The sequence below is a fragment of the Mus musculus genome, chromosome 6 (assembly GCF_000001635.26).
Source record: "Mus musculus strain C57BL/6J chromosome 6, GRCm38.p6 C57BL/6J".
Taxonomy (NCBI): Eukaryota; Metazoa; Chordata; class Mammalia; order Rodentia; family Muridae; genus Mus; species Mus musculus.
This window is the reverse complement of record NC_000072.6, coordinates 6929603-7073781: the sequence shown is the minus strand read 5'-3', so window position 1 is coordinate 7073781 and position 144179 is coordinate 6929603. Positions and strand designations below refer to the sequence as shown.

General features: G+C 40.0%; 1 protein-coding gene across 2 annotated transcripts; it reads right to left on the bottom strand.

Annotated features, from left to right (window-relative positions):
• Positions 1 to 34120: 34120 nt before the first annotated feature.
• Sdhaf3 (succinate dehydrogenase complex assembly factor 3) lies at positions 34121 to 117811 on the bottom strand. 2 transcript variants are annotated; one of them, XM_030255595.1, is made up of 3 exons: positions 117582 to 117811; positions 116702 to 116778; positions 34121 to 34928 (listed from the first exon to the last, which is right to left on the bottom strand). In XM_030255595.1, the coding sequence occupies exons 1-3, from the start codon at positions 117753 to 117755 to the stop codon at positions 34790 to 34792; spliced, it is 390 nt and encodes a 129-aa protein (XP_030111455.1). In that variant the 5' UTR covers positions 117756 to 117811; the 3' UTR covers positions 34121 to 34789. The 2 variants fall into 2 exon arrangements, with proteins under 2 accessions (XP_030111455.1, NP_001071181.1); NM_001077713.1 differs by lacking the exon at positions 116702 to 116778 and having other exon boundaries at positions 34562 to 34928; positions 117582 to 117764.
• Between the last annotated feature and the right edge of the window lie 26368 nt (positions 117812 to 144179).

The following is a 144179-nucleotide window of genomic DNA, read 5'->3' as shown; positions in this document are numbered from 1 at the left end:
ACTCAGGGAAAGGCCAGGTAGTGATGCCAAATAAATCTTTCTTCAAATTGATTTTTGTCAGGCATTTGATTACGATGAAGAAAGTAACTAGTCACAGCATAATGACTTTCTCTAGTTTGTAATCCTCTATCAGAATGGACTGAAGAGCTGATAGACTGTCTCAGTGAATAGAGCCACTTGCCACCAAGCTAGATAGCTAGATTATCTGAGTTTGATCCTAAAGACAGAGATGGTAGGAGGAAAACAACTTCTTCAAACAGTCTTTACCTCCATATATATACATGTATACACACACACACACACACACACACACACACACAAATGCAATTAAGATTTTTAAAATTACTCTTTGAGAAATCAGCACAGGCACCACCAGGCTTTGTAGAATGGGTGAGGTAGAGAGCTTCTTTCAAAATATGAGAGGCAACGGAAACAAGAATAGCTCCAGAGTCAGTGATGAGAAAAAATGCTATTGGCCAAAGCACTACCCCGTTATGCTTTGTGGACTGTAAATAACCCTCACTTGAGACTAGGACCACAGCTGAGCACGAAGCTCACAGCACATTCTGGACCCATGGTGCAGTTGCTCAGCCAGCACCCTAGGCTCTGTCGCTCCCACAAGTGCCTGCCTCTAGCCTATGAACACTCATCTCACTGTGCCCACAATCCATCTGTCACATCCTTTTAGCCTATCCTAGCGTCCCATCATATATCCAGCTACCCAGACCCCCGGCACCTCCCACAGCCCCCAACCAGCTTAGAGCTGTGATTTTCACTCCACTCCCCCTCATCTACAAGGTTTATCTGCCTCTTTCCCATTTTCTCTCTCTAACGTGCTCCTTAGACAGAGGCCATGCCACATCTTCCCAAGCTCACTCTTCTCAAGACATATTGAGTATTGTTCAGACCATCTTTGATGGGTACCAGGCAATCCTGATCTCTGTCATTATCCCCACTCCATCACTGTACTTTCTAGTTCTGTCTTGATGTTGTTTCTTTATTTTTTTTTTTTTTACTCTTTCCAATTTCTGGTTTACCTTCATAACTTGCTTTCTTTCTAGAAACATGGACTTAAAGCCAATTAAGTAAAATTTAAAAAAAATGTGGGTCATTTCTTTTTACATAAAATTAATGTATTGAATGGAAATATTTTGTTCTTAGAAAATAATATCACCATTTAATTTAATTTCCGCTATTATGTTTCCACATTTACAAAGGGAAAATTTTTATTTTTAATAAAATTAAGTCCATCATGTGGGATGGCATACTTTGTGTTTACAAGCTTTACCTCATAGACATTGTCAGTTGTCATAGCATGATGTTTTACAGTGATCCTGGCTTGCTGAATCCAATAAACCAGTTCTGATGTAGAAACATATTTACAACAAAATATTAGAATAACTTACAACATTAAAATAAAGCCCTGGGTGCATTCTTCAATATTAAGCAAATTCATGATGAAGTATCCCATTTAAGGGGGAAAAAATTCTCACCTTGAAATCACCTATTTTCTGGTTGCTAGTGCTGTATTCTGTGTTTGGACAAATACACAACTATACTCCCCTGGAGTTCAAATGTGCCTGGCCTGGTAGATGGGATTAGAAGAGATGGCTCAGTGGTTACTCTTGCAGCAGGTCTGTGTTTGGTTCCCAGCACTCACATGGCAGCTCACAACTGTCTGTAACTCCAGTTCCAGATGATCCAGCACCCACTTCTGGCTACCAAGGGAACAGAGCACACACTGAGCAAGATGCATATACCATAGGCAAACCCCTAAACACTGAGATACAGAAAATAATAATAAATAATTCTTTAGAAGAACAAGGGCTCACCTATACAGAATTTAGTTCACTTTTCAAAGAAATTCCTAAAGAGGATCCCACATGAACAGAGGGCCTTAGATAAAAAATTTTTGATGCAAGAAGCATAAAGACTCCTTTTCCAGTCCTCTGCGCAGAGCACATTTCTTCACAGCCAACAGTAAGGGCCCATCCTAGAATGTTGTCTTGTTTGTACAGGTCTAGAAAACTTGAGATGCCATGTGAGGTAAGTTGTAAAATCCTCAGACTTCATTCATCTCTGCATTTACTCTCTAAACAGAATTACATCCAAAAAATATTTCTCTTTCTCCCTTCAAATGAAAAATTAATAGTCATTCACCCAATATTTCATTTTTAAAACCATTCACCACTTCGTAACAGTCTGCCTCAGCCATACAGTATTCTGCAAAAGTCTACAATGTCTGTGTCATCTAATTCCTCCTGCAAGCTCTAAAACCTACAGAAAATACTGGGCCTGGGATGGGAATTCGCCTTTGCCCATCATTGGTACCTACCATTGTTTCATCTGCTACTACTATTGCTGTGGCCACAGGTGTTTTCCCAAGGTCTAAAGGACCCTTAGGGGCTTCTTCTCAGAGCCCAACTGCCAATGGCAAATGTCGAAAAGGCCTAGGCCCTGTCTTGTGCATTAAAGTCAACACATACCCTCCTCCTCACATCTTAGACCTTCAATATCCCATTATGCCTTTCCTCATATATACCCAAGAATTAATTAGCCTGCTTTCCCCTTGTAATTGACTAAAACTAATAAGGTTAGGGTCTGAAAATCTAAAACAACCCAAGCAGGCACAAAAGTCCAACAAAGCAAAATCTTTATTTGAATTAGGCAGCAAGGACAACAGCACAGCCTCGGGAGCTGGCTGTATCTTCAAACATCCGTCTTAGTAAGTATTTAAGCAGATGACAAAATTTATTGCACTCAAGGGACACCTGATTGATCAGGGCCACAGAACAGTCTAGGATTCTCAACAATGACCCCAAGCCAGAATGTTACAGAGCTTTTAAACCCAAAATCTACAAACATCTGTGCCAAGTTACAGTTACATTTTCCCACCAATTATGATTTAGGGACAGGGGATCTCTTTAGAAACATGTCTTTGGAGTATACTTATCTTGTTCCCATTGGTTGGGTTTTTCAACTATGATGGGACAACTTGCCTAGCATTCATGTCTTAAATTGGCAACTAGGACATTACGCACCTGTATGTATCCCTACCTCTCTGCCAAGCAGGATGTAAGTTACTCAGGGAGATCTTGGGAAACTTTATTTAGCCACTATTCAAAATGGAAGTTTTATTCAAAATGGCTTCAGTTTGGTTCTTTCTTTTATTAGATGGTGAGCTGCCAGCCCTTTTGTAATATTTTTTTTTTAGAAAACTGTAATGAATATTTCTAAATCAAACATCTGAATCAGACATGGATAAAGACTACATAGTAGTTCATTCTACTGACAGGTATACAGCCTTCTTCTGTTCAACGAGTTATCATTCACTTAAGTAATACAAAGAGCATTCTACATGAGAGGTATCTTTATGTCTCTTGACAGATGGGTGTATTTCCTGATTTATTTGCACCCCTTTTCCCTAATAGTTCAATTTTGGATGCTATTAATTAATGTTGCCTGTGATGTTTACTTGCAAATCAGAATTCATCTATACAATAGAGACTGTGCCCACTGTGGAGTTCCACCTACAGTCAATGTGTTGTAGTCCTCACTACTGTGTGTTACAACATGAGCTTATTGAGTCACTGCAGATGAGATGGATAACAATAAAGTCAGAGTGTGTTGGGACTGAATCAAAATCGAACAGAATCTATGTGAAGGAGAAGATTTGCACAAGGCTGCTGTGTGAAGAGGGCCATGTGAAGACTGAAGAGGGCCATGTGAAGACTGAAGCAGATTTGGAATTTTACTTCAACAAGACACAGAGCACTTGGTTCTTCTTGAAGCTGGAATAAACATAGATGCTTCTTCCCCTGGAGTTTTTGGAGGGTTTTGTGCCCTGCTGACACTTTTATTCAGATATCTTACCTTGAAACTTTAAAAGGGGAAAGGTTTGTTTTTTGAGCCATGCTCTCTTGTGTTACTTAGTTACAGCTGCCTTGGGGAATAACACACCAACCAAGTCTTAACTTTGCCAACAATTCAATAGCCATTTTACCCAACAATCCCCTATAGGTGTCCATTGCTGACTCAAAATTTATGTACTAGGAACACAGATCAATGGCATAGTCCCATCGTTCCCCAGCAACCTCAGTCCCAGTGAAGCGGGGAGAGCTGGACAACAGCCAGCACTAACAAGAGATAAAGCATAGGATCCAACACATGCACAGTGCCTAAGCAACCAGGGAAAGCACCATGCAGGTGACACTTAACCTGGGTGCAGGAACAAGGTGGAATTAACCTGGAAGTTAACCTGGGTGTAGGAACAAGTTGAAATTTGGTAGAAATGGGAGGGATAAAAAGTTTTGAGATAGAAAGACCAGCACTCAGAAAAGAAATCACACTGACATTTTGCTGGCATAGCCAGAGATCACTGACCACTTTCAAATCCATGACAGTGACTTCCTACAGTAGCACTGTGAAAACAGACCATGTAGCCTCTGCCTTCTGATATTACAGACACTTAAAGTATCCTCTTGCTTATTTGCTCAGAAGAGATATTGTAAGGTGAAATGACAGAGTCCTTCAAAGACTCATCATCAAGTCTGGTTCAAAGAAGGTTCAATTCCACTCCCTCAACTTCTCACCTTAAAGCACTATTTTAGCACTCGATGTCTTCTATAAATAATAGGACCCAGAAGAGACACCCTGTGTCAGGAGTCGGGTTCTGGTGCTGAGATGCAATGGCAGTGCTGCAGCTAATGGGACTAGAAGAGGACCCTTCTATTTCTCTGTCAGATGAAGTAGCTGACTAGCAACAGCCATTGGGACTAAATGAGAGTTAAAGGAGTTCATTCATGTGGTGTCAATCTGTACAAGATTGATTCGTTTGCTTTTTATGCAGAGCTCAGAGAGAACAATGCCAATTACTTCCACAAATAGCAAGGAGCAATCCTGTTGAGGAGGCCTTAAGCACAGCTATTCCTTTTAGAATAAAGCCCTTTCTTTGCCTTAATCCCCCTCTGTCTCTCTGTCTCTCTGTCTCTCTGTCTCTGTCTGTCTGTCTGTCTGTCTGTCTCTCTCTCTCTCTCTCTCTCTCTGTGTGTGTGTGTGTGTGTGTGTGCATCTCTTTCTTTTTCTGTTTCTTTGTGTCTCTCTCTGTCTGTCTTTGTCTCTGTCTCTCTCCTCTGTCTATACTTCTCTCCCTCCATCTATCCTTTCCTCCCTCTTTTCATATGCTTCCTCCTTCCCTCCCTCTAAGAAAAAAATTCAGAAATTAAAGAGCTAGAATTATAATAGGAAGGTCACATTCTTTCCAAGCCTTTGCCACCACCAACACAGTTAGAAATAACAATTCTTAAACACTTACCCATGGCTTTTTATTTGCCAGGTGCCGTGCCAAAAACCTAATCATAATTCATACACTTTGACACAGGTATTCTCACTGCTACCGTGTAGTAAATGGGGAAACTGAGACCTGATGCTAAGTGACTTACAGTGGCACAATTAGGGGAATGACAGGACTCAAGCCAAGCCCATCTCACCTCATCACCAGAGGTCCAGATAATGCTTCTTGGCTTGCCTGGTTAATATGCAACTGCAGAGGTCTGCATCTCACAAGCACTGGACGGTGCCATTAGCAGCCCTCTCCTGAGTTGAAAGGCTATGCTGTTGCCTGGCAGACTATGTCAGGTGATGAGTCCTCTCTTTCAAAGGAACAGAAACCCATATCCCCAAAGGAACATCCAAATGCATGGTGGGCTCACATGCTCAATTTAATCAGCTATGAACATAATCTAGAAAAACTGGTTTTCCACCAGAACCTTAGCCTGCTGTTTTTAGTATACAAGACATTTAGGGAGTGAGCATAGCTCTTCTCCATGAAGAGTATTTGGTATGGCTAGGCTTTATTGATATTATAAGTGAGAGGGTTCTTTTTGTTATGATCCTATGATTTACAGGAAAACCTTGAGACATATGTTTAGTATCTTTATATTTACTCAAAAGCACCATGTATGCTTCTTCATTTAAAATTCAAATTTAAACAAGGGCCTTTTCTTTTCTCCTTTATTGTGTTTTGCTGTTGTACTAACTCTGGCTCTGCTCCCTCAATGCTATCTTTCCACTTGTCCAAATATCACCCCAGAGGCTACGTATTCCCCTTTTCACACCAACCACACAACCTATCACTTCTTCTGGCATGGCAGTAATAGCAGACCTCTGTTAGTTTTTATTCCCTTCTGCCCTCCCCTGTTAAACCAACGGACATCAGGATGCTCTTCCCACAGAAAGGAAGTAGCCAAAAAAAAAAAAAAAGTTCTTTTCAAATCTCAGGATTTTAGTCTGAACTTTAAAGTCTTTTCCCATTGATGTGTATTTTGCTATTTTAATTACTAGGTATTCAGTGTACTTTCTTCATCTTCTCTTATCCAGGAGCCCTCTTTCAGCTTGCTTGCCTTATGTATGTATGTATGTATGTATGTATGTATGTATGTATGTGTGTGTGTATGTATGTATGTGTGTATGTGTGTATGTATGTATGTGTGTATGTATGTGTGTGTGTATGTATGTATGTATGTATGTATGTGTGTATGTATGTGTGTATGTATTATTTTATTTTTGCTTTATTAGCAGCAGATCACTTTGTGATTAAAAAATTTTTGAAGCCAAACCATCAAGTACAAAATAGTTGCGCAGCTCCTAAGTTCATGGAGTCATCACAGATGGGTCTTAAGATTATTTTTTAAGGTATAAAATGAACAAACCTATAATCCTAAGGAAGACTTGGGGTCCTGTCTTCATGTCACTGTGGTCAACAAATGAAGGGACTTCGTTGTAATTATTTCCCCAGTAGTTGGTAATGGCCTCTCTGAGGCCCAGTTTCTCTAGCCTCATTTCCCTCATCCCCAAGTCAGCAAAGGTTCTCAGATGTTTTCAGCTAAAAATTCTTACTAATTTCTTGTACTATAGCCTTGCCACAGAACTATGTGAGAGAGCAAAAGTCCTGCGGAGACCATTTGGAGAAATAAGCCACTCAAGGTCTAGGCTAAGTCACTAAGTTCAAAACTGGGAGTCAGAGGGACACACGGAGGATGGAGATAAAAACCTCAACACAAACAGCACTCACACTTGAACACAACCTCAGCAGAAGCAGTTTTCAGCTACACAAGAAGTCAGGTCACTCACCGTTAACACTTCATATAATACGCTATGCTCTCCACCACATTAATCATCTACTGTATTTGGCAGACTTAATTGTTTTCCTAAATTAAACTGACCCCCACCCTCAAGAAGATGGCTCCAAGGTGCAGACTAAACTGCATCTGATAAGTACTCAAGGGAATTAGCAGAGTGTCTTCGTTCCTAACCTCCTCTGAATTATCACTGTTCTCTGGACTATATGCCTTGACACAATTAGGTTTTAATCCATGGAAGTTGCTAAACTGTGGGTGGATGGGTTTGTAGTAACAATTACGGTGAAGTAAGTTTTATTTGCCAGAGAGAGGCAAAAAACTTGCCCTGATTTAACCAATACATCTTTTTCTTTCACTTCAATAACCATTACGTCCCATTTTATGGTTTACTGAAGTTTGTCACCCTGAAGACATAATTAAAGGCACAGCTTGTCTTTCCTACAGCAAAGCCTAAGGACTCTGTGAGGAAGGTGAAGCAAGGTAGACAGAGTAAACAGGAGGAAATAAAAGGCCATCTGTGTATACGTTAATCTGTTGCATTTTGTGTGTGACAGAATGCATGCATGGGTTTTCAAGTCCAAGTGATAGCGAGTCCTTCTCATCAGCGTGTCTGTAGAACACACTGGCTTAGAATGTGAAGCCACTCCTCACATCTGTATATCCACGCTCAGTATGGCTGCCTTTTGGAAGTTTTTGTTTGTTTTGGTTTGCTTTGCTTTGCTTTGCTTTGCAGAGAAAATTAAAGTTAAAATTAAAGATTAGGGCTGCTGGCAATTTGATCTTAGACTTTTCAGCTCCAGAACCCAGACACTAAATTCCCAGTGTTTTGGAGAACAAGCCTGCCCTCTGTCCACAGGTAATCTCATGGCAGACTCTCACAGGCAGTGTCACTTGGTCTCAAAAGTGGATGATATGTCAAGCAATGACATTTGTTTTAATGTAGTACTATTTGCTTGATGCAACTACTTTCATATAAAATAAGATATCCAAAATAGTTTTAAAATATTTAGATACTGTACATCTTTAGAATTGAGTACTATGTATATGAATTAAAATCACTTCTATGTGTGATCAGCAAGCTAGCACTGTGGAGGTTTCCCCCCATTACAGCCAGCTCACACACAGCAAGAAGCAACACATCACACAGTTGAAGTGTTTGCTTTTGGTGTGGATGCTAGAGGCCAACCATTCTAAAAGTTACAAACTTGCTGACTTTGGAGAGAGGCTCTTTTTCCTGCTGTTAAGGATCTTAATCCACAGAGTTAGGACTTTCTACCTTTCGCATTAAAGCGATTGTTGCAAATATGTTTTATGAATGTTTTTTGGCTTTAATATCTATATAAAGCTCTAGTGAGAACCCACCTACAGACTACAAGGTACACAATTTGTTTTTGCAGGCTATTGCCTGAAAACCGAAAGTCCCAAAGTGCTACATAAAATTTGTTTATGATTCCCACATGTGCGTACAAGTGATGAGGCAGGAAGACCGGTGCCGAAGAGTGCTTCTTATCCCTTGCCAAGGTGAAAAAGGTTCACTCCAACTTAATGGCCAGTATATGTCTCATCAGCAGGGTATAAATTCTAGTACTCAGTGGAGCAATTAACAAACGTGTTTGTGGACCAATATGTGATCTTAAGCTTTGAAACATTGCGAAAGTTAAAGAGAAAAGAACCATCCGGGAGAAGACAGGGAAGTAAGAGGCTGTTTAAGCCAGGGAGAAACGGGAGAAACAAACACGCCTGAAATGTAAAGAAACCAACTGACAGGACTTCCGTTCATGAATATTGGTGATGACATGGATGAAGCACAGATATATACACCCTGAGACATAAAGCATCTTAAACAGACTCCTAAGCTTTCATTCTGAAAGCTGTTGTTCTGCCTGTCCTGAACCAGAAAAAATCAGTAAAGCAATAACTAGGATGTCTGTTTATTATGCAGATGTCTACATATGTCTTCAAATATAAACACTCAAATTAGGTGGCTACAGATGTATTACCATAGCCCGTGAAGTTTCAACTCAAAAGTGTGACAACTGGCTCCATCTAACACTGTCCATGAAAATTTGCCCACCTATTCGTTTACTTACATGCTCAATCATACATAGTTTTTAGTTACAATTTAGCTCTAATTTACAGCTAAATGAATACATTGTGGTGGTTTGAATATGCTTGGTCCATAGAAAGTAGTATTGGTAGGTGTGGCCTTGTTGGAATAGGTGTGAAGGAAGTGTGTTAGAGGAAGTGTATGTGAGCTTTGGAGTCTTATATTGCCCAAGTTCTGCCCAATACAGCAGAGAAGAGCCTCTTAGCTGCCTGCAGAACAAAGTCTCGCCCTGGCTGCCTTCAGACCAAGATGTAGAACTCTCAGCAACTCCAGCCCCATGTCTGCCTGCACACTGCCATGCTTCCCGTCATGATGATAACTGACTGAACCTCTGAACCTGTAAGCCAGCCCCAATTAAATGTTGTCCTTATAAGAGTTGCCTTGGTCATGGTGTCTCTTCACAGCACTGAAACCCTAACTAAAACATTCATTTAATGTGAATAGGACAAATAACTGTTCCCTTCTTAGAGCCAAGGTTAATAGAAGTCCATTGTTTTTATGGCTCCAGGAATGTATCCCAGAGCCTTTTGCATGTTAGGGAAGTACTCTACCACTGAAGTACATCCCTAGTCCATAACATTGCTTTCTATCCCATAAATACATACATACAATCCTAATTTGCAAATTTTCTATTTAAAATGTAATATAGAAGCTATGCATAGGTTCTTTTATATACTGCCTCTCACTGTGGCCAATGTAGATACCATTATTGTTGAGTGCCTAATCTGTCAGTATTGTAGAGTGCTTCTTATGGACCAATCATATTCAGAGCACCACAATGTATTCACTGCTGAGTCACTGGTATGCCAAAATTTCTTAGGGGAGCAGAGAGTACATGATTGGCAAAAGGCAGACTGAGTACACGAGTGTTATCTCTAATTGAATGATGTAGCACTCTGATCTCATTGGAATAGACATATATTTGGGATGTGAACTGGCTTTCCCCTGCTTGTAATGTCTATGTAAAGCTTTTCGAGAAGCATGAGTATTGCTTGTTGGGTCAGTGGTTGGATCCAACTCTCTGCTAAGTCAATGGCTATGTATTCTTTCATTCACCACTATGCTATCAGTCAACTGCTTTTATTAATCAGAGACTTCGTTTCAGAAAACAAATACACATTGAGTTCATTAGACTTCTAATTCGAATCACCTAGAAGCCATTAACCTAGCAGAGTGGTGGATTGTGCCACTAATCAAACAAGTAAAAAGATGCTAATCAACTGACCTAGGCAATTGATTCTATTCCCAAGAGGAAAAGGTGTGTGTGTGTGTGTGTGTGTGTGTGTGTGTTGGGTGTGCTCTCTTAATCGGATGCAGCGAGAACTATACTTGGAATCTAATGAATACTCGGCACCCAGGGATTTGTGCAGGAATAAAGCTTTAGAATGTCTCACTGAATATAAACAGCTATTTATCTGCAGAAATGTAGCTGACAACAAAGAAAACATGGGATCAATAGGAGAGGTAGGAGATTAAAAACTGTTGCCTTGTGAGCACTATAGCAGTAGTTACAGACATAAAGATGGATACGCACATATTTTATGTTCTGCCTTTTATGTAAATGAGTGTGCATCCCTCTGTATGTGTGTGTGTTTGGTTTGCTCACATCATTCTCATTTTATGCAAGTTTTGTTGTCAGTGGCATTTGTAATTCAGCCTTTAGATGACTAAATATTGAAATGGAACTATGACTAATTTTGATGAATGATTATTATTGCCCAGGAACACAGTGGTTACTTGTAAATGTTGGTGCCTGTGTGGCTGGGACTTTGGGCTTTTCATTTTGGGAGACAAATGAACACACATTATTGTTCACTCAGAGCTGTGCTTCTGGGTGAGGACATGAAGTTGTTTAAAGGCCATGTGTGTACAAACACAGGCCAATGTGGAAATTGATCAAAGGAGTGGGTCTTACCAATGACTCCACTTCCCTTTCCCACCCTGCTTTTTCATTCTGAGGGGTTTTTTTTTTGTTTTATTTTTTGGTTTTGGGTTTTTTTTTTTTTTTTTTTTGGTGGTGGTGGTTTTGTTTTGTTCTGTTTGGGTGATGTATTGTTCAATCAAGGGAGTGAACCTAGAGCCTCACAATACTTGGCAAGTACTCTAGTCCTGGATATATCCCCCTATCACCTCCCAACCCCAGCCCTAAAAAATGGTTTTGCTAGGCTATGTCAACACAGAGTGCTGTCTTAGTTAGGGTTTTACTGCTGTGAACAGACACCATGAACAAGCTTACCTTTGTAAGGCCAACATTTACAGGTTCAGAGGGTTAATCCACTGTTCTCAAGGCAGGAACATGACAGCATCCAGGCAAGCATGGTAAAGGAGGAGCTGAGAGTTCTACGTCTTCATTGGAAGGCTGCTAGCAGAATACTGGCTTCCAGTCATCTAGAATAATGGTTTTAAAGCCCCCATTCACAGTGACACACCTACTCCAACAAGGCCACACCTCCCAATAATGTCACTCCCAGACCCCAAGCATATACAAACCATCAAGAGTGCTGAAGGGTTTTTGGACGTGGAGTCTGCGGACACTCCCAAGGTCCCCACAGGACTCTCCAGAGGATCTTAGAACCTCTGGTGAGTGGAACACAACTGCTGCTCCAATCCAATCACACAGGACCTGAGACAGCATTAATTAGGGAAGCAGAAAACCCGGCCTGACCAGAGTCACAAATCCCTTCCAGTTGGCACAAGCACCAGCACCTGGGCACCTTGGGCAAGGAGTCTGAGGACACTCCCAATGTCCCCAGAGGACTCTCCACAGGATCTTAGGACCTCCGGTGAGTGAAACACAACTTCTGCCAGGAGGCAGGTTCGAAAACCAGATATCTGGGCACCTTCCATGCAAGAGGAGAGCTTGCCTGAAGAGACTATTCTGACCACTGAAACTAAGGAGAGAGATAGTCTCCCAGGTTTGCAGATAGAGGCTAACATAATCGCCTGAGGAACAAGCTCTAACCAGAGACAACTAACTCAAGAGATTACCAGATAGCAAAAGGCAAACGTAAGAATCCTACTAACAAAAACCAAGACCACTCACCATCATCAGATCGAAGCACTCCCACCCCACCCAGTCCTGGGCACCCTAACACACCCGAAAAGATAGACCCGGATATAAAAGCATATCTCATGATGACGGTAGAGGACATCAACAAGGATTTTAATAACTCAATTAAAGAAATACAGAAGAACACTGCTAAACAGGTAAAAGACCTTAAAGAAGAAGCACAAAAATCACTTAAAGAATTTCAAGAAAACACGACTAAACAGGTGATGGAATTGAATAAAACCATCCAAGACCTAAAAAGGGAAGTAGACACAATAAAGAAAACCTAAAGCGAGGCAATGGTGGAGATAGAAACCCTAGGAAAGAAATCTGGAACCATGGATTCGAGCATCAGCAACAGAATACAAGAGATGGAAGAGAAAATCTCAGGTGCAGAAGATTCCATAGAGAAAACCAGCACAACAATCAAAGAAAATACAAAATGCAAAAAGATCCTAACTAAAAACATCCAGGAAATCCAGAACACAATGAGAAGACCAAACCTATGGATAATAGGAGTAGATGAGAATGAAGATTTTCAACGTAAAGGACCAGCAAATATCTTCAAAAAATTATAGAAGAAAACTTCCCAAACCTAAAGAAAGACATGCCCATGAACATACAAGAAGCCTACAGAACTCCAAATAGACTGGACCAGAAAAGAAATTCCTCCTGACACATAATAATCAGAACAACAAATGCACTAAATAAAGATAGAATATTAAAAGCAGTAAGGGAAAAAGGTCAAGTAACATATAAAGGCAAGCCTATCAGAATTACACCAGACTTTTCACCAGAGACTATGAAAGCCAGAAGATCCTGGACAGATGTTATACAGACACTAAGAGAACATAAATGCCAGCCCAGGCTCTATACCCAGCCAAAGTCTCAATTGCCATAGATGGAAAAACCAAAGTATTTCATGACAAAACCAAAATCACACATTATCTTTCCACAAAACCAGCCCTTCAAAGGATAATAACAGGAAAAAAAACAATACAATGACGGAAACCATGCCCTAGAAAATGCAAGAAAGTAATCCCTCAACAAACCTAAAAGAAGAAAGCCACAAGAACAGAATGCCAACTCTAACAACAAAAATAATAGGAAGCAACAATTACTTTTCCTTAATATCTCTTAATATCAATGGACTCAATTTCCCAATAAAAAGACATAGACTAACAGACTGGCTAAACAAACAGGACCCAACATTTTGCTGCTTACAGGAAACCCATCTCAGGGAAAAAGACAGACACTACCTCAGAGTGAAAGGCTGGAAAACAATTTTCCAAGCAAATGGTCTGAAGAAACAAGCTGGAGTAGCCATTTTAATATCAAATAAAATCAACTTCCAACCCAAAGTTATCAAAAAAGATAAGGAGGGTCACTACATATTCATCAAAGGTAAAATCCTTCAAGAGGAACTCTCAATTCTTAATATCTATGCTCCAAATGCAAGGGCAGCCACATTCATTAAATAAACTTTAGAAAAGCTCAAAGCACACATTGCACCTCACACAATAGTAGTGGGAAACTTCAACACACCACTTTAATCAATGGACACATCATGGAAACAGAAACTAAACAGGGACACAGTGAAACTAACAGAAGAGATGAAACAAATGGACTTAACAGATATCTACAGAACATTTTATCCTAAAACAAAAGGATTTACCTTCTTCTCAGAACCTCATGGTACCTTCTCCAAAATTGACCATATAAGTGGTCACAAAACAGGCCTCAACAGATATAAAAATATTGAAATTGTCCCATGCATCCTATCAGACCACCATGGACTAAGGCTGATCTTCAATAACAACATAAATAATGGAAAGCCAACATTCACATGGAACCGGAACAACACTCTTCTCAAAGATGCATTGGTCAAGGAAGGAATAAAGAAATTAAAGACTTTAGAGTTTAATGAAAATGAAGCCACAACATACCCCAACTTATGGGACACAATGAAAGCATTTCTAAGAGGGGAACTAATAGATCTGAGTGCCTCCAAGAAGAAACTGGAGAGAGCACACACTAGCAGCTTGACAACATACTTAAAACCCCTAGAAAAAAAGGAAGCAAATTCACCCAAGAGAGTAGACAGCAGGAAATAATCAAACTCAGGGAGATACCAACCAAGTGGAAACAAGAAGAACTATTTAAAGAATCAACCAAACGAGGAGCTGGTTCTTTGAGAAAATCAACAGGATAGATAAACCCTTGGCCAGTCTCACTAGAGGGCACAGGGACAGCATCTAATTAACAAAATCAGAAATGAAAAGGGAGACATAACAACAGATCCTGAAGAAATTCAAAACACCATCAGATCCTTCTACAAAAGGCTATACTCAACAAAACTGGAAAACCTGGACAAAATGGACGAATATCTAGACAGATACCAGGTACCAAAGTTAAATCAGATCAATTTAACGATCTAAACAGTCCCATGTCCCCTAAAGAAATAGAAGCAGTCATTAATAGTCTCCCAATCAAAAAAAAAAACAAAAAACAAAAAAAAACAAAACAAAAAACAAAAAACCGCCCAGGACCAGATGGGTTTAGTGCAGAGTTCTATCAGACCTTTAAAGATGATCTAATCCCAGTTCTTCACACACTATTCCACAAAATAGAAGTAGAAGGTACCCTACCCAACTCATTCTATGAAGCCACAATTACTCTGATACCTAAACCACAGAAAGATCCAACAAAGATAGAGAACTTCAGACCAATTTCCCTTATGAATATCGATGCAAAAATACTCAATATAATTCTCGCTAACTGAATCCAAGAACACATTAAAACTATCATCCATCCTGACCAAGTAGGTTTTATTCCAGGAATGCAGGGATGGTTTAATATACAAAAATCCATCAACGTAATCCATTATGTAAACAAACTCAAAGACAAAAACCACATGACCATCTCCTTAGAAGCAGAGAAGCATTTGACAAAATCCAACACCCATTCATAATAAAAGTCTTGGAAAAATCAGGAATTCAAGGCCCATATCTAACCATGATAAAAGCAATCTACAGCAAACCAGTAGCCAACATCGAAGTAAATGGTGAGAAGCTGGAAGCAATCCCACTAAAATCAGGGACTAGACAAGGCTGCCCACTTTCTCCCTACCTATTCAACATTGTAATTGAAGTCCTAGCCAGAGTAATTTTTAAACAAAAGGAGATCAAGGGGATACAAATTGAAAAGGAAGAAGTCAAAATATCACTTTTGGCAGATGATATGATAGTATATATAAGTGACCCTAAAAATTCCACCAGAGAACTCCTAAACCTGATAAACAGCTTTGGTGAAGTAGCTGGATATAAAATTGACTCAAACAAGTCTATAGCCATTCTCTACACAAAAAAATAAACAGGCTGAGAAAGAAATTAGGGAAATAACACCCTTCTCAATGGTCACAAATAATATAAAATACCTTGGTGTGACTCTAAGGAAGTGAAATATCTGTATGATAAGAACCCCAAGTCTCTGAAGAAAGAAATTAAAGAAGATCTCAGAAGATGGAAAGATCTCCCACGCTCATGGATTGGCAGGATCAATATAGTAAAAAGGGCTATCTTGCCAAAAGATATCTACAGATTCAATGCAATCCTCATTGTCTTAGTCAGGGTTTCTATTCCTGCACAAACATCATGACCAAGAAGCAAGTTAGGGAGGAAAGGGTTTATTCGGCTTACACTTCCATACTGCTGTTCATCACCAAGGAAGTCAGGACTGGAACTCAAGCAGGTCAGGAAGCAGGAGCTGATGCAGAGGCCATGGAGGGATGTTCTTTACTGGCTTGCCTCACCTGACTTGCTCAACCTGCTTTCTTATAGAACCAAGACTACCAGCCCTGAGATGGTCCCACCCACAAGGGGCCTTTCCCCCTTGATCACTAATTGAGAAAATGCCTTACAGTTGGATCTCATGGAGGCATTTCCTCAACTGAAGCTCCTTTCTCTGTGATAACTCCAGCTGTGTCAAGTTGACACAAAACTAGCCAGTACACTCATCAAAATTCCAACTCACTTCTTCAATGAATTAGAAAAGGCAATCTGCAAATTCATCTGGAATAACAAAAAACCTAGGATAGCAAAAACTCTTCTCAAGGATAAAAGAACCTCTGGTGGAATTACTATACCTGACCTAAAGCTGTACTACAGAGCAATTGTGATAAAAACTGCATGGTACTGGTATAGCAACAGACAAGTAGACCAATAGAATAGAATTGAAGACCCATAAATGAAACCACACACCTATGGTCACTTGATCTTCGACAAGGGAGCTAAAACCATCCAGTGGAAGAAAGACAGCATTTTCAACAAATGGTGCTGGCACAACTGGCGGTTATCATGTAGAAGAATGTGAATCTATCAATTCCTATCTCCTTGTACTAGGGTCAAATCTAAGTTGATCAAAGAACTTCACATAAAACCAGAGACACTGAAACTTATAGAGGAGAAAGTGGAGAAAAGCCTTGAAGATATGGGCACAGGGAAAATATTCTTGAATAGAACAGCAATGGCTTGTGCTGTAAGATCGAGAATTGAAAAATGGAACCTCATGAAACTGCAAAGCTTCTGCAAGGCAAAAGACACCGTGTCAATAAGACAAAAAGACCACCAACAGATTGGGGAAGGATCTTTACCTATCCTAAATCAGATAGGGGACTAATATCCAATATATATAAAGAACTCAAGAAGGTGGACTCCAGAAAATCAAATAACCCCATTAAAAAATGCGGCTCAGAGCTGAACAAAGAATTCTCACCTGAGGAATACCAAATGGCTGAGAAGCACCTGAAAAAATGTTCAGCGTGCTTAATCATCAGGGAAATGCAAATCAAAACAACCCTGAGATTACATCTCACACCAGTAAGAATGACTAAGATCAAAAATTCAGGTGACAGCAGATTCTGGCAAGGATGTGGAGAAAGAAGAACACTCCTCCATTTTTGGTGGGATTGAAAGTTTGTACAACCACTCTGGAAATCAGTCTGGCGGTTCCTCAGAAAATTGGACATAGTACTACCGGAGGATCCTGCAATACCTCTTCTGGGCATATATCCAGAAGATGTTCCAACTGCTAAGAAGGACACATGCTCCACTATGTTCATAGCAGCCTTGTTTATAATAGCCAGAAGCTGGAAAGAACCCAGATGCCCCTCAACAGAGGAATGGATACAGAAAATGTGGTACATCTACACAATGGAGTACTACTCAGTTATTAAATAGAATGAATTTATGAAATTCCTAGGCAAATGGTTGGACCTGTAGGGCATCATCCTGAATGAGGTAACCCAATCACAAAAGAACTCAAATGATATGTACTCACTGACAAGTAGATATTAGCTCAGAAACTTAGAATACCAAAGATTTAAGATACAATTTGTGAAACACATGAAACTCAAGAAGAACGAAGACCAAAGTGTGGACACTTTGCCCCTTCTTAGAATTGGGAACAAAACACCCACGGAAGGAGTTACAGAGACACAGTTTGGAGATTAGACGAAAGGATGGACCATCTAGAGACTGCCATATCCAGGGATCCATTCCATAATCAGCTTCCAAACGCTGACACCATTGCATACACTAGCAAGATTTTGCTGAAAGGACCCAAATATAGCTGTCTCTTGTGAAACTATGCTGGGGCCTAGCAAACACAGAAGTGGATGCTCACAATCAGCTTTTGGATGGATCACAGTGGAGGAGCTAGAGAAAGTAGCCAAGGAGCTAAAGGGATCTGCAACCCTATAGGTGGAACAACATTATGAACTAACCAGTACCCCGGAGCTCTTGACTCTAGCTGCATATGTATCCAAAGATGGCCTAGTCGGCCATCACTGGAAAGAGAGTCCCATTGGACACGCAAACTTTATATGCCCCAGTACAGGGGAATGCCTGGTCCAAAAAGTGGGAGTGGGTGGGCAGGGGAGTTGGTGGGGAGGTATGGGGGACTTTTGAGATAGCATTGGAAATGTAAATGAGGAAAATACTTAATAAAAAATATTTAAACGAAAAAAAAAAAAAACCAGAGTGCTGAAGGAAAACTACTGACTGGATGAGGAAGAGGCTTGCATTTCCTGATCTTTCTATTCCTTATTCTCAATCAGCACCACCCAGGCTCATTTCTTTGTTCTAGAAGTAGCAGCCCATTCTAGAAGAAAATTTGAAGCAAACTTTCTATTTCTAGCACTTACAGATGCTATTTTATCCTTGTCTATGCCTGGTGAGCGGTGCCCTGTTCTTCTCAGAAGCACATATTTCTGCTGTGCCAGGCATGGCCACTAACGCTTTGAAAATGTTGTCATTTTAACCTCTTCAGTTTAGTTTTTCTGCCCCTGAACCGGTGGTTGCTTCCTATACAGTCTGCCCCTGTACTATCTCAAGGCACTATTCTTGCTCTATGAGATCTTCAATAGTGAACAATTTTTCATGCTAAACTCTTAGTTGTTATCCCCTGACTCGAATCTACATAATGATAAGCACAGGCTTGATCAAGGAGCATTTAAGGGTTTGCATTTATCCGAAAGAAGATAGGGATTTTTAGAGGAGGAAATTGACTGTGCATGAATTTAAATTTGAAAAAAATTAACCCCATTGCCCTTTAGAGAATAGACTAGAGAGGTCAATAGCAGAGCAATCAGGAGAGTACTGCAGAAATAGGAGTCACTTGCAGATGGGCTGATTGCTGCTTTTCTTGCAGAGGACCTGGGTTCTGCTTCCAACACAAAGTGGCAGCTCACAATTGTCTTTAACTTCAGTTCTTGAGTGTCCAATTTCCTCTTCTGGGCATCCCAGGCACCACATGCACATGGTGCTTATGCATCCATGCAGGCAAAACACTCATACACAGACATAAAATATTTTAAACTCTTGTAAAAAAAGAAATACAAATGAGGTCGTGACCTGAACTAAGCAGGTGAAATTGTAGATAGAAACCATGTGAATAATAGTTATTAGAACCCCCAGCACTTGGGGGAGGACTGCATAAAGGTAGATTGGAAAAAAGAACTTGTTTAATGTGGAAGTGAGAAAACGGTGCTTATCTAAGATGACACATAGCCTCTGGCAATGGCAAAGACTAAGTCATCCAATGCAGAAGGAAAAGCAAAGGAAGATCAGGGTTAGAGCCCTCAAATAAACTGATTATCACGCTGTGGTCTTTGGAGCTTGGGATAGCTTAATTTCGATGTCCAGTGGACAGAAGGACTCACAGATGTGGAACTTATGGGAAAGAATTTGGACCTAGAGCAGAGATTTGAGGATAGTGAAGATATATAGTTCATCATTCAAAGGAGCTTGAGGAGTACCCAAAGGGATGGAGTGAGAAGAAATCTCACAAAATAGGAGCAAATGGGCAGAATTCTTTAGAACATGGGTATACTTCTCTTGTTTTGGTCCAGATTTCAGGTCTATTTCTATGTTCTCAGGTCTTTAAGACCTCAGATTTTCTAATATTCTCCTTATTTTGAAAGTATCATCTATCATTTGCTTCCTAGCCTGCCATGCCACAATGTACGACAGACTCTGGTACAGTTTTTTCTATCTATGGACATGACTATTCAGATAAAAAGAAATGGGTACTTCACATAGAACTGAGGCAGAAGTTCCTAAGGGAATACCAAGACATCAGTGAACTACATGAAAACCTCTGTATGTTATGTGTCCAGGAAGCAAATGTCTCAAGAGCCACTTGGTAGGCCACAAGCAATAGGCGCCAACGAACTAGTCATCTTTACCAATCCAGTGGCATTTTCTTTTGGGAAAAAGTATAATTGTGTAACAAATTGGAAGAAATGGAATCCTAGCTTTGGCTTATATCAAGTATTTCACTACTCAAAGCTGCAAATTATTCGTTCACAAGATAGAAAAATCAATCCCAAACAAATCATAAGGATTTGATATTAAGTAATCTATGTAAAATAATCTACATATAACAATTACCTAGAAACTGTATAATAAATAAATCCCAGTGCCTGGGATACAAGCAGTTGATGTTAGTTGTATATGCTGCATATTGGGGGATGGCTTCTGTTCTCCAAAGTCATCTTACATTAGCATTTCTATGATAATGGAGACCTCACTATTTCTGTTTTAGAATCAGCACAACATTAGACAATCAGTGGTAAGTACTGGAAGGTCATTACAAAGCAGAGTTATTGCTCTGATTCCAACACACTGCCATTTTGTTTCTTCTTTGTTCCTAGTGCATTCTGATAAAGAACTGGAATACACTCTTCCTTAGCTGTCCACCCAGAATGTACAGTTATTGTCCGACATGGAGGAGTGACCATCTCACACAGCCCTGTTGACATGGACAGTGAATATCTCAGGCTTTGTTTCATCTGGCCCATGTCCTGATTCCCTAACCTACCAGCCTTTATCCATCTGTACGTCATAATAGACTCTGTTTAACTTATTTATCTATGTAGGGGTGGTATTGATGAATGCTACATTTGTGGAGAAGTCAGAGGACAACTTGAGAGAGTCAGTTCTCTCCTCCTCTGTGGATTCCAGCTATTACACTAAGGTTGTCAGACTTGGCAGTAGGTACCATCTCACCAGCCCCAGCCCTAAAGACATTCATACTACATACTACAGTCTAAGGACTGTCTTACCAGAAAGCATATCTTCAAAGCTCAACTTCCTCTGTAACTGCCCTGTCATACTTTTTTTCCCCCAGCCCTTTACTAGGAGATAGTGTGTATGTTTGTTGCTGAGGTGTATTTCTTGTATGCAGCAGAATGATGGATCTTGTTTGCATATCCAGTCTGTTAACTTGTGTCTTTTTATTGGTAAATTGAGTCCATTAATGCTGAGGGATATTGAAGGCCAATGATTGTTAGTTCCTATTATATTGATGGATGAGGGGTTTGTTTGACATATGTGTTCCAATAACAGTTGATTACTGAGGGAAGTCAAACAAAATTAGAGACAGGAACCATGGAGGAAACCTACCCACTTGGCTTGCTCTCTTATATAATTCAGAGTTCCCTGCCCATAAATGACCCTACTCGTGGTGAGTTGAGATCTCCCACATCAATTATGAACCAAGAAAATGCCCCACAGACATATCTTCAGACAATCTGATGGAGGCGATACCTCAACTGATATTCTTTCTTCCCAGATATGTTGTGGTTTATGACAGGTTGACAAAATTACCAAGAACAGGACCATTAGCCTTAGGATGGTATTCTGTATAATTCCTTGGACATCTATAGAAACCCCTCTATTAAGGATTCTATATTATTAAGCTTATTTTAAATCCTTGCCAATATATTATTTTTAGACATTATTCTATTAAACATGTGTTTATTGAGAACCTACAATGTGGTCAGGGAGCAAAGCAAAATTTACAGCCTTAAGGAGCATGCTGTGCTCTCTATAGAAAAGATGAGATTGGATGATACATTAAATTACATGGAGTATATCTTTGGCTCTACAAGACCCAGTGCTAAGATTGGAGATCAAATTCTCAGTTTGTATGCTTTAAAGAAGTTGGTTTTTTGTTTGCTTTAATTTGTTGTGTTGTTGTTGTTTTGTGTGTTTGTGTATGTGTGCTGAGAAAGAGAGAGAGAGAGAGAGAGAGAGAGAGAGAGAGAGAGAGAGAGAGAGAGAGAAAGCTTGGGTGGGTAGGGAGGTAGTAAGAATCTGAGAGGAATAGGAGGGAAAACACGATCACAATAAATTATATGAAAATTTAAATAAAAATAAATGGATAAGGAATTGACATAAAATATCAACTAATCTAAATCCAATTCTTTTACATGATTTTTTAGTCTGTGGGTTAGATCAGATGGCTTTTGAGTTTGAGTTTTTTTGAGTTTGTCTTACATGTTCGTTACGACATACATTTTTACATGTAAGACTGTAGTGCTCTTACAGCTCTGTCTTCAGTTTTCCAACGTGAGTGGCAGCCTTCACTGGCTATGAGTTACTATGCACTTCATTATTTTTTTTCAAGTTGCTTGGAAATCATTATTCAATATTCACCTCCTTTCAGCATTTGTACTAGGATAATTTGAAACCCTCAAAGGGTGTGCAATTTGAGAGATCTGACATTGAACCCTATTTTATTCTTACTAAACTAATACAAGTTAATCTTATAATTTGCCCAACAATAACCCCCTTTTTATAGGCCATAATTATTCCTAGCAGATCTCAGAGATTTTCAAATAAGAAATGAAGCAAGGCAGGTAATTTTTTTTTAATTCACTGATGCTGAGAGTCAGGATACATTATTTGAACAGATGCATTCTGAAAATGAAGGAATGGGAGGTGTGGTGAGAGACTCTCTGCTCAGCTCCTTCATACAGACAACTCTTAACAGTATATGAAGCTAATTCTACTGTAAAGGTCTTCTAGTCTTTTTTTCTACCAAGTGTCTTACCAAGAGAACAAATAGAGACTAGAAAGAAAGTTCAAAGAAACAACCATCCAATGTTCACTGAAAACCCAACTTTTTTCCTTTTATTGAAATTCGATTTTTCTTCTAAAACAATTTCCTGATATCCCATCCCTCTACTACTCTCAATTCCTCTCTACCTACCTGCCCAACTCGATCTACCCACTTTCTATCTCTTGTTAGAAAATAAACAGGCTTCTAAGGGATAATAATAAATATAATATATATAATATAATAAGGTAAAACAAAAACTAATACATCAGAATTGGACAAAACAAATAGAAAGAAAAGAGTCCAAGAGAAGGCACAAGAAAGAGAAAACCACAGGTTCACATAGTCAGGAGTCACATAAAAACACTAAACGGGAAGACATAGTGTATGTGCAAAGGAACTGATGCAGACAAACCTGTGCATATGTCATAGTCTCTGCAAGTTCATATGGGTTTGGTTATAGTGATTTAGAGGGCCTTGTTTTCTTGGTGCCCTGCATCTCCTGTGGCTCTGACATCCTTCATGCCTCCTCTTCTGGAAGGTTCCCTGAGGCCTGAGGGGCAGGATTTGATGGAGACATCCCTTTAAGGCTGAGATTTTTAAGGTCTCTCACTTACTGCATTCATGTCTGTCTATGGGTCTCTCTATTTGTTCCCATCTGCTGAAGGAGGAAGCTTCTCTGATGATGGATGAGTAAGGTATGGATCTATGAGTATAACAGAATGTCATTAAAAGTAATTTTACTGCTATGTTTGTTTGTTGTGGGGTTGTTTGCTTAGAACAGAGTTAATTTGGTTTTACCCTAAGTCTCTGAGCTATCTAGCTTAGGTTCTTGGTCACCCAAGCAGTGTCAAGTATGGCTTGTATTACCTAGAGTAGGCCTGAAGTCAAATTAGATATGGGTTGGTTACTCCCACAAGTTTATGTTACCATTGCCCTAGCATATCTCATGGGCAGAACCCCACTGTAGATCAAAGACTTTGTGACAGGGTTGGTGTTTACATTTCTCCTTTGGTAGCATGCAGAGTACCTTTCTATACCAAAGAGACTAGCATGTAGGAGTGAAATCTCTATGTAGGTACCAGCTTGACTTCTCCATGTTCAATGAGTGGTGTAGGTGCTGTCTTCAGCAATGGGGCCTTGCCTTTAGTTTGTGAAGAAGCAACTATACTATACTCTAGGCAACAGGATGGGTGGTATGGGTATTCCCAGGGACTCCTTTGGCCAATACAAGAAAACTGATATAATACCCTTCATCCTATGTGAATAGCATGGAGTAAAGCTAGATATCAACAGCAACAAATATCTTACAAATTCATGAAAACTGAACAACTCACTACTGAACAAAAGAATGGGTCAAGAGAGAAATTAAAAAAAACTAAAAATTTATTTTAGAATTGGATGAAAATGAAAACAGAACACAACCAAACTTATGAGGTACAATGAAGGCAGTACTAAGGGGTCAGATGATAGCACTAAGTGGCTCCATTTAAAAAAAAGAAAGAAAGAAAGAAAGAAAGAAAGAAAGAAAGAAAGAAAGAAAGAAAGAAAGAAAAGGAGAGATATTATACTAATAAAAGCACACCTGAAAGCTCTGGAAGAAAAGAAAGAAATCAGACCCAAAAAGGAGTAAATGGAAAGAAGTAATCAAACTCGGGGCTAATGTAAATAAAATAAAATAAAAACAAAGTGCAACAACAACAAAAACCAATATGAAGAATAAATGAAACAAAAAAGTTGTTCTTTAGGAAAATCAGAAACCTTAATAAACTCTTACTGAAATTACAAAAATAATAAACTAATATGAAGAGATAGCAACAAATACCCAAGAAATTCATAGAATCAGAAGGACATACTTAAAAAACCTGTGTTCTACCAAATTAGAAAATGTTTTTTAAAGTGTATAATTTTCTCAATAGATACTACTTACCAAAGTTAAAACAAGAACATTTATGCAATTTTGATAGGTCCATAAGCTTTAGTTAAATAGAAATCATTAAAAGTCTCCTCCAAAATAAAAAAGCCTCAAGCCAGATGGTTTCAGCACAAACTGTATCAGACTTCCAAAGAAGAGTTAATGCCAATATTCTTCACATTACCCCACCAAAGAAAAAGAAAGAAGAAGCAACCAATACTCATTTTATGAGGTCATAATTGCTCTGATACCCAAACCACGTAATAACAAAGAAAAATAATTACAGGCCAATTTCCTTATGAATATAGATGCAAAACTTCCCTGTAAATTACTTGCAAACCAAATCCAAGAACACATCAAAAAGATCATCCATGATGAGGAATTTGATTTCATCCTAGGGATGCAGGGATGGCTAAACATATATAGATCAAGAGGTATAATCTACCATCTAGGCTGACTGGAAGACAAAAGCACATGATCATCTCATTAGATGCAGAAAAGTACTTTGACAAAAATACAACATCCTTCCTTGATAAAAGTCCTGGAGAGATTAGGGATATAAGGCAAATACCTAAACATAATAAAAGCAATTTATCTCAAGCCTATAGTCAACATCATCAAATTAAGGACAGAGGAACACAAAGCAATTCCACTAAAATCAGGAACAAGACAATTTGTCCACTTTCTCAATACATATTCCATATAGTACTTGAAGTCTTAGATAAGGCAATAAGAAAACTGAGAGATAAAGGGGATACAAACAGGAAGGGAAGAAACAAAATATATTTATTTGCAGATGATGTGATAACATATATAAGTGGCCCTAAAGATTCCACTAGGAAATCCCTACTGCTGATAAATACTTTGAACAAAATGGCAGGATACAGAATTAACCTACAAATATATACAAATGTATATAAATGACAAATGGATTTAGAAAAAAAGTCAGGAAAATGACACCTTTCAAAATAACCTAGAAAAAATTAAAATTATCTTGAAGTACCTCTAACCAATGAGGTGAAAGACAAAAACTTCAAGAAAGTAATTGAAGATATCAGAAAATGGAAAGATCATCCATACTTGTAGATCAGTAGGATATAGCAATAATAGCCAGCCTACTAAAGGCAATGTATAGACTCAATACAATCTCCATCAAAATTGCAACACAATTCTTCATAGAACTTAATAGGAGAATTTTCAGTTTCATATAGAAACACACACACACACACACACACAATACCAAAAGCAGTCCTGAAAAATAGCTGTTGGAAGTATCACCATCCACAATTTTAAGTTCTAAAACAAAGTATATAAGAGAGAAAGAGAGAGGGAGGGAGGGAGAGGGAGAGGGAGAGGGAGAGGGAGAGGGAGAGGGAGAGGGAGAGGGAGAGGGAGAGAGAAAGGATGGAAGAAAGAAAGAGCATAGTATTGGCAAAGAAATAGACATGTTGTTCAAGAGAATGGAAATGAAGCCCCAAAAATAAGTCTGCACACCTATAGACAAAATGATTTTATGTAGAAGCCAGAAATAAACACTGGGTAAACAATAAAATCTTAAACAAGGGACTGGTCAAACTGGATGTCTGCATGTGGAAGAATGCAAATAGATCTGTATCTATCAACCTGCATAACACTCAACTCCAAATGTATCAAAGATCTCAACATAAATAAGATATACTCAACCTGATAGCAGAGAAAGTGGAGAATAGCCTTGAACTCATTGGCACGGGAAAAGACTTTGTGAGCAGAATATTGCACCAATAGCACAGGCACTAAAGTCAACCATTATTCAGTGGGACCCATGAAACTGCAAAGCTTCTGTGAGGCAAAGGACGCCCTCATTCAGACAAAGTGGCAGCATAAAGAATGGAAAAGATCTTTACCAACTGAACATCTGGTATCCAGGAAATATCAAAGAAACAACTAAATTTTAAAATGAGGTAGAGATCTAAACAGAAAATTCTCAAATGACTAAGAAGCACTTAGAAATTTTCAACATCCTTAGTCATCAGGAAAATGCAATTTAAAACTACTTTGAGATTTCATCTTACACCAGTCAAAATGGATGACAGCTCATGCTGGTGAGGAGATGGAGTAAGAGGAACACTCGTTTGTTGCTGGTAGAAATGGAATCTTGTACAGCTACTCCGGAAATCAGTGTGGCTGTTCCTCAGGAAGACAGGAACCAATCTATCTCAAGACCCACCTATACCACTCTTGGGCATATACTCAAAGAATGCTTCATCCTATCATATAGACACTGTTCATAAAAGAAACTAGAAATACCTAGATGTCTGTCAAAGGATGAGTAGATAAATATGTGTTATATTTACACAATGGAACATTTCAACTGGTAAAAGTAAAATTTTCAGGTAAATGGATAGAGCTAGAGAAAAGATAACCCAGACCCCAAAAGGCAAGTGCAGTATGCATTCATTTATTCGTAGATATTAGGTGTTAACTTGTTGACAAGCAAGCTAAAGATCATATAACCACAGAGTTTCAATGAGTAAGGTACTTGGGGAGGTACATATATGCCTAGAAAGGAGACATAGAATAGATAATTATGGATGCATGCAATGGGCCAGCTGGGACAGAGGATTAAACTGGGTAGGGAGGGAAGAGGTGGTGTAGGGAGAAACAGTAAAAATTAAGGGCCATTTGAAGGGTCATATAGATATCTAATAAGTAGGGGTGTGTGTGTGTGTGTGTGTGTGTGTGTGTGTGTGTGTGTGTGTGTGTAGTTAATCTAAATGAAATTAGCAAGTAATAGGGGAGACAGAACCCCAACTGGATATCTCTCATTATCAAACTTAGTTTACCAATACCAGGATTTATATCTAATTGATCTGTTAGCCAAAGTGATCCTCTAAGAACCCCCAAACAATCCAAACTATTGTCAAAGCTATCGGTTGATCCCCCCACAAACTGACAGTAAAGCCATATTGCTGTGTAGCCACACCTTACAACTGGTGCCTACTTAGAGCCTTGACCGCTACGGATAGTATTCATCACGGTACTGGAAGGTACTACGTAGGCTACCAAATGAGAAAGATAAATACAAATCCAGCTACAAACCTTTGATCTACAATGGTGACCTGCCTGCATGATATGATGGTGCAATAATGGCACACAGCTTATGAGAGTAACCAACCAATATCAAATTTGACTTAAGGCCCCACTCCAGGAGATAGAACCCATAACTGACACTGCTCCAGTGGCCAGGAACCTGAAATTAAATAGGCCAGGAATCTATATGAAAACCAAATACTGAGAAGGCTAACCTAATTCCATGATAGACTCCCAATTGGCAATTAAGAAGGCTAGGCCTCAGAACTAGGCAATTCAGTAAAGTCAATTACTAATAGAAAAAAAAAATCTAGGCTCCAGCCTTCACACCCAGGTAATGGAATGTCCCCTACCTGTCCTGAAGCAAGGACAATGGGTCAGCAGCAGTTTCTAGACTCCCTCAGCTACTTCCTCAGTAACATTAACCTCCCCAGCAAGTTTCCAGCCCCCCAAGCCCCAAAGACAGAATGTCTGTAAACATGGACCCCAACAGATTTACATAGAGATCCCCTATCTGGAATCCCCTGATGCGCTTTGAATCAGGCCTGAAAGCTTACTTGGGTGTCTTTCTGTCTTGGTAATGGGAGATCCCAGCATGCTGGACTTCTGCAGAATAAACACTCTTTGCATTTGCATACTGTTTGAGTCTCAGGTATCATTCTTCAGTGAATCATGGACCCTTACAATACTACTGTTCTGCTAAAGGGATATAGGTATAAAATGATTTCTACAGACATTTTGCTATATTCATAGGTCAGTGCCTTTCTCATCCACCATCAGAGAAGCTGCCTCCTGCAGCAGATGGGAAGAAATACAGAGATCCATAGCCAGACAATGTGCAGTGAGAAACCTTGGAACACTCAGCTCTAAATGGGATGTCTCCATCAACTCTCTCCAGGGCTCAGGGAACCACGCTAAAGAGGATGCACAAAGAGTGTGACAGTCGAAGGAGATGGATAGACTATTCTTGTCTTTATCTGAACATTAAAGAGATGGCTGCCAATGATTCATGTTTGCTGCAGATATCTGTAGAAATCCTCTAATTTAATTGAAGTGCCCTTCATACCTAATTTAAGAGAATTTTCATCATGAATAAAAGCTGAATGTTTATCAAATGCTTCTGTACCTCTCCACTTACCATGATTTAGTCCTTTATTTTGGTTATGTGGAATATGGTCGCAATTGATTGTCTTGTGTAGGAATGGATTCTTGGCACAAACCTGACCAGGTCATGAGCTGGCATTTGCTACATTTGTCTTGATAATGCTTTTACGTCCATGTTCAGAGGTGAAATTGGCCATTTAGTTTTCCCTTCTCACACTTCACTTGCTGTGTGATAAAGCTAATGAGGGAGTCCTCCTCTCTTTCTGCTCAGCGAAAAAGCTTCAGTTTAGAATCATTTTTTGATATTGGGCAGTGCTGATTCAAATATGATTCTTTCTGGAATCACTGTAAACTTTTGGCTGTATGTCTTTCATTGCTGTAGCAACATTTTTGTGTGTATTTTGGTAAGCTTATATTCTTCTGGATGTTACAAATGTTATTTTTAAGTTGTTTATAATATCCTATCTACTGAATGTTACAACAGAAATAACTGCATCCTCCTTTGTTCCTATATGAATTACTTTTTCATTCTGTTAATCAACACTCCTAAAGATTTGCCATTGATATGATCAATAGTAGATTATGTTTAAAGAATCACTTTTTAAAATTTATCTTTTTGGTCTAATCATTATTTCCTTCTGAGGCTTTGTTTCTTGAAATTACTAAGGTAGGTATATTTTTTAAATATTTTTTATTACATATTTTCCTCAATTACATTTCCAATGCTATCCCAAAAGTCCCCCATACCCCCCCCCACTCCCCTACCCACCCATTCCCACTTTTTGGCCCTGGCGTTCCCCTGTACTGGGGCACTTTTAGGTTTTGAGACAGGATCTCTCATGTAGCCAAGGCTGACTTCAAACTTACCACATAGCCGAAGGTTACCTTGAACTGATCTTGCCTCTGACTCTTCCCAGGTGCTAGAATTTTGGGTGTCTGCCACCCTGCCTGGCTAAGATATATACTCTCATATACAACCTCTCTTTGTAGACACATTGAAGTGGATCAATTTACTCCAAGTGTTGTGTTTTTTTGGCCGCCCATACATCTTATTGGGCATTTTCACAGCTGGTAAGTTCGTTACATTCCTGGTTTCTTTACTGACATGTGAATTATTGGGAATTGTGTTAGCTTTCTAAAGTATGAGGCTGCTTGATCCCTTTCTTACCATGTAAACAAAATTTTAAATCACCCTAGTTAAATTCTAGCAATGCTTTTGCCATAACTTTTATCATACACATGTGTATATTACACATAAAATTTCATTTGGTTTGTATGAAATCCAATATATTATGCTTCAGATGCAAATTTTCATAACAGCATAATTTGTTTCCTTCTTTAACCACTTAAAATTGCCTTTAACTGGATAACTTTGTCCTTTATCTTTAATAAACACAATTAATGACATTTCGAGTTATATCCATCATTATAGCCCTTTTTGTTGTTGTGGCTCAACACCACAATATCAATGTGGTTATCTTTAGAAATGTACTTTGGCTCAAAGTCCTGGTAGGAGGTGAAGGGGCTGGATCTGCTGATGGTTGTTGGTCTTCTTACTAACTGAATCCCAAGGCAGTGAGGTATCACATGGGGATGGAGGGTGCCTTGTGTTTTGTCTCTTTGTCTCCTCTTATAAAGTCACTAGTATTCAGTCATGAGGGCTCTACCTTACTGACTCTGTAGAATCCCAAAGCCCTTCCAAATGCACACTCCAGATTCTGTCTACCCTTCTAGCATCTCACAATAACAATCAACCCTGAACATGAGTTTCAGAAGAGACAGACATTGTCAAACCAAAGCATCTATTTACTCTTATCTTTTTCAATTGATCTTGCTCCTTCCTTATTTCATAGTGTTTTTACTATTTCATTTATTCCTTTACTAGCTTCAAATCTGTATACTAGTTTATGTATGACCATTTAAAATGGTGATGCTTCTAGTCACTCATACTTAAAATTGACCAACACCAGTACTCTCCTTTCAAAGTATCCAAATTTACATCAGCTGTGATCGTTACCCAATGTATTACTCTCCATGTTTATTTAAAATACTCATTTTAATTACATGAAACATCAATATTCTTCATACATATATATGCCTTAGACTCACCCATATTGACATAAATTGAGGGTAGGGGAGGTATCTTATTTTACTAAGAATCCCTAGGTGACACTCTTAATTAATGTCTGAAACTATACATAGTCTATCATCACACTTGAAATATATTTGTTACAAAATTTTAAGTTGAAGGCATTTTTCTTTCCATAAATAAGAATAGTCATTCAGACAGTTTCTGGTGTCTGTTACTCTTGTTGAGAAGTCAGGTAAAAGTGTGACTGGAAACTTTACTGCACATTGGTCATTATATCTGCTCACTGGATCTTTAATCACAATTTGTACTAGCAAGAGTCTAGTGAGACATATTTATAAGATCTCATATTGAACTCCATTTACTACTAGTAGTATCAAGTATTATGGTCTTAAGATTCAAAACCAGCAAGTCCAAAGCTCAGAAGACCTGACCAGTGTGGACTCTCTCATCTACCCATACCTGGCTTACACTGTATCTAAGGGTCCTCCAGAGAAAGTTCACTGTGGAATTCAGATCCTAAGGGTGACCTGATCTGTGTTGAGCCACCATGGTGAAAGACATCCTGTTCCAGGAGGGATAGAAAGAGGAGCCAGGCTGCTCTAAATGTATCCTTTTGTTTCAAGATTTGCATCACCAATAGATTCCAAACACTTTCTGAGAACTATAAAGGAGAAAGAAAGGAGGCAATGAGTTGGGCCACCAGGACTGTTCCAGGACTTGGCCTGTACTCACTGATAACTCTTTTGAAGGTTATCTAGACTTTCGTCTGGTCTGTGGTCCATGCTGTCACTAAAAACCATGTGGAAGTCCATGATCTGTGCTCCTGTTGACTGTAAAGGGCAAAGAAGTGACATTTGCAGTGGTATCAATGACTGCAGATGCATAGTTGAGAAGAGACATAGGTTTTTGTGACAACCCTTCTCTGCATACCCCTGAAACAATAAGAGCCTGAACAGGAAACTATCAAAGATAACTGTTGTAAATGTGGTAAGGATGCTGAAGCCTAACTCTCTAGAACTGATGCCTTCTGGCAGCGTGCAGGTGGGGAAGGACTGTTTTCTTTAAGGGACTGGCCACTGGGAGTTTGATCATGTACCAGTATGTGGGCAAAATAAATTGGTATTCTTTCTTTTCTGGGGGGCATCACAAGGGTAGGGGTGGACCTAGGAGGATTAGGAAGTGAGTGTGATTGGGATGTATGATATGAAATTCAAAAATAATAAAAATATTATGTTGGGGAAGTTATTTTTTGGGTATTTCCTATGGTCTGACTCAGTATTTCACAGTCTAGATATATGTTAGACTGTTGTTGATGAACAATCATGCTTTCATGTGCCATAGCCTCTGCATCTTTTGTCCTGAATTTTAATAATTTAAGGCCCTCCCAAACTATAAAGCCTGTCCACTGAGGATTTTTTTTAATCCCTTCCTATTTCTCTGAGTTCTATTTTGGTCTTTCAAACGTGTGATGCTTTATTTCCGACAGACAGTTTAACTACCTCTTATTTGCAAATGTTTTGTTCTGTATTGCACATGTGTTAGTCCCAACACCTGAACTTCCTTGTGGTCTGTCTCAGTTATTTATGGGTTTAATTTACCTTGTGAGTTTATGTAAACTTATGACATTCCCTAGGACAATTATTTGTGGATCTGGTGTCTTCCCAAATGGTTTACATTTCTCAAGTACTTATTGGAGACCACTTTACACAAACTTTATAGCATAAACGTTTTGTTTTAGCCATTGAATTTGCAATGGCCTGCATCACTGCCCAAGTATTCAGAAGGTTTTCTTCTTCCTTACTCTAACCATTAGTGTACGGTTATAATGGTACTGGCTTCAAGGAAAAACGATTTCCTTGAGATCTTCCACTTCAGGTGGGCTCTGAGCTTTGTGTTTGGCATACACTGTGTTCAGGGACAATCAAAATCAAACCTGCAACACACTTGTGCAGAAGCTTCAGCTTTCTACTTGTAGAAGTTGACTTTCAAGTCCCTTCATCCCTTAGGATACCGGCAACTCGAGTGTTTCTTTCTATTCCACCTAAAAGTTTGAGTTTCTAGTAGGAAAGGTGATTACCTGTATAGAGTCCACCATGTTACTGAAAAGACAACCTAATGCTTTATGAAAATTCTATTTCAAAGCATCTTTTCTTGGTTACTAGTAACACCAGAGATTTTTCCATGTCTCAAAATGTCTTTGTAAAGCGAAATTTCAGTAGTCTTATTTATGGATCTGCTGCTGGCTGAGCTGGGTGGTCCAGTCTCCCTCACGGGCATGGGTCCTCTGGTGGGTAGCCCATGTGGCAGCCAGGAAAGCAAGTTTCTAATGCAAGGGTGGAAATGTGCCAGGCTTTAAAGTCTGGACCATACATTGGGGTTTTTGGTTTGTTTGTTTGTTTGTTTTTTGTTTTGTTTTGTTTGAGCAAATCAAGTTCCAAGGCCAGCGAGATGGATGAGGGAGAGAGAAGTTACACACTTACTTACAACAGAAATGGCTATCAAGAGAGGCTGGGATCTAGGACTACTGTGCAATCTACCAGACGGTGTTATCAGAATTCATAATGAGGAGGACTCTAGGGAAATGTAACATCTAAGCTGAACTGCAGATTAATTGATGAACTGGGTATATGTTAATATCATCCAGTATATTGAGAAAAAGTTTACTTTTTAATATGATTAGAAAGATCACATATATTTTGAAACACAGGTTAGAATGTTGGAAATAAGGTTTTAGTTCAATCTAGGAGGTATGAAGACCCTTGTGCTCACAGATAAGCACTAGGCAAATGTGGAACGTTAAACACACAGGGTTGCTCCTTCACAGGAAGGGATGCACAAGCTGTTCTCTGCCCAGCAGGTTAATAGCCTGCTGACCTAGACCACACTGGATCCTCCACAAGACACTTCTCTGTTGTTCTCAATCTAGAGAACCTATCTTTATACAAGTGTCACAGGCAGTCAATCTATAGAGCCTATCTTTCCTCTCTGATCTACTCCTTTCAAGACCAGATCTCCTACTGAACCTGACATTCACTGCTTCAGCTACACTGGCTGGTGAGCCACGGGGATGTGCCTGTCTCTGCTTTCTCATTAAAGCCTGCATCTCCATGTCTGCTTTTTATGTGGGTACTAGAAATCTGAACTCCGGTCCTCATGCTCTCACAGCAAACACTTTACCAGTTGAGCGAGCTGCCTGGCAAAAATTGTGTCACATCAGTATCCAGTAGGTCACCCAACATACATGCAGGTTTTGATAGATAATTTATTTTTAAATGTATGAGCCAACTTAGTATTTTTCATCTCCCCAACCTTTAGACAATAACTGAAATTCTTAACAATTGAATCTTAAGGCTTTTCTTAAAACTTTCAACGTGACTCATAGATGAAATTCTGAGTGATAGCCAGGTGTGTACTACTAAAGGAGAAATGGTGGGACTTTCAGAATCACAATATGTCTAATAGCAAACTTATTGGAATTCTACATCTTCCATTATTATGATATGTTTATTTAACTGATGAAGCTAGAGACAAATCAGGAGGCTAACACTTGATGGGGATAGAATTTAAAACAAATTCATATACAAAAAAATTTCAGCATAATCCCAAAGTATATCTTTTTTAACACCTTTCTTTAGTCCAGAAATTAAATTCCATAAAACTACATTCCACACAGCAAATAAATATGTCATTGCAATGATGACAAGTGCGTCATTTATGATTTTGATCATGCATTGTTCATACTGTCCAAAAATAAGAGACTATTCTGTAGCTGAAAGAATATATTTTAGAGAGTCAATGGTAGATGAGGTAACAGGTTATAAATGTAGCCACTTTGTTAAGATCATGTATCACAACTGTGGTTTTGTAGACTCAGTGATACTAAACTGCCTATTGGGTTTAGTAGCCTCTTGCATCAGCTCTTGCAACTGTCCAATTTGCTCATCACGAAAGTCATTGAGTTTTTCTTCTGGGAGAGAGGTGCCAAAACACGCTTTTCCAGTTGAGCTTTGTCTGCTGTCCTCAGCTTGTTGCCACAGCACTGCTGCGTACGTCTAGTAAAGACACACAGAGAAAGGGATGGTTAGATTTAAAAGCATTCATGCACACGTCCTGAGTCACAGGGACTGCAGTTTCTCATTCCCAAGTCACTAACTGAGCTCCATCACTAAATTTTCTGCAGTTGATTAAAAAGCTACAAACAATCATGGTTTTCATCTTCAGACATGATTTCAAGTAGATATTATTTTAGGATTCTAAAGTGTTTTTGCAGACATTAGGAAAGTTCTTAATCTGCAAACAAGTAGTAGAGGTCTGCTTTAGAAGTATGCATTGCCACCAGCCAGACCATGTACACACGGTTCTGGGGCTATTAACTTTTCATCAGATTTTCAAAAGAAAACCATAGGTCTTAAAAGCTGAGAAGTGGGCTTCAGAATCCAGGAAGAAGGCTATTCCTCTCTCTGTCTTTACCTAAACATTTTAATCACCACACAAACCAACTCTTTCAACCTCCTAACATTTAGTGTTCGTCATTGTAAAGAGCTCTATGTTCAATAGTGTAATTCAGCGTTTAGTGGTTGGCCTAGTACTCTATCACTCTCTGCACTCCTCTAACGGGAGGAAGATAAGATGCACCAACCGTTTCCAGTCCACAAAGATAACGATTTGGTGCTCATAGTGAGTAAGAGACTGAACTAGCTAATTCTGGGGCTACTCAACCTGGACTGGACATTTGAGTTTGTTCACAGCTACTAAACTTGCGAACTGTTGGGGTCTGGGATTAGCTTTGCACTGACCACTTAAGACACCAGTTTCAGAGATGATGAAAATTTATTGAATGCTTAATTCAGACTGATCAATCAGGACCACAAAAAGGACTCAGGAGTCTAAGTACGGTACCAATCTTATAGAAATGTTATAGGAAAAAACAGGTTTGCAGGTTTAAAAGGCAGGCATGGAAGTGGCACAACATGTTTGGCTAACTAGACAAGTATTATCAGCTAACCTTTAAGCTGATTAGTCCTAGGTGAAGTAAGAGGGGTGGTATATGAGCAACATGGAGGGTACATACAAAATAGCTGCAGTTATGTCAGACCATATCACCAACATCACTGAAGGAACTTCGGCTTTAATCCCATGCATCTCTTACGTTAGAAATATTTGCTCTATGCTTTATGAAAATTCATCTCATGAAATGTCACATACCATAAGCTTCATCAACTCTACTTCTAAGTTAGGCCACTAAACGGGGTTTCTCAATTTGGGCACAACTGAGGTTCTGGAAAATTTGGCTAACTCTCTTTCTATGGGTAAGAGCTCTTTTATTTTGTTTGGGGTTTAGAACATCTCTGACCTCTAACTACTAAATGTTAGTGGCACCCATCCCCCAATCAAAAATGTCTTTAAATACTGTCTGTGTCTTCTGGCAGGCAAAGCAAATTCATGGTTAAAAACTACTCCTGAGGATGCTTTTGAACATGTAACTAAATAGCGCACATATAAGTTTCCACAGAGATATCATTGGCTAAAGAAACACACTAGAAACAGCCTATTTCTACATCAAGAGAAGAAAGTGTATTCAAACTATGGATTATAAAGAAGTAACAGCAATAAGGTAAGCAAAGAAGTGCAGCTATTACAAATAAGGCCTGTGTACCAACATGGACTAATCTCTTTATAAAAGAGGGGGGGTACTCTAAACAATATAGTATGGTATTGGCTCTATGAAACACTAGGAACAAAAGGGTGCAAGTTAGGCTTATTCAGTACTGCTGAGTGGAATCCTAGAATGAATGAATACATTTTAGGGAGAGACATTTTTCTTTAGATCCAATACTTTTCTTTCTGATTTAGAGTAAAAAAAGTACAAATTACTTTTCAAAACTATTAAGAAATTGCTGGTATTTTAGTTTTTTAGTAAACTGTGAGAGTGAAAGTACAATCTATACTATGCTTTTTGTCTTTTAAGGAAATCAGTAATGTGAGTACAGAACTCAAAAAAAAAAAAAAAAAAAAAAAAAAAAACAAAAAAAGCACAGACTAACAACCAAAAACAAACAAAAACTGTAGAGCTGGGTGTGGTGGCACACACCTTTAATCCCAGCACTTGGACGGTGGAGGCAGGTGGATCTTTGAGTTCCAGGCCAGCCTGGTTTACAGAGTAAGTTCAGGACAACCAAGGCTACTCAGAGAAACCCCCAGAGAAATGATTTCAAACACCTCTCCCTACAAGAACCTGGAAGCTAGCAGAATATTCAGACATCTGAGATGTCAAGCTCCTCAGCCAAGTCATTGGGACAGACTCGTTCAGAAGCACACAAAGTGGTCATTGGTACTATGACGATAAATTTGAGTTTTGGTTCCTTCTGACCAGATTTTCAAATCACTGTCAGAATATCCTTTCTTTTTACAGTGTGTGCTAGCATCAGAGGATAACATATGCTATTTCTTTACTCCTAAATTGCATTGATTAACAGAAAACAAGGCCAAGAAACAATTCCCTTATCACCGACAGGTATATTTTGTGGGACACTCACACTGACAGCATTGCTCTGACAGTATACAATGTAATAGATGTAAACTATGCTATGTAATATATATAATCATAAGAATTATTTTTAGAACTCATTTTCCTGGTTATCTGAAAAAGCCACTGTGCTAAGTGTATTATTTGTATACTTGTTTTTATATATCTACTTTTTCTTTTAGAAAAATATATTGTTATGAGACATCATGGCACTTATACTTATTATTTTATGTACATGGTTTCTTTGCTGCATATGTGAAGCACAGTGTGCCTGGTTCATAAGGAGCCCAGAGGAAGGCAACAGATCCCTCAAAACTATGGTTACAGACAGTTGTTGACAGCAGTCATCTCCCCAGCCCCACAGCCTTTTTTCTAATGGTACAATGTCATCAATGAATTTCGTAATACATTATTATGTTATAGACATTAAGTCTCCTCCCTGGGTTGCTATTTCAGAATGTTACTGAAAAGCAAAACAAACAAAACACCAACCTGTTATTCAGCACTAATTATCAAATTATTAGGACATCTTTAATTAGAATTCTCAAACATATCTATGCATGTCTATACATGATGGCATCTGACCACATACCTCATGTGACTGTGGCGAGAATCAAAATGGTAAACAGTTAATGCTTTTTTTCTTTTATTGGATATTTTCTTTATTTACATTTCAAATACTTTTAGCAGACGTTTATATCCAGGCTGTAAAATACTCTGGACTCTAAATTCTGTCTTTGCAAGTATTCTGTTTCCACCTTCAAGGTTTCTCTTGTGGCTGGTGGCTGCTTATTATCTCTGGGTAAAGCATAAACATTTTCCCCCTTTTAAAAGATTTATTTATGTATGTATTTTATGCATGTGAGTGTTTTGTCCACATGTATATTTGCACATTTGAAGAGGGCATCAAATGCTATGAGAGATGGTTGTGAGCTACCATGTAAATGCTGGGCGCTGAACTTAGAACCTCTGCAAAGCATCCATCTTTCCAACTCCTATAAACATCTTCCTTGAGGCCTTCCTAAGTTAGTCCTGTTACTCTCCGTCATACTCTGTCCAGCCTGCTCAGCACACACCCAGATCTAAAACCTTCTGTGTCTCCAAAGGTACATGAAATACAGTAGTTGCAACAAAGACAGGGCTCAGAGTGATCTTTTAATAGTAAGGAAACACATATCAAGTGACTAAACTGTTTAAGATTTTAACAAGAGTCATCAAGCTAAAGGTGCAGGTCCAGGTACATTTATAGTGGAACTCTACCACTGTATCAGAGGTCTACAATTAACACTTCTTAAATTGCTTTAGCATAGAAGAAACACTCCCAAACCCCTTCAAGAAGCCAGTACTACTTTAATATCAAAGCCAGATAAACATACATACACACAATACAAAACAGAAAACTATACATGCCTGATAAACACAGATCTCTATAAATACTTGCAAGCCAAATATAAGCACATGCCTGCAACACCTGCACTTGAGAGATGACGGCAAGACGGGCACGAGTCCCACCTACACTACATACACTCAGTCTCAAAACACAAAACCAAACCAAAACAACAGCAGCAATGAACAAGGGGTTACAACTATCTGTAACGCCAGTTCTGGCTTCTACAGGAACCAGGCACACACGGGGTTCATAGACAAACCTGCAGGCAACACTCATACTCCAAAAACAATAATTTTGAAAGTTATAAAAAATCATTTGAGTATATTAAAATGGAAATTCAATGTATGTGGTATCTCAGAATGAAGAAATAAACTATTATCAGCTTAAGAAAATATTCTGGGGGCTGGCAAGATGACTCAATGGGTAAGAGTACCAACTGCTCTTCTGAAGGTCCTGAGTTCAAATCCCAGCAACCACATGGTGGCTCACAACCACCTGTAATGAGATCTGACACCCTCTTCTGGTACGTCTGAAGACAGCTACAGTGTACTTATTTATAATAATAAATCTTTGGGCTGGAGGAAGCAGGGACCAAGCGAGCGGGTCCTACGGGAGCGAGTACGGGAGCGAGTAGGGTTGACCAGAGTGAACAGAGGCCCTAAATTCAATTCCCAACAACCACATGAAGGCCCACAACCATCTGTACAGCTATAGTGTACTCATACACATAAAATAAATAGATAAATAAATAAATAGGAGTCCTTCCATCATTTGAAAAAAAAGAAAATATTCTATATGCAATTATGCATTTGTTTATATTTATATATAACTATATACTTAGCATAAAAAGTTTCTAGGAAATTCATGTGGAGTTATGTATTAGGTTGTTGTGAATAATTTCATTATAAACAAAAAGTCTAAACTTTATACACATTAAAAAAAACCTAGGTATATTTCCATGATGGTCAGTTTCTGACCATTGATAATGCATATGTCACACAGAGTAAATACATCAAGCCCACCTATATAGCACCGACATGGTGTCTCTTATGAATGTGGTACCATGTACCAATACAATCAGCTACAGAATACTACACCGGTTACAAACTTCCATTTTCACACTGAGCTCTTACTCATTCTTTTAAAATATAACAACTTCATAGAATTAGGAATATATTAAATGCTCTTTAGTACAAGCTAAAACTCCCGAATAGGATGGGAACATTATTAATTTCTACTACTGCCCAGTTATCATCATAACGAGCACACATACAGAGTTTATAACAGACTGGACTGTTGGATCTAGGTGCAAATGTGCTCTTCCCTGCTAGACTACAGGATTTGGGTGGGTTTTTGGTTTTTTATTTTTTTTCTATTGTTTGCATATGTGTGCAGCACATGAGACATAGGTACTTCTTTAACTGTGTTGGATAGTTTTAACTATGGACACAAGGAGCTGCAGCTCTCCAGCGGGTACCCATGTTGTATAAGTCTTATATCTCTAGTTCTTCTTACCCCATCCAGACGACCACCACTCCACACTCCAGTATTATTAGTTCAACCATTTTAGATATCTGATTTCAGCAGGCTCAGGCAGTGTGTCACTCGACTGGTCTTTTTCAGTTAGCACCCTTCCTGCAGAGTCATCTATGCTGCTGTTCATAGCAGGTCCTTCTTTGGAACGCTCAACACTGTGAGTTCTAAGATTTTCTTTACCTGTTCTGATGGTTGTTACTACATCTAAGCTAGTCTGCATACTACTGAGGTGGAGGAAACAGGAGTGTTATTTCGTTAAGAGTTTGCTATCAATCATTCTGAATAAATGTCCTGTCCAGGTTGCTTGTTATCAAAGCTTTGTTTGTTTGTTTTCCACAGTGGCTATCCTTTCTTGCAGATGTTCTAATTGCTTCACATCCTCACCACTATTTGATATGTCTGCTAGTGATGCCTGTCCTGTGAGGTATGCAGTGAGACCTCACTGAGGCTCAGCTCACATTTCCTTAATGACCCTGCCGCTGAACTGCTTCTGACTGTTTGTCACTTGTGTATTTTAGTTAGAGAAATGTCTATTCAAGTCTTTGCCCCCTTTTCAGTTTTTTTTTTTTTTAATTGGGTTATTTGGCTGTTTGTGAGTTGTAGGTGTTCCTGACATACTTTGAATATAAATCCTTTATGAGAAGTGCAGTTTCCATGTATTCTTCAATTCCTTGGGTAGTCTTAGCATTTTATGACTATCTTCTTTGCTGTTCACAAAGAATATTCCCACTTGCTCAACTTCAGATTCATTGTCTGTGCTTTTGATGTTCCAGGCAAACACCCTCACTATCTCTGCTTCTAGTTCGATGGCAGTGCCCAGGTTATGGCAGTGCCCAGGTTATGGCAGTGCCTTGTCTATTACAGTGCCTTGTCTACTGCAGTGACCAATCTAACTTAAGTCTTTAATCCATTTTGAGCTGATAATTTTAGATGGTGTAAGATACCCAGTTTCATTGTTTCCTGTGTAGATATCCAGTTTTTCCCAACACCTCTTTTCACTGTGTATTCCTAGTGCCTCTACAAGGTAAACTAACTATATGATGGACTTATTTCTGGATTCCGTTGTTTCACTAGTCTGTCTTTATGCAGTACCACACTACTTTAATTACTGTGCCTTTTATTTTAAAATTTGAAACGTGTGATATGCTTTGTTCTTTCTCAAATGTTTTTGGCTATTCAGACCATTTGTAGTTCATTATTGTTCTATATCTGTAAAAAAATCATCGTTTAATGTTTTAGACTTATTTATGTATATGAATTTTTACACACACACACATACACATACACACACTTCATGTATGCCTAGTACCCTCAGAGGTCAGAAGTCATCAGACTCCTTGGAACTAGACTTACAAATGGTTGTGAACTGTCAATTCAGTGCTTGGAACTGAACTTGGGTCCTCTACATAAGCAAAAAGTGTTCCTAACCACTAAGCCGTGTCTCCAGTCCCATAATTGCTATTTTGATAGTGATCAGTATGTAGCTTTGGGTGATAAAAAAAATTTTTGACTATATTAATTATTCTAGTTTGTGAGCATAGAATCTTTGTTTATTTTTGTTTTTTATTTCTTTCATCATGCTTATGTTTTCAACACATACTGCCTTATCTTCTTAGTTTATCTTCTAGTATTTTATTTCTTAGCTGATACATAATTGGTTCAATTTCAAATAGTTATTATGCACAGAAACATGTCTGATTTTTGTATGTTCATTTGTATTCTATGACTTTGCTGAATTTGTTGATTGGCTCTAATGGCTTTTTGGTAGGGTGTTAAAGTTTTTTATAGGCACAGAACTTCAGTTAGGACCACACAATACATACTCTCTTTTGTATGGCTTATTTTACTCAGCAAATTAATTTTGTGAGGACACAGTGTCCTCCTTTTATAACCTTATATACATATATATGTTACTTGTAAAATACTCTTAGGGAGCAATTAAACTACTTTGATCATATCCTTTTTCAAATTCAATTATGGAAAGATATTTAAAAGGATAATAATTTGCAGATCACTAGATAAAATATTTTCAAATTGCAAAGAGGTTTACATTTTAAAACATGATTTTGAAATTGTATTTTAAAATATAGTGGGATTTTTTTCAGCGTTCCAAATAATGAGAGCCTTTAAGATGGAAATTAGCAACTCACGTGGAAGTTTAGCCACATTTCACGTCACTGCTGTCCTTAGAATGTCTGCAAACCTGAACACAGTGTTACATATGAGAGGTGTGAAGGCCAATGGGGAAGGGTAATATGAAGAGAAAGAGTGACAGAGGGGATAAGATCAGCTTATTTTAAGGACAGGTCAGCAGGAATTTAATATGTAGTAAAGGGCTGTTCAAGCTGACTCTGCAAAAATGAAAAAAGCCCTGGTCCTGCCGTAACTGAGTGGGGAGTTAAGAGTTAGCAAATGTGTTTATTTTATATACAGCTACTTCACCGAAGCTGTTTATCATGGAAGGAGTTACAGAGACAAAGTTTGGAGCTGAGATGAAAGGATGGACCATGTAGAGACTGCCATATCCAGGGATCCACCCCATAATCAGCATCCAAACGCTGACACCATTGCATACCCTAGCAAGATTTTATCGAAAGGACCCAGATGTAGCTATCTCTTGTGAGACTATGCCGGGGCCTAGCAAACACAGAAGTGGATGCTCACAGTCAGCTAATGGATGGATCACAGGGCTCCCAATGGAGGAGCTAGAGAAAGAACCCAAGGAGCTAAAGAGATCTGCAACCCTATAGGTGGAACAACATTATGAACTAACCAGTACCCCGGAGCTCCTGACTCTAGCTGCATATGTATCAAAAGATGGCCTAGTCGGCCATCACTGGAAAGAGAGGCCCATTGGAAATGCAAACTTTGTATGCCCCAGTACAGGGGAACGCCAGGGCCAAAAAGGGGGAGTGGGTGGGTAGGGGAGTGGGGGTGGGAGGGTATGGGGGACTTTTGGTATAGCATTGGAAATGTAAATGAGCTAAATACCAAATAAAAAATGAAAAAAAAAGAGTTAGCAAATAGGTAAAGACAACATCATGGCATGCTGAATACAGCCCCTAGCTCTAGCTGGTCTTTGCTGCTTTGTGAGCTCTTCTTTTCCCACCTTTCATCCCTCCCCCATCCCACCCCCACCCATCCCTGGTTTCACCAGCTATCACTAGATAGGACAAAAAGGAACATGGAGGGAGGGAGGGGAGAAGAGAGAGAGAGAGAGAGAGAGAGAGAGAGAGAGAGAGAGAGAGAGAGAGAGAGAGAGAGAGAGAGAGATCCCTGAATTTAACATATTTCCCCTTGTTACTTTGACCATGGCTACTAACAAACTGCATCCAACCTCCATATGTACCCTCTGAAAAGTTCCCAGAATTCCAAACATGACACAATTGCAGAAACTATCTGCAGCTGGCCAAACCATGCTTGCCTCAGCTACAGCACCAGCAAATCTTAGTCAGCTGCTGTGGACAGTCTGAAGCAGCCCCAAATCCCCATACTTGGGATTAAAATGAGAACACATTCTTATAATGTTTCTGTGCTTTTTAAAGAGACCAAAATTCCAGAATTCTTAAAACTTGTTACTATATCTACCATTAGTGACAGGAACACTTAGGTGATTTCAGTGTTGTGCAAAGACCACAAATTCATTCACACCAACTAAGAGACCTAGTTCTCAACTACAATGTCAGTGTGTAATACGTAATGACACTCAGTTCTTTCTTGTTTATTACATACACATCCATTGGCATCCTATACTTATTAATATGAAAATATTTGTTCAGATTCTTTTTAAGACAGTCTCACTATGTACCCTTGACTGATCTGGAACTTACTATATAGACAAGGCTGACCTCGAACACAGAACTCTGCCAGTCTCTGCCTCCTGCATGCTGGGATCAAAGGCCTGTGCCACAACATCTACCATTTATTTAGCACAAATTAATAGTTCTCTAATAACATTTAAGTTAGTGTTTTATTTATATCTTCCTCTAAGCCAGACCAAATATAAAGTTGAGTCTCACAGACTAAACACCTGGGCTCCCCCCGCCCCTGAAGAAATTACAATAAGATGGGGGTATAGAAGATTCTATAGAATGTACCAGGCCCTGGGAGAAAGAAAGAAAGGGAGAGCAGGAAGTCGGGATAAAATGAAGGAATGGAGGAAGAGAGAGGGAAAGGGAAGGAGGGAGGGAGGGAGAGAGGGAGGGAGGGAGAGAGGAAAAGGGGGGAGGGAGGGAGGGAGGGAGAGAGGAAAAGGGGGGAGGGAGGGAGGGAGGGAGGGAGGGAGGGAGGGAGGGAGGGAGGGAAAGAGGAGAAAAATTCCAGGGAGCAGCCGCAGTCACTGAACAGTGGGAAGGGTGGAACATGGTAGATCCAATGTCATTCTCTCCAGCTATCTTAGCTCTACTTAACAACCAATGACTGACTCTGGTGTCTGAACTAACATCCTAACAACTAGGGTACAGTAACTTAACAGACTCCTAGCTCCCACCAACTCAAAAGTTAAAATTATGTCCATAGCAGAAATTCCCCTGCTTTGCTGAAACTCATTTTGTCAATCAATGTATATGAAGTGTCTTGATTTCTGACTTTCTTTGTTCTGTATTCTAGGTTGCTTTTCCGTGGTGATGATAAAACCCTGACCAGAATGCAGAATGTCCAGACTGAATGGAACACAAATAACATACCCACTTTTCTAAAGCAGCGGTTCTCAACCTTCCTAATGCTGTGGCCCTTTAATACAGTTCTTCATGTTGTGGTAACCCCCAACCATACAATTATTTTTGCTGCTACTTCATAACTGTCATTTCACTACTATGAATCATAATGTAAACATCTGTGTTTTTCAATGTCTTAGGTGATCCCTATGAAAGAGTCATTCAACACTCCCTTCCTGTTACTATTTCACAAGTGACTTAACGAGCCTTGACTATAATTGTTCTCTTAAGCTCAGTTCCCCCGGCCTCCACCCTTTCACTGTCTGCTCCAGGCCACCTACAAATTCAATAGTCCAATTTCAGAGCAGAAGCCTCCCCTTTCACTGACATATCTACAGTTGACTATAATGACTCTCTGCTGGATGGTTTCCTATTAGCCAACGTTTAGCACATCAAAACAGAACAATGCCCATACAAAACTCTCACTAGATACCAGCAAAAATGGCAGAGTGGAGTATTTCAGTGGGCTCTCTCCATAGAGGAATATACCAAAACAGCCATAAACTGTCAAAAGACACTTTCTCTGAATTTTAGAAATTAATAGAAAGTTTACCAAGTCACATATTTAGTCAAGAGGAAATATCAGAATCTTGATTCCAGCTTTGTGATGCTCTAAGTTTGACTTCTCATGATCTGCAGAGATGCAGAGCACTTCAAAGACACAAGCCTACACTCCAGACAGTTTCCCACTACCAGGGGAAATACAACAGACCTTATTCTCAAACAACTGAAGTTGTCTGCTCTGGCCAGTTTGTTGGCTGCATGGGGGCAGCATAAAAGGACTGCCCTTCTCTTCCTTTCTTGGAACTTTCCCAATGCTGAGGGGAACCACAGGGAAATTCTATGATAACCATGTCAGGCATATAAATGTCACTGGTGCCTGGGGCAAGGCATAACTGCTGGAAGCCTGACCAGAAATAATGGCACAAGAGCCTGCAGACCAGGAGGCTTACAGAGCATGGGCTCTGAAGCGCATCTACATGTTTCTGAGTATCTAATGTCATGCCTGCACATCTAAGAGGCTTTAAGGAGTTAAGTCCAGTGCCACTGCTTAGAAAAGACTCATAAGAAGACCACTTAAACAAGAACATCTACAATGCAGTTTTTAAGAGGACATTAATTATTTTATCATTGTATGTAGTCTCCCCTCCCCTAGCCTGAAACCTGCTTGCTCGGGGTGGAGCTTCCTGCTCATTCGTTCTGCCACGCCCACTGCTGGAACCTGAGGAGCCACACACGTGCACCTTTCTACTGGACCAGAGATTATTCGGCGGGAATCGGGTCCCCTCCCCCTTCCTTCATAACTGGTGTCGCAACAATAAAATTTGAGCCTTGATCAGAGTAACTGTCTTGGCTACATTTTTTCTTCCGCCCCGTCTAGATTCCTCTCTTACAGCTCGAGCGGCCTTCTCAGTCAAACCGTTCACGTTGCGAGCTGCTGGCGGCCGCAACATTTTGGCGCCCAACGTGGGGCCTAAAGAATGGCAGAGAGATGCTAAGAGAAACGCTGCATTGGAGCTCCACAGGAAAGGATCTTCGTATTGGACATCGGAGCAACGGACAGGTACACATGCTAGCGCTAGCTTAAAATTTCAGTTTTGTAAAGTGTTGCTGAGGATGCGGTAGGATACGAATTAAGCTTGAATCAGTGCTAACCCAACGCTGGTTCTGCTTGGGTCAGCAGCGTGTTAATCGGAACTAGAAACGGAAACAGGCAGGTTAGCCGCAGCTTTTTAGGAAGCTGCTTAGGTGGAAGAAGAAAGGGTTTAAAGTCATGGATCAGGCGGTAGGCCGTAGCTCTCCGAAGCTACATGAGGTGTGAGAAAAGAAAGGGTTTATTAAAAGGAATAGGCGTATTGCCCCAGTTAATAAAAAATGCATCATAAGGGAGGAAAATGTCCCAAAAAGCAGAGAGAAATATCTCTCTGGGCCTTATAGCAGGAGTACTCTGTTACCTTTTGTGTCTTGTCTAATGTCCGGTGCACCAATCTGTTCTCGTGTTCGATTCATGTATGTTCGTGTCCAGTCTGTATGAATGAATGTTCTATGTTTTGTGTTGGATAATAAAGATGGTATAAAAAACTTTATCTGCAAAGCCGAGAGCTGCCACATGTTTCAGCCAGGAATCAGACACGTGGCAAGAGGGCCCCTGCTGGAAAAACTGTTCGTTTTAGGAAATAAGGGCGAGTGCACAGCCTCTAAGTTTCAGAGTAAAAAAGCTAATAAATGGTTCATGATTAATGTGTTTGACAATGGTAAAGTGTTTTTTATTTTATGATTGTAGCTACAAAAATTATTATTCTCTGATTGGTCTAAATGTAACTGCTTCATTTGGTTCTTTTTTATTAGTAATGTGCTCTAAGTGTTTTCACAATCAGCTCATAAGTTGTTGGTTAAGATTAATAATTGTTACATTGCTACAGATGGTTAGTGTTAAATTTGATAACTCAAGTTTAGAGTCCTTCCGACACATGGCATAAGGCAGCCCAAGAGGCTGGGTCTCTAAAGATATTTCTAGTTTAGGTAATAATTAATGTGGTTCGTATCCTAAATAGTAAAATTTAAAATAAGATTTAAAACAATGTCCTAAATGTATTACTTTATCTCCAGTGCCACATCTAAGAGTTAATCCTAAAGGCCTTATGCCTAATCATATTTGGCAAATGGATATAACCCATTATGCAGAATTTGGAAAACTAAAATATATACATGTTTACATTGATACTTGTTCAAGATTTCTTTTTGCTTCTCTGCATACAAGAGAAGCTTCAAAAAACGTAATTGATCATTGCCTACAAGCATTTAATGCCATGAGATTGCCTAAACTTATTAAGACAGACAATGGGCCATCTTATTCCAGTAAAAACTTTATTTCATTCTGTAAAGAATTCGGTATTAAACATAAAACTAAAATTCCTTACAACCCCATGGGACAAGAAATAGTTGAACGTGCTCATCGCACCTTAAAGAATTGGCTTTTTAAGACAAAAGAGGGTCAGCTATATCCCCCAAGGTCACCAAAGGCCCACCTTGCCTTCACTTTATTTGTCCTAAATTTCTTGCACACCGATATCAAGGGCCAGTCTGCAGCGGATCGCCACTGACATCCAGTTACTTCTAATTCTTATACTTTGGTAAAATGGAAGGACCCCCTAACTAATAAATGGATGGGTCCAGATCCAGTTCTAATTTGGGGTAGGGACTCAGTTTGTGTTTTTTCACGAGATGAAGATAGAGCGCAGTGGCTGCCAGATAAATTAATTTGTTAGATGAACACAGATTCTAAATCTTCTAAAGTATCACCTTGAGGACTAAAATTCCTCTTTTGCTTAAAAGTCGGCTTGAGGACTCAGGCTCCGAAAAAAGCTACTCTCTGAGCCAGCTCCCGACAGGAGGCCGGAGACTAGCCTCAGCTTTACAGTTTACATTTAAATAAAGTACCTAGAGTTCCCCAAAAGAAGTTCTGCTTTCCTACTTTCTCACTGTCTTTCAAGATTTTGTCTTTCAAGCAGGTAAATCAACATTCTCGAGGCGGACCAGCGGATGTGCATCCCCGCCCCCCTAGAGCACACAGGTGGCTGCTGTTATCTCCTTTCCAAGGACATTTCCAGCACTTGGCCTTCAGTCTGATTTAAAAATTAAGTTTACCAAGAGGGCTAGAAAAGTAGATATTTCTATATTAATAAAAATTGGTTTTTATTTTGATAGACAGGCTTAGCCCCTTAGCTGACCTCTGGCTTTTCACCCTTGCTGTTACTGCAAGGTGTCCTTAGCTCAATAGGCTGTGAAAAAAACAGGGATGAGGAAGAACGACTTCCAGCTCCTATTTTAGCCACAAATCGTGGTGTTACTAACGACATAATTCTTGCTTAGGCTTTGCTAATTCTGAGGTTGATAATTCTCCTTTAGGAGCTGCACAGCACTCAGAACTGTGCATACTGGTTTGTGATTGTACAAATTCAGTATGGGCACCGCTTGGTGCAGAGATACTTACTGCAAGGAAAGGTCCGGCTTGACCATTTCTGAGTTTCCTGTGAGATAAACCCGGTTTGAAAGAGGTTGGTACCAAATTTTGGTTAAAAATAAAAAATATTCTCCGGCTCTACCTCGCCTCCCCAAAAGGTACCAAGAGCCACATGTGTGGGTTTTACCCACGGGAGGAATCGGGTCCATGTCCACCCAAGCCAAGGTTAAAAGCCCACTCATCTACGGATGAGAAAATCATTTGATCACCTCAGTTAAGCGTTGCCTTATTTAACTTAATTAATAGGGGGGAGAGAGATTGGAGACGTACTATTGAAAGGGCAAGCCCTTCACTGCCTCCCACCCAAATAAAAAAGCCAATTGGCCTTGTACTACAAGAGCCAGTCACTCCTTCTCCCTGTTTCCCACCTATCTTCCAAAAATGCTAAGGAATTCAACATAGTGTATTTCACATTTGTTCAGTCAAACTTAGCCAGAGTTCCAACGCCCTACTTAAAATTCAACTAGAAAGTTACCTACCAAGTACTAATTAACATTATAAAGTCAGAGCCTACAGCTCCAGGCCTTTCAGTTAGTTGTTTACTAAAAAGGACAGTCTTAAGCCAAATACAGTTTACCATAAAAAAAGTTAAAAAATCCCAGTGAAACAAGTTTTTTCTTTAGCCCTAGATTCCAGGCAGAACTATTAAACATAGATAATTTTCCCCCCTCAGGCCAGCTTTTTCTTTTTTTTTATTTTGTTAATAATAGAGAGGAGATGTAGTCTCCCCTCCCCTAGCCTGAAACCTGCTTGCTCGGGGTGGAGCTTCCTGCTCATTCGTTCTGCCACGCCCACTGCTGGAACCTGAGGAGCCACACACGTGCACCTTTCTACTGGACCAGAGATTATTCGGCGGGAATCGGGTCCCCTCCCCCTTCCTTCATAACTGGTGTCGCAACAATAAAATTTGAGCCTTGATCAGAGTAACTGTCTTGGCTACATTTTTTCTTCCGCCCCGTCTAGATTCCTCTCTTACAGCTCGAGCGGCCTTCTCAGTCAAACCGTTCACGTTGCGAGCTGCTGGCGGCCGCAACAATTGTAATCCACCCAGACATTGGAATTGTTAAAGAAGCTGAACTAGCTACATCCAAGCAAACAATCCCAAGAAACAAGCTGGAGTCGCCATTCTAATATCCAATAAAATGGACTTTGAAGCAAAATTAATCAAAAGAGATGGGGAAAGACACTTCATTCTCATCAAAGGAAAACTCCACACCAAGATGAAGTCTCAATTCTGAACATCTATGCACAAAATGCAAGAGCACCCACATTCATAAAAGAAACTTTACTAAAACTAAAAGCACACATTGCACCTCACACAATAATTGTGGGGGACTTCAACTCCCCACTCTCATCAATAGACAGATCAGGGAAACACAAACTAAACAGAGACCCAGTGAAACTAACAGAAGTTATAAACCAAATGGATTTAACAGATATATACAGGATATTTAACCCCAAAACAAAAGAATATGCCTTCTTCTCAGCATCTCATGGAACTTTCTCTAAAATTGACCATATAATAAGACACAAAAGAAACCTCAACAGATACAAGAAGATTGAGATAATTACATACATTCTATCAGACCAGCACAGACTAAGACAGGACTTCAATAACAACAAAAACAACAGAAAGCCCACATACTGATGAAAACTGAACAACTCTGTATTCAATGATAACTTGGTCAAGTAAGAAATAAAGAAATTAAAGACTTCCTAGAATTCAATGGAAAAAAAGGGGGGGGCTGGGGGTGGGGGGAAGCACAGCATTCCCAAACTTAGCACTAAGTGCCTTCATAAATTGGAGAGATACTATACTAGCAACCTAACAGCACACCTGAAAGCTCTAGAACAAAAAGAAGCAAAACAACATAGAGGGGTTGAGGGCAAGAAACAGCCAAACTCAGGGCTGAAATTAACCAGTTAGAAACAAAGATGTAACTTATTATACAATAAGTCAACAAGATAAATAAACCCTCAAGGAGACATTTTCCAAGTAAACAAAATCAGAAATGAAAGGAGAGACATAACAATAGAAAATGATGAAATTCAAAAAATCGTATCTTACTACAAAAGCATATACTTGAAAAAATTGGAAAATCTAGATGAAATCGATGATTTTTCTAGACAGATACTACATACCAAAGTTAAATCAAGATCAGGTAAACTATCTAAACAGTTCTATAACCCCTAAGCAAATAGAAGCAGTCATTAAAAAACCTCCCAAGCAAAAAAAGCCCAGGGCCAGATGGCTTTAGTACAGAATTCTAACAGACCTTAAAAGAAGAGCTAATAGCAATACTCCACAAATCATTCCACAAAACAGAAACAGAATAAACACTACCTAATTGATTCTATGAAACCACAGTTAATCTAATACCTAAACCACACAAAGACTCAACAAAGAAAGAGAACTTCAGACCAATCTCGTTTATGAATATGGATGCAAAAATACTCAATTACAGCTCTTGAAAACCGAATCCAGGAACACATCAAAACAATCATTCACCAGGATCAAGCAGGCTTCATTCTAGCGATGCAGGGTGGTCCAATATATGAAAATCCATCAACATAATCCACTATATAAACAAACACACACAAAAAAGTCACATGATCATCTCATTAGATGCTGAAAAAGCCTTTGACAAAATCCAACAGTCCTTCATGTTAAAAAGTCTTGGAAAGATCAGGAATTCATACCATATACCTAAACACAATAAAAGCAATACACAGTTAAACAATAACCAACATCAAATTAAATGGAGAGAAACTTGAAGCAATCCTACGAAAATCGGGAACAAAATAAGGCTACCCACTTTCTCCCCCATCTATTTAATATAGTTCTTGAAGTTCTAGCTGGAGAAATTAGATGACAAAAGGAGATTAAGGGGATACAAATTGAAAAGAATGAACTCAAGGTATCGCTATTTGTGTGTGACATAATAGCATAAGAGTCACCCAAAATTCCACCAGAGAACTCCTACAGCTGATAAACAACTTCAGCAAAGTGGCCAGATATAAAATTAACTCAAACAAATCAGTAGCCTTCTTTTATACAAATGTTAAAAGGGCTGAGAAAGAAATTAAGAAAACAACATCCTTCACATAGCCACAAATAATATAAAATATCCTGTTGTATCTCTAGCCAAGCAAGTGAAAGATCTGTATGATAATAACTTCAAGTCCCTGAAGAAAAAAATTTGAAGACTTCAGAAGATGGAAAGATCTCTCATGTTTATAGATTGGTAGGATTAACATATTGAAAATGGCCATCTCAACAAAAGCAATCAATGCATTCAATGCAATCCCCATCAAAACTCCAACACAATTCTTCACAGACATGGAAAGTGCAATTCTCAACTTCATATGGAAAAACAAAAATCCCAGAATAGCCAAAAAAATTCTCAACAGTAAAAGCACTTCTAGGAAAATCACCATCCTTGACCTCAAGTTGTAGTACAGAGCAATAGTGACTAAAACCACATGGTATTGATACAGAGACAAACAGGTCAATAAATGGAATAGAATCAAAGAACCCATATACCTACAGACACTTAATCTTTGGTAAAAAAAAAAAAAAAAAAAAAAAAAAAAAAAAAAAAAAAAGCATCTTCAAAAAATGGTGCTGGTCTACCTGTATGTTTGGATGTAGAAGAATGAAAATTTTTCCATATTTATTACACTGCACAAAGCTCAAGTAGATCAAAGATCTCAACACAAAACCAGATACACTGAATCAAAGAAAAAGTGGGAAATAGCCTGGAATGCATTGGGCATTGGCAAGGGGGACAGAGGGAAGTGCGGAGGAGGGCAGGGATTTCCTGAGCATACTCTATGGCTCTAAGATCAACAATTGACAAATGGGAGCTCATGAAACTGCAAAGCTTTTGTAAGGCAAGGAAGATTGTCAATAGGACAAAAAGAAAAGATCTTCACTAACCCTACATCTGATAGAAGGCTAATATCCAGAATATATAAAGAACTCAAGAAGTTAGGCTCAAAAAAAAAAAATATCCCAATTTAATAATGGGATGGAGCAGCCAGGCCTGGTGGCACACGCCTTTATCCCAGCACTTGGGAGGCAGAGGCAGGAGGATTTCTGAGTTCAAGGCCAGGCTGGTCTACAGAGTGAGTTCCAGGACAGCCAGGAGGACTACACAGAGAAACCCTGTCTCGTTAAAAAAAAAAAAAAAAAAACAAAAACAAACAAACAAAAAAAGGGATGGAGTGAAACTGAGAATTCTCAACAAAGAAATCTCAAATGGCCGAGAAGCATTTAAAGAAATGTTCAACATCCTTAGTTATCAGGGAAATACAAATCAAATGGACCCTGAGATTCCACCTTACACCAATCAGAATAGCTAACATCAAAAACTCAAGTGACAGTATATTCTGGTGAGCATGTGGAGAAAGAAGAACACCCCTCCATTACTGGTGGGATTGTAAACTGATACAGCCACTCTGGAAATCAATCTGGAGATTCCTCAAAAACTTGTGACTAGTTCTACCTGAGGACCCAGCTTTCCATTCCTGGGCATATACCCAAAAGATGCTCTACCATACCCCAAGGAAATGTGCTCCACTATGTTCATAGCAGCCTTATTTGTAATAGCCAGAAGCTAGAAACAACCCAGATGTCCCTCAACTGAAGAATGGATACAGAAAATATTGTTCATTTCTGCAATGAAATACTATTCAGTTATTAAAAATGAGGACAACATGAATTTTGCAAGCAAATGGATGTAACTAAAAAAATATAGTTGTAATCCAGGCAACCCAGACCCAAAAGAACAAACATGATATATATTCACTGATAAGTGAATATTAGCCAAAAAGTACAAAATACCCATGGTACAGACCATATTAAGTTTAATAAGAAAGAAGGCCCAAGTGAGGATGCTTTAATCCCACTTAGAAGGAGGAACAAAATAATCATGGGAGGCAGAGGGAAAGCAATGTAGGTGAGAGAGGGAGGGGAAATGGGGGACAGGATCAAGTATGGGGTTAGACAGGAGAGAGGCCCAGGGGGCCAGAAGAAATATGCAGCTCTGAGGGGTGGGGTCAGGGTCAGGAGAACCTCTAGAAAATACCAGAGACGAAGGATGTAGGAGGCTTCTAAGACTCAATGGGGATGACCTTAGCCCAAATGCCCAACAGTAGGGAGATGGAACCTGAAGAGACCACCCCCAGTAGATACACAGGGGCTCCAATGGAGGGATGGGGCCACCCACCTATCTTCAGAAAATTTGACCCAGAATTGTTCCTGTCTGAAAGATATGCAGGGACAAAAATGGAGCAAAGCCTGAAGGAAAGCCCATCCAGTGACAGGTCCAACTTGAGATCCATCCCATGGATAGGGACCAAGCCCTGACACTATTACTGATGTCATGTTGGGTCTGCAGACAGAACTCTAGCATGCCTGTCCTCTGAAAGGCTCTACCAGCAGCTGACTGAGACAGATGTACGTACTTAGAAGCAACCACTGGACTGGGGTTGGGGACCCCTATGGAGGAGTTGGCGAAGGGCTGAAGGAGCTGAAGGGGATTGCAACCCCATAGGAAGAACAACAGTGTCAACTAACTCGGACCTCTCAGAACTCCCAGAGACTAAGAACATACATGGATTAGTCCATGGCCTCCAGCACTTATGTAGCAGAGGACTGTCTTGTTTGGCCTCAGTGGGAGAAGATAAGCCTAATCCTATAGAGCTTGATGCCCCAGGGTAAGATGGGGGTGAGTGGGTTGGGGAGCACCTTCTCAGAGCCAAAGGAGAGGGAGGATGTGGTGAAGAACTCTAGGAGGGAGGACCCAGAATGTAAATAATTTTTTAAAAAAGAGGAAAAAAACATCAGCCCATTCTGAAATATTTGGAAGATTGTCAATAGGACAAAAAGGCAACCTACAGATTAAGAAAATATCTTTACTAACCCTACATCTGATAGAAGGCTAATATCCAAAATATATAAAGAACTCAAGAAGTTAGGCTCCAAAAAAACCCAAATATCCCAATTTACTTTCACTATTGTTAATAACTTACCTTGAGAGGATATTGATCTTTGATATTTCAGAATTTATAAAACAATAAATGTTCACACAAATGATATATGCTTTAAAAGTATGGAGATCATAACTCTTTAAATAATAATAGTCACCATAAAAAAAAAAAAAACAAAGAGAAGGGTGCTATTGCCCATACATCAACAATTCTTTATTGTGTGTACTCTCAATGTCAGAATGAGGGACAGAAAATTATCTCACAACTTATTGTTCAAAGCAGCTTATAATTTAGTGGTGCAGCAGATAAGGGGGGAAAGTAATTACCACCAAGGAATAATGAAAAGGAATGAGTATATAATAATTTCCATAAATAGAAATGAACACAAAGTTCAACGGGAACACTTTGACTGAGAGATGAGACACAGAGCAGAAAAGGTCACCAGAACAAAGTGCCATCTAACCTAAGTCTAATGGAAATCAGGAGAGGAAATAAAGGGAATGGGAGAAAGGTGGGTGGAGGGCCTGGACTGGGGTGTGTAGCCTGGGAGGGAACAAATGATAACAAAGCTAAATGACACATGTGAAGTATCATAGTGAAATACTTTGCTGTATGTATGCTAGCCTAAAAAAGATTAATTTAAAATTAAAAGATATGGAGTTGGCCTGAAAACAGAGATCAGTTCATAGAGGTATTACAAGCTCCCTTGTCCAATGCAGTGCCCGTAACCCACGAGACTACTGAGCACTAACACATGATTACTGAGACAAACTGGGGACTATGACTAATTTTGTTTTGCCTTCATTTGACTTATCTCCCTACTAAGTTACAAAAGTAGCTCAGTGCAAGAGAAATCGCCTTCTCAACAGGACTGACATAACTAGACACCCGGAGGAGTAAAGCAAACCCTTAAACTTAAACCCTAAACTACACACAAATGAATTGAAAATGAACCACGTAAAATGTAAGCCATAGAACTATCCAGGGAAGAACAAGCAAATCTTCAAGGCAAATGAAATGTGGACAACTTGACACCAACAGCCTGACCCATGAGAGAAAGGCCTGATAATCCAGATCATCAGAACGAAACACCTGCTCTGAAAAGACTCCTCTTAAGAGGATGAATAAAAAACTGCAAAGACAACACACGCCCCATATACAACAGGACTGAAATTCAAAATGTAGAAACTGAACAGCGGAAAAACAATCCAGAAAAAGGGATGAAACACAGGAGCACACACTTCACCAAAGAAAACATGCAGATAGCCAATGTGTATAAAAACACACTCATCATCTTTAATATTGCACAGCAAACATCCCTGTGTGATTAATCTTGATTTCCAACTTGATGCAATGTTGAATTATTAAGACAAATCTATATATAATAAGGGTACAGCCAACATTATAATAATCAAAACAAACAACAAACAAAAAAACATATGAAACTCAAAGCAACCCCATGGAAACCAGAAACAAGAGGAGGGTAAGCATGTGAGATGCCTTGGGTCCAATACCCAGCACCCATACCAAAAAAAAAAAAAAAATGTAGTTTATGCATAAACTCATAAACTTATAGCACATATCTCTAAGAATATTGTTGTTATCGAGTGTGGAATTATATAACAATCATATTGGTTTCTAGAGAAGTCACATCACACAACATATTTGAGTTTACTATTGAGCGATATAATGAAAAGTTCTCTACACTAACCCTGTTTTAAAGTCCACTACCATCTCAAGATATGCTCCCCTCAACCCCACCGGCATATTTCCACTACTGGGATTTCACACACCTTAAGGTCCTTCCAGGGCCATGGTAATTCTAGAACCACGCCCTTGAGACTCTAGAATGTTGGTTCTCAACCTTCCTAATGCTATAACCCTTTAATACAGTTCCTCATGTGTGGGGACCCCAGAACCATAAAATTATTTCATTGCTACTTCATAACTATAATTTTGCTACTGTTATGAGTCACAATATAAACACCCATGTATTCAAATGGTCTTAGGTGTCCCCTGTGAAAGGGCCATCCCACCCCCCAGGGGTCAGGACCCACAAGCTGAAAACCACTGTTCTAGGCATTTATGCTGTAATATCGTTTGGCCTATAAAACACACAAAGCAGCTAGTAAGTGCACTGCATGGAAACATGGGAAAGTACAGGCTAGGCACATGTGAACCATGTACAGCAAACTGGGTATGCAGAAAGTAAGTACAACAAACACTGCTCCTGGAACAGCAATTTTGTCGTTTATTATATGATACAGATCTGTTAACTATTTGCTTATTGTTTGTTAATACTTTTAATTTTGTAATTCATTTGGCACTCATAATGAGCTAACATAAAAGGTTTCTCTTGAATGAAAAATATAAAATCTCTGCTAATAAACAATTTCATGGCAAATACACAACATACTGCAAAATCGCTGGTCACATGCAAATGAATATACACATATCTACTAATCGTCAGTATTTACTTTAAAAGTAATTTGGAATTATAGCTACAAGTATTGCTACTGTTTGGTGGCAAAGCATTCCCTGGGGTGATGCAATATTCACAGCTACTCATACCAGATACACAGCCTAAGATAGACCCAAAGTACAGATGCCAGGAAAGTATAGCTTGGTAAGCCATTCAGTTTTATTGGGGTTACTTACAAGAATATGGGTAAGGGATTACTTATGGGAGCAGAAATGACAAAAAGGTAGCTGCATTGCCAAAGTTCACTTAAACATGGGTGTGGCAGCTTTAGAAAGCTGGGAACCTGGCGCACACCGCACAGTCAGCCTGCAGGTAGATCACCATGTTTAAGAGTGTTCTCTTTACCTGCCTCAGTTAGTATCATTTTTTTTTTCAAGCAGCTCAGCTGATTTCTGCTCCTTCCAGGCAGCTTTGCTTATCTTCGTAACTTTTCTACTCTGAGAGTCTTTTATGCAGCTCAACTTTACTCTTCCTGAGGCAGGGACTCTGCTTTTAAGGCAGCAAGGAGCCTAGTGAATCTGGTCAGTTTCTGGGACTTCCTGAAGCTATTTTGAGTTGTTTACCTTTCTGCTTGAGGAGCTTCCCTGCAGGATGGAAGGTTTCCATCTCAGTTATTACTTAGCAGCTACACATAGTACAGTTCAGCATATAACATATTATATTATATACATATAGCATATTACCAGGAAACATACCTTTTAAGAAGCAGATCAACTTACAACTTGTCATCTAAGTTAATTTCACTCATTTTTATCCTAAATTTTTTGTGCACATATGAAAAATAAATTAATAATTGTTAAATTGACAGCAAAAAAGAGCCACTTGGCAAACATTTAAATGATATATTGTATCAGTGCTATAAAATGCTTTAAATAAAAAGCCAATTAATTAGCTCTAATAACATATCCAATATACATTTAAAGCAGAATGTCAAAGGAAGTAACAATGTTCCTACTAAAGTGAGAGCCTTTACAGAGGAATGTATTTCATCTGAGTTGCAGCATATGTATAATTCATACTGTGCTCAAACAATCTGTTGTCAAACTGAGACTTTCCTAAAAATCTGTCCTCTATTACAGCACAAGGAATCTGACAACATCTTGCAGTAACAAATTAGACACTCTCTCCCTACCTATTCAACATTGTACTTGAAGTCCTAGCCAGAGCAATTCGACAACAAAAGGAGATCAAGGGGATACAAATTGGACAGGAGAAGTCAAAATATCACTTTTTGCAGATGATATGATAGTATATATAAGTGACCCTAAAAATTCCACCAGAGAACTCCTAAGCCTGATAAACAGCTTCAATGAAGTAGCTAGATATAAAATTAACTCAAACAAGTCAATGGCCTTTCTGTACACAAAGGATAAACAGGCTGAGAAAGAAATTAGGGAAACAACACCCTTCTCAATAGTCACAAATAATATAAAATTCCTTGGCGTGACTCTAACTAAGGAACTGGAAAATCTGTATGATAAGAACTTCAAGTCTCTGAAGAAAGAAATTAAAGAAGATCTCAGAAGATGGAAAGATCTCCCATACTCATGAATTGAAAGGATCAATATAGTAAAAATGGCTATCTTGCCAAAAGCAATCAACAGATTCAATGCAATCCCCATCAAAATTCCAACTCAATTCTTCAACGAATTAGAAAGGACAATAAGCAGATTCATCTGGAATAACAAAAAACCTAGGATAGCAAAAACTATTCTCAAGGATAAAATCACCATGCCTGATCTAAAGTTGTACTACAGAGCAATTGTGATCAAAACTGCATGGTACTGGTATAGTGACAGACAAGTAGACCAATGGAACAGAATTGAAGACCCAGAGATGAACCCACACACCTATGTTCACTTGATCTTTGACAAGGGAGCTAAAACCATCCAGTGGAAAAAAAGACAGCATTTTCAATATATGGTGCTGGCAAAACTGGCAGTTATCATGTAGAAGAATGGGAATTGATCCATTCCTATCTCCTTGTACTAAGGTCAAATCTAAGTGGATCAAGGAACTCCACATAAAGCCAGAGACACTGAAACTTATAGAGGAGGAAGTAGGGGAAAGCCTCGAATATATGGGTACAGGGGAAAAATTCCTGAACAGAACAGCAATGGCTTGTGCTGTAAGATCGAGAATTGATAAACGGGACTTCATAAAGTTGAAAAGCTTCTGCAAGGCAAAAGACACCGTCAATAAGACAAAAAGGCCACCAACAGATTGGGAAAAGATCTTTACCTATCCTAAATCAGATAGGGGACTAATATCCAACATATATAAAGAAATCAAAAAGGTGGACTTCAGAAAATCAAATAACCCCATTAAAAAATGGGGCTCAGAACTGAACAAAGAATTCTCACCTGAGGAATACCGAATGGCAGAGAAGCACCTGAAAAAATGTTCAACATCCTTAATCATCAGGGAAATGCAAATCAAAACAACCCTGAGATTCCACCTCATACCAGTCAGAATGGCTAAGATCAAAAAATTCAGGTGACAGCAGATACTGGCGAGGATGTGGAGAAAGAGGAACACTCCTTCATTGTTGGTGGGATTGCAAGTTTGTACAACCACTCTGGAAATCAGTTTGGCGGTTCCTCAGAAAATTGGACATAATACTACCAGAGGATCCAGCAATACCTCTTCTGGGCATATATCCAGATGTTACAACCGGTAAGAAGGACACATGCTCCACTATGTTCATAGCAGCCTTATTTATAATAGCCAGAAGCTGGAAAGAACCCAGATGCCCCTCAACAGAGGAATGGATACAGAAAATGTGGTACATCTAGACAATGGAGTACTACTCAGCTATTAAAAGGAATGAATTTATGAAATTCCCAAGGCAAATGGATGGACCTGGAGGGCATCATGCTGAGTGAGGTAACCCAATCACAAAGGAACTCACACAATATGTACTCACTGATAAGTGGATATTAGCCCAGAAACTTAGGATAACCAAGATATAAGATACAATTTGCTAAACGCATGAAACTGCAAGAAGAACGAAGACCAAAGTGTGGACACTTTGCCCCTTCTTAGAATTGGGAACAAAACACCCATGGAAGGAGTTACAGAGATAAAGTTTGGAGCTTTGATGAAAGGATGGACCATCTAGATACTGCCATATCTGGGGATCCATCCCATAATCAGCTTCCAAACGCTGACACCATTGCATACACTAGCTGAAAGGACCCAGATATAGCTGTCTCTTGTGAGACTATGCCGGGGCCTAGCAAACACAGAAGTGGATGCTCACAGTCAGCTAATGGATGGATCACAGGGCTCCCAATGGAGGAGCTAGAGAAAGTACCCAAGGAGCTAAAGGGATCTGCAACCCTATAGGTGGAACAACATTATGAACTAACCAGTACCCCGGAGCTCTTGACTCTAGCTGCATATGTATCAAAAGATGGCCTAGATGGCCATCACTGGAAAGAGAGGCCCATTGGACTTGTAAATTTTATATGCCCCAGTACAGGGGAACACCAGGGCCAGAAGGTGGGAGTGGGTGGGTAGGGGAGTGGGGGGGGGGGAGGGTGGGAGGGACTTTTGGGATAGCATTGGAAATGTGAATGAGGAAGGTACCTAATAAAAAATATTAAAAAAAAAAAAGAATGCAGTGGGGTGTTAGCTCTTCATCATGGTGGTGGATCCACAGCATCTGCACAATTCATGTGTGAATCCACCCAAATGACCTACAATGAGACTGGGCTTCTTTTGTAATCTAGCACCCTAAATTTTAGTTGCACTTTGTTCATATCAGTCACCATTAATCAAAGTATTGATCAAAGAAAGAAACGAAAGCTGGTGATTTCAATAGTGTTTAAGAGGTAGCTTATAAACTGGTCACCAGGAAGTCATGAAAGCACAGTTTATGAGGCTTCATCTTGACTGTGGGAAGCCACATGTGCCGTTGCTGAGTGGCACTGACTACTGATGGCCACCACGCATAAGATTGGACAAACAACCAATGTGTACATATGCAGTAAAGTTTTTTGCAAAGACACTGCCTGGCCCAGGCATGATAATGAGGTTCTGTAAGGTACTGAGAGTATAACCAATCAGATGTGAGACATGCAAATGAGGTATGATAATGAGGTTCTGTAAGGTACTGAGAGTATAACCAATCAGATGTGAGACATGCAAATGAGGTATGATAATGAGGTTCTGTAAGGTACTGAGAGAGAGTAGCCAATCAGATGAGGAACACGCAAATGAGGCTTAGTGCATAACCAATCCGGATGTGAGACACACCCCTCCTAGGCCTATAAAAGCAGCACCAGTTCTGGGCTCGAAGTTTTTTCGCCTCTACAATCAAGCTCTCCCAATAAACGTGTGCAGAAGGATCCTGTTGCTCTTCCTGGCCAGTCGAGCGCGCGCAAGAAGTGGTGCCGAAAACCCGGGACAAGAAACATCTTCAGGCATGAGCGAAGACCCCCTGCTACAGGGAGGATTCAGAACTGCATCACGGGGAAGGAGCAGTTAATAAAGGTTCCCGCAAAACAGACTGCTGAGAAGGATCTGGCGTGGATTCAGAACTCTTCAGCTGGGGAACGGTGGTAATGAAGTGTTCCTGCAAAACAGACTGCTGAGAAGGATCCGGAGTGGATTAAGAACTCTTCAGCTGAGGAACGGCGGTACCGGTAAGTAGAAAGAAATTAATGTGAGAGGCATGCTCTCCTACGAAATAGATCTGATAATTGTTGCTGGGGTTGCTATCTTTCTTGCCTTGATCTTATATCATGGCTTTAATTGTCAACTCCCAAAATGTAAAGATACAAAAAATAGTATAAAAAATAGTAAAAAGCAGAAAATTAAGTCAATTTACCCTCCTCTCGAGGACTCTGAGTCGTTAGAATTGTCTAGCTCAGAGAATTCCGAATTATCAACAGGAGAGGAGGAAGATTTGAAGGAGGCTGCTGCGGAGTATGAGGCAGAAAGATCTGGTCCAATAGGGAGGAGTTTCAGTGCTCCCCCACCTACTCCGCCTTATGCAGATAAGAAAGCAATTGGCAATGGTCACTCTTTTTGCACTCCTAAAGGGTTGCAAAAAATATGTCAGGCTTTTCCTGTTTTTCAGGATCATGCTCAACAGCGATATTATGAGCCAATATCGCATAAACAAGTAAAAGAGCTAGCAGAGTCAGTAAGGACCTATGGAGTTAATGCCTCATTTACTCAGTCCCAAATTGATAGATTGGCTCACAATGTCATGACTCCTTTTGACTGGATGAGTGTGGTAAAGGCATGTCTTACGATGGGACAGTATCTAGATTGGAAGTCTATATGGCATGATCTGTGTTTGAGTCAGGCCTGTGCTAATGCTACTGCAGGGCAACAAGCATGGAGCTTTGAAATGCTTACAGGTCAGAGTATATGGACAAACAATCAATTAGGATACCCAGTGCAGGTCTATGATCAAATTAATCAGGCAGCGGTGAAAGCTTGGAAAGCATTGCCTAATCGAGGAGAGGTATCTGGTAACTTGACAAAAATTATTCAGGGAACTAATGAGCCGTTCTCTGAATTTGTGGCTCACATGATGGAAGCGGCAGGACGTATATTTGGTGATGCTGAGGCCGCAATGCCATTAATTGAACAATTAGTTTATGAGCAATGTACCAAAGAATGCAGAAATGCTATCACACCATGGAAAGGGAAAGGGCTACAAGCATGGATGAAAGCCTGTAGAGAAATAGGAGGACCTCTTTCAAATGTAGGGCTGGCTGCCGCAGTTTTGATGGCACAAGCAAAAGAAATAACCTGCTATAATTGTGGACAAACAGGTCATATGCAAAAGCAGTGTACAAAGGGTAGAAAGAGTAGGTTTGAAAAGACAGAACCAGGTATTTGCCCAAAATTGGGAAAGGAAGACATTGGGCAAATGAATGTAGATCAGTCAGAGATATAAAAGGAAGGCCAATACCTCAGTTTAAAGTGCAACAGCCAAAAAACAGGGTGAAGGGCCCCCGTCCCCAGGGCCCCCAAATGTATGGGGCATTTCAGACCACAGTGTCCATGAGGCCACCCAGAGACCGAGGAGAGCCACTCCGGGTTCAGCAGGATTGGACATCTGTGCCACCTCCAGAGTAATTCTTACACCTCAAATGGGGTGCCAACCTATTTCATCAGATTTTAGAGGTCCCTTACCAAAGGATACAGTGGGCCTACTGTTGGGTAGGTCCTCTTCTGCTTTGAAAGGATTGATGATACATCCCGGAGTTATAGACTCAGATTATGAGGGACAAGTTAAGATTATGTGTTCTGCACCCCGAGGTATTGTAGCCATTTCTCCTGGAGATCGCATTGCTCAATTACTGATTCTTCCTAGTTTGCATAACATGTTCCCTAGTAGCCAGGATTCCCGAGGAGATAAGGGACTCGGTTCTACAGGAACTAATGTGGCCTACATATCTTTAGATTTGGATAATCGTCCCACTTTACAATTACAAATAGAAGGAAAAACCTTTCAAGGTATAATGGATACAGGAGCAGATAAAAGCATTATATCCAGTAATTGGTGGCCCACTTCTTGGCCTGTTAATCAATCGTCACATAGCTTACAAGGATTAGGATATGAGGCTACCCCAACTATAAGTGCAAAATCCTTACAATGGAAAGATAAAGAAGGAAGAACAGGGCTTTTTCAACCTTATGTACTCCCTTTACCTGTAAACTTATGGGGAAGAGATGTGTTGTCAGCCATGAACTTTATATTGACTAATGATTACTCTCAGAAAAGCAAGGAAATGATGAAAGGAATGGGATATATACCTGGACTAGGTCTTGGAAAAAACTTACAAGGTAGAATTTCACCAGTTAAAGCCACAGAAAAAGTAGATAAGAAAGGGCTGAGTTTTTTCTAGGGGCCACTGAGGAGCCTTTGCCCATTCCATGGCGTACGGAGGACACGGTGTGGGTGCCTCAGTGGCCTTTACCCTCTGAGAAGTTAAAAGCAGCTAAAGAATTAGTACAGAAACAATTAGACCTGGGACATGTGGAAACCACTCAATCACCCTGGAACACCCCTATTTTCGTTGTAAAGAAGAAGTCAGGTAAATGGAGATTGTTACATGACCAAAGAGCCATTAATGCACAAATGCAAGTTATGGGTCCTGTACAAAGAGGACTCCCCCTACTCTCAGCTCTACCTAAGGATTGGAGAATTATAGTAGTAGATATTAAGGATTGTTTCTTTTCCATTCCATTAAATAAGAAAGATAAACCTAGATTTGCATTTACCTTGCCTTCTATTAATCATATGGAGCCTGATAAAAGGTACCAATGGCGGGTATTACCCCAAGGAATGGCAAATAGCCCTACAATATGTCAGTTATATGTAGGAAAAGCCTTGCAACTGGTTAGGGATGGTTTCCCCTCCTTAAAAATGTGTCATTATATGGACGATATAGTGATTTGTGGACCTGAAGAAGAAAGTATACAGCAAGCTTATGGCTTGCTTAATGAAACTTTAAAAAATAATGGCTTGATTATTGCACCAGAAAAAGTACAGCAGTCTAATGTTAGTCATTTTTTAGGAGCCACTATTACTTTACGATGTGTCACCCCACAAAAGATTAGTATAAGAAAAGATCATCTAAAGACACTAAATGATTTTCAAAAATTATTAGGAAATATTGTCCTACAGTGTGGTAAATGTGTAGAATTTATTAATGCACCTTCCGTGGGTATTAATCCTCGCAGATTGCGACCCCTATATGTTTGGCAAATAGATGTCACACATATCCCATCTTTTGGGAAATTACAATATGTACATGTATCCATCGATACCAGTTCTGGTGTCCTACATGCCTCTCCCTTGACAGGGGAAAAAGCAGTTCATGTCATATCTCACTGCTTAGAGGCTTGGGCTGCATGGGGCAAGCCCCTAGTGTTAAAGACAGATAATGGTCCTGCATATACTTCTTCTAAATTTAGCCAATTTTGCAAACAAATGCAAGTGAAACATATTACTGGATTGCCCTATAATCCACAGGACCAAGGAAGGCATCATTGAGAGAGCCCACCGCACTCTGAAACAATATTTGCAAAAACAGAAAGGGGGAATAGAGGCTATGACGCCAAAGATGGCTCTATCCCTTGCAATATTTACTCTTAATTTTTTAAAATTGGATGATGCTGGAAGATCACCAGCTGAAAGGCATGGACAATGGCCTCAATCGCCCAATGAAATGGTCAAATGGAAAAATGTCCTTGATCATAAATGGTATGGCCCGGATCCTATCTTAATCAGATCCCGGGGAGCTATTTGTGTTTTTCCACAGGGTGAAGAAAATCCACTTTGGGTCCCGACACGACTGACAAGGACCGTGAAAGAGCAAGATGAACCCCAAGATGATTCTCCTGCTCCTGATGATTGAAACCAGGATAAGTATACTTTATGGGCCATAGTAAGATCATGGCCAGTACCTTTACCGGTACATTCCAATTCTTCTACCTAGCCTTTGTTTTTTGCAAAGGAATGTTTTTTGGATGTGCCTTATGCACGACAAACTCCTCAAGAGCCACGGGTGTATAAGAGTACTAGTTTTCATTTAAATTATACATTATGCTTTGTGCATAATGTGGATAAACCTTTTACACCCTGTATATTTTTAAGAAAAAGATTATCTCTAATTGGGCAGATCAAATTAATACTGCTGACACTATAAGTCAGATAGCAGAAAAAACGTCTGAGGCATTGCTTACCTTGCAAAGGGTGGATTCTCATATCAACTCAGGGTTAATGTTAGTGAATCAGAGAGTGGATATTTTACAACATGACATGGAACAGATGATGGATGTCATACAAATGAGTTGTGTGGCATCCACTTTGCATGTGTGCATTACTCCCAATAGGTACATTAATAATTCTTTTATTAAAAGTACAGACCTATCGAATTACCTGAAGGGGAACTGGTCGCAGGAGCTGGAAAGGTTGCAGACGAGGCTGCAGATACAGATCCTGAACCTTAATGGGACCAGAGTGGAACCAGTGACCCTCGGAGACTTTACTTCTTGGCTTACCTCTGCTTTTTCTTACTTTAAGGAATGGGTGGGAGTGATTTTGTTTGGTGCTGCCATATGCTGTGGACTGGTGTTCATGCTGATTGGTATGCAAATTCAGAACTCAACAAAAACGTGACAAGGTGATTATAACTCAGGCACTTTTAGCTATTGAAAACGGCTCCTCCCCTGAAATTTGGTTATCTATGCTCAAGAATTAGTCAGCATGAGATTAGATGAGAGAGACTCAACAATCATTGATCAGCCCTTGCTCATCAATAGGGTGATCATGATTTCCCCACTAATTCATTTTTTGGCTGGCCTCTTTTGCAGAGTTCGCCCTAGGTCATTTAGCTAGCAGTTATTGTCACACAGCACTGCAGTATCCAGAGACGGGCAACTTTCCTCGTGCACAGTCCAACCTAAGACATGGGGCCCGGTGGCGATAGGGTTACCCTATGACGGGTAAGGCTGTGACATTAGAGGAACGACCTAAAACAGGAGCCACGGCGGATGGGCATAATTGCACAGGCCTAGTCCAGCCTCATTTTATTAAAACAAACAGGGGGAGATGTGGGAAGCCACATGTGCCGTTGCTGAGTGGCACTGACTACTGCTGGCCACCACGCATAAGATTGGACAAACAACCAATGTGTACATATGCAGTAAAGTTTTTTGCAAAGACACTGCCTGGCCCAGGCATGATAATGAGGTTCTGTAAGGTACTGAGAGTATAACCAATCAGATGTGAGACATGCAAATGAGGTATGATAATGAGGTTCTGTAAGGTACTGAGAGTATAACCAATCAGATGTGAGACATGCAAATGAGGTATGATAATGAGGTTCTGTAAGGTACTGCGAGAGAGTAGCCAATCAGATGAGGAACATGCAAATGAGGCTTAGTGCATAACAGATCCGGGTGTGAGACACGCCCCTCCTAGGCCTATAAAAGCAGCACCAGTTCTGGGCTCGGGGTCTTTTCGCCTCTACAATCAAGCTCTCCCAATAAACGTGTGCAGAAGGATCCTGTTGCAACGTCGTTCTTCCTGGCCAGTCGAGCGCGCGCAAGACTTGACAAAACTCTGTAAGTGAGCACCCAGCCTCTGGAGTGGTATTAGGGGCACAGGGGTCTCCTGTTTAATGGGACCTGCTCACACTTATGCCAAAATGGAAAAGAAGGTACATGATTTGGAGCATCTGACTCTGTCAAAGCACTCATAATAATCTGAAACAAGGACAACTGATGGGACAAATGGTTTCACAAAACTTCCAAAGTAAGCTCATCCAACTGGAGACAAAAAGACAGTGCCTATAAAACATTTAGGTTTAAATGTTTAATGCACGGAAACACATCGAACACACCAAAGATGCTGATCTAAGAGCATCTTCTATTGAGCAGAATTCACCCTGAGATTCTCTGCCTGTCTCCGCACTCACATGGAGGTCAATTTTCCCAAAAACGTACCTTCAAAAAGGACTGCAGGCAATTCTAAGAAATTTTTAAAAACAAAACCATAAGTATATTCTTTAGGGAAACAAAGAAAAAGCTTTAGAGATACGAACAGCTAAAAGGCAGAGGTGTGGCCTATCACTAGTTATTTTATGTTCTTTTTTACAATGGTCATGTAAATGGAATTGTTTTTGCCATAAAGTACCCAGATATGTTTTCATAACTTGAAAACTTATCTTCACAGCAACATCCATTCTAAATAATTATATTACAGTTCTAACAATGAAGCCCAGTTTTCTAAGTCAATTAATTGGTATTTCAAACATATACGGAGACGGTGCCTTTGTACTTCTTTCATTCCCTACATGCACCACAGCCTGATATCAAATTATGCAAAAACATGACAGAAAGGGTAGAAGAGATGGCCGGAGGGTAGAGGGGACAGTTAGGAAAGCAGTTAGGGGCTGTGGTGATTTTAGTGAGAATGGCTCCCATAGGCTTGGTCACCAGATTAGGAGGTGTGACCTTGTTGGAGGAGGTAGATCACTGGGGCTGGGCTTTGAGGTTTCAAAAGCCCAGAGTCTCTCTATCTCCAGATCAGCATGGATCTTTCAGCTACTTCTCCAGAAGTATCCGCCTACATGCTGCCATGCTCCCACCATGATTAAACCTCTAGAACTTCAAGCAAGCCCCAATGACATGCTTTCTTGTATAAGTGTTGCAGTAGTTATGATGTTTCTTAAGAGCAATAACACTGGGTCAGACAGTGGGTGAATATGTTCAAAATACATAATATAAAATTTTCAAAAACTAAAAAATACAAATACTGCTTTAAAAAAGAAAAACATTTAAGCTCACTGAAAAATGTCAAAATGTTACAGACAGAAAGTAACCAGTGTCCTTTTAGTCATTACCATCTACTCTTCAAAAACAGAGGGAAAAGAAGAGTTTGACTTTTTTCAGCAGTTTTCTAAATGTCTAACTTGACATTTTAGGTCATCACATCACTCTTAGCCCCACACTCCAACCGTCTGTTCTGCCCATGGAAAAGCTGCATGCTCTTAAGAAGGTCACAGACAGTGTATTCTGTTCTAGAAACATGACGAACACTAACTCAAATACATTTTATACTTGGTGCATATGAACACTATGACTGGAAAGGCTGAAAGGTGTGCCAGGGACTGAGGGCTCTAAATGCTCTCCAGTCTCCAGCACGCATGCCAGACAGCTTACAACTTCCTGCACCTCAAGTTGCAAGAGATCTGACATCCTCTTCTGATACTCCAAAGGCACCTGTACATTCATACACAGAGACACATACACAAATAAATCTAAAACAAACAAAAACCCCTATCATGTCACAGTTTGCTTGTCTTGTATTTTGTTTAGTTAATTTCTTATTAAGAGTGTGTGTGTGTGTGTGTGTGTGTGTGTGTGTGTGTGTGTCTATGTATGTGTGTGTCTATGTGTGTGTGTGTCTGTGTGTTGGGCATGTGTAGGTCAAAGAACAGCTCTCAGAAACTGGTTCTCTCCTGCCCTCTTGTGGATCCAATATTAAATACAGTCTGACCACAGGCACCTTGGCCCACCGAGAAATTCTGCCAGCCTCCTTGGATTTTTTTGTTTGCTACTACCTATGGTCATCAGTACGTAGAATGGTACCTAACACATAATGGACATTTACATAAAATATACTGCATGAATTAATTTCCTCAGTTAAGAATAGGAAAATATAGAGAAGACTTTGAAAACAGTGAAAAAAAGGCAAAAAAAATAACTTAATACAAAAAATCTTAGTGAATCAATTATTAATTTTTTCATGTCACACATTAGTTTTTTAAATTTTTTATGAGATATTTTCTTCATTTACATTTCAAATGCTATTCCAAAACTCCCCTATGCCCTCCCCGACCCTGCTCCCCTACCCACTCACTCCCACTTCTTGGCCCTGGCATTCCCTTGTACTGGGGCATATAAATTTTGCTAGACCAAGGGGCCTCTCTTCCCAGTGATGGCTGACTAGACCATCTTCTGCTACATATGGAGCTAGAGACACGAGCTCTGGAGGTACTGGTTAGTTCATATTGTTTTTCCACCTATAGGGCTGCAGACCCCTTCAGCTCCTTGGGTGCTTTCTCTAGCTCACACATTAGTTTTTACACTGGAGCTAACATAACTCTTCTCAATTTCTCCTAAGAAAACACAATTACATAAATGCTATTCAGAAACATTCAATGACCCCTTCAAAATGGATTAAAACTTCATAGAAAGATGGGTAGGGGAGTGGGGGGTGGGGGGAGAGAGCATAGGGGACTTTCCGGATAGCATACCCAAAAATACCTAATAAAAAATTGGAAAAAAAGAAAAAAAAAGAAAAAAAACTTCATAGAAAACATAGGAAGAACAACTTTATTTTAAACTCAGTATGCACGTAAGATATGTAGGATGGCAACAACATACCTAACTTAAATAATTTATGAATGTTGATGCTTGGACTAAAAGTTTTCTGGCTGTAAAGTCTTTCTATACATAAGGATTTTCTGCCACCAAGTGGAAGGTTGTGAAATTACACAAAATTTTTAAAATTTTTTTTATTATTACGTATTTTCCTCAATTACATTTAGAATGCTATCCCAAAAGTCCCCCATACCCTCCCCGCCACTTCCCTACCCACCCATTCCCATTTTTTGGCCCTGGCATTCCCCTGTACTGGGGCATATAAAGTTTGCGTGTCCAATGGGCCTCTCTTTCCAGTGATGGCCGACTAGGCCATCTTTTGATACATATGCAGCTAGAGTCAAGAGCTCCCGGGTACTGATTAGTTCATAATGTTGTTGCACCTACAGGGTTGCAGATCTCTTTAGCTCCTTGGATACTTTCTCTAGCTCCTCCATTGGGGGCGCTGTGCTCCATCCAATAGCTGACTGTGAGCATCTACTTATGTGTTTGCTAGGCCCCTGCCTAGTCTCACAAGAGACAGCTATATCAGGGTCCTTTCAGCAAAATCTTTCTAGTGTATGCAATGGTGTCATCGCTTGGAGGCTAATTATGGGATGGATCCCTGGATATGGCAGTCTCTAGATGGTCCATCCTTTGGTCTCAGCTCCGAACTTTGCCTCTGTAACTCCTTCCATGGGTGATTGTTTCCAATTCTAAGAAGGGGCAAAGTGTCCACACTTTGGTCTTCGTTCTTCTTCAGTTTCATGTGTTTTGCAAATTGTATCTTATATCTCGGGTATACTAAGTTTCTGGGCTAATATCCACTTATCAGTGAGTACATATCATTTGAGTTCTTTTGTGATTGTGTTACCTCACTCATATGCCTAGGGCAATTAGGTTAGCCTCAGGTTCAAATACAAATAACGAAATCCACTTGTAAACCACTTCAAAGCAAATGTTAAATTCTGTGTAACATGTGGGCATGCTCCTTCTCTCTTCTTCCTGAAGAAAATGGCACTCACTGCAGCCTAAGGAAACCACATGGCTAGCACTCAGTTTCAGGTTTCTTCCACATTACTCTTAAAACATTCTTAGCCAGGCGTGGTGGCACACGCCTTTAATCCCAGCACTCGGGAGGTAGAGGCAGGTGGATTTCTGAGTTCAAGGCCAGCCTCGTCTACAGAGTGAGTTCCAGGATAGCCCTGAGGGGGGAAAAAAATTCTTTGCTTTGTTTTTGTTTTGTTTTGTTTTTTGAGACAGGGTTTCTCTGTAGCTCTGGCTGTCCTGGAACTCACTTTGTAGACCAGGCTGGCCTCTAACTCAGAAATCCACCTGCCTCTGCCTCGTGAGTGCTGGGATTAAAGGCGTATGCCATATCTCTCCCTGCATCAGGCACTTAAAATACTACATGAAACAAATGAAAAGGATATTATACTATTCAAACTTGTTCTGAATACTTGGAAACCTCAGATCTCTGGTAGCAGGTCTTTTTTTAATTAGGTTTATTTTATTTTAGGTGTATGAGTGTGTGTGTGTGAGTGTGTGTGTGTGTGTGTGTGTGTGTGTGTGTGTGTGTGTGTGCACTGTCTGTATTTCTGGTTTCCTCAAAGAATCAGAAGCAACATTATATTCCTTAGAACTTAGTTACCTGGGTGCTGAGAATCAAACCTGGATCCTCTGGAAGAGCTACCAATGTTCTTAACCACTAAGCCATCTCTCCAGTCCCTGGGGTACCAGTTTCTATAAAGACCAAACATGTATCGGTTGCCACATAGCAAGACAACAACACTGACCAAACCAGGAATTGAAGTGTCCTGCATTCTCATATCATGAAGTACCATTTAAGAAGATAAGCCTTATCTTGCTGAAGCAATCTACAGATTCAGTGCAATCTCCACCAAAATTCCAATTCAATTTTTCACAGAGTTAGAAAGGGCAATTTGAAAATTCATCTGGAATAACAAAAAACCTAGGATAGCAAAAACTCTTCTCAAGGATAAAAGAACCTCTGGTGGATTCACCATGCCTGACCTCAAGCTGTACTACAGAGCAATTGTGATTAAAAACTGTATGGTACTGGTACAGTGACAGACAGGTAGATCGATGGAATAGAATTGAAGACCCAGAAATGAACCCACACACCTATGGTCATTTGATCTTTGACAAAGAAGCTAAAACCATCCCGTGGAAAAAAGACAGCATTTTTAACAAATGGTGCTGCCTCAACAGTTGATTAGCATGTTGAAGAATGCAAATTGATCCATTCTTATCTCCTTGTACAAAGTTCAAGTCTAAGTGGATCAAGGAACTCCACAAAAGACCAGAGACACTGAATCTTATAGAGGAGTAAGTGGGGAAAAGCCTCAAAGATATGGGCACAGGGGGAAAAATTCCTAAACAGAACACCAATGGCTTGTGCTGTAAGATCAAGAATTAACAAATGGGACCTCATAAAATTGCAAAGCTTCTGTAAGGCAAAGGACACTGTCAATAACACAAAAAGGCCACCAACAGATTGGGAAAATATCTTTACCAATCCTAAATCCAATAGAGGGTTAAAATTCAATATATACAAAGAACTCAAGAAGTTTGACTCCAGAAAACCAAATAACCCTATAAAAAAAGTGGGGTACAGAGCTAAACAAAGAATTCTCAACTGAGGAATAGCACATGGCTGAGAAGCACCTAAAAAAATGTTCAACATTATTAATCATCAAGGAAATGCAAATCAAAACAACCCTGAGATTCCACCTCACACTAGTCAGAATGGCTAAGATCAAATATTCAGGTGACAGCAGATGCTGGTGAGGATGTGGAGAAAGAGGAACTCTCCTCCATTGTTGGTGGGATTGCAAGCTTGTACAACCACTCTGGAAATCAGTTTGGCAGTTCCTCAGAAAGTAGGACATAGTACTACTTGAGGACTCAGCTATACCACTCCTGGGCCTATACCCAGAAGATGCTCCAATATGTAATAAGGACACATGCTCTACTATATTCACAGCAGCCTTATTTATAATGGCCAGAAGCTGTAAAGAACCCTGATATCCTTCAACAGAGGAATGGATACAGAAAATGTTGTACATTTACTCAATGGAGTACTACTCAGCTATTAAAAATGATGACGATATTAACAATGAATTCATAAAATTCTTAGGCAAATGGAGAGATCTGGAAGGATATCATTCTAAGTGAGATAACCCAATCACAAAAGAACACACATGGTATGCACTCACTGATAAGTGGATATTAGCCCAGAAGCTCGGAGTACCCAAGACACAATTTGCAAAACACATGAAACTCAAGAAGAAGTGTGGATACTTCAATCCTTCTTAGAGGGGGAACAAAATACCCATGGAAGGAGATACATAGACAAAGTTGGAGCAGAGACTGAAGGAATGACTGAAGAGACAGTCCCACCTTGGGATCCATCCCATAAACAACCACCAAACCCAGACACTATTGTGGAGGCCAACATGAGCTTCCTGACAGGAGCCTGATATAGCTGTCTCCTGAGAGGCTCTGCCAGTGCCTGACAAATACAGAAGTGGATGCTCACAGCCATCCATTGGACAGAGCACAGAGTTCCCAATGAAGGAGCTAGAGAAAGTATCCAAGGAGCTGAAGGGTTTTGCAGCCCCATAGGAGGAACAACAATATGAAGTAACCAGTACCCCCAGAGCTCCCTGGGACTAAACCACCAATCAAAAAAACATACTGTGGGACTCGTGGCTCTAGCTGTATATGTAGCAGAGGATGGGCTAGTTGGTGATCAACGGGAGGAGAGGCCCTTGGTCCTGTGAAGGTTCTATGCCTCAGTATAGGGAAATGCCAGGGCCAGGAAGCAGGAGTGGGTGGGTTGGTGAGCAGTAGGAAGGGAGAAGGGATAGGGGATTTTTGGAGGGGGAAACTAGGAAAGGGGATAACATTTGAAATGTAAATAAAGAAAATATCAAAAAAAGAAAAAGAAAAGAAAGAAGGGAAAAGAAAAATGCTGGGGTTAAAAACATGCACTCATTTTAAAGGACTAGGTGTTGGTTCCCAGTATTCACAGAGCAACTTACAACCACTTAGGTGACTTAGCACCAGTACCAGGGTGTCTTCTGCCCTCTAGCGGCCACTATAGGAACAATATGCATATGGTGCATATGCAGACAGACACACACACACATAAACATAAAAACAAATTTATAAAAATAAATCTGAAATTTTGTCATATAAAGTAAATTGTGATTAACTTTCTAGGCCGCCAGTTTTTATTCAGCATAGTCACCGTCCAAGTTGTTGCTTGGGTGTATTTTCATTATTTAATAGCATCCCATGGAATGAACTAGTTTGTTTAAACATCTACCTTTGAAGGTCATGTCAGTTAATGTCTAATTTCTAAATATAACAAATAAATATATAAACATTTGTGTACAATTTTCTGTGTTAACACAAGTGTTCAAGGTAAACACAAAATAAAGATTACAATTGCTAAAATGTAGTTATTTCATGCTTAGTTTTGTATTAATAATCTGTATACTGCTTTGCATTTGATATTATCGTACATTATACTCTGTCAGTTCTGTTAAATGTGTTCTGATAATTTCATTGTGGTTTTAATTTGTGTCTCTTTCGTACAAATTCCATCCACCTCTTTATACTCTATTTGTTTCAAAGTTTGTTTAAACTAGTCTGAAACCTGTACTTTTCCATATAATTTGTCAGAATAAGTTTATCTTGTAGGAATTTTATTAAACTTAAGATCCAATTGTGGAGAATTGTCCTCTTCCAATCCCTAAACATGAAATTCTTTTGTGTTTATTAAAAAAAATAAGTTAAGCCTTGATGGGGCTCTCAATTTTTATAAACACTACAGTAAGTCCACTTGTTTAGTTAGCTTTTGTGCAACTTGGACATCAGTATAGTCACTGACTTTTCTCCTAAGGCAGTGATTAACTTGTGGCCAAGACCCCTTGAGGGTTAAACAACCCTTTCACTGGGATTGCACATGTCCTGCATATCAGATATTTATATTAAGATCCATAACTGTGCCATAATTTACAGTTATAAAAATAATTTTATGGTTGGGGTCACCACAACATGAGGAACTGCATTAAAGTGTCGCAGCATCAGGAAGGATGAGGCCCTAGGGAAGAATGGTTTGCTGAGTGTGTGCTATAGATGACTTCAAAGCACAAACACAAGCAAAACACTGCTCTTGTCCTCACAGAACCACCAGATCCTGATAACAAAGCATACACAAAACTACAACACAACATTGGAAGCAGTAAAGACCAAAGAAAAGTATTCCTTCAGAAATTAGATGACAGAGGTATTTGATGGTCACTGGAAGATGTAATAAAGGCAGCATAGGATCATAGGATTGGGGCTGTTTTGAAACCACTTTAGACTCCAATCATGTAGAAGAGTCATATTATCCAATTGAACAAATGAGAAACAAAACTACCAGGTCAATTTCAGAGCACAGTTCTCAAATGAATGACTACAGCACAGAATTTATGACAGCAATTACTCAATTGAGATAAGACTTTGCATACTTTTGTATTCCAGGGTCCAGAGAGGTCAACGGGAAAACAGAAGCAGTTTTCAAAAAGGCAGGAATATGATCAAAGTCACACTGGTAAAACAGAGTATTACAGGTTCCTTATCAACTTATCACCAACCCTAGCAGATGACAGCAGCTGGGACAAGAGTGACAGGTCAGATGTCTGACAACATAAAAGGAAAGGGAGTCAATGGGATTTTAGCTGGATATGGAAGAGAAGAAAACATGGGTAATAAAATTATAACTTGCTTTCCTTTCAGGACCCTCAAATCTCTTATTTGTAAACCCTATCTTCTTATTAACCTTCCCACTCCTTATGAGAGCCAAAATCAATAATGCTCACGACACACTGTGCTCAGGGCATGCAAATAATAACCTACTTAATCTTTAACCTTAGATACTACGTTGAGAGGAACACTGTGGGTTGGAATGGTCTAATTATCCAAAAACATACACTAAGTGGCTGTTAACCAATGTCTCCCATCCAAGTACTAACCAGGCCAGAAACTGCTTAATTTCCAAGATCAGACTCAATCTGCTGTGTTCGGTGTAGTCTGCCCATAGACTGTTAAACAATGTCAATCAATGTTTAATGTCAATCAACGTTAATCACTGACCTTGAGATTCTCCTCCTCTGCCTTGCAAGTGGCTAAGATAACAGGCTAACAACATATACATATAAATTTAAGGCACATGTTAATGGACATTTATGATATTTTAAGACTTCCAGTTAATAGTAAACCATTAGTAATTTGGTGTGCGAAAATCTAGTTGTATGAAGAGTTTTGGCCATAGGAAGGTAGTGTACTGGCTGGTTTTGTGTGTCAACTTGACACAGGCTGGACACAGAGAAAGGAGCTTCAGTTGGGGAAATGCCTCCATGAGATCCAGCTGTAAGGCATTTTCTCAATGAGTGATCAAGGGGGAAAGGCCCCTTGTGGGTGGTGCCATCTCTGGGCTGGTAGTCTTGGGTTTATAAGAGAGCAGGCTGAGCAAGCCAGGGGAAGCAAGCCAGTAAAGAACATCCCTCCATGGCCTCTGCATCAGCTCCTGCTTGAGTTCCAGTCCTGACTTCCTTGGTGATGAACAACATTATGGAAGCATAAGCTGAATAAACCCTTTCCTCCCCAACTGCTTCTTGGTTATGATGTTTGTGCAAGAATAGAAACCCTGACTAAGACAGGTAGTGCCCCTATAGTGCCTTGTTCAAGGATTAACAATCTATACTTTAAAGGGGAAGTAGAAGATAATAGAGTCCAATAAGTAAGAAATGGTAGGCTCCTTGATGAGCCTACAAAAATAAATAAATAAATAAATAAATAAATAAGACTACAACCAAAAACCAAAATTCTATTTTAATGCACAGTAGTTCAAAATTTACCATGAGAGTTATATTTTAATCCTTTTTAATTATATATCTATCATATTTATGCTACATAACCAAACAGTTGTAGCTCTCATGGTGGTGGATGCCTTTAATCCCAGCACTTGGGAGCCAAGGGCAGGCTGATCTCTCCAAGTTCAAGGCCAGCCAGGTTAACACATCAAGTTCCTTTTATTTATTTATTTATTTATTTATTTATTTATTTATTTATTTATTTATTTAATGTATTGAAGATAGGGTCTCACTATGTATGCTCTGTACCTATAGACTTATTATATAGACCACGTTGGTCTCAGACTCAAAGAGAGATCCTTGCTTCTGGCTTCTGAGTGCTGGGGTTAAAGATGTGCACTACCAACCAACACACCCAGTACAACTCTTTCTTTCTTCCCCCTTCCCTCTTTCTTTCTTTTCTTTTTCTTCCTTCCTTCCCTCCTTCCTTCCCTCCTTCCCTCCCTCCCTCCCTCCCTCCTTTCTTCTTCTTCTTCTTCTTCTTCTTCTTCTTCTTCTTCTTCTTCTTCTTCTTCTTCTTCTTCTTCTTCTTCTTCTTCTTCTCCTCCTCCTCCTCCTCCTCCTCCTCCTCCTCCTCCTCCTCTCCTCCTTCTCCTTCTCCTCCTCCTCCTCCTCCTCCTTCTCCTCTCCTCCTTCTCCTCCTCCTCCTCCTCCTCCTCCTCCTCCTCCTCCTCCTCCTCCTCCTCCTCCTCCTCCTCCTCCTTCTCCTCCTTCTCCTTCTCCTCCTCCTCCTCCTCCTCCTTCTCCTTCACCACCACCACCACCACCACCACTTCTTCTTCTTCTTCTTCTTCTTCTTCTTCTTCTTCTTCTTCTTCTTCTTCTTCTTCTTCTTCTTCTTCTTCTTCTTCATGCTTAGTTTTGTATTAATAATCTGTACACTGCTTTGCATTTGATATTATTGTACATTTTACTCTGTCATTTCTGTTAAATGTGTTCTGATAATTTCATTGTGGCTTTAATTTGTGTCTCTTTCATACAAATTCCATCCACCTCTTTATACTCTATTTGTTTCAAAGTTTGTTTAAACTAGTCTGAAACCTGTACTTTTCCATATAATTTATCAGAATAAGTTTTTCTTGTAGGAATTTTATTAAACTTAAGATCCAATTGTGGAGAATTGTCCTCTTCCAATCCCTAAACATGAAATTGAAATAAGCTTTTTTTTTTTTAATTTATTTATTTATTATATGTAAGTATACACTGTATATGTCTTCAGACACTCCAGAAGAGGGAGTCAGATTTCGTTACGGATGGTTGTAAACCGCCATGTGGTTGCTGGGATTTGAACTCCGGACCTTCAGAAGAGCAGTCAGGTGCTCTTACCCACTGAGCCATCTCACCAGCCCGAAATAAGCTTTTAAAGGGAACATGAATAAGCTTTTAAAGGGAACATGAATAAATTTCTCTAAAAAAATACAGGAAAGTACAATCAAACATAAAGGAAATGAATAAAAACATTCACGACCTGAAACAGAAGCAATAACAAAACAAAACAAAACAAAACAAAACAAAACAAAACAGCACAAACTGAGTAAATCCTGGAGATGGAAAACCTAAGTAAGCAAACAGGAAGTATAGATACAAGTATCACCAACAGAATACAAGTGATTAAAGAGAAATCTCAGTTTAAATATGATAGAAGAAATTGAAAGTTCCTGACATAAAACATCCAGGGAATCTGAGACACTATGAAAAAAACAAACCTAAAAATAATAGGAATAAAAGAAGAAGATTCCCAACTCAAAGGACCAAAAAATATTTTCAACTAAATCATAGAAGAAAATTTCCCTAACCTAAAGAAAGAGATGCCTATAAGCATACAAGAAGTTTAGAAGCACATACTAGCAGCTTGACAACACATCTAAAAGCTCTAGAAAAAAAGGAGGTAAATTCACCCAAGAGGAGTAGACAGCAGGAAATAATCAAACTCAGGGGTGAAATCAACCAAGTGGTAACAAGAAGAACTATTCAAAGAATTAACCAAACGAGGAGTTGGTTCTTTGAAAAAATCAACAAGATAGATAAACCCTTAGCTAGACTCACTAGAGGGCACAGGGACAAAATCCTAATTAACAAAATCAGAACTGAAAAGGGAGACATAACAACAGATCCTGAAGAAATCCAAAACACCATCAGATCCTTCTACAAAAGGCTATACTCAACAAAACTGGAAAACCTGGACGAAATGGACAAATTTCTGGACAGATACCAGGTACCAAAGTTAAATCAGGATCAGGTTAATCGTATAAACAATCCTATATCCCCTAAAGAAATAGAAGCAGTTATTAATAGTCTCCCAACCAAAATAAGCCCAGGACCAGACGGGTTTAGTGCAGAGTTCTATCAGACCTTCAAAGAAGATCTAATCCCAGTTCTGCACAAACTTTTTCACAAGATAGAAGTAGAAGGTACTCTACCCAACTCATTTTATGAAGCCACTATTACTCTGATACCTAAACCACAGGAAGATCCAACAAAGATAGAGAACTTCAGACCAATTTCTCTTATGAATATCGATGCAAAAATCCTCAATAAAATTCTCGCTAACCGAATCCAAGAACACATTAAAGCAATCATCCATCCTGACCAAGTAGGTTTTATTCCAGGGATGCAGGGATGGTTTAATATACGAAAATCCATCAATGTAATCCATTATATAAACAATCTCAAAGACAAAAACCACATGATCATCTCGTTAGATGCAGAAAAAGCATTTGACAAGATCCAACACCCATTCATGATAAAAGTTCTGGAAAGATCAGGAATTCAAGGCCCATACCTAAACATGATAAAAGCAATCTACAGCAAACCAGTAGCCAACATCAAAGTAAATGGAGAGAAGCTGGAAGCAATCCCACTAAAATCAGGGACTAGACAAGGCTGCCCACTTTCTCCCTACCTTTTCAACATTGTACTTGAAGTATTAGCCAGAGCAATTCGACAACAAAAGGAGATCAAGGGGATACAAATTGGAAAGGAGGAAGTCAAAATATCACTTTTTGCAGATGATATGATAGTATATATAAGTGACCCTAAAAATTCCACCAGAGAACTCCTAAACCTGATAAACAGCTTCGGTGAAGTAGCTGGATATAAAATTAACTCAAACAAGTCAATGGCCTTTCTCTACACAAAGAATAAACAGGCTGAGAAAGAAATTGGGGAAACAACACCCTTCTCAATAGTCACAAATAATATAAAATATCTCGGCGTGACTCTAACTAAGGAAGTGAAAGATCTGTATGATAAAAACTTCAAAGAAAGAAATTAAAGAAGATCTCAGAAGATGGAAAGATCTCCCATGCTCATGGATTGGCAGGATCAACATTGTAATAATGGCTATCTTGCCAAAAGCAATCTACAGATTCAATGCAATCCCCATCAAAATTCCAACTCAATTCTTCAACGAATTAGAAGGAGCAATTTGCAAATTCATCTAAAATAACAAAAAACCTAGGATAGCAAAAACTCTTCTCAAGGATAAAATAACCTCTGGTGGAATCACCATGCCTGACCTAAAGCTTTACTACAGAGCAATTGTGATAAAAACTGCATGGTACTGGTATAGAGACAGACAAGTAGACCAATGGAATAGAATTGAAGACCCAGAAATGAACCCACACACCTATGGTCACTTGATCTTCCACAAGGGAGCTAAAACCATCCAGTGGAAGAAAGACTGCATTTTCAACAATTGGTGCTGGCACAACTGGTTGTTATCATGTAGAAGAATGCGAATCGATCCATACTTATCTCCTTGTACTAAGGTCAAATCTAAGTGGATCAAAGAACTTCACATAAAACCAGAGACACTGAAACTTATAGAGGAGAAAGTGGGGAAAAGCCTGGAAGATATGGGCACAGGGGAAAAATTCCTGAACAGAACAGCAATGGCTTGTGCTGTAAGATCGAGAATTGCCAAATGGGACCTAATGAAACTCCAAAGTTTCTGCAAGGCAAAAGACACCGTCAATAAGACAAAAAGACCACCAACAGATTGGGAAAGGATCTTTACCTATCCTAAATCAGATAGGGGACTAATATCCAACATATATAAAGAACTCAAGAAGGTGGACTTCAGAAAATCAAATAACCCCATTAAAAAATGGGGCTCAGAACTGAACAAAGAATTCTCACCTGAGGAATACCAAATGGCAGAGAAGCACCTGAAAAAATGTTCAACATCCTTAATCATCAGGGAAATGCAAATCAAAACAACCCTGAGATTCCACCTCACACCAGTCAGAATGGCTAAGATCAAAAATTCAGGTGACAGTAGATGCTGGCGTGGATGTGGAGAAAGAGGAACACTCCTCCATTGTTGGTGGGATTGCAGGCTTGTACAACCACTCTGGAAATCAGTCTGGTGGTTCCTCAGAAAATTGGACATAGTACTACCGGAGGATCCAGCAATACCTCTCCTGGGCATATATCCAGAAGATTCCCCAACTGGTAAGAAGGACACATGCTCCACTATGTTCATAGCAGCCTTATTTAAAATAGCCAGAAGCTGGAAAGAACCCAGATGCCCCTCAACAGAGGAATGGATACAGAAAATGTGGTACATCTACACAATGGAGTACTACTCAGCTATTAAAAAGAATGAATTTATGAAATTCCTAGCCAAATGGATGGACCTGGAGGGCATCATCCTGAGTGAGGTAACACATTCACAAAGGAACTCTCACAATATGTACTCACTGATAAGTGGATATTAGCCCAAAACCTAGGATACCCAAGATATAAGATACAATTTCCTAAACACATGAAACTCAAGAAAAATGAAGACTGAAGTGTGGACACTATGCCCCTCCTTAGAAGTGGGAACAAAACACCCATGGAAGGAGTTACAGAGACAAAGTTTGGAGCTGAGATGAAAGGATGGTCCATGTAGAGACTGCCATATCCAGGGATCCACCCCATAATCAGCATCCAAACGCTGACACCATTGTATACCCTAGCAAGATTTTATCGAAAGGACCCAGATGTAGCTGTCTCTTGTGAGACTATGCCGGGGACTAGCAAACACAAAAGTGGATGCTCACAGTCAGCTAATGGATGGATCACAGGGCTCCCAATGGAGGAGCTAGAGAAAGTACCCAAGGAGCTAAAGGGATCTGCAACCCTATAGGTGGATCAACATTATGAACTAACCAGTACCCCGGAGCTCTTGACTCTAGCTGCATATGTATCAAAAGATGGCCTAGTCGGCCATCACTGGAAAGAGAGGCCCATTGGACACGCAAACTTTATATGCCCCAGTACAGGGGAACGCCAGGGCCAAAAAGGGGGAGTGGGTGGGTAGGGGAAGGGGGGTGGGTGGGTATGGGGGACTTTTGGTATAGCATTGGAAATGTAAATGAGCTAAATACCTAATAAAAATGGAAAAGGAAAAAAAATACAACTATCCCAATATATTACACAAAAATAAAAAAAAAATTAAAAAAATAAAAAAGAAGTTTAGAGAACATCAAAGAGATTGGACCAGAAACGAAAGTCCTCCTGCCAGAAGGGCCTGGGCAGATGTCCTGGAGACTCTTAAGAGACTATGAATGCCAGCCAAGACTACTATTTCCATCAAAACTTTCAATCATCATAAATGAAGAAAACAAGATACGCCATGCAATGATCAGGTCTACCCATAAAGCCAGCCCTACAGAAAATAGTAGAAGGAAAAACTCCAACCCAAAGAAGTTAACTATATCCCCCCAAAACATAGGAAATATTTTCATACCAGAAAATCCAAAAGAAGGGAAACACTGACACACACACAAAACCACCAATACTGAAAAAAACAGGAATTAACAATTATTGGTCATTAATATCTCTCAACTTCAGTGGACTCAATTCCCAAATACAAAGACACAGGCTAACAGAGTGGATGTATAAACAGGATCCATCATTCCGCTGCATAAAAGTAACACAACTCAACTTAAAACTTAGACATTACCTCAGAGTAAATGGCTGGAAAAAGATTTTCCAGGCAAAGAGACCCAAGAATCAAACTGGTGTAGCCATTCTAATACCTAACAAAATAGATGTTAAAGTAAAATTAATCAAAAGAAATGGGGAAGAACACTTCATACTCTCCAAAGGGAAAATCCAAGATTGCATCTCAATTCTGAGTATTTATGCCCCAGATAGAAGAGCACCGTCATGTGTAAAAGAAAGATCACTAAGGTTTAAACCACTTATCAAACCTCACACATTAATAGTGGGAGACTACAACACCACACTCTTACCAATGGACAGTTCATCCAGACAGAAACTAAACAGAAAAATAATGGAACTAACAGACATTATGATTCAAAAGGACCTAACTAGGACAGCTTCTGGAACAGGCGGAAGCACAGAGGCGCTGAGGCAGCACCCTTTGTGGGCCGGGGACAGCCAGCCACCGTCCGGACCGGAGGACAGGTGCCCGCCCGGCTGGGGAGGCGGCCTAGGCCACAGCAGCAGCGGTCGCCATCTTGGTCCGAGACCCGCCGAACTTAGGAAATTAGTCTGAACAGGTGAGAGGGTGCGCCAGAGAACCTGACAGCTTCTGGAACAGGCAGAAGCACAGAGGCGCTGAGGCAGCACCCTGTGTGGGCCGGGGACAGCCAGCCACCGTCCGGACCGGAGGACAGGTGCCCGCCCGGCTGGGGAGGCGACCTAAGCCACAGCAGCAGCGGTCGCCATCTTGGTCTGGGACTCGCCGAACTTAGGAAATTAGTCTGAACAGGTGAGAGGGTGCGCCAAAGAACCTGACAGCCTCTGGAACAGGCAGAAGCACAGAGGGGCTGAGGCAGCACCCTGTGTGGGCCGGGGACAGCCGGCCACCTTCCGGACCGGAGGACAGGTGCCCGCCCGGCTGGGGAGGCGACCTAAGCCACAGCAGCAGCGGTCGCCATCTTGGTCCGGGACCCGCCGAACTTAGGAAATTAGTCTGAACAGGTGAGAGGGTGCGCCAGAGAACCTGACAGCTTCTGGAACAGGCAGAAGCACAGAGGCGCTGAGGCAGCACCCTGTGTGGGCCGGGGACAGCCGGCCACCTTCCGGACCGGAGGACGGGTGCCCGCCCGGCTGGGGAGGCGGCCTAAGCCACAGCAGCATCTTGGTCCCGGGACTCCAAGGAACTTAGGAATTTAGTCTGCTTAGGTGAGAGTCTGTACCACCTGGGAACTGCCAAAGCAACACAGTGTCTGAGAAAGGTCCTGTTTTGGGCCTTCTTCTTCGGCCAGGAGGAGGTCCAAATACAAGATATCTGCGCACCTTCCCTGTAAGAGAGCTTGCCAGCAGAGAGTGCTCTGAGCACTGAAACTCAGAGGAGAGAATCTGTCTCCCAGGTCTGCTGATAGACGGTAACAGAATCACCAGAAGAACAATCTCTAAACAGAGTCAACTATAACTACTAACTCCAGAGATTACCAGATGGCGAAAGGTAAACGGAGGAATCTTACTAACAGGAACCAAGACCACTCACCATCACCAGAACCCAGCACACCCACTTCGCCCAGTCCAGGGAAACCCAACACACCTGAGAACCTAGACCTAGATTTAAAAGCATATCTCATGATGATGGTAGAGGACATCAAGAAGGACTTTAATAAATCACTTAAAGAAATACAGGAGAACACTGCTAAAGAGTTACAAGTCCTTAAAGAAAAACAGGAAAACACAATCAAACAGGTAGAAGTCCTTACAGAAAAAGAGGAAAAAACATACAAACAGGTGATGGAAATGAACAAAACCATACTAGACCTAAAAGGGGAAGTAGACACAATAAAGAAAACTCAAAGCGAGGCAACACTAGAGATAGAAACCCTAGGAAAGAAATCTGGAACCATAGATTTGAGCATCAGCAACAGAATACAAGAGATGGAAGAGAGAATCTCAGGTGCAGAAGATTCCATAGAGAACATCGGCACAACAATCAAAGAAAATGGAAAATGCAAAAAGATCCTAACTCAAAATATCCAGGAAATCCAGGACACAATAAGAAGACCAAACGTACGGATAATAGGAGTGGATGAGAATGAAGATTTTCAACTCAAAGGTCCAGCAAACATCTTCAACAAAATTATTGAAGAAAACTTCCCAAATCTAAAGAATGAGATGCATATGAACATACAAGAGGCCTACAGAACTCCAAATAGACTGGACCAGAAAAGAAATTCCTCCCGACACATAATAATCAGAACATCAAATGGGCTAAATAAAGATAGAATACTAAAAGCAGTAAGGGAAAAAGGTCAAGTAACATATAAAGGCAAGCCTATCAGAATTACACCAGATTTTTCACCAGAGACTATGAAAGCCAGAAGAGCCTGGACAGATGTTATACAGACACTAAGAGAACACAAACTGCAGCCCAGGCTACTATACCCAGCCAAACTCTCAATTATCATAGAGGGAGAAACCAAAGTATTCCACGACAAAACCAAATTCACGCATTATCTCTCCACGAATCCAGCCCTTCAAAGGATAATAAGAGAAAAAAACCAATACAAGAACGGGAACATCGCCCTAGAAAAAACAAGAAGGCAATCCCTCAACAAACCTAAAAGAAGACAGCCACAAGAACAGAATGCCACCTTTAACAACTAAAATAACAGGAAGCAACAATTACTTTTCCTTAATATCTCTTAACATCAATGGTCTCAACTCGCCAATAAAAAGACATAGACTAACAAACTGGCTACACAAACAAGACCCAACATTTTGCTGCTTACAGGAAACTCATCTCAGAGAAAAAGATAGACACTACCTCAGAATGAAAGGCTGGAAAACAATTTTCCAAGCAAATGGTATGAAGAAACAAGCAGGAGTAGCCATCCTAATATCTGATAAGATTGACTTCCAACCCAAAGTCATCAAAAAAGACAAGGAGGGACACTTCATTCTCATCAAAGGTAAAATCCTCCAAGAGGAACTCTCAATTCTGAATATCTATGCTCCAAATACAAGAGCAGCCACATTCACTAAAGAAACTTTAGTAAAGCTCAAAGCACACATTGCGCCTCACACAATAATAGTGGGAGACTTCAACACACCACTTTCACCAATGGACAGATCATGGAAACAGAAACTAAACAGGGACACACTGAAACTAACAGAAGTGATGAAACAAATGGATCTAACAGATATCTACAGAACATTTTATCCTAAAACAAAAGGATATACCTTCTTCTCAGCACCTCATGGTACCTTCTCCAAAATTGACCACATAATAGGTCACAAATCAGGCCTCAACAGATTCAAAAATATTGAAATTGTCCCATGTATCCTATCAGATCACCATGCACTAAGGCTGATCTTCAATAACAAAATAAATAACAGAAAGCCAACATTCACATGGAAACTGAACAACACTCTTCTCAATGATACCTTGGTCAAGGAAGGAATAAAGAAAGAAATTAAAGACTTTTTAGAGTTTAATGAAAATGAAGCCACAACGTACCCAAACCTTTGGGACACAATGAAAGCATTTCTAAGAGGGAAACTCATAGCTATGAGTGCCTTCAAGAAAAAACGGGAGAGAGCACATACTAGCAGCTTGACAACACATCTAAAAGCTCTAGAAAAAAAGGAAGCAAATTCACCCAAGAGGAGTAGACGGCAGGAAATAATCAAACTCAGGGGTGAAATCAACCAAGTGGAAACAAGAAGAACTATTCAAAGAATTAACCAAACGAGGAGTTGGTTCTTTGAGAAAATCAACAAGATAGATAAACCCTTAGCTAGACTCACTAAAGGGCACAGGGACGAAATCCTAATTAACAAAATCAGAAATGAAAAGGGAGACATAACAACAGATCCTGAAGAAATCCAAAACACCATCAGATCCTTCTACAAAAGGCTATACTCAACAAAACTGGAAAACCTGGACGAAATGGACAAATTTCTGGACAGATACCAGGTACCAAAGTTGAATCAGGATCAAGTTGACCTTCTAAACAGTCCCATATCCCCTAAAGAAATAGAAGCAGTTATTAATAGTCTCCCAGCCAAAAAAAGCCCAGGACCAGACGGGTTTAGTGCAGAGTTCTATCAGACCTTCAAAGAAGATCTAACTCCAGTTCTGCACAAACTTTTTCACAAGATAGAAGTAGAAGGTATTCTACCCAACTCATTTTATGAAGCCACTATTACTCTGATACCTAAACCACAGAAAGATCCAACAAAGATAGAGAACTTCAGACCAATTTCTCTTATGAACATCGATGCAAAAATCCTTAATAAAATTCTCGCTAACCGAATCCAAGAACACATTAAAGCAATCATCCATCCTGACCAAGTAGGTTTTATTCCAGGGATGCAGGGATGGTTTAATATACGAAAATCCATCAATGTAATCCATTATATAAACAAACTCAAAGACAAAAACCACATGATCATCTCGTTAGATGCAGAAAAAGCATTTGACAAGATCCAACACCCATTCATGATAAAAGTTCTGGAAAGATCAGGAATTCAAGGCCAATACCTAAACATGATAAAAGCAATCTACAGCAAACCAGTAGCCAACATCAAAGTAAATGGAGAGAAGCTGGAAGCAATCCCACTAAAATCAGGGACTAGACAAGGCTGCCCACTTTCTCCCTACCTTTTCAACATAGTACTTGAAGTATTAGCCAGAGCAATTCGACAACAAAAGGAGATCAAGGGGATACAAATTGGAAAAGAGGAAGTCAAAATATCACTTTTTGCAGATGATATGATAGTATATATAAGTGACCCTAAAAATTCCAACAGAGAACTCCTAAACCTGATAAACAGCTTCAGTGAAGTAGCTGGATATAAAATTAACTCAAACAAGTCAATGGCCTTTCTCTACACAAAGAATAAACAGGCTGAGAAAGAAATTAGGGAAACAACACCCTTCTCAATAGCCACAAATAATATAAAATATCTCGGCGTGACTCTAACGAAGGAAGTGAAAGATCTGTATGATAAAAACTTCAAGTCCCTGAAGAAAGAAATTAAAGAAGATCTCAGAAGATGGAAAGATCTCCCATGCTCATGGATTGGCAGGACCAACATTGTAAAAATGGCTATCTTGCCAAAAGCAATCTACAGATTCAATGCAATCCCCATTAAAATTCCAACTCAATTCTTCAATGAATTAGAAGGAGCAATTTGCAAATTCATCTGGAATAACAAAAAACCGAGGATAGCAAAAACTCTTCTCAAGGATAAAAGAACCTCTGGTGGAATCACCATGCCTGACCTAAAGCTTTACTACAGAGCAATTGTGATAAAAACTGCATGGTACTGGTATAGAGACAGACAAGTAGACCAATGGAATAGAATTGAAGACCCAGAAATGAACCCACACACCTATGGTCACTTGATCTTCGACAAGGGAGCTAAAACCATCCAGTGGAAGAAAGACAGCATTTTCAACAATTGGTGCTGGCACAACTGGTTGTTATCGTGTAGAAGAATGCGAATCGATCCATACTTATCTCCTTGTACTAAGGTCAAATCTAAGTGGATCAAGGATCTTCACATAAAACCAGAGACACTGAAACTTATAGAGGAGAAAGTGGGGAAAAGCCTTGAAGATATGGGCACAGGGGAAAAATTCCTGAACAGAACAGCAATGGCTTGTGCTGTAAGATCGAGAATTGACAAATGGGACCTAATGAAACTCCAAAGTTTCTGCAAGGCAAAAGACACTGTCTATAAGACAAAAAGACCACCAACAGACTGGGAAAGGATCTTTACCTATCCTAAATCAGATAGGGGACTAATATCCAACATATATAAAGAACTCAAGAAGGTGGACCTCAGAAAATCAAATAACCCCCTTAAAAAATGGGGCTCAGAACTGAACAAAGAATTCTCACCTGAGGAATACCGAATGGCAGAGAAGCACCTGAAAAAATGTTCAACATCCTTAATCATCAGGGAAATGCAAATCAAAACAACCCTGAGATTCCACCTCACACCAGTGAGAATGGCTAAGATCAAAAATTCAGGTGACAGCAGATGCTGGCGAGGATGTGGAGAAAGAGGAACACTCCTCCATTGTTGGTGGGATTGCAGGCTTGTACAACCACTCTGGAAATCAGTCTGGCGGTTCCTCAGAAAATTGGACATAGTACTACCGGAGGATCCAGCAATACCTCTCCTGGGCATATATCCAGAAGAAGCCCCAACTGGTAAGAAGGACACATGCTCCACTATGTTCATAGCAGCCTTATTTATAATAGCCAGAAACTGGAAAGAACCCAGATGCCCCTCAACAGAGGAATGGATACAGAAAATGTGGTACATCTACACAATGGAGTACTACTCAGCTATTAAAAAGAATGAATTTATGAAATTCCTAGCCAAATGGATGGACCTGGAGAGCATCATCCTGAGTGAGGTAACACAATCACAAAGGAACTCACACAATATGTACTCACTGATAAGTGGATACTAGCCCAAAACCTAGGATACCCACGATATAAGATACAATTTCCTAAACACATGAAACTCAAGAAAAATGAAGACTGAAGTGTGGACACTATGCCCCTCCTTAGAAGTGGGAACAAAACACCCATGGAAGGAGTTACAGAAACAAAGTATGGAGCTGAGATGAAAGGATGGACCATGTAGAGACTGCCATATCCAGGGATCCACTCCATAATCAGCTTCCAAATGCTGACACCATTGCATACACTAGCAAGATTTTACTGAAAGGACCCAGATGTAGCTGTCTCTTGTGAGACTATGCCGGGGCCTAGCAAACACAGAAGTGGATGCTCACAGTCAGCTAATGGATGGATCACAGGGCTCCCAATGGAGGAGCTAGAGAAAGTACCCAAGGAGCTAAAGGGATCTTCAACCCTATAGGTGGAACAACATTATGAACTAACCAGTACCCCTGAGCTCTTGACTCTAGCTGCATATGTATCAAAAGATGGCCTAGTCGGCCATCACTGGAAAGAGAGGCCCATTGGACACGCAGACTTTGTGTGCCCCGGTACAGGGGAACGCCAGGGCCAAAGGGGGGGAGTGGGTGGGTAGGGGAGTGGGGGTGGGGGGTAAGGGGGACTTTTGGTATAGCATTGGAAATGTAAATGAGCTAAATACCTAATAAAAAATGGAAAAAAAAAAAAAAAAAAAAAAAAAAAAAAAAAAAAAGGACCTAACTATCTACAGATCATCTCACCCAAACACAAAAGAATATACCTTCTTCTCAGCACCTCACAGAACCTTCTCCAAAATTAATCACATATATTAAAGCACAAAGCAAGTCTCAACAGATACAAGAAAACTTAAATAACTCCCTGTACTGTATCAAACCACCATGGATTAAAGCTGGACTTCAAGAACAACACAAAAGCCTACAACTCATGGAAACTGAACAACTCTATTCAATGACCAACCACTGGATCAAAAAAAAAAAATTAAGAAATTAAATATTTTCTAGAATTCAATGAAAATGAATGCACGACATACACAGATTTATGGGAAACAATGAAAGCAGTGCTAAGAGGAAAGATCATAACACTGAGTGCCTTTATTAAAGAAATCAGTGTGGTCTTATATTAAGGACTTAACAGCATACTTGAAAGCTCTAGAACAAAAACAACCAAACACACTCAAGAGGTAGAGAGAGCAGGAAATAGTCAAACTAAGGGTTGAAATCAATAAAACGAACAAAGAGAACAATACAAAGAATCAAAGAAACCAAGAGTTGGTTCTTAGAGAAAATCAACATGATAGATGAAACCTTTAACCAAAATAAATAAAAGACAAGAGAGAAAATACCCAAATTAATAAAACCAGAAATGAGAAGGGAAATATAATGACAGGAACTGATGAAACCCAAAGAATTAGAGTATAATTCAAAAACCTAACATGAAAACTAAGAATTGAAAAATCTGGAAAAAAAAAAAAAGACAACTTTCTTAATAGATACCACTTAACCAAAGTTAAATGAAGATCAGATAAACAATTTAAATATACCTAATAACCCCTAAGGACAGTCATTAATTAACAGTCATTAAACGACTCCCAACCAACAAAAAGCCCAGTGCCAGATGGATTTAGCACAAAATTCTACCAGACTTTCAAAGAAAACCTAATACCAATAATCTGCAAATTATTCCACAAGACAGAAACAGAAGAAACATTGTCAAATACATTTTTATGACACCACAGTCATGCAGTTACCTAAACCACACAAAGACTCAACAAAGAAAAATATTTCAGACCAGTTTCACTTATTGAACACTGATGCAAAAATATACAATAAAACACTGGCAAACAGAATCCAAGAACACATCAAAAAGATCATCCACCATGATCAAGTAGGCTTCATTCCAAAGATGCAGAGATGGTTCAATATACAGAAATCCATCAATACAATCCACCATTTAAACAAACTGAAAGAAAAAAAAAAACACATGGTAATCTCATTAGATTCTGAAAAGGCCTTTAGAAGACTCTAATACCCCATCATGATAAAAGTCTTAGCAAGATCAGGGATATAAGCCACATACCTAGACATATTAAAGGCAATATACAGCAAGCCTATAGCCAACATCAAATTAATGGAGAGACACTTAGAAGCAATTCCACTAAAATGAGGAACAAGACAAGGTTGTCCATTTCCTCTACAATCTATTCAATATAGTTTTTGAAGTTTTACCTAGAAAAATAAGACAACTAAGGAAGACTAAGGGGATACAATTAGACTGGAAGAAGTCAAAATATCACTCTTTACAGATATGATAGTATAACTAAGTGAACCTAAAAATTCTACCAGGGGAATTCTTATAGCTGATAAACACTATGGTAGTTTGAATATGTGTGGCCCAGGGAATGGCATTATTTGGAAGTGTTGCCTTGTTGGAGGCTGTGTTTTACTGTGTGCTTGGGCTTTAAGACCCTCATCCTAGCTGCCTGGAAGCCAGTCTATTCCTCACAGCCTTCATAGAAGATATAGAACTCTCAGCTCTGACCAGGGTCACAAGTCCCTTCCAGTCGGCACCAGCACCCAGGCACCTTGGGTGCAGAGTCTGTGGACACCCACAAGGTCCCCACAGGACTCTCCACGGGATCTTAGGACCTCTGGTGAGTGGAACACAACTTCTGCCAGGAGGCAGGTTAGAACGCCAGATATCTGGGCACCTTCCCTACAAGGGGAGAGCTTCCTGCAGAAAGTACTCTGACCACTGAAACTAAGGAGAGATCTAGTCCCCAAGATCTGCTGATAGAGGCTAACAGAATCACCTGAGGAACAAGTTCTAACCACAGACAACTATAAAAACTAACTCCAGAAATTACCAGATGGCAAAAGGCAAACGTAAGAATCTTACTAACAGAAACCAAGACCACTCACCATCATTAGAATGCAGCACTCCCACCCTATCCAGTCCTGGACACCCCAATACATCCGAAGAGCTAGACCCGGATTTAAAAGGATATCTCATGATGATGGTAGAATACATCAACAAGGACTTTAATAACTCACTTAAAGAAATACAGGAGAACACTGCTAAACACGTAGAAGACCTTAAAGAGGAAGCACAAAAATCCCTTAAAAAGTTGCAGGAAAATACGACCAAACAGGTGATGGAATTAAAAAAACTATCTAAGACATAAAAAGGGAAGTAGACACAATAAAGAAAACCCAAAGTGAGGCAACACTGAAGATAGAAACCCTAGGAAAGAGATCTAGAACCATAGATGCAAGCATCAGCAACAGAATACAACAGATGGAAGACAGAATCTCGGGTGCAGAAGATTCCATAGAGAACATGGGCACAAAAATCAGAGAAAATGAAAAATGCAAAAAGATCCTAACTCAAAACGTCCAGGAAATCCAGGACACAATGAGAAGACAAAACATATGGTTAATAGGAGTAGATGAGAATTATGATTTTCAACTTAAAGGGCGAACAAATATAGTCAACAAAATTATAGAAGAAAACTTCTCAAACCTAAAGAAAGACATGCCCATGAACATACAAGAAGCCTACAGAACTCCAAATAGACTGGACCAGAAAAGAAATTCCCCCGACACATAATAATCAGAACAACAAATGCACTAAATAAAGATAGAATATTAAAAGCAGTAAGGGAAAATGATCAAGTAACATACAAAGGCAGGCCTATCAGAATTATACCAGACTTTTTACCAGAGACTATGAAAGCCAGAATCCTGGACAGATGTTATACAGACACTAAGAGAACACAAATGCCAGTCCAGGCTATTATACCCAACCAAACTTTCAATTACCATAGATGGACAAACAAAATTATTCCATGACAAAACCAAATTCACACATTATCTTTCCACCAATCCAGCCCTTCAAAGGATAATAACAGAAAAAAAAAAAATACAAGGACAGAAATCATGCCCTAGAAAAAACAAGAAGATAATCCCTCAACAAAACTAAAAGAAGACAGCCACAAGAAAAGAATGCCAACTCTAACAACAAAATTAAAGGAAGCAACAATTACTTTTTCTTAATATCTCTTAATATCAATGGACTCAATTCCCCAATAAAAAGACATAGACTAACAGACTGGCTACACAAACAGGACCCAACAATTTGCAGCTTACAGGAAACCCATCTCAGGGAAAAAGACAGACACTACCTCAGAGTGAAAGGCTGGAAAACAATTTTCCAAGCAAACGGTCTGAAGAAACAAGCTGGAATAGCCATTTTAATATTGAATAAAATCGACTTCCAACCCAAAGTTATCAAAAAAGACAAAAAGGGACACTTCATACTCATCAAAGATAATATCCTTGAAGAGGAACTCTCAATTCTGAATATCTATGCTCCAAATGCAAGGGCAGCCAAATTCATTAAAGAAACTTTAGTAAAGCTCAAAGCACACATTGCACCTCACACAATAATAGTGGGAGACTTCAACACACCACTTTCATCAATGGACAGATCGTGGAAACAGAAACTAAACAGGGACACAGAGAAACTAACAGAAGTGATGAAACAAATGGACTTAACAGATGTCTACAGAACATTTTATCCTAAAACAAAAGGATATACCTTCTTCTCAGCACTCATGGTACCTTCTCCAAAATTGACCATATAATTGGTCACAAAACAAGCCACAACAGATACAAAAATATTGAAATTGTCCCACGCATGCTATCAGACCACCATGGACTAAGGCTGATCTTCAATAACAACATAAATAATGTAAAGTCAACATTCACGTGGAAACTGAACAAGACTCTTCTCAATGATAACTTGGTCAAGGAAGGAATAAAGAAAGGAATTAAAGACTTTTTAGAGTTTAATGAAAATGGAGCCACAACATACCCAAAATTAGGGACACAATGAAAGCATTTCTAAGAGGGAAACTCATAGCTCTGAGTACCACGAAAAAGAAACTAGAGAGAGCACACACTAGCAGCTTGACAACACACCTAAAAGCTCTAGAAAAAAAGGAAGCAAATTCACTAAAGAGGAGTAGACTGGAGGAAATAATCAAACTCAGGGGAGAAATCAAACAAGTGGAAACAAGAAGAACTATTCAAAGAATCAACCAAACGAAGAGCTGGTTCTTTGAGAAAATCAACAAGATAGACAAACCCTTAGCCAGACTCATTAGAGGGCACAGGGACAGCATCCTAATTAACAAAATCAGAAATGAAAAGGGAGACATAACAACAGATCCTGAAGAAATCCAAAACACCATTAGATCCTTTTACAAAAGGCTATACTCAGCAAAACTGGAGGACCTGGATGAAATGGACAAGTTTCTAGATAGATACCAAGTACCAAAGTTAAATCAAGATCAGGATAATGATCTAAACAGTCCCATATCCGCTAAAGGAATAGAAGCAGTCATTAATAGTCTCCCAACCAAAAAAAAGCCAAGTACCAGATGGGTTTAGTGCAGAGTTCTATCAGACCTTCAAAGAAGATATGATTCCAGTTCTGCACAAACTATTCCACAAAATAGAAGTAGAAGGTACTCTAACCAACTCATTCTATGAAGCCACAATTACTCTGATACCTAAACCACAGAAAGACCCAACAAAGATAGAGAACTTCAGACCAATTTCCCCTATGAATATCGATGCAAAAATCCTCAATAAAGTCCTTGCTAACCGAATACAAGAACACATCAAAACAATCATCCGTCCTGACCAAGTAGGTTTCATCCCAGGAATGCAGGGATGGTTCAATATATGGAAACCCATCAACGTAATCCAGTATATAAACAAACTCAAAGACAAAAACCACATGATCATCTCGTTAGATGATGAGAAAGCATTTGACAAAATCCAACACCCATTCATGATAAAAGTCTTGGAAAGATCAGGAATTCAAGGCCCATACCTATACATGATAAAAGCAATCTACAGTAAACCAGTAGCCAGCATCAAAGTAAATGGTGAGAAGCTTGAAGCAATCCCACTAAAATCAGGGACTAGACAAAGCTGTCCACTCTCTCCCTACCTATTCAACATTGTACTTGAAGTCCTAGCCAGAGCAATTCGACAACAAAAGATCAAGGGGATACAAATTGGAAAGGAGGAAGTCAAAATATCACTTTTTGCAGATGATATGATAGTATATATACATGACCCTAAAAATTCCACCAGAGAACTCCTAAGCCTGATAAACAGCTTCAGTGAAGTAGCTGGATATAAAATTAACTCAAACAAGTCAATGGCCTTTCTCTACACAAAGGACAAACAGGCTGAGAAAGAAATTAGGGAAACAACATCCTTCTCAATAGCCACAAATAATATAAAATAGCTAGGCGTAACTCTAACTAAGGAAGTGAAAGATCTGTATGACAAGAACTTCATGTCTCTAAAGAAAGAAATTAAAGAAGATCTCAGAAGATGGAAAGATCTCCAATGCTCATGGATTGGCAGGATCAATATAGTAAAAATGGCTATCTTGCCAAAAGCAATCTATAGATTCAATGCAATCCCCATCAAAATTCCAATTCAATTCTTCAACGAATTACAAAGAGCAATCTGCAAATTCATCTGGAATAACAAAAAACCTAGGATAGCAAAAACTCTTCCCAAGGATAAATGAAGCTCTGGTGAAATCACCATGCCCTACCTAAAGCTGTACTACAGAGCAATTGTGATAAAAACTGCATGGTACTGGTATAGCAACAGACAAGTAGACCAATGGAACAGAATTGAAGACCCAGAGATGAACTGACACACCTATGGTCACTTGATCTTTGACAAGGGAGCTAAAACCATCCAGTGGAAAAAAGACAGCATTTTCAACATATGGTGCTGGCACAACTGGCTGTTATTATGGAGAAGATTGGGAATTGACCCATTACTATCTCCTTGTACTAAGGTCAAATCTAAGTGGATTAAAGAACTCCACATAAAACCAGAGACACTGAAACTTATAGAGGAGAAAGTAGGGAAAAGCCTCGAAGATATGGGCACAGGGGAAAAATTCCTGAATAGAAGAGGAATGGCTTGTGCTGTAAGATCAAGAATCGATAAATGGGACCTCATAAAATTGCAAAGCTTCTGCAAGGCAAAAGGACCATCAATAAGACAAAAAGACCACCAACAGATTGGGAAAGGATCTTTACCTATCCCAAATCAGATAGGGGACTAATATCCAATATATATAAAGAACTCAAGAAGGTAGACTCCATTAAATCAAAAATAAAATCAAATAACCCCATTAAAAAATGGGGCTCAGAACTGAACAAAGATTTCTCACCCGAGGAATACCGAATGGCAGAGAAGCACCTGAAAAAATGTTCAACATCCTTAATCATCAGGGAAATGCAAATCAAAACAATCCTGAGATTCCACCTCACACCAGTCACAATGGCTAAGATCAAAAATTCAGGTGACAGTAGATGCTGGCGTGGATGTGGAGAAAGAGAAACACTCCTCCATTGTTGGTGGGATTGCAGGCTTGTACAACCACTCTGGAAATCAGCCTGGCGGTTCCTCAGAAAATTGGACATAGTACTACCAGAGGATCCCGCAATACCTCTCCAGGGCATATATCCAGAAGATGCCCCAACCGGTAAGAAGGACACATGCTCCACTATGTTCATAGCAGCCTTATTTATAATAGCCAGAAGCTGGAAAGAACCCAGATGCCCCTCAACAGAGGAATGGATACAGAAAATGTGGTACATTTACACAATGGAGTACTACTCAGCTATTAAAAAGAATGAATTTATGAAATTCCTAGGCAAATGGATGGACCTGGAGGGCATCATCCTGAGTGAGGTAACCCAATCACAAAGGAACTCTCACAATATGTACTCACTGATAAGTGGATATTAGCCCAGAAACTTAGGATACCCAAGATATAAGAAACAATTTGCTAAACACATTAAACTCAAGAGAACGAAGACCACAGTGTGGACACTTTGTCCCTTCTTAGAATAGGAAACAAAACACCCATTGAAGGAGTTACAGAGACAAACTTTGGAAGTGTGACGAAAGGATGGACCATCTAGTGATTGCCATATCCAGAGATCCATCCCATGATCAGCTTCCAAACGCTGACACCATTGCATACACTAGCAAGATTTTGCTGAAAGGACCCAGATATAGCTGTCTCTTGTGAGACTATGCCAGAGCCTAGCAAACACAGAAGTGGTTGCTCACAGTCAGCTATTGAATGGACCACAGGGATGCCAATGGAGGAACTAGAGAAAGCACCCAAGGAACTAAAGGGAACTGCAACCCTATAGGTGGAACAACAATATGAACTAACCAGTACCCCGGAGCTCTTGTCTCTAGCTGCATATGTATCAAATGATCGCCTAATAGGCCATCACTTGAAAGAGAGGCCCATTGGACTTGTAAACTTTATATGCCCCAGTACAGGGGAACGCCAGGGCCAAAATAGGGGGAATGGGTGGGTAGTGGAGTGGGGGGGTGGGTATGGGGGACTTTTGGTATAGCACTGGAAATGTAAACGAGCTAAATACCTAATAAAAAATGGAAAAAAATTTAAAAATTAAAAACAAAACAAAACAAAACAATCCTCAATAAAATTCTCGGTAACCGAATCCAAGAACACATTCCAACAATCCTCCATCCTGAAGAAGTAGGTTTTATTCCAGGGATGCAGGGATGGTTTAATATACCAAAATCCATAGACATAATCCATTATATAAACAAACTCAAAGACAAAAACCACATGATCATCTCCTTAGATGCAGAGAAAGCATTTGACAAAATCCAACGCCCATTCATGATAAAAATCTTGGAAAGATCAGGAATTCAAGGCCCATACGGAAACATGATGGAAGCAATCTACAGCAAACCAGTAGCCAACATCAAAGTAAATGATGGGAAGCTGGAAGCAATCCCACTAAAATCAGGGACTAGACAAGGCTGCCCACTTTCTCCCTACCTATTCAACATTGTACTTGAAGTCCTAGCCAGAGCAATTCGACAACAAAAGGAGATCAAAGGGATACAAATTGGAAAGGAAGAAGTCAAAATATCACTCATTGCAGATGATATGATAGTATATATAAGTGACCCTAAAAATTCCACCTGGGAACTCCTAAACCTGGATAAACAGCTTTTCTGAAGTAGCTGGATATAAAATTAACTCAAACAAGTCAATGGCCTTTCTCTACACAAAGAATAAACAGGCTGAGAAATAAATTAGGAAAACAACACCCTTCTCAATAGTCACAAATAATATAAAATACCTTGCCATGGCTCTAACTGTGGAAGTGAAAGATCTGTATGATAAGAACTTCAAGTCTCTGAAGAAAAATTAAAGAAGATCTCAGAAGATGGAAAGATCTCCAATGCTCATGGATTGGCAGGATCAACACTGTAAAAATGGCTATCTTGCCAAAAGCAATCTACAGATTCAATGCAATCCCTATCAAAATTCCAATTCAATTCTTCAACGAATTAGAAAGAGCAATCTGCAAATTCATCTGGAATAACAAAAAACCTAGGATAGCAAAAACTCTTCTCAAGGATAAAAGAACCTCTGGAGGAATCACCATGCCTGACCTAAAGCTGTACTACAGAGCAATTGTGATAAAAACTGCATGGTACTGGTATATCGACAGACAAGTAGACCAATGGAATAGAATTGAAGACCCAGAGATGAACTGACACACCTATGGTCACTTGATCTTTGACAAGGGAGCTAAAACCATCCAGTGGAAAAAAGACAGCATTTTCAACAAATGGTGCTGGCACAACTGGTGGTTATCATGTAGAAGAATGCGAATTGATCCATTCCTATCTCCCTGAACTAAGGTCAAATCTAAGTGGATTAAGAAACTCCACATAAAACCAGAGACACTGAAACTTATAGAGGCGAAAGTGGGGAAAAGCCTCAAAGATATGGGCACAGGGGAAAAATTCCTGAATAGAACAGCAATGGCTTGTGCTGTAAGATCGAGAATAGACAAATGGGACCTCATAAAACTGCAAAGCTTATACAAGGCAAAAGACACCGTCAATAAGACAAAAAGGCCAACAGATTGGGAAAGGATCTTTACCTATCCTAAATCAGATAGGGGACTAATATCCAATATATATAAAGAACTCAAGAAGGTGGACTCCAGAAAATCAAATAACCCCATTTAAAAATGGGGCTTGGAGCTAAACAAAGAATGCTCACCTGAGGAATACCGAATGGCAGAGAAGCACCTGAAAAAATGTTCAACATCCTTAATCATCAGGAAAATGCAAATCAAAACAACCCTGAGATTTCACCTCACACCAGTCAGAATGGCTACAATCAAAAATTCAGGTGACAGCAGATGCTGGCAAGGATGTGGAGAAAGAGGAACACTCCTCCATTGTTGGTAGGATTGCAAGCTTGTACAACCACTATGGAAATCAGTCTGTCAGTTTCTCAGGAAATTGGACATAGCACTACTGGAGGATCCAGCAATACCTCTCCTAGGCATATATCCAGAAGATGTTCTAACCGGTAAGGACACATGCTCCACTATGTTCATAGCACCCTTATTTATAATAGCCAGAAGCTGGAAAGAACCCAGATGCCCCTCAACAGAGGAACGGATACAAAAAATGTGGTACATTTACACTATAGAGTACTACTCAGCTATTAAAAAGAATGAATTTATTAAATTCCTAGGCAAATGTTTGGACCTGAAGGGCATCATCCTGAGTGAGGTAACCCAATCACAAAAGAACTCAAATGATATGTACTCACTGATAAGTGGATATTAGCCCAGAAATTTAGAATACCCAAGATATAAAATACAATTTACCAAACACATGAAACTCAAGAAGAATGAAAACCAAAGTGTGGACACTTTGCCCTTTCTTAGAATTGGGAACAAAACAACCATGGAAGGAGTTACAGAGACAAAGTTTGGAGCAGAGACAAAAGGATGGACCATCTAGAGGCTGCCATACCTGGAGATCCATCCCATAATCAGCCTCCAAACGCTGACACCATTGCATACACTAGCAAGATTTTGTTGAAAAGACCCTGATATAGTCTTGTGTGCGCTGGACTGGCCAGCAGTAACGATGCTGCAACAGGATCCTTCTGACCACGTTTATTGGGAGAGCTTGATTGCAGAGGCGAAGAGACCCCAAGCCCAGAACTGGTGCTGCTTATATAAGCCTAGGAGAGGCGTGTCTCACACCCGGATTGGTTATGCACTAAGCCTCATTTGCATGTTCCTCATCTGATTGGCTGCTCGCTCTCTCTGTACCTCACAGAGCCTCATTATCATACCTCATTTGCATGTCTCACATCTGATTGGTTATACTCTCAGAGCCTCATTATCATGCCCGGGCCAGGCAGTGTCTTTGCAAAAAACTTTACTGCATATGTACACATTGGTTGTTTGTCCAAACTTATGTATGGTGGCCAGCTGTAGTCAGCGCCACTCTGCAACGGCACATGTGGCTTCCCACAATATAGCTGTCTCTTGTGAGACTATGCTGGGGCCTAGCAAACACAGAAGTGGATGCTCACAGTCAGCTATTGGATGGATCACAGGGCCCCCAATGGAGGAAATACCCAAGGAGCTAAAGGGATCTGCAACCCTATAGGTGGAACAACAATATGAACTAACCAGTACCCCGGAGCTCTTATCTCTAGCTGCATATGTATCAAAAGATGGCCTAGTAGGCCATCAGTGGAAAGAGAGGCCCATTGGTCATGCAAACTTCATATGCCCCAGTACACGGGAACGCCAGGACCAAAAATTGGGAATGGGTGGGTAGGGGAGTGGGGGGAAGGATATGGGGGACTTTTGGGATAGCATTGGAAATGTAAATGAGGAAAATACCTAATAAAAATATTAAAAAAGAAAAAAAAAAAAAGAACTCTTAGCTCCTCCTGCACCATGCCTGCCTGGATCCTGCCATGCTCATGTTTGATGATAATGGACTGAACTTCTGAACCTGTAAGCCAGCCCCAATTAAATGTTGTCCTTATAAGAGTTGCCTGGCTCATGATGACTGTTCACAGCAGTAAAACCCCAAAATAAACACCATCATTGAAGTGGCTGGACACAAAATTAACTCAAAAGAAATAATCAGTAGCTTTCCTATATACAAATGATAAAAGGCTTGAGAAAGAAACTAGGGAAACCACACCCCCTTCACAATAGCCACAAATAATATAAAATATCTTGGTTTAACTCTAACCAAGCAAGTGAAAGCCTATATGAAAAAAACTTCAAATCACTTAAGAAAGAAATTAAGGAAGATATTAGAAGATGGAAAGATTTCCCCATGCTCATGGATTGGTAGGATTAACATAGTAAAAATGGCCATCTTCCAAAAGCAATCTACACATTCAATGCAATTCCCATCAAAATTCCAACACAATTCTTTACACACCTTGAAAGAACAATTCTTAATTTCATATGGAAAAAGAAAAAAAATCCAGGATAACTGAAACAATCCTGTACAATAAAAGAGAACTTCCATCCCTGTTCTCAAGCTGGACTGCAGAGCAATAACAACAAAAATCAAAACCAAACAAAGCAAGCAAACAAACACAACAACAACAACAAACATGCATGGTATTCCACTAAAAAGAGACAGGTTAACAAATGCAATTGAATTGAAGACCCAGAAGTAAATCCACACACCTATGGACACTTGATTTTTGACAAAGAAGCTAAAACTATACAATGGAAAAATGAAAACATCGTCAACAAATGTTGCTGGTCTAACTGGATATTTGCATGTAGAAGAATATAAATCTATCATCCTGCACAAAACTCAAGTTCAAGTGGACTAAAGACCTCAACATAAAACTAGATACACTAAACCTTATAGAAGAAACAGTGGAGAATAGCCTTGAATGCATTGACACAGGAGGCATCTTCCTGAACTGAACAACAGCTCGGGCACTAAGATCAACAGTTAATCAAATGGGACCTCACAAATCTGAAACGCTTCTGTAACACAAAGAGTACTGTCAAGATAAAATCACAACCTACACCTACATCTGACAGAGATCTAATATCCAAGATTTATAAAGAACTCAGACATCAACAACACAAGTAATCCAATTTTTAAAAATGGGGTACAGATCTAAACAGAGTACTGTCAACAAAGGAGTCTCTATTGGCTAAGAAGCACTTAAAGGAATGTTCAACAGCCTTAGCCATCAAGGAAATGCAAATCAAAACAACTCCGAGATTCCATCTTACACGAATCAGAATAGCTAAGATCAAAAACTCAAGCTACAGATCATGCTGGCAAGGATATGGAGCAAGGGGGATACTCCTGGGAATGCAAACTTGTACAGCCACTTTGGAAATCAATTTGACAGTTTCTCAGAAAACTGGGAATAGATCTACCTCGAGATCCAGCTATACCACTCCTGGGCATATACCCAAAAGATGTTCCATCCTACCACAAGGACACTTGTTCAACTATGTTTATAGCAGCCTTATTCATAATAGCCAGAAACTGAAAACAACCCATATGTCCCTCAACTGAAGAATGGATACAGAAAATATGATTCATTTACACAATGGAATGCTTGCAACTATTAAAAACAAAACCATCATGAATTTTGCAGGCAAATGGAACTAGAAAGGACTATCCTGAATAAGGTAACCCAAACCCAGAAAGGCAAACATAGCATTACTCATTTATAAGTGGTATTTATCTGTAAAGGATAACCATGCTACAATCCACAAATCCAAAGATGCTAAGTAATAAGGAGGGCTCAAGGGGAAATGTGTGACTCTCACTGAGAAGGAGAAATAAAATAGACATCATGTGTGGTTTTGGGGGGGTGGGGACTGAACGTGTGAGGTGGGATTAGGAACAGGAGGGAGCAGATGTGGGGAGGATGGAGAGAGAGGGGAAGAGAGAGAGAGAGAGAGAGAGAGAGAGAGAGAGAGAGAGAGAGAGAGAGAGAGAGAGAGAAAGAGAGAGAGAACACGAACTAGTAGAGACAACAGAAATGGGTTGGGGCAAGGGGGGAGAACTCTCTGGGACAAGCTAGAAATCTAGAGCAAAGGAAACTCCCAGCAATCTATGGGGATGACCCTAGCTAAAACTCCTAACAATGGGGAATATGGAACCTAAAGGGACCAGCTCCTGTTACCAAGCAAGACTCCCAATGGAGAGACTGGGACTCAAAACTAGTCACAGAACCTTCAAACTACATTTTGTCCTGCCTACAAGATGTGCAGGAGTAAAAATAGAACAGAAATTAAGGGAATGGCCAACCAAGGACTTGTCCAACTTGAGACCCATGACATGAGAGGGAGCCCACCCCTGACATTATTAATAATATTCTGCTACACTTGCAGATAGCAACTAGCATAACTGTCATCAGAGAGGCTTGAACCAATGTCTTAGTTACAGTTTTATTTCTGTGAAGCTACACACCGGGACCAAGACAACTCTTATAAAGGACAACATTTAATTGGGGCTAGATTACAGGTTCAGAGGTTCATTGCAGGTACATTATCATCATGGTGGGAAGCATGGCAGTGTCTAGACAGGCATGGCACTGGAGGAGTTGACAGTTTTATATCTTGATCTGAAGGCTGCTAGAAAACTGACTTCCAGTCAACTAGGAGGAAGGTCTCAAAACCTACCCCCACAGTGACACACTTCCTACAACAAGGTCACACCTTCTCCAACAAGGTCACACCTCCTAATAGCGCCACTCTTGGGGCCAAGCATATTCAAACCACCACACCCAGCAACTGATGAAAGCAGATGCAGAGACTCATAGGCAACATTAGTCAGAGCTTGTGGAATCCCACGAAATAGGGGTGGAAGAAGGATCATAGGAACCAGAGGGGTCAAGGACACTACAAGAAAACCTATGGAATCAACTAACCTGGGCCCATAGGGGTTCACTGAGACTGAACCACAAACCAAGGAGCCAGCATGAGACAGACCTAGGCCCTCTGCACATATGTAAGAGTTGTACAGCTTGGTCTTCATGTGGGACTCCTAACAACAGGAACAAAGGCTGTTTCTGCCTCTGTTGCCAGTCTTTGGATCCCTTTCTCCTGAGCTGCCTCTTCCAGGCTCAACAGGAGAAGATGAGCCTAGTCTTACTGCAACTTACTGCAGCTAGGGCTGGTTGATATCCATGGGAAGCCTCCCATTTTCTGAAGAGAAGGGGAGAAGAAGTGGATGGGGACAAGGGGAAGTGGAAAAGAAGGACTGGGAGGAGGGGAAGGAGGGAAACTGTGGCCTAGATCTAAAGTAAATTAATTAACTAATTAAAACTCAGGGAAAGGAGGATGGAGTTAAAATAATGTGGTGTGTCTTGTCAGCTGCCAAATCTTAACTTGTTCATTGCATCAAACAGAAATTAAATTTTCTTCTTTCTAGACACATGCATCAACATTTGGAGGCATACCTTCTTTAAGACAATTCTGATATATGTAAATGACCTTTACACAAAGAAAGAAAGAATAGGTTGATTATTCATTTTAAAAAGAATTCACCATCAGGGAAATGGAAATCAAAACAACCTTGAGATTCCACCTCACACCAGTCAGAATGGCTACAATCAAAAATTCAGGTGACAGCAGATGCTGGCGAGGATGTGGAGAAAGAGGAACACTCCTCCATTGTTGGTGGGATTGCAAGCTTGTACAACCACTATGGAAATCAGTCTGGCGGTTCCTCAGAAAATTGGACATAGTACTACCGGAGGATCCCGCAATACCTCTCCTGGGCATATATCCAGAAGATGTCCCAACGGGTAAGAAGGACACATGCTCCACTATGTTCATAGCAGCCTTATTTATAATAGCCAGAAGCTGGAAAGAACACAGATGCCCCTCAACAGAGGAATGGATACAGAAAATGTGGTACATCTACACAATGGAGTACTACTCAGCTATTAAAAGGAATGAATTTATGAAATTCCTAGGCAAATGGATGGACCTGGAGGGCATCATCCTGAGTGAGGTAACTCAATCACAAAAGATCTCACATGATATGTACTCACTGATAAGTGGATATTAGCCCAGAAATTTAGAATACCCAAGATATAAGATACAATTTGTGAAACACATGAAGCTCGGGAAGAATGAAGACCAAGGTGTGGATACTTTGCCCCTTCTTGGAATTGGGAGCAAGGCACCCATGGAAGGAGCTACAGAGACAGAGTTTGGAGCTGAGACGAAAGGATGGACCATCTAGAGGCTGCCATACCTGGAGATCCATCCCATAATCAGCCTCCAAACGCTGACACCATTGCATACACTAGCCAGATGTTGTTGAAATGACCCTGATATAGCTGTCTCATGTGAGACTATGCCGGGGCCTAGCAAACACAGAAGTGGATGCTCACAGTCAGCTATTGGATGGATCACAGGGCCCCCAATGGAGGAGCTGGAGGAAGTACCCAGGGAGCTGGGGGGATCTGCAACCCTATAGGTGGAACAACAATATGAACTAACCAGTAACCCCTCCCCTCCCCAGAGCTCATGTCTCTAGCTGCATATGTATCAGAAGATGGCCTGGTCGGCTATCAGTGGAAAGAGAGGCCCATTTGTCGTGCAGACTTTATATGCCTCAGTACAGGGGAAAGCCAGGGCCAAGAGGTGGGAGTGGGTGGGTGGGGGAGTGGGTGTGGGAGGGTCTGGGGGACTTTTGGGATAGCATTGGAAATGTAAATGAAATAAATACCCAATAATAAAAATAAATAAATAAATAAATAAATAAATAAATAAAATAAAAAGGATTCGCAAACAACTTGCTTAAACAGTAATTATTCTAGTATACCTAAAATCTCTATTCCCCTCCAGAGAATAGTTTATCATCCTTGAATAAATACACTCCAGCTTAAGTTACTTACATGCATATCAAGCTTCAAACACTCCTACTTGATAGTCTTAGTCCCAATATGGTGAGAAAGGTAGCAGCAGAAACTAATGGATTAAATACAATGGCTGAAATGGCATAAAAATCGACATTTAGGATGGCTTAGTCCACACTCAGGTGACTATCCTATAGTCATCTTTAGCAACCTATAAAATTCATCTTTAAAATACAGGAATTTCAAAGAGTGGAGTCAATGTGGAAATTTGACCCCACAAAAGCAGGAAATACAGAAAAGAGAAACTTAGACATCTCCCCATTTACTGTTTTTAAGAAAAACTCTTAAGAGGTAGAAGGCTATGCCTAGAAAAATAATCCATATTTGATGACTTAGAAATGAAGTATTGTGAACCGACCAGGTAAAGAGAGACAAGAAGGAGGATCCTGAGGACCCAGATCACTACTCCGGACTCCTTCCTGTTCTTTTCAGAGTTCCAACCGCAGAACAGATGCACAATCCCTGCCATCTCCAACACACACCAAAGAGTTAGCAACATGAATGAATGACAGTAAAACATGGCCGTACAATAAGGAGGTGACATTGGAAAACAAGTATGTCAAGAACAAAACCACTGCAAGCATAGATGCTGCGAGGACAACAGTGATGACAAGGACCAGCAAACACCACGGCTGCTGTAGCCTGAAAACCAGGATGACAAAGATGAAGAAAAGACAAGGAAGGTCTGGAGAATAGTTGTAAAGAAATAAAATAAATACCTGTTTCCGTGTAAGTCCACGGAGTGGACACTTTGAAAAGGTGTTTTTGCTCACCTTAACTTCATAATGTAAGTATGAGATCACACTGCAGTTTCTAGACGTGTTCTAGAAATCAGCAATTTGTATAAAATGTGCCAGGTGTTATGAGCACCTGAACTACCCTCAAAGGTGCACATCTATCCAACCATTTTACAGTAAGAAGTTCTTCTGGCGTGTGGACCTTTCTCTTAGCCTTCTAAAAGCACTGGAAAACCATTACAGAGCTCCTTTAAAAGTGTTAGCCACTGTTACTACCCACAAGTTCTGAAGTTACCAATGCAATGTATGATTTTCAGCTAAGAGTGTTAGTTGTTGTTACTGCCTAATTGTTCTAAAGTTACCAATTGCATGTGTGTTGCATGTGTGTATCTGCAGTTAAAATGCTGTTAAGCATTGTTAAGGCCTGCAAGTTCTGAAATTACCAATGGTGTGTGTGTGTGTGTGTGTGCGCGCGCGCTTGTGTATCTGTAGGGTATCGAATGTCTAAGTAGCACAGACAAACTCCACAGGCTGTGCTTAAATGATCCGCTAAATGTCTTTTAGAGAGTTCACAGTTCAAACTGTACTGTATGAAGCTGGACAAGGATTCATGACATTCCTGTGACCACTGTGGCTGTTTTTAGAAATATGTGTTTGCTATGCCATCTACCACCATTCTGAGTTTTGTATACAAAACTATATACAGGATACAAAGTATATGATTTGTTCTTTATTATGCGGGATAGTTTTTAAGCAATCTATAGACCTGTTCACTGGCAGCAATGTGAACAGGCCTGAAGTGACCAAAGTCCTGAAACTTCTGCTATTTTTAAAACCAATGCAAATAAAGCATAAACACTTCAGTATTTCAGAACTTAAAAAACAAAGCACGCCTTTTCTTTAGACACGCCTCAATTACAGGGATTTAGGAGTACAGAAGAGCGCAAACTTGTAAACAAGGCAAATACGATCCTCCCTTAGGAATTAAGCTAATTAAATGTGCACACCAAGAGAAAAAGCTGATACCTCTCAGACCCAGAAGGCTGAGTTAACTGGCTTAATCTATTAACAGATATAGCAATAATGGCAAGCAAAAGTGGCTGAGATTAACACACAGGATTGAGAGAAAACATCAGTATTCGTCCAGAACTGCATAGGGAAAAGAGGGCACTGAAGCCTCAGGACCTTTGGCTACGGCAGACGCAGTGAGGCCTGACAGGAACGTCCTCCTGCCCACTCCGCTTCTCTTACTTCAATTTCTTGCTCATTAGGCAACTGTGTGGATACTAATCCAGTCTCCCAGGAAGCTTAACAGAGGTCCACAACCCCTCTTTAACAAACTTCAAGTCAAAGAAATCCTGAAAAACAAAGATGCTTTTAGATACAGCAGTAAATTCTGACATAACTGAACATGAGGTCTTTATTCACTACACTTAATGTGAATAGTCAATTTTTTACCAGCAAACATATTAATGTATTTGGTTACAGGTAACAGGTACAGGCCCAGATCCCAAAGGGCTGTTTTGTAACATTCACTGTATACTCCTTATTAGTCTTTAGAAATCTAAAATAATACTTTGTTTTGAGACCCCTCTGAGAAAGGGTCCCCTGGAAGTGAAGGCAAACATTCTGATTCTAGATAAGGATACACTCTTCACAAGTCCCCCAGCAGAAAGAGACAATTAGCAAGTCAGTGTACTTCTCATTATTGTATATGCCTGACTAGAATGAGGCTAAGACCAACAATCCGACATGATTGAGTATCTTGGCAAAGTCCAATCTAGAATATAAGATCATTACTGGGCCTTGTAACCAGATCTTCTAGGTGACATATGCCCACCTCAAGTCTCTCCCTAAGCCTACTACCAGTTTTCATGCCACACAGGGAGCATGTTAACACATCTTCACAAGACAAAACAAGTATTAATGGACACCCCCGCCCACTCTACCTTACTGCTATCCTACAAAACTTTTTAAAAAGTAAATCAACTAAATGCACTTATTACTAAACTAAGTTATTGGAAGATCATGGAATACTTAATATTACCAATATACTTTAAATATTTATTCTAATGATTAGGTAAACATAAAACAGTTTAATTTGAAGATTCACATATTTAGAATTCTGCTTCATTTCTAAAACCCAGCAAGAAATCATAAAACTATATAGCTGTCACCAATGTGTATACAAAATGAAAACTCCAAGATTAGCATATAAAATAAGAGGACAAAAGCAAGAAATATCTTGTTGAATGTTGGTATTTGGTATTTAAAAAATCAAAACTGGTTACAAAATTGAGTATGTTTGACTGCATTTTAAATCTCTCTGTATACTCTTGACTGTCTTGGAACTAGCTCTGTAGACCAGACTGGCCTTGAACTCAGAGATCCTGCTCCACTTCCTGAGGGCTGGGACTAAAGGAACGCACCACCAGCACCATCTGGGTCAAGTAACACTTTCTCATGATTACCAAAGAATTATACTATTTGGAAACTCTAAAATTCAAAGAAAAAAATTACAAGCCTCCTTCCTCTTATCAACCAGAGATAAACATTGTTCACACCCAGTTATACAGTGAGGAGTTCCACATTATCCATTCTTCAAAACCTTTTCTTAATAGCTGTCTTCTAACACACGCAGCTTATAGCTATGTTAGAGTTCTTTTCTCCTGTTGGACATCTGTGTGCTTTCAATGTCTTACTTGTACTACATCCATGCAATACAATTTACATATTTGTATAGAAATAAAAATGATCTTTTAGACTCCCCTTTGCTCAATTTTTTACATTGAAACTGTGTTTTTTCTAATAAGTTAAATAAGCCTTTTTTTAATATTAATGCCATCAACTACATATATTAACTTCAACTATGTTCCACTTCCCTTATTTTTAAATTCAAGAGTTACAAAATTATATTATATCTGATTGTGTTTTAAAATATATTTTATTGTCAATCTATTGATATAAAACATGACCTCAAAATTAATATAAACATGAAAGAAAATTAAAACAACAAATCTGCCTATGAAGAATGTACAATAGATTGTCATTTGACTAAGCAGGATAGTCCTAACACCTCATGGTACTTAGAGGGTAGTCCTAACACTTCATGGTACTTAGAGGATAGTCCTAACACCTCATGGTACTTAGAGGATAGTCTTAACACCTCATGGTACTTAGAGGGTAGTCCTAACACCTCATGGCACTTAGAGGATAGTCTTAACACCTCATGGTACCTAGAGGGTAGTCTTAACACCTCATGGCACTTAGAGGATAGTCCTAACACCTCATGGCACTTAGAGGATAGTCCTAACACCTCATGGCACTTAGAGGATAGTCCTAACACCTCACGGTACTTAGAGGATAGTCCTAACACCTCATGGTACTTAGAGGATAGTCCTAACACCTCATGGTACTTAGAGGATAGTCTTAACACCTCATGGTACTTAGAGAATAGTCCTAACACCTCATGGCACTTAGAGGATAGTCCTAACACCTCATGGTACTTAGAGGGTAGTCCTAACACCTCATGGTACTTAGAGGATAGTCCTAACACCTCATAGTACTTAGAGGATAGTCTTAACACCTCATGGTACTTAGAGGGTAGTCCTAACACCTCATGGTACTTAGAGGATAGTCCTAACACCTCATGGTACTTAGAGGATAGTCTTAACACCTCATGGTACTTAGAGGGTAGTCCTAACACCTCATGGCACTTAGAGGATAGTCTTAACACCTCATGGTACCTAGAGGGTAGTCTTAACACCTCATGGCACTTAGAGGATAGTCCTAACACCTCATGGTACTTAGAAGATAGTCTTAATACCTCATGGTACTTAGAGGATAGTCCTAACACCTCATGGTACTTAGAGGGTAGTCTTAACACCTCATGGCACTTAGAGGATAGTCCTAACACCTCATGGTACTTAGAGGGTAGTCCTAACACCTCATGGCACTTAGAGGATAGTCTTAATACCTCATGGTACTTAGAGGGTAGTCTTAACACCTCATGGCACTTAGAGGATAGTCCTAACACTTCATGGTACTTAGAGGGTAATCTTAACACCTCATGGCACTTAGAGGATAGTCCTAACACCTCATGGCACTTAGAGGATAGTCCTAACACCTCATGGTACTTAGAGGGTAGTCCTAACACCTCATGATACTTAGAGGACAGTCTTAACACCTCATGGTACTTAGAGGATAGTCTTAATATCTCATGGTACTTAGAGGATAGTCCTAACACCTCATGATACTTAGAGGATAGTCCTAACACCTCATGGCACTTAGAGGATAGTCCTAACACCTCATGGTACTTAGAGGGTAGTCTTAACACCTCATGGTACTTAGAGGATAGTCTTAATACCTCATGGTACTTAGAAGGTAGTCTTAACACCTCATGGTACTTAGTATTCCATAAGGAAAAAAAACACACTTTCTGGCTTGCCATGAATTTCAAGCATAAAATATATTGTTTTTTTCTACTGGGACAAGAGAGGTTTTAAAAAGCTATTCAAAAATTTACACAAAAAATATACAGTCAATATGACCGTTTAACATTTATTTATACACCAGCAATTTCTCTTTCCATTAATGAAAATACACCTTTAAAATGCAAATGTGAGGAAAAATCAACTCACAATACACACAAATAAAAAATATTAAAGTATAAAGAGTCAAGGAAAAAACTCATCATTTTATACTGCAAAAGTTCAATAATTTCTGAAAATATTAATTTCCAAAATCCAAGGTAGGCTTTCTTGAGGTTAAAACACAGCTCTTCATCATTAAGTTATCTTATTTCTATAAGCCATACCATCTTCTTAAATAAAGCTTCTCTTCTTCACCATTAAAATGAAGAATCAACATCTCTAGGGGAAAATGGCAGGCTGGAGCAAAGACAGGTTCGTATTTCTCTTCTCTTTTCCAAAATGACATGGAACCAGAAAGAAGAAAATGTTTTAAGGAAAATAAATAGTGACTGCGAACAAAAATAAACTCACTCAGCCAAGGGAATTCACAAGCTGGAAGGCAGAAGACAGATTGGGTGGTGAAGACAAGCAGAGGGAGCCATGTCAGAGACAGCAGAGAAGAATGCAGCTTAGGAAAAAGTCACCATATCATAACCACCTCAACTCAAACACCACACTGGTAACTGAATATCAAGAGTAAAGCCAACAGAAATGAGGTTCACCAAACTCTGTAATCCACAAAGTAATTCCTGGTCAACCATGACTGCACACGTGGAGAGTCCTACAGCCTTCCTACTGCTTTACTCAAAAATAGGAACAGATTACCAAAACTCACAAGACACTGGACAGACAAAATAATACAAATAATGTCTTCAAAAAGGTGTGTGGTCTTGGATATTAAAGCATTAACACACACTCTATACTGCAAGGATGTCCGGATGCACACCTTCTTCTTATCCCTTTTACATGGCACTTAGGGCCATGATTGCCTAAAACAGCTTTTTTGTTTTGTTTTGTTCTTTGATATAGAATTTCTCCATGTAGCTCTGGCTATCCTTGAACTCACTCTGTAGACCAAGCTGGTCTTGAACTCAAGAGATCCAACAGCTTCTGCCTCCCCAGAGCTGGAATTAAAGGTGTGTGTTGCCACCATCTGGCCCTAAAACGTCTTAAAAGATATAACTTACAGTCATCACTATCATATAAGCCATCACCATTCAAGAAGCCACCACACATAGAGGCTGCCATGAGTCACATACAGAATAAAGCAGGAACCCAAACACCCTGCTGACACTTGAGACATCCCCTATTTGTCCCATCCATGTAGTATTATGGAACATAATACATATTGTATTTGTCCCATCCATATTGTATTAGTATTATGGAACACTAATTCATTCCTCTTCTCCCAGAAGCTAAAACAAACTACAAGTGATACTCAAAAGCAACCAACTGAGGTCTTCAAGTTAGGTGAGGCATGAAATTATTGAAAATAGCAGGGAGGCAGAGGCACTCGGATTTCTGAGTTCAAGGCCAGCCTGGTCTACAAAGTGAGTTCCAGGACAGCCAGGGCTATACAGAGAAACCCTGTCTTGAAGAACCAAAAAAAAAAGAAAAGAAAGAAAGAAAGGGAAAATAGCAAAATGCCATCCAACTCCAATTATACTAAGTTAAAAAAAAAACTTTAAATATACATGACAGTCTAGTCATTTCTTTTTATCCGATGATCCACTTAAAAGTCACAAATAAAAAATAATACCTCAGATGAGTTACAAAGGTTACATGAACTCCTGATAGTTAAAATATGAGGTTTAACTATGCCCCTCCTTAGAAGTGGGAACAAAACACCCTTGGAAGGAGTTACAGAGACAAAGTTTGGAGCTGAGATGAAAGGATGGACCATGTAGAGACTGCCTTATCCAGGGATTCACCCCATAATCAGCATCCAAACGCTGACACCATTGCATACACTAGCAAGATTTTATCAAAAGGACCCAGATGTAGCTGTCTCTTGTGAGACTATGCCGGGGCCTAGCAAACACAGAAGTGGATGCCCACAGTCAGCTAATGGATGGATTACAGGGCTCCCAATGGAGGAGCTAGAGAAAGTACCCAAGGAGCTAAAGGGATCTGCAACCCTATAGGTGGATCAACATTATGAACTAACCAGTACCCCGGAGCTCTTGACTCTAGCTGCATATGTATCAAAAGATGGCCTAGTCGGCCATCACTGGAAAGAGAGGCCCATTGGACACACAAACTTTATATGCCCCAGAACAGGGGAACGCCAGGGCCAAAAAGGGGGAGTGGGCGGGTAGGGGAGTGGGGGTGGGTGGGTATGGGGGACTTTTGGTATAGCATTGGAAATGTAAATGAGCTAAATACCTAATAAAAAATGGAAAGAAAAAAAAATATGAGGTTTAAATTTCTGCTGACTCATCAACTACAGGGCCCCAATTCCATAGAACACTTTTTTCTTTATTCCAAAATATGTTAAACTACTAGACCAGTAGAGAAGATGAAAACCGTTTCTATTGGAAACAGAAAGTTAGCATGGGGACACAATCACAGTATATAGCCATGCGTGCCAAATCAGGGCAAGTTGACAGAGAAAAAAGGCTTGTATAGCCTCAGAGTTCCTGACCCAAAATATTTAGTGATTTCAAAAGGAAAAATACTGACCCTGGGTAGTAGATAGAGGCACTTACTTAGCTCTCAATTTGGAATTCCATGACACTAGCAACTACTTGGCACTGGCAGAAGTCTTCTGACTACATCACAGTGGGAGTGTATGTAAGAAGGAATGATCATATGTCAAATGGCTAGACAGGAAGTAAGTGAGGTTTGGTATGAGAGTATGTGTGTGTTGTTTTGTGTATGTCTATGTCTGTGTCTGTGTGTGTGTGCGCGTGCTCGCACATACAAGACAAGTACTCCATCACTAAACTACCTATCCATTGCCCCACCCTCCTGTTTTATTTTGAGATGAAATCTTGATAAAGTGCATTGGCTACTCTTAAACTTTCGATCCCTGTTTTTGGCCTTCCGATACATAGGATTTCAAGCATGTGTCACTGCACTGAGCTCAGGCTATGGATTTTCTTTGTGTTTATTTTTATTACAACAACCAGCTCCAACAGGAATTTCCAGGATTCCTAAAATGACATCAATCTCCCCCCTCAGTGATGCTCTTAATGAGCTGATGGCCTTACACTGGGGCCCACCTCTTAAAAGTTTCTATTTGCTCTCTCAGCACACCACATTAGGGATCAAACCGTCAGCATATGAAGTGCAGAGAGATAACCTTTCCCTAAAACACAGCTTTGACTTAACACTAAAGACATCCAGCAGGTATCACCTTAACCAAATTATCATCACACTTATGACTTGATAATGTGTTGACAACACTTCACCTCATGAGATTCTTTCAAGAATGTAATCAATCCAATCATCAGTAAAGATCAAATAAACCCAAACCGATGCACTGTCCTAAGTGACAGAAGAGCACTTCTCAAAAAAGCGTCAAGGAAAGACTGAACAACTGTCACTGAGCTCCAGGACATCAAAGAGGGCAAAAAAGAATGATCCCAGCACTCGGGAAGCAGAGGCAGGCGGATTTCTGAGTTCGAGCCCAGTCTGGTCTATAAAGTGAGTTCCAGGACAGCCAGGGCTATACGGAGAAACCCTGTCTCGAAAAACAAACAAACAAATAAACAAAAAAAGCCAAGTGCAGAGTGGGATCCAGCTCTGATCCTGAAACCGAGACGGGATAGTCTTGAAAGCAGCAGCATGGTGTGAAGTAAGTCCTGTAATGAAAAGTTCCCGAGCAATGGTAACTTTCTACATTTTGATAAATGTTCTGGTTATATATTAACAAAGGGGGAAGCAGAGTATTGAATGTATGTGAACTCTAAATTGTCTTTGCAACTCTACTGTAAGTCTAAAGCTATTTTAAAATATTTTTTAAAAAAGTGATATTGCTGTCACTAAGCCTCCTGTGATCATCAACACATTTCCCAGTTTTCTCGTATCCTTTCCTTCAGCTTTTTATAAACTTATTCTAAGTTCTATCCTTTCCTACATTTTCCTTAAACTTTCTAGTCCTTAGACTTTAGGACTTTCAAACTAGAAGTCTTTCTTCTCAGCACAGATAAAGTCTTCCTGTCTGGCTTCAAACTTACTTAATAGACATGACTTTACAAACACTTATTATAGCTTTGATATGATTAACAATATAAATAGTACTTTTTAAATATACTAGCATTATCCATTGCAGATCTCTGAGTTGCAGGCCAGCCTGGTCCACAGATTGAGTTCCAGGACAGCCAAGAACACAGGAAAACACTGACTCAAACAAACTGAATAAAATAAAGTAATAAATACACTAACATTGAGATGCCTGTTGTAAATACCGTTATTTTACAGACCGAAAGACTAGAAAAATTAACTGATGTAATGTTTAGTAAATGCTGAGGTCTGAATTTAAATCTAGTTTTCTGATTTCAATACCAACTACATATTTAAAGAAAGTGTTTTGCATTTAAAAATATTAAACCTCCCCAGCTCCTGGCAACCAAATTATATCTAATAAACCAAGACTTTTAAGAAAGTTATACATTTCATTATTATAAAGTTCTCTCTTCAATAATTCTACAATCAAGAATTATAGAATTCAATGAAAATGCTTTTCCCTAGCCTAATCTTTATGTTGTTTTAAAGGTAAATATCACTTCAGCCACTATCAGCATGAAAAATCTTTTTTACTTTACCAGAGCAGTTTCTTTAAAATACCTAGATGCACTCTAGAAATGCCCAACTCCTTTCACCTCCTGATATTTTCAAGATGGGAGGAGATCCTGCAAGACTCTTCAGCATCATGCAATACTCTTTCTCCCCCTTCATTCTTAAGAGAAAAAAAAAAAAAAAAAAGGTATTAGGGTCGTGGAGATGGCTCACTGAGAAAGGTGTCTGCTGCCAAGCTGTGCAGCCCGCGGTTTGATCCCCAGGAGCCATGTGGTGGAAGGAGAGACCATTCCCTTGGGTTAGCCTCTGACCTCCAGCACACACACACACACACACACACACCCGTATACACACAAATAAATAAATATGTACCTAAAATAAATAATAAGAAAGAAAAGAGAAAAGTCAAACACTGAATCCAAACGCGTGCCCCCGCCAGCATTACCCCTTTAACAAATTGCAATCCTTAGGTCTTTTCTAGGTTATATAATTTATCTGTCAAGTGGAAAGCTTACTAAGGCCCTACAATTACAAATTAACAAATGATCGAAATGATCTAATTCTGGCAGCTAAGTAATGACATCATGTTAATTACACGGCTGTCACCTAAACAGCCTAAAGGCAACGCAAAGGACAAACGCCGACGAACTTTTGGAGCACTAAACAGTCAGGAGTGCAGTAACGTCTGAGACACGCCACCCTTCTCTCTCCAGCACCTGGCACCCTCAGCACTCTCAGAAAGTTCTTCTGAATGCGGGGGAAACTGCTCAAGCACAGAGCCTGTGCGGGAAGCTGGGGGATTCGCGACGGAGCTTGAAAGAAGTGCTGTTTGACCACTTTAGTCTGTCTATTCCAGACGCCCTGTTTGGCCGTGCACGGACCCTGGGAAGCAGCTAGGAAGGTGGGGTCTGAACTGAAAACCCAAGGTCCGGGACGAGGGGGCGGGGAGGGGGCGTCACTTGCCTCCCATTCCTTCAAGAATCGCTGGGCCTCGCCAGGACCAACAGTCTTATGTCTCCTAAATTCGTCCTTCACGTACTGGTCACCCAGGGCTTTGAGGTCCGGGGGCAGAGCCCGATGTAGCAGCAAGATTCGCCTATATAAAGCCCGGACTCTCGAGACATGCTTCCCCGGCATCGCGCCGCGCCTGCGCAGAAGGTGGGCGTAGCTCCGCCCCCGCTAGGAAGTCGCCTATGGGTGAACCCCAAAGCGGGCGGAAGAGAGCGCGCGACCTTCATCCGGTTTGGTCCGTCATAGAATCTTGTCCTTCCGGAAACCCGGATTTGGGGCGGGCGGACAGAAACGCTCTGCCAAAGGCGCGGCTGTTGAGGAGTAGTTGTAATTTCTTGAGTTTCCTAGAGAGGTGCTGCTGTGTAAGACAAAAAGTCTTGTGTGAGCGACTTGTTACCTTCAGAGTTAACTCATCTTCTCCATTTGCTAGTTTCTTCTTATTAAATATTTGAGAAAGACTTCATCGAACTGAAGTCTTCTCCAGAAAGCCTTGCGTGGTTAATCCAAAGTGTTATGGCTTCTGAAATAGTGTGGCATTCGCCGGTCCCTCGCAACAGCCCTCGTCCTTTGCAGTGCTGTACTTGGAGTTTATGCAGTAGGCATAGCTTCTTCCAGGTAGTTATCACAAGTGAGCCCTGAAGGGCAGACTTTGTTGGTCTAGGTCAAGTGCACTATGAAAGAATCTTGGGAGTTATTTTATGTGTATTTTTTTTCCAAGACCAAGATTCTGAGAATTTTTATTAAACAATGTGAGATGAAAATGTGAGACCCTGACTTAGAGCGTTTCTCCCTGGAAGATAAAGCCCCTGGATGTTTCCCAAGCTTGTTTTCCCTGATCTTTAAAAAATACAGCTAGAAAGAAGCTCTTTGTTCTCTATAGCCAGCAAAAAGCCTTTTTGTTTCTATACTGTACAACCAGAGATGCCTGCCTTCCTGTGCCAAGGACACAGAGATAAAAATTCAGAAAGAACTCACTCCCCACTCCTGCCTTGTAAATTTCACCAAGGACACCCGGAAGAGAAGAACTCTTCCCAAGTCCTCCCAACTCTCCTCCCAACTCCTCCCAAGTCTCCTCCCAACTCCTCCTAACTCCTCAGCTAGCTGTTAAAAGCTCCCTACTGTCACCGGGTCGAACTCCCCTGCCCTGCACCAGCAAAGGGACTTCATCCTCAGCTAGCTGATAATAAAACCTCTTGCAGTTTGCATCAGGTATGGTTTTCTCTCAGGACGTTGGGGTGTTGGCCAGCTCACCTGGGGACTTGCAGAGGCCCAGCATCGGGGGTCTTACAAAAACAAGAAATCTAGATGTTCACAAGTCCAAACTTGTGTAGAGGTGGGGAAAAAAAAAGTAACTATTTCAAAAGCTGATAGCTTCTTGTCCTTATTCTTTCGTTCCAATTAAATTTTAATCCTTCAGCAAATCCTAATAGCTCCACCACCAAAATCATGCAGGAATCAAACATTATTTCCATCACACCCTGTACCATAATTATCTCTTTCTACTGGATAGCTACCGTATCTGTGTTCTTGCCTCTGGCCATGTTGAACTTCAGTTATGATCTACCCAGGCTGTAATTAGATAACATCGTTCCTCTGCTTAACAAATCCTCAGTAGCACTCTGTTATTGAACAACTCAAAGTCTCTCTACCTCTAGAATTTAAATGTTCTATTTATTCACTCCCTAGTAAGTCAGTTCCACTCACACTGGCCTCCATCTTTGAACTCCTTCACTTCCAACCGGAAACCTTGTTTGGAGCACTTCCGGGGGCTGGTAGGAGGCATCACTTGCCAGAACCAGTGTGTCGGCTCACTGTCGTGTGACCTTTCCCAACAGCCTTGTTTGAAACTAACATAACCAAGCCAAACCTCCCATGGTGCTCCTGCTTTTGTTGTTTTTTCTTTTTTGTCTTCATAATACTCAGCAGGCCGTACTTTGCTTAGTTACTGATTCTAGCTTCTGACAAGAATACTTAGGGGAAGGCGTTTTTCAGGAGGAGGGAGTGTTTCCCACCGGTCTGGCTGTGCTCTAGACATGTAATAACCACATTACTGTTGCATTGGTGCAGAGCGTTTATTAGTGGTGTTGAGCACATCAGGATTTGCATGTTGGTAAAACACAAGAGGGCAAGAATGTGTGCAGTTGTCTCACAAACATAGGATTTCTGTCTGTGTAACAATTATGAAATCAAAAAAGACAATAGCCTACAATGTTTTTTGCTCATTTCGAGGTCTCACTACTGTACAGCACAAAATAAGAAGCACTCCAGTATTTATGCCCTTGAATAGAGTTTTTCCTTTAACTTTAAGGAAATTACTTGCCTAAAATACTATCTTAATAAATTTAATTTGGTATCATGACAAATCACATTAATGGCAAGGATTGAAGAGCAGTGTGGTTATTTTATTTCAGGGCATCTTTGCTACCAAATTTCATCTGTTAATATCCTTGAAAATTGAAAATTATTTTATTCTAGTTTGCTTTTTTTTTCTGGTTTCTCTTCAGGTTAAATTAACAAGTATAATAAATCCTTCTTTCAGAGCCAAAGCTCCTTATTAAAATGTGGAAAAAAACATCCTGCCAACGAACTAATAAAAGAATTGATTCAGCCTAAAAGGAACAAAAAAAAAAAAAAAAACCCACAAGGCACTAGCAAATCAATGATGGAAATGGAGTTGATGGACCAGACAGACAGATTCTAATATACAGTGGCATGATTAGACCTTGAAGAAAGAAGGCAAGTCATGATAGGGCAGATGAGCTTTGTTCCCCACACCACACACACTATGAGCAATGCACTATTAGGAGGATGAAACTTTATGTTTCTCTGACTTTTCAACTCAGCTTTCCTCTTGTGGTCAAAGTATCCATCAACTGAAAATAAGGTTTGAGTTGAATTCCTGGCTATTGATTCAGAATTGTCACACTTTGTTTTGACCACAAGAGGAATATTAGAATTGGAAGGTCATAGAAACAGGAAGGGTTTGTGCAGATCCCCTCCAACACACTAAGGTGGAAGAAGCAGGTAGAAATCTGTTTGACAAGCAGAGAGGTGTTTTGGCTGAAAAGAAATAAAAATGATGAACAAGGAAAACAGCCAAAAATAAACACACAAGATGCAGATAAAAACACCTGCTTATGGCATGCTGAATCAATATGTTATACTCCAATATTCATAATGAAATGTAAAAAACAGGTCTTGCTATCAATATCAACCCATTTTTCCAGGGCTGAAAAGATGGCGCAACAGTTTAGAGCACTGGTTGCTCTTATAGAGAATCTGGAGTCAGTTCCCAGCACCCACATAGCAGTTCACAAACATCCATTATTGCAATTCCAGCGGATCCACCTCTCCTTCTTGGTCTCCATGAGCACCAAACATACACATGTGCACAGACATGCATGCAGCAAACATCCATACAAATAAAATAAAAATCTGGCCCGGTATGGTTTTTCTTTCCCCTGAATTTGGGACCTGACTTTAAGCAAGTACTCGTCCACTAAGCTACATTTCTTTCCTCCTTTTAAACATGACACCATTGCCTACACTAGCAAGATTTTGCTGAAAGGACCCAGATATAGCTGTCGCTTGTGAGACTATGCTGGGGCCTAGCAAACACAGAAGTGGATGCTCACAGTCAGCTATTGGATGTATCACAGGGCCCCCAATGGAGGAGATAGAGAAAATACCCAAGGAGCTAAAGGGATCTGCAACCCTATTGGTGGAACAACAATATCAACTAACCAGTACCCCTGGAGCTCGTGTCTCTAGCTGCATATATATCAGAAGATGGCCTAATCGGCCATCAGTGGAAAGAGAGGCCCATTGATCGTGCAAACTTTATATGCCTCAGTACAGGGGAATGCCAGGGCCAAGAAGTGGGAGTGGGACGGTGGGGGGTGGGTGAGGGAGTGTGTGGGGGACTTTTGGGATAACATTGGAAATGTAAATGAAATAAATACCTAATAAAAATAGTTTTTCTGAGAAAAAAAAAACATGTTATATTCTGCTTGGCCTGTTGGCAGTCATCAGCAGGCCCAAGGCTGACCAACTCAGGTACCATCCAGGTCCAGAATTGGTACACCTAAACATCTACTCCATCTATGAACTGATGGAGTCCACCCTGCAGAACTAGAGCCACAAGATCTCCATAACTCTGGGCAACATCAAGAGCAGTCCAGTGATGGTCCAGTATTCATGGTGGGCAGGAGCAGTGCCAGTGCCGATCCAATACTTATTGTAGGGCAGGAGCAGTCCCAGTGACGGTCCAGTATTTATGGTGGGACAGTAGCCAGAGGCCTTGCACCAGACTGATGATTCATTGCAATGATCATATGCGTGTGAAGCTGTTTGGGAAAAAATAGATACTGCAGCTTCCGATGCTACCGTGATGAACGTATACATGCTAGAGAGGTGGGGAAGACGGAGAGGAATGGAGCAGAGGAAGAGGCAGAACTAGACACTTAACCGCTGTGACAGGTGTGAGAGAAGGCTGTGGCTGATGGAGAACAGGTTGTTACCTGGTAGGATTGGCAGGGTGGTGTGTGGCAAGCTGAAACTTGCCCAGAGTTGCCCCTCAGCACCAGCAAGCTGCCTGGCCACACAAGCACTTTGACTCTGAGCAACAACAGGATGTTCTAGATGAGAAACAGCTCATTTCCTGGACTGAACCTCCTTGAAAGACCCCCATGGTCCATACTTCTCCTAGAAGTCGTGCTAGTCCTTGGCTGTGCTTTGGCAGAGGGCCAGGTTGATGTCCAAGAGTCGTACTGCCACTTGGAGACCAAGCAGAGGTCCTTGGCATGTGCTTGGCATGTGCTTGGCATGTGCTAATGTGGAAATCCAGGTGGATGTTTGTGACCCAGGCTGTTGCCAGAAACCACTTAGAAGCCCGGGGTCTATGTTCTGCTGACTGTGAAGGGAAGGGAAACTACTTTTGTAGCAATCTTGATGATTACAGACTCACGGTTAAAACAGAGGGGCATAGAAGACTTGTGTAACAACCCCTACCTCACTCCAACCACCTCCTGCTTGCAAAGGAAAAAGACTAAAAAGAAAGCCATCAAAGAGAACTCTTGAAAATTGGAATTAGGGCCTGGAGAGATGGTTAAGAGCACTGACTGCTCTTCCAGAGGTCCTGAGTTCAATTCCCAGCAACCATATGGTGGCTCACAACCATCTGTAATGGTGATTCGATGCCCTCTTCTGGTGTGTCTAAAGACAGCGACAGTGTACTCACATACATGAAATAAATAATAAATCTTTTTAAAAAAAGAAATATTATTTTAATTGGAAATGGATCTACCTGAAGACCCAGCTATACCACTCTTGGGTATATACCCAAAAGATGCAGCACCATGCCACAACAATAAATGCTCCCCTATGTTCATAGCAGCCTTGTTTGTAATAGCCAAAAGCTGGAAATAACCCAAATGTGTCTCAAATGAAGAATGGATACAGAAAAAGTGATTCATTTACACAATGGAATACTATTCAGCTATTAAGAACAAGGACATCATGGGTTTTGCAGGCAATTGGATGGAACTAGAAATTATCATCCTGAGTCAGGTAACCCAGAACCAAAAGGACATGCATGGTATATATTCACTAATAAGTGGATATTAGCCAAAAATCACAGAATACATAAGATACAACCCACAGAATTTAAGAAGTTTAACAAGCAGAAAGGCCAAGTGAGGATGATTTAATCCCACTTACAAAGGGAAAGAAAATAATCACAGGATGCAGAGTGAGGGAGCAACTTAGGTGAGAGAGGTAGGAGGGGTAGAAAGGGGAACAGGATCAGGTATCGGGGTGGGGACAGGAGAGAAGCCCAAAGGGCCAGCAGAATGAATCAAAATATGCAGCCTCAGAAGGTGGGAGGTAGGTAAATGCTCTAGAAAGTACCAGTGACCAGGGAAGTGAGAGATTCTCTGGACTCAATGGGAGACCTTAGATGAAATGCCCAACAAAGTGGGAGAGGGAACTTGAAGAGTCCACCTCCAGTAGATAGACAGGGTCTCAAGAGGAGGGATGGTGTTACCAACCCTCAGTAAAAAATTCTGACCCAGAAGTAGTCCTGTGTAAAAGAACTTCAGAGACAAAAATGGAGAAGAAACTGAGAGGAAGGGGGGTCCAATGACTGGCCCAACTGGGGATCCATCTCATGGGGAGACAACAAGACCTGACACTATTACTGATGCTATGGTGTGCTTACAGACAGGAGTCCTCTGAGAGGCCCAACCAGCAGCTGACTGAGACAGATGCAGATACTTACACCCAACCATTGGACTGAAGTCTGAGACCCCTATGACTGAATTAGGGGAAAGATGGAAGATGCCAAGGAGGAGAGCTACCCCCGTAGGAAGGCCAGCTGTCTCAACTAACCCAGACTCCTGGTAGCACCCACCCAGACACTGAGCCACCAACCAGGTCTAAGGCCCCTGACACATATATAGCAGAGGACTGCCTGGTCTGGCCTCAGTGTGAAAAGATGCACCTAACCCTCAAGAGACTTCAGGCCCCAGGGAAGGGGGGGGGGGGGTCTGGTGTGTCGGGGAGCATCCTCTAAGGGACAAAGGAGAGGAGGAATTGGATGAGGAATGGTGGGGGGGGGGAGACCAGGAGGGGGACAACTGCTAGATTGTAAATATAATAGTAGTAGTAGTAGTAGTAGTAGTAGTAGTAGTAGTAGTAGTAGTAGTAGTAAATGTCTAAAAGCAACGATAAGGATGCTGGAGTGTATCTCTCCACTGTTGATGGCTTCAGGCAGGGGTGTGTGGGTGGGGAAGGACTCAGTTTTCTTTAGGGGGCTGGCCACTGGAAGTTTGACTATGCTCCAATGCTTCCTTTTCTCTCTCTCTCTCTCTCTCTCTCTCTCTCTCTCTCTTTCTCTCTCTCTCTCTCTCTCTCTCTCTCTCTCTCTCTCTATGTTTACTTTATGTTTATTTATTTATTTATTTATTTATTTATTTATTTATTGTTTCTTTCTTCCTTTTTTGCCAGGAGTTGGAAGTGTTGTTTTATAAAACTAAGGAGAGGAAGGAATATGTGTTTGGTGGATGTGTAGTCAGGTGTGGGGGAAGGGGGTTCCCTCTGCGGGCCCCCCTGAAGCATCCCTTCCCCTTGGAGGACCAATCATAGGAAGGTATAATATAGAATAGAGTTTATTCAGGGCATGGGGAAGGAAGTTGAGAAAGTAGAGACAGGGAAAGGCAGAGAGAGAGTGGAGGAGTAGAGGTTGGCCATGAACACGTGGAGAGAGAGGAGAGGGGAGTGGGGAGAGCAGGAGCAAGATCAAGAAAGCAAGAGAGAGAGGAGGGGCAAGCAGCCACTTTTATAGCAAGGCACACATAGCTATTGCCAGGAACTGTGGGGCAGAGCCTAGACTGACTAAATGGCAACAGGGAGTAAGTCACAAGAGTGGGGAGTGGGCATGGGAAGACCAGGAACTGAGTATGATAGGATTGCATAATGTGAAATTCCCAAATAATAAAAATATTATATTGAGTAAAGTGTTACATTCCAAAACAAAGTCTCATTAAGTTGCTCCAGACAGCCCTCCAACTCTCTCTATATTCCAGCCTGGCCCTTGCCTTTGCTTGATAAGTATCTGGAATCATGAATGTGTTACTGCTGGCAGCTACACCCTTCAGTAAAGACCAGAGAGGTGAATAAGGCTGGGCTACTCACAGAGACTCCTCATAGTCACCCTAGTCAATGCCAGAAACTTCACTGAACATTAAGTTGATAAGCACCACACTGAGGTGACAGATATGTAAAGAAAGGAACTCTTTAGATGCTTTTACTTGGCATCTGAATATTTCTAGTTACTGAAGTGCAATAATGTGGAAGTAAATAATATTTCAAATTAAACATGAAGTTCAAAGAATGAAAGAAGCAAATAATTTCATGGAAAATCTGTTCTCCAAAGCTAAGCGTAGACAATAGTCTTTTTAGTATATTCCTAAATTTCTAAAACATGTCACATAAATAATAGCAAAGAGAAGTACAAGCTATATCTGGAAGGGAAGACTCTAAGTGTGTAAGTGATGTTCTGAAATACAATTATTTGTGGATGGGGATGAGGGAGTCAGGCAAAAATCTAGGTAAAATTTTATTCTTGTTAATTTAATAACTCTGATGAGACTGTCTTGACCCACCAGTACCTGAATAATGACACAGAAACATTACTATTTATGAAAACTTGGGCCTTAGCTTAGGCCATTCTCCAACTAGCTCATATAACTTAATTAAGATATTTTTTCTAGTCTTTGCCACGTGGCCTGTTATCTCCAACTCAGTCCCAGCATATCCTACTTCCTCCTTGTCTGGCTGTTGAATGCCCTGCTTCTCAATTCTTCCCACAGTCCCTATCTCTGCTCAGAAACCTTGTCTTTGCTCTCCTGCTTTGCTATAAGCTGTTCAGCTCTTTATTAAGACAATCAGAAAGTGATGGATAAGGATATTTCTGAAACACTGAGACAGGCCAGGCTTCACAAAAATATCAATACCAAAGTCCAGACAGTACTCAGCTCTCTGCTGGTACAAAAATCAGCATTTGAATAACACAAAACAACCTCACAAGTGCACAAAAGGATTATCCCAACAAATAACAAATGATTAGCTCTAAGGATAAAATGATCATTGCCATAGACACTGATTTAAAAATTATCAAATTTGACACACTTTCCTGATAATATTTTTCCTGATAATAAGAATAAAAAAATTCCCAAAAACAGATGGATTCCATAGCATAATTGCCAGTATTTTAGTTCATAAGAAATCACCTGACAGAGGCAAGATTTTGTATAATAATAATAATAATGAAAAACTAATGTCTTTGCTTTCTTGGTTGGGCAAAAAAAGGATCACTTTAAAATACTGATTTTTAAAATGTTTCCAGTGGAGATAAAAGGAGTGAAATGCAAAGAAAGTTAAGAAAAATGAGAGATTTTTGAGTTTGTACTTTATTATTACCTTTTAAGCATAAAATGTGTTTATTAAAACAAACATTTATTTATTTTTTATTTATTTGGTTGGCTGGGCTTTAATCTTTGTTTTATTATCTTTAATGTTTTTTGTTTGTGTTTGTTTGTTTGTTTGTTTGTTTTTTACAGTCCAGGCATATCCTCCTCTTGTTCTTCCCTTCAGCAGTTCTTCCTCCCATTCCTCCTCCTCAGTCACCAAGAGGATGTCCCCACACACCCTAACACCCTGCCAGGCCTCCCTATTCCCTGGGGCCTCAAGTCTCTAAAGGGTTAGGTCCATCTTTTCTCATTAAGGCCAAACCAGGCAGTCCTCAGCTGTATATGTTGGTGGGTCTCAGACCAGCTGGTGTGTGCTGCCTGGTTGGTGGCTCAGTGTCTGAGATATCTCAGAGGTCTGGGTTAGTTGAGACTGCTGGTCTTACTACAGGGGTCTCTCTCCTCCTTAGTTTCTTCCACCCTTTCCCGAATTCAACCAAAGGGGTCTCCCAGCTTCTGTGCATCAGTTGGGAGTAAATATCTGCCAGTTTCTGTCAGCTGCTTGTTGGGCCTCTCAGAGGGCAGCCATGCTAAGGCTCCTGTCTGTAAGTACATCACAGTATTAGGAAGAGTGCCAGGCCTTGGAGCCTCCCCTTGATATGGGTCCTGATTTGAGCTGGTCACTGAACCTCCAAGACAGGGTTTCTCTGTATAGTTCTGGTTGTCTTGGAACACCCTTTGTAGACCAGACTGGCCATGAACTCAGAGATCCTCCTGCCTCTGCCTTCCAAGTTCTGGGATCAAAGGCGTGCACCGCCACTGTCCTGATTACATTTATTTTTAAAGCTTTCAATAATATTGAAAACAAATACCTAGAACTATTTCTGCCTGTTATTTTGCCCATATAATGCAAGTTTTGTTCTAAAGTTTGCTGTTACATCTGTTTTCTCCTTACCCAAAATTTATTTAGTTAACACATAATTTCTAATTTTATGGAATGATAAGTGAACAAGTCTTGCAATGTTTGAACTCATAGGTAAAAGGAATTGCTTCAGATTTCTGTTGAGATCTACTACAGAGATGCATGAGTAGCTGAAGAAGTTTTAAGCATGCTGTCTTTATTTCAGGTGTACAAAGTGCTTTACATCAGTAAACTGTGTCTTAGTGCGAGCTTAATATGTTATTCCAATTGTCTCTCTGCCTTTTTTGACTTAACCTTTTTCAGTTTAGAATGCAGAGTCTTATGGGATTGTGAATTTATCCATCATACCTATTTATGTTTTGTGTGTTTAGAAATTATAATTTGGGTATATTCTTGTACCTTTTATCAATAAAAAACAATTTCAACACCTATCAGTACTTTTGTCTTCAGTTGTATTTTATTATGTATTAACACAGTTCACAGTTGCTACAGGATCTCCATGACACGGGGAAATAACAGGATAACTGGAAAGAGACCCAATGAGGATCCAATATTAATGGCATCACAGAAGCCAGAGACCTTGAACCAGACCAATGACTCATTGCAATGAACAATAATTGCAAGATATGTGGACAGAGGGATATATTGTGGGACACAGTGTGACACACTACAGCTGAGATCTTTTCTATGCTTTGTTTTGTATAGTGTGTGTGTTTGTGTGTGTGTGTGTGTGTGTGTGTGTGTTTATAATTGGGAGGGAAGTTTGCAAGGGTGGAGGATAGATACAAAGGAACTGGAAGATAAGTAGAACGAGGGTGTATGATATGAAACTCAGAAAGGATCAATAAAAAGTTTTAAAAAGAAAAGGAAAATACTCCTTAGGAAAGCTGGTCATATACTTGTAGTGAGTTGCCAAAGTTGAATGACAGGGAAAGTTTATGAGAGTCAAGAATGGTGTTGTGCATGTGTGTGTTTTTTCAGACTTTGCTGCAAAATGTTGGTGATGAGCACATACTATACCTATATACCGGATTGAACTTATTGTCTCTTTAATGTAGACTTCTGTAAGCCATCTATAAGTTCTACTGTACATTTGAAAATAGTCCATTTTAACTGTGAGTTCATTATACAAGTAAAATCAAACCTGGTTTATGAGAACATAATTAAAAATTTTATAAGAATTCTTACTGTACTAAATTTTAAATAAAGAATATAAGAGCTTTAAAAAAAAAAAGAAGAAGGGTGTTGTGGAGAAACCTTCCCTATACCATATCTCTATGAGGAATATAAACAAACAAAGAAACAGACTATTGAATATTACAGAAAGTTATGTCCCCTGGAACTTCAGTTATAGGTATTTATGAGCTATCCATTATGGGTGCTGGGAACCAAACTTAGGTCCTTTGGAAGAGAAGCAAGGACTACTAACTGCCTAGCCATCTCTAACTATGAGTCAAAATGAATCTTTTCACTCTTAATTTATTTTTGGCAGAGTAATTATCTTAGTTATTTCTCTGTCATTGTAACAAAATATCATGACCAAGGCAACTTATAGAAGGAAGGGTTTATCTGAGGCTTACAGTTCTAGCAGGACAGGAGTCCATCTCCATCATGTCTGGGAGCATGACAACAGGCAGGCAGGCAGACAGACACTGGGAATATAAGAATCCTTTGAAATCTTATAGCCTGCCCTCAGGGACACACCTCCTCCAGCAAGGCCACACCTCCTAATCCTTCCTAAACAGTTTCATCAACTGGGGACCAAGTGCTCAACACAAGCCTGCATGGGGGAAAAGGTATCTAACAAAAACAAAAACAAAGACACTGATGAAAAGTAGTTATTAGGTGTTCTGTGTTCTCAATTCTAAAAAATTCTTACAATAAAGGGCAAAAATATTTTATGTATTTAATAATATTTTAAGTGGTAAAAAGGGTTAAGCCTAATGACATAAACCTGTAATTCTAGCTTCTCGGAAGGCTATGGCAGAAGGACTACAGTTCAAAGCTAGCCCAGGAATTATTAGCAAGACCCTTTTTCAGAATTGAAAGTTTTGTTTTGTTTTGTTTTGTTTTAAAACTGTCTGGGGTAGGGGGTGGGGCTGGAGAGATGGCTCAGCAGTTAAGAGCACTGACTACTCTTCCAGAGGTCCTGAGTTCAATTCCCAGCAACCACATGATGACTCACAACCATCTGGGACGTGATGCCCTCAGAGCAACAGTGTATTCATATATATAACATAAATGCATAAATCTTTTTTTAAAAAAACTGTCTGGGGAGACAACTCAATGATTTGCATTTTCATAGCATGCATGAGGCCCAGGTTTGATCCACCACTGCACCTAAAATTTAAAACATAAACAAAATAGAAAAGTAACCCACGTTGGGGAGAGAGAGTGCAAAGTGAAAGCAGCTGAGACTGTAACTCGGAGTTACATGCTCATCTGTAACGTGTAAGTGATTAGCATGTTAGGGGGTCTCTGGAGAGCTTACCTCATAATCTCTGTGCACACCACATGCATAATACTACATGTGTCTTGGGTAATGATTTAAGCTTTCTAAATAACTAGTGAGTATTAAAATATAGCTTAGTCTATCCAACATAGGTATTCCTTTTTAATGCCTATACTGCAAGGAGTAGAAGACTGCACAGTGATTGGGAGCACGGACCTATGAGTCAGACTTGGTACTCTCACTAAAGAGCCAGGAGATCTATCCTATTGTCCTGCATACCTTCCACAAGCAGCCTTGTTCATATCCGGACTCCTCTCATAAACACCCTTCCATCTTTGTCTCCTTCCTGTACTCTCCTCGTGTATTATTCTACTGAACTCACGTTTAATAGAATGTAAAAGTTAAAATAAATCTCTCCGTCTCCGTGCCTTCCCTGTAAATGACCATCCTGTCATCGGCTTCTTTCCATTGTCATACTTCCGATTGTGTATCCCCACATCTTCCACTTCTATACCCATTGCTCACTTATCCCCATACATGGCTCCTCAGCATCACGTTTCCAAAATCCCTAAGTGTCTCCGTCCTATTCGCCCACACCCTTGTCTTTTTCTAGAAACCTTGCGTCATTGACTTCTATACATCTGTGCGGTCGAAGTGATCCCATTACCAAGGCCCCACTATTTATGTCTCCTTAGTTGGCTATAATTCTTTCCTCTCTCAGATGTGAACACACAACAGATTCAACCCAGCTCCCAGTCAGAGCCCCTGCTGTTTCCAGCAATCGATAAGTGTCTACTGCCCCCACCTGGCCAAGTTTTCATTCAGTCACTGCAGGGCCTCAGTGCTCTGGTACCTGGAAAACAGCGGGGCTGTTTCCAAACTTCTTGTGGAAACTTCTTGGAAACTTGGCTGTTTCCAAGGCTTCTGTTCACCTTAGATTAATCTAAACACACCGGCCTGTCATTCCTTCCACACTTCTGTCTCAAGACACTCATTTTCCTCCTGTGACCTTTTTCCTCTTCCGTGTCCTCCAGCTTACTTCAATTCAAAACTTGGACAGCTTCTGTGGCATCTTTTTCTTAATATTTGATGTTGCAGAATCCTCGCTGAGACTTTCCTTGTAAACTTTCAACATTCTTTCTTTACTCCACCTGAATTCTATCCTCCATCCTTTAAATGTGAAGGAACCATAGCTGGCCTGATCGTGACAAAGATGGCTAGGGCAAGCCTTGCCGTTCCCGCATTCCCTCCCCCTTCCTGAAAACCGTTAGACTGCATTCCCATAGCTAGCTATTAAGGTTTATCCTCTTAACTGGCCACTTCCTCTTCCTGAGGCTGACTATCAAAGTACTGAAGTTTAGCAACCAAAAGTTATCATTGCCTCACCTAATTAATAGGCCCAATCAAAACAAACCAATCCGCCCTAACACAGGGCTTTTCATCTATTAACTGCCATTTGCCTATGGGCCAGTGCTATTGCCTTTCTATCCACAGTCAGCCCTTTGTGTTCCAGGGCAAATATCTATTCCCCCTCTCCCTTGTTCCTTTCTCCTTCTCCCTCATCCTCTATCTTCTGTCTCTTGTTCCCTTCCCTTTGTTCCTCTGGGACAAATAAATCTGATTTGTGCTGAGAACTTGGTCTTGAGCTGCCTTGTGCCAGTACCTTTTTTTTTCCCAAAAAGAGTCTATTATTCTTCGGGTTAGATTTTTTCCTGGCTCTAATGAGATCTATAACAGTTAATTTCATCTGTTTGACAAATGGTCTCTCTTGGCACTGAGCTGTGCCACCTTGGGGGAGAAGAGGCATAGGTAACATAAGACGGATTTTCGTAGACTGTCTTTACATTGATTTTTTTCCATTTATTAATAAGATGTAGTATCACTGCTAGACATCCAGACTCCGTTTGTGGAAATTGTTGAAGTTTGGTGCTTCTTCATGGAAACAGCTGTGGACCTCCTATTCTGTCATCTTGCTAATGCACTCAGCCATCTGGATCCTTACACGGAGGTTATACCCAAACCCTTTACTCCATAAAAGTACAGTATTTCTCTTCTAGATTCTAGAAGAGTTGGTCTAGAAACTACAATCCCATGCAAACCCCTTGGGCCTACTGAATCAAGATGAATCTTTCAGTATCTGATTGCCCATCAGCATCAACAAGGGAATGAAACTTTTGAGTCAGATTTGTCTTATGAAAACATTTGTGGTTACTCAGACTGACTGAGAAATTAAGTGAAACGCTTTTTAGTTAGTTCATGATATCAGCATGATAGCAATGAATAAAGATAACATATTTGGGGCTGAAGAGATGGCTCAGTGGTTAAGAGCACAGGCTGCTCTTTCAGAGGTTCTGAATTTAATTCCCAACAACTACAATGGTGGCTCACGACCACTGGTAATGGGATCTGATGCCCTCTTCAGTGACAGTGTATTCATGTAGATTAAATAAATAAATAAATAAATAAGTAAGTAAGTAAATCTTTAAAAAATACTTCTTTGTGGAATGAAGAAAAGACTCGAATAGTCCTGGAAACTACACCATTTTGTGCTATCTCCACCATAGTTTAACTCCTGGAACTATGGCCCTGGACAACAAGGGATGAAGCAAAGGCAGACACAGAAGAAACAGTAGACAGACAAGAAAATCTGGGGTCAGATAGTTTATCTGATGGAGTGTCACCAAGAACCACGTCAACCCAGAGCCTCACTGTATTTATTACTACAGTGCAGGGACAAGGGTCAGCTAGTCTCTGTGGAAGAGCAGTCTCCAACTGTAAGATCCTTTATTACTACAGTGCAGGGACAAGGGTTAGCTAGTCTCTGTGGAAGAGCAGTCTCCAACTGTAAGATCCTTTAGGAGGAAGCTGCCATTGATAGGTTTTGGACATACTGGGAGATCATTTGTAAACGTTGGAACTTGGACCAGAGGAAAACTCTGCTTTCCTCCCTACCATGTATTTCCTCAGCCTCAGCTATCCTAGTCTATCCCCATTCCTAAGTGACAGCTTCCAAGACCTAGAAATGCAATATACCTGGAAGCTCCAGTGGCCACACCTATAAAGCTCCTAAAAGAGTCTGCTACCTGGCAACATACAAACAACACACTCTTCTAAGAACCAGAGAGGGCAGCAATCCAGGAACAAAACACTACCCAACTGAGAGCAACAGAAACCAAGGAAAGAAAACACCCACTCAACAAGAGACAAGACCCAGATATCAGCATCTAGAATTACAATCTTCCCAAACCCAGATGCCTAGATTGTCAGCATTAAAAATGAAATCTGTAACAGGACAACATGTCTCCACTAGAGCCCAGAAATCCTGCCACAAGATCCTGAGTATTGTAACATAGCACTAGAAGGCACAGGAAAAAGACCTTAAATAAATATTTTATGAATATGATATAGGTCATTGAAGAGAAATTAATAAATCTCTTAAAATCTATGAAAACCCAAACAAGTGGTAGGAGGAAAAGAGTAAAACCATTAAAGACAAAGTGGAAATAGAATTTTAAAAAAATCCCAAACTAGGGGAAATATGGAAACAAAATTTGGGAACTTGAACAGACACCTCAGAGGCAAGCTTTGCCAAAAAATACAAGAGATGTGAGAGAGAATCTGAGGCATTAAAGGCAGGAATTCTGGGACATTAAGAAAAGATCAAACCTATGAATAATAGAAATAGAGGAAGGGAAACCCAGTTCAAAGACCCAGAAAATATTTTCAGCAAAATCATAGGAGAAATTTTTCTTAAACTTAAGAAGGAGGAGCCTATAAGGTACTTGAAATATGCAGAATACCAAATAGACTAAACCAAAACAAGAAAATAGCACATTAAAATCAAAACATTAAACATAAACAACGGGCCAGCTTGGTCTACAGAGCAAGTTCCAGGACAGCCAGGGCTACACAGCAAACCCTGTCTCAAAACAAAACAAAAACTAAAATCATGAAAATTGTAAGTAAGTGGATGGTACTAAATAAATCATCCTGAATGAGGTATCCCAGGCTCAGGAAGACACATATGGTATGTATTCATTTATATGTGGATATTATTTGTGAATTATAATGGAAGCCATAATCCATAAACCTACAGCAGGTAAGTGTATAGTAAGGAACAAGGGGGACAGATAGATTTTGTTGGAAAGTGAAATAGAACAGATAGCTATGGATGGATCAGAGGGCTGGAAGAGGAGGGTCAAGTGGAAAGAGAGAGAGAGAGGGAGAGAAGAATGGCATATGAGAGGGAATATGGAGACAGACAGCTAAGATTAACAGTGTTGAGAATTGTATCTTTGACCTCTGAAAGGGCAGCCAGTGTTCCTCCAGCCTCCATTTATTTGTTTATTTGTTTGTTTGTTTGTTTGTTCACTTATTTATTTATTTATGTGAAACTGTGTGTGTGCACATGTGTGCATGTGTACACATATGGACACTGTGGCACGTGGGGAAGTCAGAGAACAACTCTGAAGAACTCTTTCCTTTCACTGTGTCTTATATTGAACTCAGGTCATGAGGCTTATCAACACGTGATTTTACCCACTGAGCCATTTTCCTTGGCTCTGCAAATTAATACAGAGAGCCACTACTAGTCAATGGCCATAAAACAGGACACTATGGCGTGCTCAGCTCTTCCCTAAGACTTAAAGATGACTGTAGAAGAGCAGTGGGAGAAGATGTCTTTAAAGAAACACTATTTACTGGTTACAATTCTGTTGCATATATGAAGTCACAGCAGCTGTGACTATGTGCTCAAAACTGAGAAAGATCAAAAAAAAAAAAAAAAAGTCAGCATTGAAGTTAAAGGTTCATGGACTGACTCCACCCTTAGTGAATGAGCCATTGGCAGTTAACAGCAGCTGATGGACCAAGAGTCAGAAAGAGAGCTTTCCAGTTTCCCTCTGCACCTGGAGCCAATCCTTTGCCACAGGACTCCATACTCAAAGAGCTCCAGGAGGGAGCAAGCCTCCCAGGAGTGAGAACCCTCAGGACACAGGAACCTAGGAGCTGCCTGGGACAAGAGCCTTCCTGTTTAAGTCTACGCCCAGAGCTGATCCTGTGCCACAGAGCTACATATACAAATACTGCCAGGAGAGAGCTAGTCTCCCAGGAGTGCCTACACACCTATGAGCACAGATAAGACTACCACTCCTCTTCAAATTCCTGGCCCAAGAGGGACCATCTCAGAGCTATCAGGACACAGGAACCAAGGATCAGCTGGGGACTAGATCATTCTGGACTCTGTTTGCAGCCCAGAGCTGACCCTGTACCATACCTAAATCCCTCCCTGAGAGAACTGGTCTCTCTGGAGTACTGACGCACAGGCTTGCAGGATGGACAATCCACAGTCAGAGACAGCAAGGCCAGATAACACCAGAGATAACCAGATAGTGAAAGGCAAGCTCAAGAACATAAGCAACAGAAACCAAGGCTAGTTGGCGTCATCAGAACACAGTTCTCCCACCACAGCAAGCCCTGGTTACCCCCAACACAACAGAAAAGCAAGACTCTGATTTAAAATCACATTTCATCATGATGACAGAGGATTTTAAGAAGGACATGAATAACTCCCTTAAAGAAATACAAGAGAACACAGGTAAATAAGTAGAAGACCTTAAAGGGGAAACACAAAAATTCCATAAAGAAATACAGGAAAACATAACCAAACAGGTGAAGGAACTGAACAAAACAATTCAGGATCTAAAAATTGGAATAGAAACAGTAAAGAAATCACAAAGGGAGACAACATTGGCGATAGAAAACCTAGGAAAGAGATCAGGAGTCATAGATGGAAGCATTACCAATAGAATACAAGAGATAGAAGAGAGAATCTCAGGTGCAGAAGATACCATACAAAACATTGACACAACAGTCAAAGAAAATGTGAAATGCAAAAAGCTCCTAAACTAAAACATCCAGGAAATCCAGGACACAATAAGACCAAACCTAAGGATAATAGGTAAAAAAAGAGAGTGAAGATTCCCACCTTAAAGGAGGACCAGTGAATATCTTCAGCAAAATTATAGAAGAAAACTTCCCTAACCTAAAGAAAGAGATGCCCATGAACATACAAGAAGTCTACAGAACTCCAAATAGATAGGACCAGGAAAGAAATTCCTCCAGTCACATAATAATAAAAACACCAAATGCATTAAACAAAGAAAGAATATTAAAAGCAGTAAGGGAAAAATGTCAAGTAACATATAAAGTCAGGCCTATCAGATTTACACCAGATTTCTCACCAGAAACTATGAAAGCTAGAAGATACTGGGCAGATCTCATACAGACCCTCAGAGAACACAAATGCCCACCCAGACTACTATACCCAGCAACACTCTCAATTACCATAGATGGAGAAACCAAGATATTCGATGACAAAACCAAATTTACACAATATCTTTCCACAAATTTAAGCCTACAAAAGATAATAGATGGAAAACGTGAACAAAAGGAAGGAAACTACACCCTAGAAAAAAAGCAAGAAAGTAATCTTCTTTCAACAAACCCAAAAGAAGATAACCACACAAACATAAAAATGACATAAAAAATAACAAGAAGCAACGATCACTATTCCTTAACATCCATGATTCAATTCCCCAATAAAAAGACATATAGACTAACAGAATGGATACATAAACAGGACTCAATATTTTGCTGCATACAGGAAATGCACCTCAGTGTCAAAGACAGACACTACCTCAGAAAAAGTGCTGGAAAACAAATTTCCAAGCAAATGGTCCCAAGAAACAAGCTGGAGTAACCATTCTGATATTGGATAAAATCTACTTTCAACCAAAAGTCATCAGAAAAGATAAGGAAGGACACTTCATACTCATCAAAAGAAAAGTCTACCAAGATGAACTCTCAATTCTGAACATGTATGCTCCAAATGCAAGGGCACCCACATTCAAAAAAGAAACTTTACTAAAGCTAAAAGCACACATTGTACCTCACAAAATAATTGTGGAGGACTTCAACATCCCACTCTCATCAATGGACTGATCAGGAAAACACAAACTAAACAGACTCAACAGTTAAACTAATAGAAGCTATGGACCAAATGGATTTAACAGATATCTATAGAACATTTCATCCTAAATCAAAAGAATATACCTTCTTACCCAGATATAGCTGTCTATTGTAAGACTATGCCGGGGCCTAGCAAACACAGAAGTGGATGCTCACAGTCAGCTATTGGATGGATCACAGGGCCCCCAATGGAGGAGCTAGAGAAAGTACCCAAGGAGCTAAAGGGATCTGCAACCCTATAGGTGGAACAACAATATGAACTAACCAGTACCCCCCAGAGCTCGTGTCTCTAGCTGCATATGTATCAGAAGATGGCCTAGTTGGCCATCACTGTAAACAGAGGCCCATTGGACTTGCAAACTTTATATGCCCCAGTACAGGGGGACGCCAGGGCCAAAAAGTGGGAGTGGGTGGGTAGGGGAGTGGGGGGAGGGTATGGGGGACTTTTGGGATAGCATTGGAAATGTAAATGAGGAAAATACCTAATAAAAAACATAAAAAAAGGAGAATATACCTTCTTCTCAGCACCTCATGGTACCTTCTCCAAAACTGACCAAATGATTGGTCATAAAACAGTCCTCAACAGATATAACAAGATTGAAATAATCCCATGCCTTCTATCAGATCAGTACAGATGAGGCAGGTCTTCAATAGTAACAAACACAACAGAAAGCCCACATACACATAGAAGCTGAAAAACACTCTAGTTAATGATAACTTGGTTAAGGAAGAAGTAAAGAAAGAAATTGAAGACTTTTTAGAACTTAATGAAAATGAAGGTACAACATACCTAAACTTATGGGACACAATGAAAGCAGTGCTAAGAGGAAAACTCATAGCTCTGAGTGCCTCCAAAAAGAAACTGAAGAAAGCATACATTAGCAGCTTAACAGCACACCTGAAATCTCTAAAACAAAAAGAAGCAAATACACCCAAGAAGAGTAGGAGGCAGGAAATAATCAAACTCAGGGCTGAAATCAACCAAGTAGAAACAAAAAGAACTATACAAAAAATCAACGAAACCAGGAGCTGATTCTTTGAGAAAATCAACAAGATAGATAAACCCTTAGCCAGACTAACCAGAGGGCACAAAGACCATATCCAAATTAACAAAATCAGAAATGAAAATGGAGATATAACAACAGAAACTGAGGAAGCAATTGAAAGGGTGTTGAATTTTGTCAATTGCTTTTTCAGCATCTACTAAAATGATTATGTGGTTTTTTTTCTTCGAGTTTGTTTATTTAGTGGATTACATTGATGATTTCCATATATTGAACCATCTCTGAATCCCTGGATGAAGCCTATTTGATTTTTGGTTAATGATCATTTTTATGTGTTCTTGGATGCCATTGGCAAGGATTTTATTGAATATTATTGCATGGCTATTCATAAGGGAAATTGGTCTGAAGTTCTGTTTCTTTGTTGGGTCTTTGTGTTGTTTTGGTTTCCGAGTAATTGTGGCTTCATAGAATGAATTGGGTAGTGTTCTTTATGTTTCTATTTTGTGGAATAGTTTGAAGTGTATTGGTATTAAGTTTTCTTTGAAGGTCTGTTAGAATTCTACACTAAAACCACTTAGTCCTGGGCTCTTTTTGGCTGAGAGACTTTTAATGACTCCTTCTATTTGTTTTGGGGTTGCAGGACTGTTTATATGATTTATCTGATCCTGATTTAACTTTGGTATTTGGAGTCTGTCTAGAAAATTGCCCATTTCTTCCAGATTTTCCAGTTATGTTGAATATAGGCTTTTGTAGTCAGATCTGATGTGTTTTTTTTTTTTACTTCCTCAGTTTCTGTTGTTATATCTCCATTTCTTTTTACTGCCTGAGAACTTTATAAATGGACACACATGAGTTTTTATTAAACTCACCCAAATGTCCCCTCTCAACTTCATGTGCTTTGTTTTAAAACACACAGGATTTACTTTGTGCTACCTATATGGGCACAGGTGTGGAACTGTCCACTGGAACCTGAGTGGCCTCTCAATGAACATTCTTCATTCACAGATATATGATTGACTCACTGCCTTTTAAATAGCTCTCGTGGAACAAACATTCTGAAGTTCTTCTATTGTACCACTTATAAGTATCTAATATTAAAGAAAGCTTTGTTCATAGGCACTCAATTTAAATGTGTACATTTAAAATTAGCTTAGATTTTTAAAAAAAAAAATATCCATGGGCTACAAAGATAGTCCATTCAATATATCGCTTTCAGTACTAGAATAAGCCTGGGTTCAAACTATATAAAAGCCAGGCATGGCAGCATCTGTCTCAAATCTCAAGAAAGAGAGTGGCAGAGACAGGCAGATGCCTGTAAGAGTTCTGGAAAGATGCTTTAGCAACCAGTGAGCTCCGAGTTCAATAAGAAACCCTTTCTCAAAAAATATGATAGAATCCAGGTGGGTGGCACATGACTTTAGTCCCAGTACTCTGGAGGCAGATGGATCCCTGAGTTCAAGGCCAGCCTGGTCTACAGAGTGAGCTCCAGAACAGTCAGAGCTACACAGAGAAACCCTGTCTTGAAAAAATATAAATATATAAAACAATAAATATATAATATAATTTCTCTACATATATAAATTATACATATCTCCCCATGTACCCTGATACATGCTCCATGATACATGCCTTTAGTCCTCAAGAGGCAGAGACAAATGAATCTGAGTTCAAGGATAGCCTGGCATACAAAATAAGTTCCAGGGCTATCAGGGATACACAGAGAAACTCTGCCTGAAAAACTGTATACACATATGTATATGGTAGACCTGTAGACTAAACACACAGGCACACAGACACAAAGATCACACACACACACACACACACACACACACACACACACGTGCATGTACATGTGCACCGAGACATATGAACATGTGTACACAGACCTATTTGCAAACACTACGAGACTGTCTATATATAGGGAGTTACCTGTATATAGTATAAGATAAATACTGATATAATTAAAGAAGAGGGTTGAAATTTATGTTGTGATTCCATTTATTCTCTTAGCAAGCTCCCAGTAAGTCCACCAGGTTACAAAGGGCTGCTCAAGATACCTAGGTAAAAGCCATCTCTCCTGATCATATACCATGACTCCCACAGTGCTCCCGTTAGAGAATCTATGAAAAACATTATAAGGTAGCCCCGAGGGAAGAATGGTCTCTCTAGAAGGACTTCCTTGTAAACTGATGCCTCTCACCTTTGATGAGCTCATGAATCACCTGAGTTCCTTGATAAATGCAAATACCGATTCAGTTATGCCAAGAAGGGGCCTGCAGCTGCCTTCTCTGGGGCTGTTACTGTGGACGATATTCTGCAAGGAGCATAGACCCAAAGCATCCCTCACATCGTGTGCTAACAGAAGGTGGTATTTTGTGACTTTCAAAGTCAATGCATTTTATAAAATTATATGAGTAAAATGGGTATTTCACGTTCTTTGTAAACAAAGTCCCTTCAAACTGAAGTCCAGTTTAAAGTCTTCAAGGAAAAGAGCACAAGGAAAACTTCAGAATATTCTTTGGGACAAAGGTAGGAAGGAAAATCGTCTAGCAGAGTGCAGGGCACAATCAGTCCATTTGGGGGGTTGGTATTCAGTCTGGGCGCTTGCCCGTCCTGGGGAGACAGCTTTTATACCAGGGAACAGAAGATGATTACTAAGTATTTAAAGCTGAAAGTATTTCTGAAGGTCCACAATTGCTTAGTTTGAATTGCTTTTAATGTGCTTGGATCATCATTATATTACCCCAAGAGGAATTTAAACAAAACATAAACATGTATCTAAATGGACTTAGAAGAAAGCTTGTTGTCCCGTCTCCTGTTTTAATTAGATATGTCTTATATAAGAAACATATAAATGCAGACCCTGTGGTTTCCCAGCAAGGCTGCAGCACTAAGTAAATCCACCAGAGTATTATTTTGTTTGCTTTTTCTCCCTTAATTAAGTTTTTAAAGTTTCCTTAGCTCGCTGTGTGGCTGCTTCAGCTTTGGCAGCTGGGTTTGTGGTGAAGGCTGAGAGAACACACAGCAATCTCCCTCTCCTTTCCTCACTACACCTCCTATGCAGCTAGATGGGAATGCAGAATAAACAGGAGGGGGTGACATCCATCTGCACACTAGATGCCTTCATAGAAATCCCCTCATGTCATGCTTAAGAAGAACTCATTATTAATGGTAACGGGTGAGGGGTATCTATGCCAACTGTGTAGAAAGCTTTCCAAGGCTTATGAAAACCAGGGATAGTGTACAATTCTACAATGCCAACGTATTCAAGTATTTAGCTGGCCCAGTCACTATCTTCACCATAGATCTCTGGACTGGAGGCTCCTTCGGGGGCCAGCTTCAATGGCTGCAGTGCTTGGATAGCCAAATAACCCAAAGGAGGCAGCACAGGAGCCCTTGGGGTTCTCTTTCTCTTTATAAAGGCCTCAGAGAAGAAATCCTGAGTTGGCAAAAGACATACACTGTTAATGGCTCTGTAAATGAGAAAGCTGAATAATTTTAAATTTTTGTTTAATCTCACTTTGGTTTGGTTTGGTTTAGTTTCATATAAATTAATTAATTATGTAATGTAAAACTGAGAACAAACAGGAGCACATGTACAATAAAAAGTATGTTTGCTAGTGCTAGTGCTAGTGCTAGTGCTAGTATAGCCAACTCCCAATATATACACCTTAGCTAATATGAGTCACACAAGATGTAGGAATATGTATATTTGTTTGTTTTGAGACTATAGCAAGAAAGAAACCTTAGCAGACCTTATCATCCTACAATTTATGATTCTGTTCTCCAGGTTATGTATTTTATTAGATGCCTAAAAATACTCATGTGAACTAACATATACATAGAGAAAGAAGTGTCCCTAAGTGTTAACAGTAATTATTTAAGAATAAAATTACAGTTGAATTTTAAAATTCTTTTATGACTTTTCTGCTTCCTTCTTTTAAATCTCTGAGTGTTTAAAAAAACATAAATAAGGTCAGAGAGAAGACTCAGCAAGCCTGATTTTAATTCCTAGCTCTTGGATAAAAAAGCAGTGTGTGGTGGCACACATGTATGATCTCAGAGTTCCTATGGCAACACAGGAGGTTGAAACAGAATTGGCTGGAAGCTCCTGGGCCGATAAGCCTGGAAGATACAGACCAGTAGCAGAGACAACAAAAGAGACCCTGCCTCAACATGATAGAAGGCGAGAACTAACCCCAATCGGTCAATCGGTATCCTCTAACACACACACACACACACACACACACACACACACACACACTAAAATAAACAACTACAGGGGCAGAAACAATAGCTCAGAGATTAAGAGCGTTGACTGGTTTTTCCAGAGGACTTGGATCTGATTCCCAGCACAAACATGACGGCTCACAATCATCTGTAATCCCAGGTCCAGGGGATCTGACTCCCTCTTCTGGCCTCTGACAGTCTCAGGCATACATGTGGTACACAGACATGGATGAAGGCAAAACACCCACACACATGATATTAAATCTAAAAAATTTTTAACACATAAAACAATTAAAAAATTGAACCTGAAGACAATATTATAATCAAAAGCATCTGCTTTACTTGTTGATTCAAATCTCATAATTGCTTTGCACTGATTACTCAATTCAGTCATTCAGTGCAATTTATTTCTGTCATCTCTTTGGAAATCACGGATACACTTTTCATGGGTTTTGTTCGTCTTCTGGCTTGCTTGTTTTGATCTGATGACTGACCCTTGTGCCATTTGGGCTCTAGCCAAGTGCTCTACCATGAAACTACACTGAAGTCCTTGTACTACATGGCTCATCTAACAAGTGTCTCACTGAGTGTTTTCCATTCGGCTGCAAGACGGACACTAGAAACAAGGGCTCCAAGAGATTCTTGCTCCTGGAGTAGATCATCCTTGCTTTCTTTGTCCTCTTAACAAAGAATCACTCTGTCACAGTTATCATTGCTGGACCTTGAATGAAAAAGAACAATCACTTAATGGCACAGGGGTAACTACCTTAGCAAGGAAAACAGGTATATACATGTTGTACCTATTTTTTTTCAGAGCTTTCTTTCTGGGATTGCTTATAGCAGGGAAGCCTTCATACTCTTCTGGGGCATTCATTGGTAGCGTGAGGAGTTGGTGAGCCATTGCTTTCCTCCCTGTTGAAGAGCCTTGTGTCTAGGAAGCTCCAGACGTGCTTTCAGGAATGCTCTGAGAGGCAGGGCATCTCAAACACAATAAACAAAAAGTGATAAAATACTCAGATGCCAAAGGCTAACAAAGATGCTAAGGTAGGTAAACTTCTGTAGAGGCCCTGGGTTGCAGAAGAAATCACTGTGATTAACATCTTCCATCTAGCAGTTAAATTCTGGTGCTGCTAAGTGGTGGTCCTACACCACTGTCTAGGTGTGGGTTGTAATTGAAGAACAGAGCAGGTAGAATCAGAGCTGAATCCTTCTTTAATTGCTGTACACACACACACACACACACCACACACAAAGTGAAAGCTTAGAACATATCTATTATTGTTTTAAGCTACATTTGGGGCAGTTTCTTTACACAGCACAGATAATCAGGACCTATACCAAAAATACAGATCCCACTACCCAATTTTGCCTGTGATCATGAGCCTTTTGCCTGAAAAATTGGACATACACACCACAGAATTTGGAATCAAGAATCCTAGTCTTTATCCTTTCATCTATCTTGATATTAAAAGATGACTTTAAAAAATTCACTTTGAGGGACTGGAGAGGGCTCATTAGTTAAGAGCAATTTCTGTTCTTGTAGAAGACCCAGGGTTGGTTATCAGTACCCAGATGGCAGTTTTTAACTAGTCTCACTCCAGTTCCAAGGCCTCCAAGGGTACTATATGTGCCCACAATAAGCATACATACATACATACATACATACATACATACATACATACATACATGCAAAACACTCATATACATAAAATAAAATAATGAATATGTTTAAAGTAATGAAAAAAACTAATTCACTTCTTTCCTCAAATCTCATATGTACACTCTAAAAGGAGTATATCTTTCTTTTCCACATGGTTTTTAAGAAGGCTCTGTCAAGTCAGCAGGATGCAATGAGAGCAATCTTCCCAAGGAAGGTGGTTGACAAGTGCAGCCTGTCGGTCAGTGTCTATCCTTGTGTCTGCCTATCTTCATGAAAGCCTTATAAAT

What these genes read in the sequence shown, in the direction of transcription:
- Sdhaf3 (XM_030255595.1), bottom strand. Translation starts at nt 117,755, where the DNA reads ATGCCGGGGAAGCATGTCTCGAGAGTCCGGGCTTTATATAGGCGAATC. An exon ending in GATTCTTGAAGGAATGGGAG is followed by an intron (nt 116,779 to 117,581) that starts GCAAGTGACGCC and finishes TTTTCTCTTAAG; the next exon opens with AATGAAGGGGGAGAAAGAGT. An exon ending in CATCTTGAAAATATCAGGAG is followed by an intron (nt 34,929 to 116,701) that starts GTGAAAGGAGTT and finishes TGTCTTTACTAG; the next exon opens with ACGTACGCAGCAGTGCTGTG.